Source organism: Rutilus rutilus (genome assembly GCF_951802725.1).
Source record: "Rutilus rutilus genome assembly, chromosome: 6".
NCBI lineage: Eukaryota > Metazoa > Chordata > Actinopteri > Cypriniformes > Leuciscidae > Rutilus > Rutilus rutilus.
Window position 1 is genome coordinate 14,851,455 of NC_140214.1, and position 144,179 is coordinate 14,995,633.

General features: G+C 36.4%; 7 protein-coding genes and 5 long non-coding RNA genes across 14 annotated transcripts in view; 5 read left to right on the plus strand and 7 right to left on the minus strand.

The window, feature by feature from the left end:
• pdcd10b (programmed cell death 10b) overlaps positions 1-2,848 on the minus strand; it is a 9,101-nt gene extending 6,253 nt beyond the window's left edge. The window contains exons 1-5 of the mRNA XM_084411523.1: positions 2,655-2,848; positions 1,521-1,684; positions 775-828; positions 450-567; positions 169-295 (exon numbers count right to left, since the gene is read on the minus strand). Of these exons, the coding sequence (XP_084267649.1) occupies positions 169-295; positions 450-567; positions 775-828; positions 1,521-1,610 (389 nt within the window). The 5' untranslated portion in view covers positions 1,611-1,684; positions 2,655-2,848. The remainder of the gene's footprint in view (positions 1-168; positions 296-449; positions 568-774; positions 829-1,520; positions 1,685-2,654) is intronic.
• Positions 2,849-4,533: 1,685 nt separating this feature from the next.
• golim4b (golgi integral membrane protein 4b) lies at positions 4,534-14,067 on the minus strand. Of its 2 annotated transcripts, XM_084412223.1 has the most exons (13): positions 13,561-14,067; positions 12,718-12,792; positions 12,489-12,538; positions 12,313-12,366; positions 12,045-12,195; positions 11,853-11,935; positions 10,591-10,674; positions 8,271-8,604; positions 7,053-7,132; positions 6,471-6,608; positions 5,610-5,678; positions 5,374-5,505; positions 4,534-5,231 (listed from the first exon to the last, which is right to left on the minus strand). In XM_084412223.1, the coding sequence occupies exons 1-13, from the start codon at positions 13,745-13,747 to the stop codon at positions 5,145-5,147; spliced, it is 1,524 nt and encodes a 507-aa protein (XP_084268349.1). In that variant the 5' UTR covers positions 13,748-14,067; the 3' UTR covers positions 4,534-5,144. The 2 variants fall into 2 exon arrangements, with proteins under 2 accessions (XP_084268349.1, XP_084268348.1); XM_084412222.1 differs by having other exon boundaries at positions 4,534-5,505.
• Positions 14,068-20,186: 6,119 nt separating this feature from the next.
• On the minus strand, positions 20,187-23,891 carry ptx3b (pentraxin 3, long b). The gene is made up of 3 exons (XM_084412458.1): positions 23,593-23,891; positions 22,054-22,611; positions 20,187-21,297 (listed from the first exon to the last, which is right to left on the minus strand). Exons 1-3 carry the CDS (start codon positions 23,759-23,761, stop codon positions 20,681-20,683), a joined length of 1,344 nt encoding a protein of 447 aa, XP_084268584.1. The 5' UTR covers positions 23,762-23,891; the 3' UTR covers positions 20,187-20,680.
• Positions 23,892-35,839: 11,948 nt separating this feature from the next.
• On the plus strand, positions 35,840-43,274 carry ccnl1b (cyclin L1b). The gene is made up of 11 exons (XM_084412466.1): positions 35,840-36,165; positions 36,477-36,551; positions 36,633-36,742; positions 37,135-37,252; positions 37,364-37,428; positions 38,468-38,567; positions 38,641-38,745; positions 38,863-39,004; positions 41,507-41,606; positions 42,287-42,382; positions 42,500-43,274. Exons 1-11 carry the CDS (start codon positions 35,926-35,928, stop codon positions 42,840-42,842), a joined length of 1,494 nt encoding a protein of 497 aa, XP_084268592.1. The 5' UTR covers positions 35,840-35,925; the 3' UTR covers positions 42,843-43,274.
• A 1,755-nt stretch (positions 43,275-45,029) lies between these two features.
• On the minus strand, positions 45,030-50,008 carry klhl6 (kelch-like family member 6). Its single transcript, XM_084411730.1, has 7 exons — positions 49,194-50,008; positions 48,860-49,025; positions 47,485-47,934; positions 46,830-47,067; positions 46,504-46,706; positions 45,715-45,928; positions 45,030-45,614 (listed from the first exon to the last, which is right to left on the minus strand). Exons 1-7 carry the CDS (start codon positions 49,463-49,465, stop codon positions 45,313-45,315), a joined length of 1,845 nt encoding a protein of 614 aa, XP_084267856.1. The 5' UTR covers positions 49,466-50,008; the 3' UTR covers positions 45,030-45,312.
• Positions 50,009-50,017: 9 nt separating this feature from the next.
• Positions 50,018-65,163, minus strand: pak2a (p21 protein (Cdc42/Rac)-activated kinase 2a). Of its 2 annotated transcripts, none has more exons than XM_084411731.1 (14): positions 64,760-65,163; positions 57,675-57,907; positions 55,965-56,068; positions 55,562-55,706; positions 55,360-55,481; positions 55,062-55,197; positions 54,896-54,959; positions 54,691-54,739; positions 53,793-53,905; positions 53,576-53,693; positions 53,390-53,489; positions 53,113-53,309; positions 52,831-52,968; positions 50,018-51,098 (listed from the first exon to the last, which is right to left on the minus strand). In XM_084411731.1, exons 2-14 carry the CDS (start codon positions 57,859-57,861, stop codon positions 51,012-51,014), a joined length of 1,560 nt encoding a protein of 519 aa, XP_084267857.1. In that variant the 5' UTR covers positions 57,862-57,907; positions 64,760-65,163; the 3' UTR covers positions 50,018-51,011. The 2 variants fall into 2 exon arrangements, with proteins under 2 accessions (XP_084267857.1, XP_084267858.1); XM_084411732.1 differs by lacking the exon at positions 64,760-65,163 and adding an exon at positions 58,928-59,380 and having other exon boundaries at positions 57,675-58,886.
• Positions 65,164-65,402: 239 nt separating this feature from the next.
• Positions 65,403-67,463, minus strand: ing5b (inhibitor of growth family, member 5b). The gene is made up of 8 exons (XM_084412484.1): positions 67,205-67,463; positions 66,923-66,994; positions 66,655-66,821; positions 66,459-66,570; positions 66,253-66,346; positions 66,015-66,150; positions 65,784-65,845; positions 65,403-65,669 (listed from the first exon to the last, which is right to left on the minus strand). Exons 1-8 carry the CDS (start codon positions 67,239-67,241, stop codon positions 65,630-65,632), a joined length of 720 nt encoding a protein of 239 aa, XP_084268610.1. The 5' UTR covers positions 67,242-67,463; the 3' UTR covers positions 65,403-65,629.
• Positions 67,464-68,332: 869 nt separating this feature from the next.
• LOC311292687 lies at positions 68,333-70,079 on the plus strand. The gene is made up of 3 exons (XR_014627778.1): positions 68,333-68,459; positions 68,544-69,681; positions 69,770-70,079. It is a non-coding gene; the product is annotated as an uncharacterized lncRNA (long non-coding RNA).
• Positions 70,080-85,561: 15,482 nt separating this feature from the next.
• On the plus strand, positions 85,562-87,431 carry LOC311291264. Its single transcript, XR_014627535.1, has 3 exons — positions 85,562-85,764; positions 85,892-86,965; positions 87,143-87,431. It is a non-coding gene; the product is annotated as an uncharacterized lncRNA (long non-coding RNA).
• A 3,298-nt stretch (positions 87,432-90,729) lies between these two features.
• On the plus strand, positions 90,730-94,602 carry LOC311292038. The gene is made up of 5 exons (XR_014627656.1): positions 90,730-91,090; positions 92,336-92,437; positions 93,142-93,260; positions 93,415-93,530; positions 94,186-94,602. It is a non-coding gene; the product is annotated as an uncharacterized lncRNA (long non-coding RNA).
• A 1,946-nt stretch (positions 94,603-96,548) lies between these two features.
• On the minus strand, positions 96,549-99,233 carry LOC311291238. The gene is made up of 3 exons (XR_014627527.1): positions 98,611-99,233; positions 97,634-97,735; positions 96,549-97,003 (listed from the first exon to the last, which is right to left on the minus strand). It is a non-coding gene; the product is annotated as an uncharacterized lncRNA (long non-coding RNA).
• A 44,925-nt stretch (positions 99,234-144,158) lies between these two features.
• The window catches only part of LOC311292069, a 2,395-nt gene continuing 2,374 nt past the window's right edge, over positions 144,159-144,179 (plus strand). The window contains exon 1 of the long non-coding RNA XR_014627662.1: positions 144,159-144,179. This exon is cut by the window's right edge and continues 172 nt beyond it. This is a non-coding gene — a long non-coding RNA (uncharacterized lncRNA).

Here is a 144,179-nt window from a genome sequence, read left to right on the forward strand (position 1 = left end):
TTTCTGAAGAGACTGGATCGCTTTATATGATCAACAGATTGAATTTAGGCTTTTATTAACATAAAAACAGTAAATAAGTAAATGATGAGTTTATTTATTGAGTAAATAATGACAGACTTTTCATTTTTGGGTGAACTAACCCTTTAAGACAAAGGACAGGATCCTCACTTTATGGTCTGTAGGAAGCGCACTCTGTCGTTGATCTCGTCTGGGATTTTACTCAGGATATGTTTGAGGGCTCGTGCTTTCTCGTTCAGGTCCTGGAATTCCTGCTCTGGTCTTTTAATCATATACTCTGTGAAATATGAGTCAGACACAAACCTCCTTAGGTTCAGATACTAAAACAGGTGCACTTTGATATTTACAGGAAGAGACTTTGATCATAACTAGTATTATTTTGAGTGTTACTGCAGGAAAGATCTAGATCTAGAGACAAATTACTTTCTTACCCTCCACATCATCTGCAGCCATGCGCAGTAGTGACTCTGTGAAGTTGATCTCCACGTTCTTCTTCTCCAGTATCTTCATAATGATATCCTGAGTGAGCCCTGGGTTCTCTTTCTCTGCCTTTAGAGGGTGGCATTGATTAAAGAGCATTAAACTCACATTAGTAAACCTCACATTATGTTAAGCATAAAATTAATCTTTTTTTAAAAAACAAACAAATACATCATCACAAGGCTCAGATGAAATAGATAACATGTCAGAAAAATAAATACTGTACTACTATCGGCATCTGCCAGCTGATAAATGGACACTTTCAAGAAGTCTTACTTTGATAAATGCTGCCCTCAATGTCTGTGCCGCTGACAGGTTTATCCTCTCCAACTGTCATAATATAAAAGTCAAAATCTGACCAGCATTTCATATTCACATACTTTATGATAATACATCAACTGCTGAAAGTTACACTACTGTCCGTAAGATTTTTCTAAAAGTAATTTATACTTTTATTCAGCAAGGACACATTCAATTGATCAAAAGTGACCGTAAAGACATGTATAAAGTTAATTCAATTTCAAATAAGTGCTGTTTTTTTTACATTCCTATTAATCAAATAACCATGAGGGGTGGGGGCCTGGGGTTATTTTTTAGATTATTACATAATTGATAATATAAAATGGTTTCTTGAGCACCAAATCAGCATATTAGAATGATTCCTGAAGGATCATGTGACACTGAAGTACTGATGCTGAAAATCCAGCTTTGCCACAACAGGAATAAATTACATTTAAAAAATAAATTAAAATAGAAAACTACAATAATATTTCACGATATGCTCTTTTCACTGTATTTTTTTAATCAAATAATTCCAGCCTTTCAAAAACAATCAATCTTACCGACCCAAAACATTAACCAAATTCATCACTGTGCAGTTAACAGCCTGTCAATTATTATTATTATTTTACAGTTAGATAAATTAAGTAAATCAATAAAATAAAAAAACATACACAATTTATTTATTTTTGTTGGCAAATAAACACTGCATATTGGCTTATACTGAAGTGTAAATAGCCTACCTCATTGAAGACTGGGTACATGACTGCATATAATGTCATAGAGACTATTGAATTTGTCTCAGCTTCATTCTTCATCTCTTCCATTGTCATCCTCAATGGAGGCCCACCACAGGTAAAAATGGGCAGTTGAGCCACACAACTCACTCACAGTTCTCTCAAGCGCACTACAACGTTTGGGAAGGAATATACCGGATTAATGGATATGTTCCAAGAATTATTCCCAAATAATAACAATCAATAGACTTTACATATAGCATAGTACATATAGCATGCCAGAACCATTTTTAATAACATTTTGATTTCAAGGAAAAGAGACCAGGGCAATTGTAACACCCCTAAACTGAAAAAATGAGAGTTATTGATTCACTTTGCAAGAAATGTTCTACAATTAAAGGAACATTATTTCATTAAAAATATTTTTTTATAGTCAAAGATTGTCCTTATACGCTGAACAATAAAAAACATTTTTTTTATTACACTACCACTTTGGACTTTTGCTTTAAACACATTATGTATGACAATTAAAAGAATTATATTGATATTTGGAGGTGTGCTCAAAAGATGCAATTAATATCACTCTGACTTAATGAAATCTCGTTGAAATCACTATTATAATGAAGTCATTCTCAATGTGAATATTTTAATGACATTAATAGTGCATTATGCTTTACACCAAACGATAGCAGTTAACGTTAGATAAATATAAAATATACTGCTATGTCTTCCTCGAATAATTAAACTTCACACGTGACAGCAGAGCCTCACCTAAAGCACATAATATCGACGTTATCTGACATATTCTAACGTTAGTCACCTTATTATTAAGTCAATAAAACAGCCTAGAAAGTCGATGCTAGTGAAACTGTGGTTGTAATGGACGGGTTAGCAGGTCATGTAGCAAATGTTTTCTAGGCTCTTTATTAATGAACTGTCCATTGGGTTCAAATCGATTCAGTTTGGTTGTTTTTAAACCGTCAAGCCAATTCTAACAGACCTCATTCTGGATTTTAGAATTAGCAGCCTAGCTTTCATAGCAAGAGAGTAGCCGGCTGGCTATCAAAGTTAGCAGACAGAGCTGCTCATCTCGACGTCTGTAGACTTATAATGCGATCACAACAGTGTCAACTGAAATACCTGCTCTCGTCTTCGCCAGCACGTCCCACAGCGGAGAGGTAAGTAACGTTACTAAAGAGTTCCAAGACGCTTAGCTAGAAAAATGTAGCTGTGTTTGTTTTCAGCTTCGGAAGTCGGAAGTTTTCTGCGTGAGCTGTGAGAAAGATGACGACTTCCGTCTCCTCCTGACCAACCAGACTGCACGATCTATGGGCGTTTAAGCTTTTCTCATAGTTTATTTTGAATGTAATGAAAAATATTGTTGAAAATAAACATACAGGAATATATAGATAAATACAAAATACAGATATATAATAATTATATGGCCAGAAGAGGAGTAAAAAAACCAAACAAAAAAAAACATTAAACGACCAAAAGAGCCACATTTATCATAATAAAATACTCACACAAACACACATACATTATATATATATATGGGTCAATGACGTGACGGGTAATTTTTTTGTCCAAAGGCCTTAATAATAATAAAAAAAAAATATATATATAACATCCAAAGTATGTAAGGTCGCACAACTTGATCTCTTTTACTGAATCCAAAAGGTTTTAATTATATTTTACTACATATAAAGGTATCTTAAAGATTTTGAAGTGTCAAAAGGTCATTCGGTAAAACCGATATAGTAAATATGGAATAATATTGTTTTTAATAACTAAAGGAACTACAATAATACAAATATAAAGCAGATAAGGCTCTTTTTTTACATTTCCCCTTTTCTCCTTTTCCTGTGCAGTGTTTTACTTGAATATGTTGGAGTGTTTAGAGTAGTCCAATAAATGATTACATTTATGAGATCAGTGATAATTTTATTTAATATTTCTTCTGTGGTACACACTATATACTATCTCAGCATCAATGTTAAATCAGTTTTTAACTTTCAAATCAGTGGTTAAACCGAATGACTTTTTTGGTGACAAATTTTTTCTATCTTGTAAAAAATGACAAAAAACAGTGTTAATTGATTGTACAAACCACAAAATCTTATTGTTAACACCTAGGTAAACTAAAAAATGGTTTCAAATATAGTTATATCTCCATTCTATTTTTTTACACTTTTAAAAACCTTATTCATCAATGACCCATATACAGTACTGTGCAAAAGTCTTAAGCATGTTAATACCCCCCCCCCCCCCCCCCCCCCCCCCCCTTAGTGAGTTAAAGTAACAGGAGTGAGTATAGTCCTCGGTTTTGTTGATTTTATCCTTTTTTGTCTTAACTTTCCTCTTTCTCTTTCCACCTCCTTCGCTGTGAAGTACTACTAGCACATAGTACATCACTTTAACACAGAAATCTCATACACACACATAGACACTCATTCCTGTTACCCAATGTTCATTCCTGTTACCAAGTGTTCATTCCTGTTACTTTTTTGTTTTTGTTTTCTAAAAAAAAAATTATGTTAAACCACTGTTTTATCAGTTTTGTTTGGTCCATCATTTATACAATTGTTTAATAAATTAACTTATAAAAACAATTATAAACTTTAGGCTTCGGTCTTCTTTAATTTTTTTTTATTTTTTTATTTTTTTATTAAAATGCATCTTGCCTTAATATATATATAGTGATTTTTTTTGTCACAAATATCAATTATTTGACCATATAACCAACAATTTCTTTAAAATAAACACTTTCTTGAGGAGAAAACAAAGGAATTAATTAACATGCTTTTAAAATGGCACATTCGCATTCGGTAACAGGACTGAGAAAACATGCGTCCATCTTTTGCTTAGAAACCTTGTAAAAAATCAAATAAAGTTGCCTGAGATTGACCGATACACATTTTGAATAGTTAAATATGTCTAATATTAGATTCAGCGTTGAAAAAAGATACAAAAAAAAAAAGTTTCATTTTGAAGAGTTACAACAAGCAAATGTCACCCATTCGGTGGAATGGCCCTTTAATATTTAATATTCTTATGCTTGACAGAGAAAGTCCAGATGTGTAAGATCTCAGATAAAAGTAATATGCGAGACAAAAAGTACAAATAGCAAAAAGAAACCTTTGAAAAGCATAAAAACATTTACAGTTTGTATCATCATTTTTTCCACTACTTCTTGATGTAACTTCTATCTCTTACTACATTACTACTAAGTAAAAGATAACTGAAGATTCATTTATATATATATATATATAAAAAAAAAATCTCAAGTACAGAACAGAGGGATTATTTAAAAATAAATAATAATTGCCTATAATAAATCATTGAAATATTCTCTGACATATGGAATGTTTACTTTAGTTTTCATTCACCAGGGTGCCAGTTCATATTGCCTTAGTAAGATCAAGAAGATACAATGCTTTGACTATTTATAAATGCTGAACAAATCCTTGTACTTGAAAGTACAAGGCACTTGCACAAGTAGTCACTTAAAAAAAAAAGTGATCACAGTTGTCGCACTTCAGTTTTCTGCCAGTGGAAAGAAATTCAGTAGACACTAGAAGCAGTCATGTTCACATCTCATGCTTTTGATTGCTTTCCTTAAGGTCTTATTCATTCTCTTTTTATCACTGTTTCTTGGAAGCCCTCCTGCTTGGCATCGGTTTCGGCTTCTGGGTTTTCGTTCAGTTTATTAAGGCCCTGAAACAATTCATTATTTTATGACATTTAAAATCTTCTGTTCTTGAAATGCACAATTTAGCCTGTCTAACATTATAGTGCATGTAAATTCTGAATACATTGCTATGCATTGCAAGTACAAAGTTAAAATTCTTTCACTCACTAATTGATTGATAGGAATAGACTTCTTAAGCATTTGGCTGACCCATGCTCCATTACGCTCACTGTAGGGATCTTCTTCTCTCTCTTCCTCCTCTGCTCTCTTCTGTCTGTCATGCACTGAGTCATCAAGAGTCTAATGGATGTTGCAGTGGGGATGATGGGAACAAGTAATTTTTCATGTACCATTTTGTATCAGTTCCTCAGCACACCAGTCCATCAATGCCTGTATTCCCTCACCTCATCCTCTACATCGTCCTCATATTGCTCATCCGGCTGGTCCTTTTGCGGCTCTGGATTGCCTGCCACCTATTGATATAGTGCATCAGTAATCTGCTTATCATTCCATACCAGTGGGTTTACTTATTCTGCTGGCAAGTGGCAACTACTAACAGCAACTTTGTCAACAGGTTTACAGTTTTTTTTAATAAAGCATTAAAACTAAAATCAACATGTACATACTGTAAAATGGAAATGGATGGTCATTTTAAGATTTGCTTAAAAGTTATTTATAAGTGTGTGTTAGATTACGGCAAAGTTAATCTTAATGTAAAAATATAAATGATACAAACTTCCATTCTAAAGTTTGGGGTCGGTAAGATTTTTTTAATGTTTTTGAAATAAGTCCCTCATGTTCACCAAGGCTGCCTTTAAAATACAGCTATAAAAACAGTAATACTGAAATATTATTACAATTTCAAATAACTCTTTTCTATTTTTATATATTTTTTATACGTAATATATTCCTGTGATGACAAAGCTGAATTTTCATCATCATTACTCCAGTCTTCAGTCACATCAGAAATCATGCAAAGCATTTCTTATTATTATCATCATCATCAATGTTGAAAACAGTTATGCTGTCTAATATTTTTTTGTGGAAAGCCTGATGGATTTTTTTCAGGATTCTTTGTTGAATAGAAAGTTCAAAATAACAAATATTTTTTTTGTAACAATGTAAAAGTCTTTACTGTCAATTTTGATCCTTGCTGAATACAAGTATTTCTTTAATTCCTTAAAAAAAAATCTTAAAGTCTCTAAAAGACTTTATTCCATGAATAACTGAAGATGAGCTTTTATATACCCTTCTTGTAAACTCACCACAAGCTGCTCATCCACTTCAGGCCTGATCTTGTTCGCATTGGTCTTGTACTCAGTTTCTTCATCTGCCTCTTCAAATTCATATTCGTTCTGGTCGTTGGCCTCATTCTCAATGTTCATGTTTTTTTCTCCTAGGTCCTGTTCAAAGGAGCCATTTTAAGAGAGAATGAGTCATTAATAGAAATCTTAAACTTCAAAGAAATTGTAATTTGCACTTCAATGTCAAATATTTGAGGTTTTTAAGAAATAATATAGAGAAAGTACAGCCATAGTTTCCACCACACTGCCTTGATGTTATTGAATAATTCATTTACGACTCAGCATGCAATTTGTCTACATTCATGCAGTGTGTAAGTGGTCCAAATCTGTTTTTTTCTTTCTGCATATGACACAGATCTAATTTCTGAACAGCATCAACACATTGATCTTTTTAAATCTGATTTGGGCCACTTTAATTTCCGATCATGCAATTCTTACAGCAAAGACACTCAGTGCAGAGGAAAATTTGCAAATGCAGATCCAAAAAAGACAGAGACATTACTGTATACATAACAACACACACATTTGCATTATCATACACACCTTGTTATGCTTTTGAGTGTCCTCTACATCTTTTGCATCTTCTCGTCCAGCCATAACATGATGTGATTGCACAGCATTTCCTGTATTTCAACAGAAATCAAAACTAGCAGCATACTGTGTATATACAGTACCAGTCAAAAGTTTGGAAACACTACTATTTTTAATGCTTTTGCAAGAAGTCTCTTATGCTCATCAAGCCTGCAGTAAAAAAAAAAAAAAAAACAGTAATATTATGAAATATTATTACATTTTAAAATAATGGTTCTCTTTTTTAATATACTTTAAAATGTAATTTATTTTTGTGATGCAAAGCTGAATTTTCATCAGCAAGTACTCCAGTCTTTGGTGTCTTATGATCCTTCAGAAATCATTCTAATATGATGATTTGATACTCAGTTGTGCTGTTTAATATATTTTTTTGGAATACTTTTTTCAGGATTCATTGATGAGTAAAACGTTAACAGCATTTATTCAAAATAAAAACAGCATTTATTCAAAATAAAAACATTTCTAACAATATAAATCGTTACCATCACCTTTTATCAATTTAACGCATCCTTGTTGAATTAAAGTACTAATTTCTTAAAAAAAAAAAGTTATTGTTCCCAAACTTTTGAACGGTAGTGTATATTGTTACAAAAGATTTCTATTCTAAATAAATACAGTTCTTTTTAACTTTTTATTCATCAAATAATCCTGAAAAAAATATCTCAGGTTATAAAAAAAATATTAAGCAGCACAACTGTCTCCAACATTGATCATAAATCAGCATATTAGAATGATTTCTGAAGGATCATAAGACACCAAAGACTGGAGTACTTGCTGATGAAAATTCAGCTTTGCATCACAAAAATAAATTACATTTTAAAGTATATTAAAAAAGAGAACCATTATTTTAAATTGTAATAATATTTCATAATATTACTGTTTTTTTTTTTACTGCAGGCTTGATGAGCATAAGAGACTTCTTTCAAAAGCATTAAAAATAGTAGTGTTTCCAAACTTTTGACTGGTACTGTATATATATATATATATATATATATAAAAACTGTATACTTTAATGGGTTATTAATTGTTGTTTTTGTTTTCCAATCTCAGCTATGCAACTGCAACTTGGTTGCACTTTAGATTTTTTTTTGTGCTTGAACCCATAGCTTCATAAAATACAGCAGTATCAGAAAAGGCCAATACCTGCCACAAAAAAATATCCTTCCTTACCAGCAATAACTGTATCCAAAGCCTCAAAGTGTACTTTGGTTCTGTGAAGTGGCTCTGTCTGTGTCTGTTTCTCTGGGCTTTGGCTTAGCGTGTTGCGAGGGTTAATGCCCAGCTCTTCTGGGTTTGATAAGGAATGTTCCAGCACTGCCTTTCCCCCGTTATCCTCTCCTCCTCTATCCTTTGATGTGCTTCTCTCCTCTTTCTTGCCATTTCCCTCAGCAAAAATATCAATTTTCCGAAGCTGCTTCATTGCCACTTTGGTCGCATTGTTATTTTCAATCTCCAACACACCTTGAGGGGATAACCCTTTTCCATTTTTCTCATATCCTTCCACCTGTAAAGGAGAAACATCCGTATGACCAAAGTGTGGTGTGGCCTGATGATAAGACACTTGCATTAGCCACAGTCACACATTTACATTATTAAGTTACATGAGTCATCTCATCCTGAAGTTGACAAACTAGCCCAAATGGCCTTTGAATATATACTTCAGCTGCAGTAGGAAGTGAGAATAATTTCAAAAAAGGATTAAGACTTAATCCATTTGTGACCTGAGAGTGTGAACAGCACACATTCATGTCAACAGTAGACTACTCCATAGCCTTTCTTAAAAATAAAAGGAAAGAAAAGCCAAATAATGAATGAGGGATTCTTTTAACGTTGTATGTTGCATTTCCATCTGTACCTGAATGGGCATATTTTCCAGCTCCTCATTTAGGCGTTCTACTGTCTCCTGTATATAGCTGTGGGTGCGTTCAGTAGCAAATTTATCAATTTTTGCTGCTTGGCCTGCACTGGAGGCTTTATTGAGATTCTCTTTTAATCGCGTCAGCTCTTCCACCTGAAGCTTCATTCAAATATTGAATTAGGATGGAATTAAACATTTCTGATTTGATACTTTCTGATGCATGGACTGGGTAATGAAAGTTAAATAGTATGAGACCTGACGCTATGAGAGAAAGATGCTAACTCAGCAGTACAGAGATAATTCAAAACGTAAATTAAATAAACTACCCAGGAGAAAATGTACTGAATTTATAATGCAAGATAACCGCATGTTATATATTCTAACCTTCATAAATATTTTTAATAAAAGATATTTCCCGGTTTCATTTGAGAATGAATTTTTTTTTTCTCTTTCATATTACATGATGCTACTGAAGAGGCAATACCAGCAATGTAAGGTGAGGATGAATAATTTAAGTAGTTTAAATGTTAGAATGTGGCACATTATATCCAGTCAGACATAATGACAGTATTAAAATGTTAATGGCATGCAAACATACATCACTCACACAGGGTCAACTGTCAGGGAGGAAACACAACTGTAGTATTTACAGCTTGAACCTGTGGCCTGAGGCATAGAAAAAAGATTAACCATAATATGAGACTTCAGACATGCACAAAGACATTGCTAGACAGGAGCTTCAAATCTGTATGCACATTTCATCCGCTGTCTTTGTAGGGTGAGATGGCATACAATTAGATGAGAACATTAGCAGGTTCAAAGGTTAGTAAATTAGTAGGTTTTATATATATTTACTTTTAATACAGCAAGGATGCATTACATTGATTAAAGTGACAATGAATACTTTTTCATTGTTACAAAAACGTCAAATAAATGCTGTTCTTTTGAACTTTCTATCCATCAATCAATCCTGAAAAGTAAAAAAATTCAAAATCTTACTGACCAAAAATCTTTATCAAACCGCATTTGAACAGCAGTGTATATTGTCTTAAGCAGTTAGTCTAGCTTGATAACAGTCAGCAAATACAAGTTCTGTCATGAAACTCTAGATGGCGCAGGCTGATATGTCCTTTACTATTACCTTAACCATTCTCTATATGGCACAGCTGATTGGTTCTTGCTGTATCAGTAGCCAATGAGCTTGCTGCTCAACCTTCAAATACTTGGTCAGCATTTGGTGTAGCAATTGCAATGCGCTTTCAAAAACCCTCCACCTTCCCCAGCTCCACCTGTATAGATCTGCTACGGGTAATGCATGTATGCTATATTGTACAGCAGCAGCATGTCTTACTCGCTCACAGCAGTGTGTAGTGTATGTATTGGCATCAGCAAGCCTCTTACTTAACCAGCAGCAGCGTAGCAGATCAAGACCAAACATATCAACATTGTCATATCCATTACCATGCCAAAGTTGTCATGACAGAACTTTTATTGCTTTCTTACATTAATAGCAATCAGTATACATTAAGTGTTAAGAATTAGTATAAGGAAAGCCATTATTTTGGAATGCAATTTCAAATATCTAGAATAGGTTCAGGCAAACTTATAGTAGTAGTCATGACTCTGTGTTACCTGAGCTGCAACAAGTACATTTTTATGGTCTTCTAATGTGAGTGTGAGATGATCTTTTGAAGCTTGCAGGTTCTTTTGCTGTTCCTGAAATGGTGAATGGTGTAATTTCAATATGTCCATCTTGAATATTAGGAGTAGTACACACAGAAATAGAGATGTTCGGTCTTGATGACAATTTGTAGGGCAACCCATGAGCTAATTTGCCATGGAATTAAAGGGGTCCTATTATGCCCTTTTACAAAGTCTTGATATTGTTTTTGAGGTGTACTAGAATATGTTTTCATGCTTGATTGTTCAAAAAACGCATCATTTTTAACATATTTTATGTGTATATGTTACAGCACCTCTCTCCCCAGTCTCCCCCTCCTTCCAAAATGCGAAATGTGCTGTGATTGGTTAGCTGGCCTAGTGTGTTGTGATTGGCCCCACTTAGCGTGTGTTCGGGAAATGTCCCACCCCTCCATAACTGTGAGTTCTTCTCTAGTGTAAATATGAATAAGGATAGCATAGAGTATAGAGAGGATAGAGTCCAATTCAGACCCTGACAATGTTATTGAACAAGAGGATTTCACAGGACGTTTCAGAGTGGTATGTTTTTTGTAATTTTCTTATACATTATAGATCCGTTGTTATCCACCATTTAATTGTGATATTTGTCGGGAAACTAAGGTAATACAAACATTAATCGATCACAAAACTATGGTTAATTTTCCTAAGGGGCGGTGAACCGTCTTACAAAAGCGAGAGCTTACAAAATCAACAGAAAACAAGCTGTTCTCTATAAAATGTGCAGCACACAGATAAACTTTGGGGTTATAATATTCAGGGACAGTGTTTAAAATAAATTAACCACAAGGTTTGTGAGCCTTACACTGTCTTCTCTAATGCAGCTCAACCAGGCCTCATCCCGTTTTTTGGCGTATTCCGTGGGCGCTGATTATTTAAATTAGTAACATCATGACTTCATCAGATCCGGAAAAAGCGTGTTGTAGTCCAAACAAGCCGATCGTTGTACTTCTTGAAAAGGGGATTCTGTTAAATAAAATATCTCCCTTTGGAGTGGACTTTGAGCTTTGTAACCTTTTTTATTCTCAAACAGCAACATTACACTCTAAATAAAGTTGAAAAAGTGGAATAGCATAATAGGACCCCTTTAAGGTTTAGAACTACAAACTGAATAGCAATATTATTTATGCAAATTTAAGCTCCCTTTAAACCATAATCACATAATGTATCCCAGAATCCTTTGTAGTTTCTCTGACCTGCACATCAAGTAACTGTGTGTAGATGTCCTGATGAGCTTTCCGCAGCTGTCTGTTCTCCTCTCGAAGGTTGTACACATTCTCTAAAAGTAGGAAAAAAGGTGATGAAAGACTCTGGATGGATTTGGTCTGAGCCTTAAATCTGATGACTCTGAATACATCTACATGAATAAGAGTAGCACTCTGGCTTACCTTTCAGTCTGGATATTTCAACCTCCTTCTCTCTCTGCAAGTTGTCTATTTCCAGCCTGTGCTCATCCAGCACACGTTCATGATCCTGCCCTTGATTCTGGTGCTTCTCTTGAAGTTCATAGTATTGCATCTTTAAGTCTTCATGCTGGGACTGATTAGTTGTACGCAAAAGAAGTCGATATCCAAAGAAGAATTATTCCGTTAATTATTCCATAACTGGAATTACAGAATTACTTTTTAAGAACTCCCATGATGAATGTCATCTCACCTTCAGTATTTGGTGCTCTGTCTGCAGAGCATTCAGTCGATAGGTTGAATCTTGCTGTTAGGTCGAACAAAACGGCAAGTTATTATGCATCCACGACAGCTGAAACGACTTTTTCAGCTCTATCATGTTTACACATCATTTAGCAAGCAATCAAAACACCATACGCTTTAAATTACCTTTTCTTTGTTGAGGGCCTTCTGTGATTCCCGCTTAAACACAAGGAAATCTATGATGTATTGACAATCAATAGAGGCTTTTTAAAACAAACATGAAGCACACTGCATTCATCACAACCTGGACTCATTATCATTCATTATCTATCATCATCATTATCAAATCGCATACAGATTAAGTGGCTTGTGTAAATCAGGAAATCAATTAGTGTGCAAATGAACAGGACATTACCCTCCTCAGCCTTCTTATGCTCAAATCTCTCTTTCTGGAGGGATTTCTCTAGTTTAGAATGATGCTCATATACCACTGAAAAGGGAGAGAAAAACATTTTTTATTAACATTACTGGCACATATATATATATTTTTTTGCATCGTGATATTATTAATCAAGTTATTTTCCTCTATAACCATCACTGTAATGCAAAAATCTCTTTCTCAATTGTGAAACATGAAAAATAAGGAATAATTCATGTATAAATGATTTGTTTACATCATACTAGCATTATTGTACTGCCTGAGTAAAACTGTATTTCTTACTGTAATAGATTCATACAAAATAATGAGAAAACTTTAGAGGGTTAAAGTGGCCTTAACTGTCCTGCAAATAATTGCCCAATGCACAATATATTTCCTTATTGTTTTGTTTTGGGCTGAAATGTGATCTGGACATTTCTTGACAGGTTTCATGACATTCACCAAATATATTATGAACACTGTAATCTGGCACAGAGAGTTGAAAATCCTCAGTGTAGTGTTATCCAATGTTTGTCAAAGGACTCCATTCAAAAGCTTAAGAGACAGAAAGCATTGCCATCAAATGAAAGCTAATAAGTAGGCTATACTCAAGGAATGTTGTTCACAAGAAAATCTTGATGCTGTTCTGATGCGTGCCATCTACTCCATTAGTATGTGCCAACTATTATGATTGGATGAGATAAATTAACAAACATGCCAAAACATTTTGAATAGAAATCTCCGGAGGCATGCAGCACATCTCAAAACGATCGTGTAAGCCCTAATCAAACATATAATACACAGTGCCTTGACTGTAGGATCTTTTCATTAATTTTCTACCTTGCAGCTGCGCAGAAAGTGACTCTTGATGCTGCTGGTACTTCAAAGCCGTCGCCTCAGTCTTTTTCAGCTCTTTATGCATCTCATATGAGACCATGAAGGCGCACAACGTCCCGCAAACGAAGATGAGAAGTAGGAAAGACTGAAATATTCTTCTCTGTCGTCTCGAACAAATCCCTTTCCCCATCTTTTCCTCCTCTTCTTGAGTAGACGGTAAAGACTATGTGCCATCCGATTCTTCAGTAACGTAAATGTTTAGGAGAGCCACAATGATCCGTCTGTTTATTTTTTTTTTTCCCCTTGCGATGCTGTGCCTTTAATGGACGGACGCACCAGTTAATTTCTCGTATACCCTACTTTTTAAGTTAGCTCTAATTATAGGCTACTTATCCCTTACGGAAAAAGTCCTACTAATGACTATGAATTGGCTTTTTCAAAACTTTCATACGTGTCATTCAGAAAGGACTGTCATTACTACAGTCAGTTTGTTCTCGTCAACTCCTCCCTTTTGAGTACAGTGCCACCCAGAGGCCAGTGCGCACACCTACAACATTTACACAGGTCCGAAGACTACTCTATATATATATATATATATATATATATATATATATATATATATATATATATATATATAGTAGTCATCGGACCTGTGTAAAATATATATATATATATATATATATACATATTTTTATTTGTTGATAAACAATCAAATAACAAATAAGGAAAAAAATGAACAATTACAACAATGAAATGACATTGGATGAAAAAAAAGGAGGAAGACAGTAAATACACTTTAAGTATTAAACAATGGAGAAAGAAAAAAAGAGGTATTAAATCAAATTATATTTCACTCAACAAAATATCATACAGTTTCAAAAGTTTGACACTTTTTTTGTTATTAATTCTTTTCCATGTCTTAATTAAGTAGTTGAAGTCACACAGAAAATTATTTAATTTGGGTACTTTTAGAGCAAATTTGCATTTATGAATAAAATATTTTGCCAATAAAATAAATATGTTTCCAATATATTCTATTCTATAATTACAATGAGAAAAATAACAAATTACATCTCCCAATACAAAATCAATATCTACTTTTAGTTTTGAAACCAGGAGTTTTGACAATTCCACCAAAATTCTTTAACAAGGGAGCAGTTGAAGAAAAGATGATCAATTGACTGTAATTTCAAAGTGTAGTTCCTTTACCTTGTTGGGGATACAAAATTTGTAAGGTAAGAGCCATGCTTTCTTCCAATTAATATTTTCTATTAATTTCTATTACCCTCGGGGTAATTCGTTTTCTTGACTGAAACACACTTCTTATAATTTTATTGTTACATTTTGGGTCGTAAATACTCTTGTCTTCAATCAGAAATTTCTGTTCACTCTTTACAATCTCTTCAAATGATAAATGACATTTCATTAGATGAACAATTCCATTTGGTATAGCTTTTACCATTGTAAGAAATTCCTTATGAATAACAGGGAAATTATATTTAGACATGAAATCATAATAAGAATAAACATTCCCTTGTGGATCTAACAAAGACTACAAAATATATAGATGAATGAAACCAAACAATGACGCAGTGATCTTATAAATGAGTGTTTTCTCACCTATTGGCGCAAATATTTGTGACCCTGGACCACAAAACCAGTCACATGGAGCAATATTATGAAATTGAGATTTATACATCACATGAAAGCTGAATAAATAAGCTTTTTTCAATTGATGTATATGGTTTGTTAGGATAGGACAATATTTGGCAGAGATACAACTATCTGAAAATCTGGAATCTGAGGGTGCAAAAAAATCGAAACATTGAGAAAATCGCCTTTAAAGTTGTCCATTTATGTTCGCAATTATGCTGCATTCACTCACAAAAATACATGTTTTATATATTTACAGTAGGAACTGTACAAAATATCTTTATGGAACATGATCTTTACTTAATAGCCTAATGATTTTTGGCATAAAAGAAAAATCGATAATTTTGACCCTTACAATGTATTGTTGGCTATTGCCACAAATATACCCGTGCGACTTGTGACTGGTTTTGTGATCCAGGGTCACATTTATTATTATGTTTTTCTGAAAGTCATTAGCCTATACCATCTGTACCACACTGTAATTTCCACCACACTTCAGATCGTGTTGTGTAATGTAATAGCGTTTTATGGAGATTAAATAAAATACAATTTTAAACATTGCTGGAATTAATGTAAATGTATAATGTATATAATACAACTACTCTTTTATTGCTATGGCTAATTCCTAGCGTTTTATGTCAAAACAATTATATTGGCCTAAAATTAGCCTACATATTTTTATTAATTACACACAATAAAGATTCTGTTATCGTCTTATAGACTAATTTTCTAATTTCTGCCTGCAACAAAATTGATTAAATTAAATTAAATGAGTACATGAAATTCAGACGAAAAGCTTCCATGGATGGTATACATAAACTGAAACAAGGGTATCTGCTGAGACCAGTTTTGTCATTTAACTTTTAACATGTTTGCAAATCAAACCAGATGTTTGTCACAGTGGCTTACATCAGTGTTACAACAGTGTTACATCATCCGCATTTCATTGATATATGTCTGAGTTGTGCAGCTGTGAAATTGATAATATAGCAATGGATAGTGCTTTGCAGTCCTTTGTCTCATGGGCTGATCACGACTATATTGAATGTTGTGGAACAAGTGGGACTGGGGTCAGGAGGAGAAGCCCACTCCACAGAGAAGAGTTCAGGAGCAGAGGAGCTTTTAAAAGGCTGATCCACCTTGTCTGTGAATAGACAAGAGTAATGGGTGCCATCTATTGCAAAAATAGTTGAGTCTTTTCTCTTTAGCAACAGTGATTCAGGTCTGATGCAACCTCTTTCCAGTTTCCTGCTGTTAAGGATCACGAGGATGTCGATTAGAGAGCCAGTCAGATGTGATGTTCCCACTGCGTAAGATCTACTTTTTACTCTTACCTGTGAAGTTCATGAGCTCAAAACCTCATACAGACACTACAACTTGACAGGTGTGTGAAAATAAAATATAGATATAAATTAAATCAGAATTACAACTCACTGTAACTAAAATCACCAGTAACAGCATCTCCTGCATGGAGAGATGAATGGCAGATCAGTATTTGATCACCAACTTATTATTGTCACACAGATCCTGAAAGCTTCCTGTCTGTGGGATGAATTTTATAATTCATAATGTTATCTTTTATTATTTCAGGTGTTTCAGAGTACATTATGCAGGTAAATTGTGAATGCAGTGAAAAACACGTCTTTCGTAAAAAATGATCTTGACTCATGGATTTGTCCTGTGCTTTGATAGACTCTCTCATGACCACCCAGTTCACACAGTGTTCACATATCTTTAAAGATTTTCAATATAATATAATAAAATATAGCTAATATTCAACTGTGAGTCAAGCCCTTGAGAAAAGATCTTTACCTCACCGCTTTATGGAGCTTTTTCACAAACTATGATGATGCTTTTCCACAGCAATTAACATTGGAATTATTTCAAAGTGTTTCATATTATATATATATATATATACACTCACTTAAAGGATTATTAGGAACACCTGTTCAATTTCTCATTAATGCAATTATCTAATCAACCAATCACATGGCAGTTGCTTCAATGCATTTAGGGGTGTGGTCCTGGTCAAGACAATCTCCTGAACTCCAAACTGAATGTCAGAATGGGAAAGAAAGGTGATTTAAGCAATTTTGAGCGTGGCATGGTTGTTGGTGCCAGACGGGCCGGTCTGAGTATTTCACAATCTGCTCAGTTACTGGGATTTTCACGCACAACCATTTCTAGGGTTTACAAAGAATGGTGTGAAAAGGGAAAAACATCCAGTATGCGGCAGTCCTGTGGGCGAAAATGCCTTGTTGATGCTAGAGGTCAGAGGAGAATGGGACGACTGATTCAAGCTGATAGAAGAACAACTTTGACTGAAATAACCACTCGTTACAACCGAGGTATGCAGCAAAGCATTTGTGAAGCCACAACACGCACAACCTTGAGGCGGATGGGCTACAACAGCAGAAGACCCCACCGGGTACCACTCATCTCCACTACAAATAGGAAAAAGAGGCTACAATTTGCACGAGCTCACCAAAATTGGACAGTTGAAGACTGGAAAAATGTTGCCTGGTCTGATGAGTCTCCATTTCCGTTGAGACATTCAGATGGTAGAGTCAGAATTTGGCGTAAACAGAATGAGAACATGGATCCATCATGCCTTGTTACCACTGTGCAGGCTGGTGGTGGTGGTGTAATGGTGTGGGGGATGTTTTCTTGGCACACTTTAGGCCCCTTAGTGCCAATTGGGCATCGTTTAAATGCCACGGCCTACCTGAGCATTGTTTCTGACCATGTCCATCCCTTTATGACCACCATGTACCCATCCTCTGATGGCTACTTCCAGCAGGATAATGCACCATGTCGAATCATTTCAAATTGGATTCTTGAACATGACAATGAGTTCACTGTACTAAAATGGCCCCCACAGTCACCAGATCTCAACCCAATAGAGCATCTTTGGGATGTGGTGGAACGGGAGCTTCGTGCCCTGGATGTGCATCCCACAAATCTCCATCAACTGCAAGATGCTATCCTATAATAATAATAATAATTCGTTACATTTATATAGTGCTTTTCTGGGTCCTCAAAGCGCTTCACATATGAAAGGGGGAATCTCCTCAACCACCACCAATGTGCAGCATCCACTTGGATGATGCGACGGCAGCCATATTGCGCCAGAACGCACACCACACACCAGCTTATCGGTGGAGAGGAGACAGTGATGAAGCCAATCAGTATATAGGGATGATTAGGAGGCCATGATGGACAGAGGCCAATGGGCAAATTTGGCCAGGATGCCGGGGTTACACCCCTACTCTTTTTCGAAGGACATCCTGGGATTTTTAATGACCACAGATAGTCAGGACCTCGGTTTAACGTCTCATCCGAAGGGCGGAAGTTGCCCTATCAATATGGGCCAACATTTCTAAAGAATGCTTTCAGCACCTTGTTGAATCAATGCCACGTAGAATTAAGGCAGTTCTGAAGGTGAAAGGGGGTCAAACACAGTATTAGTATGGTGTTCCTAATAATCCTTTAGGTGAGTGTATATATATATATATATATATATAAACATTAATGTACATTTATAAGACTACTCTGTATTCTTACTTAGGCATTAAATGACAGAAAACCAGTTAACACTGCTGTGAGGGTTTGTAAAACAGCTGAGGGAATGACATCTTTGACTTTTACATCTTTCTCTCCTCTGGCCAACGCAATCAATTTCGCCATATTTTTTCCCCTATTTTGGAAAGTTATAGAAACACTATGCATTTTTTCTTTTGCTATTGGAGCAAATGTGAATGCAAAAATTATGTTTGTTAGTTTCTACCCAACTATGACGAATTCTGCTTCTGAGAAGCCCGGAAATGTGAAATAGGTCTTTTCAGCTTTTTCCATTGATATCAAAATTGACATGAAAAAAGGCTCCTACAATTATTTTGGGACAATGATTAAACAATAAAGTTGACACATGTGGCATTTGAAAAAAACTTCTTCTTTTTTTTTTTGAGGAGTTGGTAAAGTTTCTAATGTGTCCTACAATTATTTTTTTTTTTTAAACTTAATTTTACTAAAAAATAAACTCCTGGGAAATAAAAGTGCCAGAAATAGAAAAGGTGCCCCAATGAAACATGAAAGATTCTTTTTAATAAGCACATCCATCCTAAATTGTTTTTTGCTGGGACTATTTGGGAATATAGGCCTATTTGTTGGGAATACTTTACATTTATAATATGTAAAGATACAACAGTTTTGCATTCATCTATCTTAACTGAAATTCATCATACTTTGAATTGTGAACTGTAAATCTGTAAGGATTGCCAAATAATTCTGAGCTCTATAAATGTACATCTTTTATGAACATTGTTTGAGATATGTTATACTCAAAAATTCTTTACTTTAAAACTTATTTTTTACTAGACCATTGTCTACAAAACTTTAGAATCAATAGCAATGTTTTTAAACATAATTATAATGCTGAAACAGCAAGTGAATACATTTGCATCAACTTTATATAAACAGTCATTTATATTGATGTGTTAGGCCTTCATACTGGTGAAACATTGCCATGTAGGTTGACAGGACAAAGTTAGGTCAGTCAACATAAAGGGCTCTGACCTTATACCTCTCTCACCACTGGAAAATACTGCTCATTGTAACAATCATTACACATACACATGTGGGTGTCATTTCAGAGTTACTGTCTCTGGTTTAAGCACACGCCTTGTTTGGGTTCATTTTATAGTATGTGTGGTCAGACTGGACCAACTTGCAATAGTCATATTGGAGCAACACCTATGCAGCAAACATTGTAAATTACTAAACTACAAGAGCAGGAAAATCTGTTTCGAATTATTGGTGTACAGTGTAAACAGTCATGTCCAGCATGCCATGGTGCTGTAAATAAATCCAGACTTGCCCCACCTTAAGTCATTAAAATGTAAATTTGGTACAACAGAGAAGCAGTTCTGCTATTTGTAATCCATTAAATTATGCTCACTGAGCCACACCGCTAGAAGTTATTAGCTTTTTACTCATTTAACTGATTTATTTACATGTTAATGCAATTTACTCTTTAATGTGCTACAATGAAATAAAATACTACACAATATTAAACTATTTTAATTGGCTTTGTGTACAGTGTTTTAAGGTCAAAAAGGATCCTCTCAAGAGTTCACCCAAAAAGGTTGTCCCAAACATGCTTGATTTTCTTTCTTCTGTGAAGCACAAAAGAAGACATTTTGACGAGTGTTTCAGCTGTTTTTGATATACCATTAAAATCTGTTGCTCCTCATTGATTTTCATTGGACAAAAACAATGAGAAATTGATCAAAATATCTTCTTTTGTGCTCTACAGAACAAAGAATGGCATGAGGGTGAGTAAAATACATTTTTGGGTAGATTATCCCTTTAAGCAGTGCTTTTTATTTGGAATGAAAAAGAAGATAATTATAAAATCATTGATGATATACAATATAATATACAACATATTGTGATGAATATTGGTGCAGTCTCAGTTGATATATTGAGCGCCACCATGTGGAATGATCTCTGAAACACCCCATCCAATCACATTCCCGCGGCCATCACAGGATCCGTCGTGATTGGCGTACTCTTTAATCCTCTCTGCTTCCAGCACATGGTCCCACATGTTAACCCCTGTCATTTTCCCAGTGAAGGCAACCGATGAGTCCAGATCTCTGTAGAAACCCGACCGGCTGCGCTCTTGCCCGAGCAGAAAGAACCCGTCACCGGACAATACGTCCCCCTCGGCTATTCCATGCTCTCTGGCAACGTTCTCTCCATTCACCCACAAAGTGGCCAGCCCCTGTTTCGAGCTCCAAGCTGCACAGAAGTGTCCCCACTGCCCATCTGTTACTACGCTGTGAGCTTCCACTAGATGGGTCTCACCGCCCACCGTGAGGAGCACCGAGCGCCTTGCCAAGAGAAGCTGGAGCTCTTGAGGTTTTTTCTTAGTTCCATAAGAGAAAATCACTGTTTTATTGAGAGACTGGGTCACTTTGGCCCACAGACAGATGGTGAATGATTGTAGGGACATGGACATGGAGGGTGTTACTTCTGCAAAGATGTGCTTGGAGCGCATTGGGAATAATAAAGCCATTTCACAGCCTTAAAAAAAGAGAATGAGAGTTAGCGTAAAATTCAAGATTAATTATTGCATTAAATCAGCATGAAAATACTGACCGGTATTTGCAAAGTATATATGTATTATTTTTCAGGGCCACAGAAATGATATATTACAAATTTGTTTGGAATCATTATGATTTTTTTGTGTGTTTTTGATGATAAATGAATAATTTCAGTTAATAATGTTTATATTTTTTATCAATGTTTACAATGTTTTTGCTGCTTATTATTTTTGTGTTTATTATTCATCAGGATTTCAGAAAGTTCAAAAGAACAGCATTTATTTGAAATGGAAATCTTTTGTAACATTATAAATGTCTTACTGTCACTTTTGAACATGCGCCCGTATAACATGTATAAGGGTTTCCACAAATATATCAAGCTGCAAAAGCTGTTTTCAACATTGATAATAATAAGAAATGTTACTTCAGCACCAAATCAGCATATTAGAATGATTTCTGAAGAATCTTGTGACACTGAAGACTAGAGTAATGGCTGCTGAAAATGTCTTCATCACAAATTTTTCATCACAATCAATTTTAAAAATAATATTAAATTAGAAAACAGTATAAATTGCAATAATATTTTACAATACTTTTACTGTATTTGTCTGTCTGTCCTGTCTGTTCCCTATGCCCTAAACCAAATTGCCCTTTGCGGATTAGCAAAGTGTATTAAATTAAAATAATAAACAGTGAAATCATCATTCATTTGTTTTCGTATAGTTGAAACATCTACCTGAGGGCAGATAGCGGTGTGCCGTTGATCTTTGGAAAAGGGCCAGCTGGGCATGTACCCTTTGGAGATCTACAGCGGTGGCCATTAGCGCTCTCTCCAGTTTCCCGCCATCCACACTGCTTGCTTCTTGTTCCTTTGGATAAACGGAGAATGACTTCATGGCCACTTGTCCCAGACCTGCTCCTAGCACTGAGCTGCTCTCCAGTTTGGTGAGACGGGAGGCCTGGTTCCTGCTGAACTGAATGAGCTGCTGTAACGTCTCATTGTTTTGGGCTTGATACATATCTGCAACCTTTCTGAGCTGCTCCATGGCTTGGTTCAGATTGCGGTTCATCTGTTCACTTATACATTTGCAGGTGTTTTCTGAAGCTTGGACGCACACTTTGTTGTTGTTAAGCTTATGGAGCTCCTTCCATATGGTGTCCATCTCTGCCTTAACCATGTCTTCAGTCTGCTGCATGAGCATGTCTTGCTTCATCTGAGAGTCCTCCAGCATGATGAAAAGTTTGTCCCAGCGTGAGAGGTCTTGAGGCGGACAGGGAATTTGTGTAGGTCCAGCTGTAAAAAAAAAAAGAGTACGATTTTTACTGCTCTGTGTTTGTGTATGTGACCGAAAAGGTACTAACATCATGTAATTCTAAACAAAATGTACTTTTATTTAAATAAATTTGTTGTCATGCTTTCTTCCTAGGGCCACAGATGAAGGTTGTGTAGCAGGCTCAAAAATTGCTAAATGCAGCTTTGCTTGTTCCTCAGCACCTAACTTAAATAACAGAGACAAGTTCTCTGAAAATGAATAACCTTATGCTCATAAGCATCCTCTGGTTAATAAGTTCAAGCTCCAGGCTTGGGTTTGCAGGAGAGAGCGTCAGTGGAAAGGTATGTAAATGTCAAATGTCATGAAACCTACCAACACTTTTGCTTTTTTAAAAGCTAGGGGTCATGACTCGTGACACATTATGCTTTCATATCACTGTGCATTAGTAATACAGATGAATTATTCAAATACATTTGGGTTGTTGACATAATGTTGCCATATCCTTTGGTGTGATATGGCACATCTAAAACTATTAACAACAGTATTTTGCTACATAATTTGATAGGTTATGGAATATTTGTGGTTTTAATTTTAAGTTGGAACTCTGTAAGATCATTAACTTGTGAAAAGCAAAACACTTTAAAATCTACTACATTAAATATTTGTACTTTTAATATTAAGTTGTCACAGTTCAAGACCATTTAAAATGGATGGGTGGAGGCAAAAATGTGAAAATTGTGAAAAGAAAATGAACAAGAAATGATGACTAGATATAGCACCAAATGTAGCCTTTATACATTATCAATATTAACTTGAATATATTTATGTTTGTTCACCTACCCATTTACTCAGTATTTTTAGTTTAGTTAGTTTAATTTTAAAGTAATTTGCCATGCTGTCAGTTATTTTAAGAAGTCAAATGAGAATCTAAATTTCAGTACAAAAAAAACATTCATAAATAAAAATGAAGAGACTTCTGGAATAAAAAAAAATAAACTTACTTTGCAGGCGGTCACCATTGGAGATTTCGTTATAGTAGGAATCAGAGTACTCCTCTCCATAATCAAACACATTCACACTCAAAAAGCAGGGCAGGCAGAGGGCCAACACGGCCCCGGGCGCATACATTCTGATGTTAATGCTGGTCTGTATGTTAGTCTGTCTCTGCATGTAATCAGATTATTTTGAAGTAAATCAGATGTTCCACAGCCACTAAGATCCCTTGTGGGTTTTTTTTCTTTCCTGTGTTGTAACTCAGCCACCGTGCCTCATGTGCCTAGAAGCCCACTGAGTGTGCATGAGTCTGAGCAAGCTCTTTTAAACAGCACTCAGAGCAGGGCTGTCACACTGTGAGTAATGCTTTGTTGGAGGTGGGCAGCATGATGTATTCAAATGTCACAGTCTCTACCGCTGTTTGGACAAGAAATTGTCATGGGGGTGTGGAAAGGAAAATAGGAAAGGGGTTGGGTCTCCCCAAATGAGAATTCTGCCTCAAGTCAAGGTAAAAGAATAGAGAGAGCTGGACAAAAAAGATGTTTGATGTTATGGGAGTAACTATAATAACTCCAGAGGGAGCTGTCATTGTCCATGACAGTGAAACCAGCAATAAGAAAGATATGAATCGAGAAGTTAACTTGTAGATAACATTACGAGTTAACTTCTCGATTCATATCTTTCTTATTGCTGTTCAACACATGAATGTGCCAGTTCCACTTTTGACTCTTAAAGGGAAAATACCCACAAATGAGAATTCTGTCAGAGTATTGCAACTCTCCATTCAGTGAAGATCAGTTGGGTCCAAAACAACAAACAACATGAGACATTTTTGTGTTGCACAGATGAAAGAAAGCCATACAGGTATGGAACAACTATAGAGGGTTGTAAATGATGAATAAATGACAGAATTTTCTGAGGTTTCAGCTCTGAATATTAACAGGTTGTGTAAATATTAACTGTGGGTGCATTAGAGTATCAACTCTTTGCTGATTGAAGTTTAACTAATTTTGTCAGATTGAAGAGGACTTGGGAAATAAATTACGCAACACAATATTGAATTAATTGTGTCAAGACCTATATTCATAAATTACCAGCAGATCTTCAGGGAGGCGCAGGACAAACAAAGAATGATTGTGTAATATGTACTGCTTGAAGACGTGACTAGGAGATCCAAATGCAAGCTTTATCGAGTGCAATCCATAATCATAATCCATTTAACATGCATAAGGTCAAAACCACCAGGTAAACAATCTAGATACAGACAAAGGTCCAAGGCACAGGCAAACAGGGCAATCCAGGGATACAGGCAGAAGAACAAGACCATGACAATGTAAGCAGAAGTAGCATTCTGAAATGCAGTGTAACACAAATATGCAGCAAGATTTCACAAAGAATGACTGAACACACAGAACAAGATAATAATACACAGGTGACAGGAATCAGAACATAATGAGCCCAGGCAATGAATCATGGCAAATGCAGTTCATGATACAATCAAGGAGAAAGGACAAGTGCCCTCTGGTGGCTATCATCTGCACTCCAGCTGACAGGCGTGACATAGCCCCCCCTTAAGGGGTGGCTTTCACAAAAATCCAGGAGAGAGGTGGTTCGGAGGTGGAACCGGGGGAGGGACAGAGGGCCAGATCCATGTGCAGGAAACAAGACTTGGAACTTAAACGGATCGTGGAACCAGTACTGCAGGTGACCAGGGCAAATCAGGCAAAGCAGGTGGCCAGGTCGGAGCCGGCAGGACCATATCACAGCGACCATGATGGCTGGAGACTCTGGCGTGGCGGCCATGACGGCTGAAGACTCTGGCGTCCATGACGGCTGAAGACTCTGGCGTGACAACCATGACAGCTGAAGGCTCTGGTGTGATGGCTGAAGACTCTGGCATGACTGCCATGACGGCCATGACGGCTGAAGACTCTGGCATGACGGCCATGATGGCTGAAGGCTCTGGTGTGATGGCTGAAGACTCTGGCATGACTGCCATGACGGCCATGACGGCTGAAGACTCTGGCATGACGGCCATGATGGCTGAAGGCTCTGGTGTGATGGCTGAAGACTCTGGCATGACTGCCATGACGGCTGAAGGCTCTGGTGTAACGGCCATGATGGCTGAAGACTCTGGCATGACAGCCAAGACGGCTGAAGGCTCTGGTGTGACGGCCATGACGGCTGAAGACTCTGGCATGACTGCCATGACGGCTGAAGGCTCTGGTGTGACGGCCATGACGGCTGAAGACTCTGGCATGACGGCCATGATGGCTGAAGGCTCTGGTGTGATGGCTGAAGACTCTGGCATGACTGCCATGACGGCTGAAGGCTCTGGTGTGACGGCCATGATGGCTAAAGGCTCTGGTGTGACGGCCATGACGGCTGAAGACTCTGGCATGATGGCTGATGGCTCTGGTGTGACAGCCATGACAGCTGAAGACTCTGGCATGACGGCCATTACAGCTGAAGGCTCTGGTGTGACGGCTGAAGACTCTGGCATGACTGCCATGACGGCTGAAGACTCTGGTGTGACGGCCATGACGGCTGAAGGCTCTGGTGTGACGGCCATGACGGCTGAAGACTCTAGCATGACGGCTGAAGACTCTGGCATGACGGCCATGACGGCTGAAGGCTCTGGTGTGATGACCATGACGGCTGAAGACTCTGGCATGACGGCCATGATGGCAGAAGGCTCTGGTGTGATGGCTGAAGACTCTGGCATGACTGAAGACTCTGAAGACTCTGGTGTGACGGCCATGGCGGCTGAAGGCTCTTATGTGACGGCCATGACGGCTGACGACTCTAGCATGATGGCTGATGGCTCTGGCATAATGGCCACGACGGCTGAAGACTCTGGCGTGACGGCCATGATGGCTGAAGGCTCTGGTGTGACGACCGTGACGGCTGAAGACTCTGGCGTGACGGCCATGACGGCTGAAGGCTCTGGTGTGATGAACATGATGGCTGAAGGCTCTGGTGTGACGACCATGACGGCTGAAGACTCTGGCATGACGGCCATGATGGCTGAAGACTCTGGTATGACGGCCATGACGGCTGAAGGCTCTGGTGTGACGGCCATGATGGCTGAAGACTCTAGCATGATGGCTGATGGCTCTGGCATGATGGCCATGACGGCTGAAGACTCTAGCATGATGGCTGATGGCTCTGGCATAATGGCCACGACGGCTGAAGACTCTGGCGTGACGGCCATGACGGCTGAAGGCTCTGGTGTGATGACCGTGACGGCTGAAGACTCAGGCGTGACGGCCACGATGGCTGAAGACTCTGGCATGATGGCCATGACGGCTGAAGACTCTGGCGTGACGGCCATGACGGCTGAAGGCTCTGGTGTGATGAACATGATGGCTGAAGGCTCTGGTGTGACGACCATGACGGCTGAAGACTCTGGCATGACGGCCATGATGGCTGAAGACTCTGGTATGACGGCCATGATGGCTGAAGACTCTAGCATGACGGCTGATGGCTCTGGCATGATGGCCATGACGGCTGAAGACTCTGGCATGACGGCTGAAGGCTCTGGTGTGATGACCATGACGGCTGAAGACTCAGGCGTGACGGCCATGATGGCTGAAGACTCTGGCATGACGGCCATGATGGCTGGAGGCTCTGCGTGACAGCCATGACGGCTGAAAGCTCTGATGTAGCGCCCATTTTGTGATGAGGCTCGGGTGCGACATGATGACTGAGGATTCTAAACTCAGAAGTGTTGTGAGCATTGGACTTAGGATCATCAGCCTAGGAATTGCTGAACACCGTGTTGGGCAAAGCTCTATGGCCAAAAAAAAAGTGTTTAGAGGAAGGGTCCTCCTCTGCTTCATCCACCATGAAAGAGGAACCATGTGAATGTGTAACCTCAATACATTATGAAGGAACAGACTGAACATTTGAAGTCGAAGGATTGTGGCTTGAACACTTGAAGTTGATTCTTTTTTCAGCATTTTTTTTTTTTTTTTTTTTTTTTTGATCAATCAAACCAGAGCAGTTTTAAACGAGTGCTCCACCCACTGCTTATGAGCAGAGATTTTTTGTTTGTTTTAGAAACACAGCCAAATAATTTACTGACAACGTCTGTTAAATACTCCTTGTCTTGGGCGTGTCTATAGTTTCCAATAGGCTTTTATAAAAGTGACAGAAATAGCATTGTTTAATTGTAGATTTAGTGTTTGTCGGCTCTTGTGCTGTGCACATGCGTTAATCATTATCACGTTCTTAGAGATTTTCTCCAAAAGTGCAACTTATTCTTGTTTATTACTATGTTAAAAAAACTGAACACAATACTTTAGCACATTGAAAAGAATTTCTTTGGCACCCAAATTGAATAATATGCTTTTATACATTTTACAATCCTGATGGTAATCATTTCTACAGTTCTGTCAGGACCACTACCGTCAAATATGATTGACAATTAGCCTACAGTTTGGATTGGCGGTATGGTTCCGTTCTGGGCGAGAACTCCCTGCGCATCCATGCAGCCTAGCATGGATAAGAGCAGGGAGAGCAGCAATAACCCCCCTAGGGGGAAACAGAACAGAACCAACATGAAAATTTGCAAATATATTTAATTCAAGATTTTAAGTACAGCATTATTCGATAATTATTCTGATTCAAGGGGAATCAGAATGTCAAATCCTGACTGGGCGAGAGGAGGAGCTGGGGATGGAGGAGGGTAATTAGCTCCTGAGAAACGCGATAGCTGCTGATAATACTGAAGCTTATATATGTATACGGTGATAGGTGTCGTATTCCTATAGGTAGATGTGGATCAGCTGAGGGCCAGCTGATGCGAGCTTGACTAACGTGACCTGCCAGAACTAACGCTACGCTTGATTTTTATTATGGTGACTTTAAACATTTCCTATATATTTTAGTTTAATGGTTTAAAGGGTGATTTCACCCAAAAATGAAAATTCTGTCATTAATTACTCACCTTCATGTCGTTCCAAACCTGTAAGACTTTCATTCACCTCCGGAACAGAGAAGGAGACCTTTTTAATTAAATCTGAGAGATTTCCTCCATTGGCAGATACGCAACTACCACTTTTGATGCTTCAAGAAGTTCATAAAGAGATCATAAAATTAGTCCATATGAATCGAGCAGATTATGATCCAAATTTTCTGAAGAGACATGCTTTATATGATGAACAGATTGAATTTAGGCTTTTAGTAAACAGAGAACAAAGCTCTGTAAATGTGCTGCGTAACACGAGAATGAACCTCATTGGTTCTTGCACGTAAAGAGAACATGCTTGAGCTTCCATTTACCACAACTGATGTGTGAGTTGATGAATTCAATCTAAGCCTAAATTCAATCTGTTCATCATATGAAGCAATCGTATATCTTAAGAAAACTAAACCGCTCAATCCATATGGATTAGTTTTAGGATTGAAGGGGGTGGATTGGAATTCACTGCTGCTTAATGTATATGTTATGACTGAGTGATTATAATCAAGGCATTAATCTATATTTTTCCTTCTAAATATCAAATGAGTTGAATGACTTCTCTGGAGATTTTACTTTGTTATAGAAGTTATCAGTGTGATCACTGAAATGTTCTTTTCATGTATTCTTTAATGTCTGTATTTGATATCTGAATGCAGTAACAGTGCTTGCTTATTTAGCCCGGCTTCCAGAAATGAAATGGGGACTTGTTTTGTGTTTGAGAAAGGTCTTCAACGTTAAAACATATAGGGGTCATTGAAGCCAATAGTTTAAGGGACCATTTCTTTGTTAAAGCCTTACTTTCCAGTTAGACTAAAGTGTAGTTCTCCTTGAGAGAAAGAACGTATTATCTTGATGTTTTATCTATTATCTTGAGAGTGAATACTCTCCTGTTTATAGTTAGAGCCTAGCCAAATCCAACCTTGGAAAAGCTGTGTGTCGGTGTGTGTGTTAGTCTTCTTGGTTACAGGTTAAGGAACCACTGGCATTATTGGAGATTGACTGAGTTGTTGTTCTGGACATGTTGGCGCCCAGAAACCCAAATCTGCTACCTGGAAAGTCACGACGTGCCTAACTTCAGGGTCCGAGTGTCAGCTGCATACTCGATGGAGATATACTTCAATCTATCTATATGTGTGGAAAATTACTATGTTTATCTATTTTTTAGCCAATGACGTAGCTTAGACCTTGGTGTAGGGTATAACTGCTGTGATCTTTGTAACTGTAAATGGGGCGCCCTACGAACTCCCGTGTGAGTCTTGAAGCTGACTTCTGCTGATAAAACTGCAAACTATCTTCAGTAAAACTTTTCTTCAATTTCTTATAATTCTGACTCCGGGTCTTCTTTCAAACATCTGGTCCTTGGGTCCTAAACTGTTACCCCCTAACAGGACCTCTTTATGAACTTTTTGAAGCATCAAATAGGTAGTTGTGTAGTTGCCAATGGAGGGACAGAAATCTCTCAGATTTCATTAAAAATCTTCATTTGTGTTCCGAGGATGGATGAAGTCTGACAGGTTTGGAACGGCATGAGGGTGAGTATTTAATGACAGAATTTACATGTCTGGGTGAACTATCCCTTTAAGACTGACTCTTTAGCATTTATCTAATTAAAATGATATTATAATTATTTAACAGTTCTTTATTTATTTATTTTGACTGATAGAATAGCAATAAATTATTTTGGCATTATTAATATTTTTCTTTGAATATTCAAATATTCTTTATTATATACTGACTGTCATGTGTTTTCCTTTCACACCTAATGATTAACACACCCAGTTGTTGACACCATAAGCAGAACATCTTGTCATTTTACCATGTTGTAATTAATTGTCTACAATAATCTTGGAATGTTAGACAAAAAAAAAGAGGATTAATTTCCTAAATGTATAGATTGATGTCCTAATTGTTTTTCAATACAATTTGCAGAACAGGTTTCACTGTTGTTAAACTTGCAGTCAAAATTCAGAGAAGGCTTTACAATTATGACAGCTGTATTTGGTTCCCATTTTAAAATGATATTCTGTTAGAACATTGTCTAATTGTACAATTTTAAATCATTTTAGCTCTGTTGAGATCGAAGAAACCAATAAAACCATTAGAAAGCACTTGCTTTTCCTTATATACACAATGTCCTGAGTTGTTGTCCTTGGCCCACAATTGTAATTCCCCAACCTCAAGTAAATAAAAGTGTAAAACAGAACTAAAATGGGCGTCTCTATCTTTGCAGCTTTTTAATCTCAGACAACAGCATAAAAAATTCCAAAAGACAGAAATTCTGAGAAGCAGTCATTAACTGAACATTTATGAAATCTCTCCCCCAGTGATTTATCATCTGCTACAGAGCAGTAGTGGAGTTTCATTCCATTCTGTTTGTTTGTGTGGGTTTTACAGACACACCATGCTATATTGTGTTACATAGGAACAGAAATCAGTGATCACGTGTGATTTTGTTCTATAGTTAAGCAATCAGTTCACAAAACAGAGGAGCCTCCGTCAGAACAAAATTGAGAACATGTGGAAAATTAGGCCCAGCATTTCTATAAATGGGCTGTTTCTATAAATGGGTTTTAGATTATGAGGTATATGAACTGAACTTTCTTCAGGTGTCCTATGACACCTAGTCTCAATAAAGCAATGCAGCTGGTGCAGACTAGGTCAATGGCTGTACAACAAGGCACCTGTAGTGTATACCATATACCAGAGGGGATATAATATATTTACACTTGAATAAAACCCACCTTTGCTTCCCTCCACTTACACACATTAGAGAATGGAAAATGACCTCAGGCCTAGCACAGTCTGAACAGCGTTGGAGAGAGGTGAGAGGTTGAGAATGTTTCAAACAACAGCAGTTTGTATGTTTGCCATCAGCTGCCAGGTCTCTTTGGCCCTGCTGTATGTCACAGCCACATGCTTTGGCAAATCATTAGCATGTTAAGAAAATATAGCTGGCTTTGATTTCTAAAAGGAACAAAGTTGGTTCTCACTGGCGTACAAGCAGCCAATCAAATCTGCGTGAGGTAAAGCTGGGCGGAGACTTCAGAGAACAAAAACATTCATGAGCCTTCCTCAGGTAATGAACATGTTCACCATGAAGTCGGACACAGAAACATGCTGATTTATGTCACCTGGTTGTCCATGCCAAACTCGCTACGGGCAACAACTTTTTCTCCTATCTCGGGGGGCTACTTCAAAACTGACTCATACAGCGGGGTATTGTTCAGTTTTAACTGTGCAGTGCTGCTGATGACATTTCCTTCCTGTGGACTAGGGTTTTAGATATTTGACTCAAGAATGTCTTGTTCATAATGCTGGCTCCTGGGTCAATGAAGCTCCTGCACTGTGAAATGAAGGACTCATAAAGAATTCAGCATGTAGGCAGATATAATTTTTGGTTTCAAACATCAATTTTAATTTCATTATTTATGTTAGATATAGAAGTATTAAATTGCCAATACACCCTATAGCAATATTTGCCCCTCTGAACCTGTGAGGTGAAACATTTCAGCTCTCTAACCAGATCCCAATAGTGCCATTCAAGCCAGCAGATCTGGAATACATTATGAATCCCCCCAGTCACTGACAGAAAGGATGAATAATTACCTGATTAAAATGTCTCAGTGACTGATTTATGCAAAAAGAAGCTGCAAGATGTTCCTCCCCTGGGACATTCGGTTTATTCAGTGCTATCAGCTGCCAGTAATACATTGTATGTATGAGAGAATATGACACTTTGCACTTGCAAGGCTGACACGCAAGGTAATTTAAATGGCTGTCCAACTGAGCTAATTTTCTGTATTTTAAAGTGACAGCCGTAACATAATATAGTCACAAACATGTATCAAACTGCATTTATAAGCAATGGGGATGGAGCTTAAATTAAATAATTTCTCTCTTTTGAGCATATGGTGTAACCTTTTATAAAACAGAAATGTATTTACATGTCTTATTGACATGCTATCATGCACAGAAACTTCACGTTGCATTTGCAAACCTCATGAGATGTAAGTCAAACAGTGAAACGTTTCAAAATGATGCATAACTTGTAATGTGGCACCTTTATTTTTCCTTCTATATTTGCAATGTCAGAATTGTCCATAGGCATTTAAAGGGATACTCCACTTTTTTCGGAAATAAGCTCATTTTACATCTCCCCCAGAGTTAAACAGATGAGTTTTACCGTTTTAGAATCCATTCAGCCGAACTCCGGGTCTGACGGTACCACTTTTAGCATAGCTTAGCACAGATCATTGATTCTGATGAGTCCAGTAGCATTTCTTTCAAAATGACCAAAGAGTTTCAATATTTTTCCTATTTAAAACTTGACTCTTCTGTAGTTAAACCGTGTACTAAGATCGACGGAAAATGAAAAGTTGCGATTTTCTAAGCCTATATGGCTAGGAACTACTCTCATTCCAGCGTAATAATCAAGGAACTGTGTGGCTGTACCATGGGTGCAGCAGGCGTAATGATATGACGCAGCGCCTGAAAATAGTCCCCAGCTCGGTAACTTCTTCCAACGTGACCGGGACTAAGTTTGTCTAACCTATTAGACCTATTTTCAGGCGCTGCCTGAAGAGTCAAGTTTTAAATAGGAAAAATATTGAAACTCTTTGGTCATTTTGAAAGAAATGCTACTGGACTCATCAGAATCAATGATCTGTGCTAAGCTATGCTAAAAGTGGTACCGTCAGACCCGGAGTTCGGCTGAATGGATTCTAAAACGGTAAAACTCAACTGTTTAACTCTGGGGGAGATGTAAAATGAGCATATTTCCGAAAAAAGTGGAGTATCCCTTTAATGACATTTTAATTCATAAAAGAAGAAGAAACAGGCTTTTTAAAGGAGCCGTATGTACGATTGTGGCCAAAACTGCTGAGCTGGCAACCCGGATGCCGAAACACTACTGACTTCGTGATTGGTAGATAGGTGGAGGGTGGCGCTTCAGGCCAAAACACAACATGAAAACATCAACATCAGTTGAGGGCTGCAACTTCACTTTTTAAATGACAATATCCTGGCCGGACTACTGTTATCAGTGATATAAGTATTTGAAATGAACATGATTTCTTAATGTCTAGTGACATATCAGGGGCATTTTATGATTAATTGAAATACATTTCTTACATACAGCTCCTTTAAAGTATGTTTCACAGAGTATACTAGAACTGCTACTGCAGCGGCAGGATATTTTGTCTACAGTAGGTCTTGTTTACTGTTGCTATCAGTAACTTGGGACATGCATTTCGCAAAAACAACCACAAGAAAAACCTGTGAAAACACATTGATTAAAAAAAATTTTGATTTACTGTTTGCTGGCAGTGACATCAAAATGTTATTTTCACTTGGACTGAGAAAATAGCGTTTTGCACAACTTCTCTATAAAAAAATATGACTAGCTCTAAACTATTTAGTAGATTTATGAGTGCTGTAATAAGTCCAAGAGATCAAACTGAATTGAATCCATCTTTTAAATAAATATTTGTTCATCAAAATAGTGGCACAACTTAATGTCTTGTATACTTCATTTTTTAGACACATAAGGGTTTTAGTTGGGAGAGGAGAGGGGCATGCAAGCAAATGCAATGAGGTCAAAATGAGTATCAGTGACAGCTGGCATCTCTCCTACTTCCTGCCTGATGCACAGTAAAGACCAAGACCAAGACCCTTTACCCTTTTAGCAAATCTATCCAAATAACCAGAACATTGCTAATGAAGACATTAAAGTGCAACAAAAGGTAACCACAGATTTCTGTTAACATATACCAAACCAGCACCAAATCAAATAGAAAAAACAACAACAACAACAACAAAAAAAAAAATTAATATGTGCAATGCAAATGTAAAGAGGACTATTATACTTTATTGCACTGTTGAAGAAAATAGGCATTAAAGACCCACCAGAGGTCAGATTTTCTTTATCCTGGGTTCCTTTAAAACTAATTCCACCAATTGATATGAAGAGGGGAGCACAAGATTTCCTGAAGTCAACAACCATCTTTTTATGTCTTGTTGACCAGGTGTCAAACATATCACATCCCCTCTGTGAGCTGTCTCATCATTTTCTGCAATGAACCCCCTCACTGTGGTGGACTGTAGGTCTCAAATATGATGATATGATTACTTTGGCACTTGGCAACAGTCTTGGATTATAGCACATCCCTGTGGGAACCTGGTGCACAGAGTGCCAGAAATACAGTCATGCACTTTGTGTTCTATCTATCTATCTATCTATCTATCTATCTATCTATCTATCTATCTATCTATCTATCTATCTATCTATCTATCTATCTATCTATCTATCTATCTATCTATCTTTCAGCCTCGGCTCGTCTGTATGGGCAGGTGGGCCAGAGCCCCACCAAAATATTCATACATACATAGACCTCTACACTGAGTAAATTACAAATGTATTCAGCATTCTGTAACAAATATTTTTCAGATTTTTAGACTGTTTTAAGTGTAAAGTGAGCAGGATGTATTCAAATGTGCGCATGGATTCAGTAGGCATGTATTTATGATACTAAGTGGGGGCATCCTGTCTCGGAGTCCTCCATAGCTCTACAGCACCCTACAGAAAAATGGAATTGCAGCGCGCTCTCACAGAGAGGCATTGGGGGCCGATTTCAGGATGCCCCGCTTATTTTCACTTGACATTACCTCGCTCCAGAACAAGACTATCATCAGTCCGCTTTAGCAATGTGTCTGTATCAGGTCAACAGTGGCATGTCTGTCCTACAGTCTATGGTTCTTCCTATGTGGAGTAGCGTATCAAATTAATTTAAGTATAAACCCTTTAGTTTAAATGTGCTCATGTGAATAACCTTTATATACAGTTGTTAGGTTGTGTTTGTTTTATTTTTCTTGGTCTGAGAATAGACATGACTGCACCATCCTGAAAAAAAAAAAAAAAAAACCTTTGGATGCAATAAATATATTAACTAAAGGCAATTCTAAGATGGCATTCTATGCGTTTGTCGTGTGTACAAAAGTATGTCAATCATCATTAGAGCGGCGGAATAACGCAAGGACATTGGAATTCTGCCAAAAGTGTGCCTGTTTATCATAAATCTATCACGAGGACAAATTATAGACTTAAAATTAAAATATTTTCATTATAATCATATAATTTGCTATCACTGTGAGAACGTTTAGTGCATTTGGAGGAACATCTCACCCACGTCTCTGATCTCACACCCACACAGCGAACCAATACGATATCGCGGTATTCTACGGGATTTTACAATTCCAACGGAACCATCGAACCATTGACGTCACTTCCGTTGTCGAATTGCGTCAGTTACGAAACGTTGCCATTTCCGCCTGGCAGACGAAAGGTCTACGTTTTACCATACCGATTTACTCCATCAAAATGTCTCTGGACGTGTCATCTCCTCACTTGAACACTCCACCAAATAACCAAGGCATACTTATCGGCGATAAAGTGTATTCGGAGGTGTTTCTGGCCATCGATAGCTCGATAATACCCGATGAAAGATTCTCTGCGACTCCGTCCATGCTCGATGGCCTCGACCATGAGACTGAAACAGATCTGCGGATTCTGGGCTGCGAACTCATCCAGTCTGCCGGGATTCTTCTTCGTCTGCCACAGGTTACTGTCTAACTATGTTTATGTATATGAATTCATTTCTTTAGTTCGAATTCTAATTACCCAAATGTGTAAAACGATGCGCTTAGCACAGCTAGCAGTAGCTAACTTAGCCGTAACCGGCACATTGAACCCGGCGGCCTTTTGTCTGGCAGCGAGATGATTTAGATAATGCCAGCCTGAGCCGTGCAATGTATTTAGGGTTGTAGTTTAAAACAGATTATTTGTTGTTATACAACAAGTGTTGCTTTACTGTAAGTAAAGTGGATTGAACGTCTTTTTAATGTATTATTTGTTTTTTTGATTAACGTTAGGTGGCGATGGCGACAGGACAAGTCCTTTTTCAACGATTCTTTTACTCGAAGTCCTACATCAAACACAGCTTTGAGGTAAGTCAGAAACACAAAAAATGTGTAAGCTGACTCGACGCAAGTCATGAAAATAATTTGTGTGGTTTCACTTTAAAACAGATTGTTGCCATGGCCTGTGTGAACTTGGCGTCAAAGATTGAGGAATCGCCGAGACGAGTGAGGGATGTGATCAATGTTTTCCATCACTTGAAACAAGGAAAGGGCAAAAAGTAAGTCGATCCTGTGTTTGTATCATTAGTCAAGCTAAGTATTTAGAGAATTGTTTTTGATAGTGTTTTTTTTTAGATGTGTAACTGTTTTGTTTACCATTAAATTCCAAAAGGTTTATTAGATAAAAGCTGTAATTTCATATCCCTCAAATACTTGTGTTGTATTAATAATTGGATTGGACATTAAATACGGTCTGTTTGTTTGAAACCATTTTGAAGATATTTATTTTTTGCTGCTTGAAATGGAGAGAAATTTTGTGTCATAAGCATCTTCAAAGAGAGTACGAAATAAAGCAGAGAATGTGGATGCCATAGAAATGTTTTTTTTTTTTTTTATAACATATGTCCAACATTAATCTACATGAGCCCATTTACTTTTTGTGTTCTACCAGAAGCAGCCCTCTTGTCCTCGATCAAAATTACATTAACACCAAGAACCAAGTGATCAAAGCAGAGCGCCGTATCCTTAAAGAGTTGGGTTTCTGTGTTCATGTCAAACATCCACACAAGGTGAGTTTTGTTTTCTAAAATTCCGGTTTTGTTGCTATCAACTCTCTTATACAAAAATCCTGATAGTGTCCATAATTTGAATAATTAATTTCACATTTTCAACTATTGCAGATCATTGTCATGTACCTACAAGTGCTTGAATGTGAGAAGAATCAGATGCTGGTTCAAACAGCATGGTAAGTGTGCTTTTGTCCTTGAAGCTCATGAAAATGCACTTCAAATTATGACTTGAAAATTTTTCCCCTTATAGAGGAGACATTGGATCAGGTTTATGGTTGGACTCGTGCTGTGTTTCCACTAGTAGCTGTCATTATTTGCTGTTAAGAGCTTGAACTTGTGAAAGAGTTTGCTACTTAAGCATCAACAGGACTTAGTGGAAACACTGCATTATAAAGTATGAATTGCATTGTAGCTTGGTATACCTAAAGGTAAGATAGGCTCACATTATTCTGGCATCCCCCCCCCTTTGTTTTTGTAATAAAAATGCAGGATTAATCTGTAGGTCATGCATTATTGACTTGTTGCACATCATTGAGGTTCTGGCTTATGGAGAGCTCTGTTTAACTTTGTCCTTTCTCTACTCTTTGATTAAAGGGTAGCCCATGGTGGTAAGTGTCACAGAAAACACCCGAACTCCTCAGGCACAAGACCCAGGAACCCCTCCCACCTTATTGGCTGGCCTTTTCGAGGCTGCCAGCCAATCCAGTGAGAGCTCTCAGCGGAGGTTGGCTTTGCTGGGGGGTCCAGGATTTGCTTTTTTCTTTTTCTAAAAAGTGCTAGTAGTTAGTTGTGCACTTTTTGATCTATAAATACAAATGATTTTTTTAGCAGTGAAAACAGTGTTACTTTTTTTTTTTTTTTTCTCAAATGAATCATGTTCATGTGAATTTTATCACTCCTCATGTGAATTTTATAACTGATATCCTCCGTGAAGTGATCCTTGCCTCTCCTCACACCTTTTTTGATATGGGGTTTGAAAAGTTTCGATTTCGCCAAACATCATGCACGTTTGTTTCAGCATGTTGCTTTAGTTTTGTGGTTTGAGATGTTTTATTGCTCAAATTTAAGATTACACTATTGCCTCCATCATGGCTACATTTTAAAAAAGTGAGGGAAAGGACATAAAGTTAAAGAGTCTCCAGAAAAAGCCATATATGAGAGAGAGAGAGAGAGAGCATGGCAGGTCTTGCATAGGTGTTTCTTCATGTTTTGCAGGAACTATATGAATGATGCCCTCCGAACCAATGCGTTTGTGCGGTTTGAACCTGAGACCATTGCGTGTGCCTGTATTTACCTCGCTGCTCGAGTGTTACAGGTATGTCCTTGACTTTATTTATCTTCATTGTTTCAATTTCTTTATTTCATTAAATGTTTTTGTATTTCCGCAGATTCCCCTTCCTTCCAAACCACACTGGTATCTTCTTTTCGGTGCTACTAAGGAGAACATCAAAGAAATATGTATTAGCACGATGAAGCTTTATTCTAGGGAAAAGGTAACTTAAGTTGAATAAACTTACAGATTTGTATTATATTGACTTTCTTTATTTGTACTTAATAAACTACTTGGATTTTTCTTAGATGCTGTTGTTAATACTCTATCCATCTTTCAGCCCATCAGTGAACAGCTTGAAAAACAGGTGGAAAAGAGAAAGGTGGCCCTGGAGGAGGCAAGACTAAAAGCCAAAGGACAGAATCCCAGTCTCACACCAGCTCTCGCTGCCATTGGTGGATTTTCCCCAGCATCAAAACCCTGTAAGTTTGTGTTTCTGTTTGCATTTTCTTATGCCGGGTACAAGCTGCACAATTTTCAAAGTCGTCGGATCGCTGTTCTTCTCACACTATACAACTGTCTGCGGTACCATTTAGTTGCTGTTGTGTGCACATTACACAACAGGATAGGCGACAGGGGGTCATACATTACACATCATTTCAATTGGAAAAATCGCTGACAACTCTGTCTGGTCTACAAAATGCATTTCACAACCAAACGTGCAAGAAGTGATACAGGAAATAACGTAAGATCATGCGTGAGGCTTGATTTCTTGTTAAAATTATGCACGCAAGAAGCTTGTGATTCATGTTGTCTGCATTGATTCAATGATCGGTAAGTGTTAAGTACTTCAGTATCACAGAAAAAAATCTGTCTTTTAATAATTAAACATTATTAAAGACAAGTGAACAGTCAGTAATAAAATTAGAACAAATAAACAAATTACAAGCTTAGATGAATACAATATAACAAAGTTACAAATAGGTCTAACAGTAGTACTCAGGTCCAGAAATGTAATCACTAAATGTAAAATAACACTATCGTGTTCTCTGTATAAATTAAATATAGATTAATCTTTGTTAAAGTTGTGTTTTGTTGTTTGGTTAACATTAATGACTAGGGCTGTGCGATTAATCGATTTCGATTTTAATTTTTGGCTTCCAACGATTATGAAAACGAGATATTCAAGGTATTGCCTAAATGTCAGAATTAGTACAATAATTGCATCATGAAAAATCCTAATACTGAACATGTTATTGCATTATCATGAGTCATGTTTTTCCCTTACGGATATTAAAAGTATAGTGACCATGTTTTAGGCGTTGGTTAGATTACCATTTGTATAACCAGAATTTTACTACAAATTCCATGGTTAAACTATGGTTAGTATAGCAAAACCGTGGTTACCATGGTTTAACTATATTAACCATGGTTTTTGATTTATTTGTAGAAAATTAAAACCATGGTTCATTTTCATAAGGGTTGTTATTGCCTGCCCTAGCCCTCTTTAAACCTTTAATAAAATGTGTATATTTTCTGCTAAATTACTACTGTAACTTTACAAGTCAAGTCATCTTCATTTATATAGCGCTTTTAACAATGTAGATTGTTCCAAAGTGGCTTTACAGTGATAATAGGAAATTAAAGTAACAAAGATAGGTTTGGCTTTATAGCAGCTCTAGATTAGAATAAAGTTATTGTCCAGCTAAAGTTAGTTTTGACTCACTTCCGTCGCAACGATCATTAGTTATGAACTTACACGACACCGTTTTAACAGAAAACTCAAGTTCTCTCTGCACAAACTTTAAAAATGCGAACCTGTGAGAACGCTGATGGTTCAGTCTATAGGTATGCGTGTTTGAATATATGCGCGTAGTCCTTCCCTACAAGCCAACCCTCAACAAACTACTTGTCTGGCCTTAAAATGGGGAGGGATGAGGGGAGGGATGTCTTCACAGGGGAGAGACTAGTTGACACTTCAGGACTGCATAGATGATGTCCTTTTATACAATAAGATGATGATAATGGGGTGCTGCTGCTAACAGTTGCTAACAGTTTAATGCTTAACCAAGTAAGCAAAGACAAAACTAGCCTATTTTACAATTACAGATGAAACTGACCTGCACTTGAAGTCCTGAACAGGTCAGTAGTTTTGCCTGTCTGCTCCACCCAGGCGCTTACATTCCTTTCTCAAGTCTCTCGCATTGATTACTCTGATCGAAACCGTTTGGCGGAGGCGAATCGCATTGCCAGTCAAGACTAACCGATTCATGATTTATTATTGAATGACGAATTCGGAAATAATCACATTAGTACATTCGGCAGGCAATAATAATAATAAATCTAGGGCAGCGGGCTAAATCGGCTGCCAGGTCAACAGGAATTCTCCTGGTTCTCCCGATGGCCAGTCCGCTCCTGTGAGTAGGTACCACATTAGAATTCGAACTTACTTTATGATGGTTTAAAAGTACATTCTATATAGCATTAATGTGTGTTGTATGGATGTAATCTAAATCCGGACATACTACTTCTGCCATGTTGTCATTATCATGGGACCTACCAGCATCAGTTGCATCGCTTCACTGCCATCCTGTCCCGTGGCCTCATGGGAAAGCAAAGCGTCTCATCGAGGGATGGAATTTGTCTCAAGCAGGTCATCCGGGGACTTTTCGCCTGCTGTTTTCGAAAACTATGAATCTGGACATACTCTGTTGGCATACTGGTTTTCGCATGCTATATAGTATGGTAATATTCGATTTTGGATGCAGGGATGGGCATCTGTGCTTCTCACTGATCACATATTTGATAATACACAATACGCGATCGTCACTCGCGTGAACAACACCAATTTGCCTCTGATTTTTACAAAACTGTCAGTGAGTAAAAATCAGGACTTAAATCGTGCAGTGCACCCAGCATTACTGATTAAGCTTTCTGCAAGTACTTGTCAATTCACAGGCATCTAAAAGTGTTTTCTTTTCCAGCTTCTCCAAGAGAAGTGAAGATGGAAGAAAAATCGCCAAACTCTAAACTAGTACAGGGGTCTGAGAATAGACAATTGTTTGCCAAAAGCCCATTGAATGGGTAAGTATTTTAATATACACCACCTATATCAAGTACAGCTTAAATTATGTTTTAATTATTTTTAACTCTGCACTATATATTTGGCCTGGGTGATGTGTCTGTACGAATTATACTAGCATATCTGTGACAGTTAAAAAAAAAAATCATTAAGTATTCCTGTTCTTTAACTGAAGTGTTAAGTAATTTCATGTGAAGCTGTTTTTATACTGATGCCAAATTTAATCTTTAATGAATAATTTTACCTTCTGGAAGTCAATCTCAAAAAAAAATTTAATAAATTGAGGTCCCTTTTTTGGTTGTTTATTGCTGTGATTTTGTGGCTGTCTTTTCAACAAAAGCAAATATTTTGAATTTTTTTTTTAAGCAAAAAAGTTTTTATTTGATCTTTTTTAAAGTATGTGCTTTGTCAAAAAAAATTTATATTTGTTTTTAAATATTTTTATTTAGCGTTCTATTTGAGTTTGTCATTTTTGTTTTTAAACTTATTTTACTTCAGATAGTTGCCCTGTCAACATTTCTAATTTTCATTTAAGTTTGTTTTTCATCTATTTTACTTAATCCTATTTAACAAACAATTTCTAATAGTTTTAGGTAGCAAAAACAACACTGCATTCTGCCCCTGTTTAGCTGTACTATACTATATTGTTTACCATTTTGTTTTGTTTTATTTCTTTATATAGCAGCATGAAAAAGGAGAGAAAAGTGTTTCAGAATGGCAAGAACCATAGCCGGTCTCGCTCAAGATCACGCTCTCAGTCTCGTTCTCCACACCGACAGTAAGTGACAACATGCAGTTTCACTTCACGAAGTGATATTTTACACCTGTACACCAGGATGAATTTTTTTAAATCCGACTTTCATTTTCTCTTGCTGACATGTTTTCTTATCCTTAGTCGGAGGAGCCACTCAGGAACGTACAGCTCTCACAGCAGCCACAGCCCATCTCCACGGCAACACAAAGGTCGCAGAGTTTCGCCAGTTACGCAACTCAAGACGGAGCGAGACAGAAAGAGCGAGTCTAGTCGGCGTGGCAACAAAAGGAGGAGATCACGGAGCAGAACTCGCAGCACTTCTCGCGAAAGAGGCCGTGACCGCGACTACGTGAAACACAAGCACGATCGCGCCACCAGTCACCACTGGGACCATCGCGAACGTGAGCGCGACCGCTCGCGTGATCACGGAAGAAGCAAACACCAGAGCAGGTCACATTCTGGACACAGCAGACACAGTAAATGAGACACCCGGCACTGCTGAATGAAACTGAATGGAACTGTGATGGCACTGGACAACAGGACTAAACATTAGATTGGAAAAATGCTTGCTTCAACACAGTTTTCCAAGAGTTAACCTTAAGAAGTGGATGTTTTCTCGATGTTATTGTTCTTGCATCTCTGACTGACTCGTAGAGTTGATTTAAGCAAGGTAGTGGTGCCTTTTTATGTATTGTGTTTTACCGTAAACTTGAAAGTGAACAACAGACTGCTAAATATCTGCCTAAATCAGGGATCACATTTGCACAGGAAGGAGCAGTCCTGAGTCCTGTGTATGTTAAATATTTTTCAAATGCACAACTGTGTTTGTGCACTGTACATATAAAGCTTATTTTTATGATGTCATGAAGACTTTGTATTCATCTCTTCACAAAATAAAAATGTTATAAAAAATGTTTTACTTTGTTGTTTGTATTGAATTGCTTTTAAATAATTAAATGGAATGCATCTAACACTTATTGGATATTTTTACAAAAGTATTGGTAAAACAAAACCTGTTAACCAGTCTAACATCTCTTGTCTAGAGTCTCTAGAGACCATGTAGCAGAATCAATGGTAACTACATTAAAGTTCAAATCATTAATCCATATTATCCCATAGTTCAAATCATTAATCCACATTAATCATCTAGAATTTACAGCTAGATATGTACTGAATATAATAATATACAGATGGCTATTACTATAAACAGAATGTTTACAGATAGATATGTACTGAATATAATATACAGATGGCTGTTACTATAAACATAATTTTACAGATAGATATGTACTATGAATATATATACAGATGGCTGTTACTGTTTATAGTAACAGCCATCTGTATATATATTCATAGTACATATCTATCTGTAAAATTATGTTTATAGTAACAGCCATCTGTATATTATATTCAGTACATATCTATCTGTAAACATTCTGTTTATAGTAATAGCCATCTGTATATTATTATATTCAGTACATATCTAGCTGTAAATTCTGTTCACAGTAAGAGTTATCTGTATATTATATTCATAGGACAATCTATCTGTAAATTGTTTATAATAGTATTCAACTCTATATTTATTCAGTACATATCCATGTTCTGCACTTATGAACCACTGTATATCCTGCACTTGCTGCTATTGCACTTCTGGTTAGACCTAAACTGCATTTCGTTGCCTTGTACCTGTACTTGTGTAATGACAATAAAGTTGAATCTAATCTAATCTAATCTAATCATATTAGGTATGATAATGTGAACTGTGAGCCATTTATAACTTTATAAGTGAGACGTTTTATTATTTAGGTTAATTTATTAATACACTGTTGTTAAATTTTATTAATTTGTAATAGCATTAATTCTCATCAAAGTCGTGATGTAACACAAGTAGCCAGATTCATTCTTCCATATTGTGTTGTTCATCTGAGTGAAATGGATTATCATAAAAAGAAAAAATGTTGCGTGGACACTTGGTTCTGTCAATCGGTTGGTAATTGAATGGAGGTAGATCTGAATGTGAGCTTGCAGTCGATTGTAAGGGGCAAGGTTTAAGCAGACTAAAGAAGAAACTAAGAGGAAATCTGTCGTTTTACCAGAAGACTTGTATTTTATTAAAAAAATGTAGGTCAATAATTAAAAAACAGAATGCACACATGTATCGTTAACAAGATCAATAAAATATATTTAGAAATGTACATATTTTCATTGTTTAAAAATGTTAGTTTGTTGAAATTAACATTACCCTAGATTAGTAAACTGCATATGTGACCCTGGACCACAAACCCAGTCACACGGGTATATTTGTGGCAATAGCCAACAATATATTGTATGGGTCAAAATTATCGATTTTTCTTTTATTCCAAAAATCATTAGGATATTAAGTAAAGATCATGTTCCATTAAGATATTTTGTAAATTTCCAACCGTAAATATATAAACATTTATTTTTGTGAGTGAATGCAGCAAAAGTGCAAAAATAAATGGACACATTTAAAGGCGATTTTCTCAGATTCCAATATTTTCTCAAATATTGTCCTATCCTAACAAACCATATATAAATGGAAAGCAATGTTGTTAATTCAGCTTTCAGATGATGTTTAAATCTCAATTTCAAAAAATTTACCCATGTGACTGTTTTTGTGGTCCAGGGTCACATATTGTGTTCATTATACCTAATGGGACAATGTTCATGAATAGAATGTTATTAACTGCAACCGAATAAATATCTATGTATAAAATGTCTATGTATAAAATCTGTACTGTAAATCTCTAACTTTTAAAAGTGCAAGTGTTTCTTTGCATTGACAAAATGTGTAAAAACTGCTGTCAAATGTCAAAAGAGGACACTTTCAGTATCAATGTAGAGGCCACCGAGTTACATGGTTCCTGAAAATGTTTGTTGATATGAAAGTTAATCATCTAGTTTGATTGTAGTCTCTGAAGCGGTTGCGTCTGTCATCCGGTGGCCGTTCCAGGCGTTATCCTGCGTATATGTGTGTAGGACTTCCTGAGAGTCACACTACCATGGTGAGATACTCCACGTGGAAGCACGCACTCCTCAGTCAACTTGTTTGCCTCCGGGTTCCAGCAAAGAACGGTAGCAATCACTTCATTCTTGTCGTCTCGGCCACCAGTGATGAAGAGCTTGTTATTGCAGGCGGCAATGCCACAGCTGGCCCTCTCACAGCCCAGCTGGATTATCAGCGTCCAGGAGTCTTCAAGAGGACTGTAGGAGTACAAGGCCTTCATCGCTCCACCTTTATTTTAGAGCAAGTTCATTCATCAGAGCATTGCAGTAATCTCAGCTGAGTTATTTTTCAAGCAACATCAAGACCAAAAAATGTAAAAGGTACAAACCAACAACAAATATGGCGTCCTTAAAGGTAACTGCATTTGTGCATTTGGCCTCAGTTGGCATTGGGCATTTTAAGCTCCATTTATTTGATAGGGAATCAAAGCTTTGCATGTTGTTTGTGGCTAGTTTGCCATTGGGGCCTCCGCCTATCACAAAGATGCATTTGTCATAGCTGGCAGCAGAGAAGGAGCTTACACTCAGCATGAGAGGCGCTGCCTGGAAAGAGAATTAAAAACTCATAAATAAAAACTCAACTGATGTGATTTGTAATGAAAATGTCTGTATATATATCGAATAACCATCATAAATCCACTGAAAAGTTATGATTCAGACAACGATTCAATATTGAATGGCTAAGACTTTTAAATGGACTTTTATTGTTTACATGACCTGTCCTGAGATAAATATTATTAATGCATATACACTGCCCCAAACTTTTGAATGTTAGTGCATCCCAGTTTCCACAAAAATATTAAGCAGCAAAAACTGTTTTCAACATTGATACAAATAAGAAATGTTTCTCGAGCACCAACTCATATTAGAATGATTTCTGATAGATCATGTAACACTAAAGACTGATTAATAGTCATCAATTTAATGCATCCTTGCTTTAAAAATTTTAAATGATCATTCCACACTATATGATCATATATCATATTTATATATTGTGGTAAATTAAAAATGAAAAGCTATGTTTTTTCTCATGTTTTTACTACTGGGACTGCAAAAGGCCTGTAGTTAAAGAATTGCCCATACCAAATATTTACCGAATATTTGTCTTCAGAACTCACCTCTGTCCAGCAGTTATGAAATGGATCATAAGCTTCAACACTGTTCAATCTCTGAGTTCCATCAAAGCCACCCAAAACATACACCTTTCCTCCAACAACAGCCATTTTGTGTCTCCAGCGTCCTGTGCTGAGGTACTCTATCTGGATCCATTTGTTTAGTGATGCATTATACTTCCACACATCATGCAATGTTTCCTTGCCACCTGTTTTGTTTAAAATAATTCATGTGTTTTTACAAATTTCTTGCGCATCAGCGTCCATGCAAATAAGAAAACTACATCACACACATACTAAACTTTATCACCTTCTCATGTGCCGATTCTCACCTGATATGTAGACTTCGTTTCTGAAAGTGACACACGCAAACTCCACCCACTTCTTATTTTCATTCTCAGATTCCATCTCCGTGTTTGGAAGTTTTGCGACCTCTAAGCGGCTCCTGCGTAGTGGGTCAAGACAGGTCACTTCAGATACAAACTTCTCTTCCTTTGTGCATCCTCCAATGATCATAAACACCTCCGACTGGAACTCCCGCACTCTTGGTTTGGTGCGCTCCGAGATCACCTATAAACCAAGAGGATTTAACACAGTCTCAGTTGATGCAAAAAATTAGAGGGTGTGAAATGTTTTATTTTGGTGACTGATAGGCCTGAAATGTAGGTTTTCATGTCTTGGGAAGAAAAAAAATCTTTCCTACGTAAGCAAAGTGGACATTATGACGTAAATATGCCCAAATTGATTGAAGTCAGAAACGAATCGAGAACTTGGGAATCAAATCAAATTGGGACATTTTTAGCGATACCCTGCCGTCATAGTCTAAGGACGAAAACCACTTCCTCCAAAAAAGCCTTGCCACGTCTTTATGATGCACTGTTACAATTCCTAAGCTTGTATTTCACTTCCTATTTTAATGAACTGTCTTGTGATCACTTCAGCATGACAATAATCATTGAGAAGAAAGGTCACCTTGGTCAAACTAACCTCTTTCCCTGAGAGGTGATAAACCCGGGCCTCCTGCAGCAGTGGGAACACCTCGGCACACTGGCGGATCAGCGGGTCTCCTTCCACCTTTTCTACAAAGTACCACGGGTCCAACAATGGCAGTCGCACATGTGTGAGGACACGGGGCAGCAGAGCCCGCCTTTCCTCCTCACAGGCCCTGACCCAACGTATAACCACGTCAAACACCTGCTCCTCCTCTGTTACCCCCAGGTCATCATGCTGAAGCAGACTGACCAACACATCTGCAGGAAGCTCCAGGATCTCATCATGCTCCACTACTTGAGAGAAGTTTTGGATAATGTAGGCATGGACTTGGGCTTTCAAAGACTCCAGCGAGTGGACGTCAGCTAGATGCAGGATGCCCACACAGTTTTCCGGGTATAGGGCCTCTGCTAAGTAACTGGCACAGGCGTCCACTATACGTGGAAACTGCAAGCATAGATACAATTTTAGGTCACTATAGAGCATAACATATTTTTTTTATGAATTTATACATTTATGGACATTACCATTACAGAAGTTTGGGGTCAGTACAATTTTTCTTTAAAGAAAATAATATTTTTATTCAGCATGGATGCATTAAATTGATAAAAAGCGACAGTAAATACAATTCAGCTAAGAATCCTGGAAAAGAAAAAAACAAAAACATTTTTACAACATTGATAATAAGAAATATTTCTTGAACACCAAATCAACATTTCTGAAGGATGAGACACTAAAGACTGGAGTTTTGCAGTATTACTGTTTTTACTGTATTTTGATCAAGTAAATAAGCTTTATGCTAAATAAGAGACTTTGTTGACCAACTTGCAGACCTCAAACTTTTGAAAGTATAGTGAACACTATCATCTTCTGTAAAGCACTTTGTAAACATTGTTTTAAAAGGTGTTATATAAATAAAACTTAACCTTTTACATTAAATTTATGCTTAATTGTTTTAGTAATCTAAAATAGCCTGATAACAAATTTGGACTTTGCAACAATTTCATTATACATATAGGTTTGTGCAAATAGTTTATAATATAAAAGCTACGTCAGTTATATTTAGCAAACATATGACTCCACCCAGCTACCTCTTGATGTGTTATGGAAAAAATATCCCCTCTGTAAACAATGTTCATTTGCACTTTTTCAGTTCCCTGTTACGCTTGGTACATTTGAGGTGGTTTTCTCCAAAAAAAACAAAACAAAAACCTTACAAAATACCACAAATGTTGCACTGGGGAAGGAAAAAAGGTGATTGAATGTTATGTGTACCCAGCACAAACTTTACAGAAACAGTGTTACAGATAGGTTATTACACTATACTAGAAGTCCTGTTAGCGTTCATATGGGAAAATATGTTAGTACAAACCTGAAAAAGGCTGGCTGCCTCAAGCATTTTCTGAACATTGTCCTTGGTAATGGTGACTTTGCTGGTGTAAGTGTATTCTAACAGGATACTCATGGTGTCAGCATCAAGGCCTTTAAGATTTACATTTTCTTCATGTTTTTCTCTCAAGTCATTACAAAACATTGCTCTGTAAAATATAAAAACAAATAGCATAAAAATTAAACTTACTGAGACTAGTGTATCTGCACTAGAAACACAATTCTCTTATTTCTTTCTTTCTTTCATTTAAAAAAAAACAAGCAAACTCATTTCTCTGCACATCACATCAAATGACCTAAACGTGCTACTGGCTGACCTGAAATAATGACTGGCTGCAGCAAGGACCACGCGATGGCACTGGAAGCTCTGGCCCTGTACGTGGAGACTGACGTCTGTTAAACTGTCCTCCAGCCGAAGACTGTGCAGTCCATCCTGCAGATGTCCAGCAAACACAGAGTCTTCAAACGTAACATGATCGTCCTCCTTGTTCTCTTGCATCAAGCTCTCCAGCATGCTCAGACCCCCTGCCGAAGCTTCTTTCTTGGCAGATGAAGGGCATTCGGAGTTATTCTCTAAAGTGTCAGCCATGATCTGGAGTCCCAGAGGCAAACGTTACAGATTTCACCTCAAAATAAAGTTGAACGACATGTGATTACAAGACATCGGCGAACAACTACAGCCGAAAGCTGAATTGTTCTTTCCTGATAAGCAAGCTTCCTGTTTTTATAACGGCCTACAAAGAGGAAGTGCTGAAACCTCTCAAATTCAGCTCTGCAACTACACAAGTTACTTGGATTATGGCTGGGATTCTGTTGTCTAAAAGTTCTACATTTTAAGGGGAAACAGGAGATTAAGGGTAAATATATAGTTTTAACATGCTTAGGCTATAAAACAGATCTCACTGCTTCATTAAAAGCAAGGAAACAAATCTCCAAATTATACCTTCTTTAAATAAAAAAAGCTCACAAAAGATGATTAAACACTACAGTCAGAACGAACAGGACTCATGGTAATACTAACATGAATTTCATTTAGATTTCATCAATAAGTGTATCAGTACCACAACTATCTCCTTTAAGAGTCATAACAGAATGATGCAAGTTCTAGAAATTTACCAGTCAGTGTTAAGAGGTTCAACCATTTTTGCTCCAGGTCTATTTTAATAATAATTTACAAAGGATGTTTTAAGATGGTTTCATCATCAACAAAAACATTGCATCTAATAGGAAACAAGCAGAAAACAGACAGAGAGTGTATTTACTCAATTGGAATGTCTGAAAGTGTATCTCATCAAAATGTTATGTTAAAAAACAAGTTAAGATTTAACATGCAAAGAATATAGCAAATTCTAAGACAACTGAAGACGCATTAAATTCTGGTATTCTGTCAGATTGTTAGTTAAAATGTAAAATACTGTTTACATACACATAAATATAAAACAGCTAGTCAAAAATGTCCTGATTCTTGTTCTCCCCCCCCACCCCCCCACCCCCCCACCCCCCACCCCCCACCCCCATTTCTGTATGCTAACCAAAATACATAATATACAAAACGCTTTAATAAACTTTAGGTTTTGCAATAAAAATTTAAAAACAGAAATGGTTCATTTAATTTCACATAGCAAAATTGTTCTATTTTGTTGAGACAAGTGAAGGCAAATAGGTAGTAGGCACAAGGGACAGGTCAATATGAGAGGATGGGATAAATTCAAGTATTACACTCTGGAAGATAAAAAAGTACTTTGTTAGGCCAGAGCTCAACAATACTTATAACTAGTCAAATACAAGAAAATTCTGACAGAAATACATTAAAATGTTCAGGTACACACTGACCGATGCAATGGTGTCAAACCGTTTACATAAAACACATGAAATGACAGACATCGGTAGAAAACACAGTCAGTGGCTCCTCCGGTTTTGTAGCCCCTTCAGGCACATTAAAGGAGAGTTTGGTGTGAGGAGGCAAGACATGGTGATTGTGCAAGTTAGTCGCCCAGGTGGAGATGACTGAGGTCTTCAGGGCTGAATAGCAAAGGTCCTTCACGAGACTAGAAGGGGACTCTGCCGGAGTGATAGAGGTTCTCACAGGAACTGGTCGTGAGAAGGAATCTGGGCATTGGCGCAGTGACAAAGGGCTAGCGGTTACTCTTCATTGCCTCCTTGGAAGCAAGTATAAGGGGAGTGAGGCTGGAAAGAGGCTTCGCCAGCTTGAGGAACGGATGCTGCATGAGACAAATTAAGGACATTAGTACATTTTCCAGAAGATTACATAGTCTTCAACATCCTCACTTCTCTAAAACCTCCATAGTCTATTCCAGGTGTTTCCAAACTTGTCAGCCGAACCTCTTAGATGTAAAATATTCACAAGATGTTCCCCTTGATAATTTAATATTTCAATAATTTAATAACAAATTTGCATATTCACAGTTCTTTGACGACTGTTAATGGTCACATGTTTTTAAATGATTATTAATATTACATTTTGTGGCGAGCAGGACGAGGCCAAGGGCCGTGGGAGAACGGCGCGAGGCCGGTGGCGTGATTGCTGATGAGCGACACCTGCGCAACGCACCGGTCTCGTATTTCTCACGGAGGAGCGGAAGCATAAAAGGAGGAGCGACGATCGTGAAGATCGAGAGAGGCCAGGCCTGGCTTTTATTTGATGTTTTATTTGATGTGACAGCAGTCGTCTGTGAGGGGCTGCTGTCTTTTACTTTTATTTTGTATTGATATAAAAGTTTCTTTGAATGTTCGCCGGTTCCCGCCTCCTTCTTCCCATAACATTTAACCTCGATAAACTGGTGCCGAAACCCGGGAAGAAGGAGGAATGCGCTGTCAAAGAGCCCTCGCCGATGTGGGGAATCCACGGTGCCATCGAGTATGGCTGAGCAGAGTCCGTCGCCATGGACGCTCGAGGCGGTGCGCTGGAGTGAGTTGCCGGAGGGACAGATGAGCTCGCTGCCGGCCGCCTGGGTGCTGGAGGGGCGGCTGCCGTCCGTGAGGGAGCGGAGTCGTCGTTGGGTGTACCCCCTGGCACGCGAGGGGCGATGGCGGTATGTGGCGAGCAGGACGAGGCTAAGGGCCGTGGGAGAACGGCGCGAGGCCAGTGGCATGAATGATAATGAGCGACACCTGTGAGACACACCGGTCTCGCATCTCTCACGGAGGAGCGAAAGCATAAAAGGAGGAGCGATGACAGTGGAGATTGAGAGAGGCCAGGCCTGGATTTTATTTGTGTTTTGTTATATGTGACAGCAGTCGTCCGCGAGGGGCTGCTGTCTGTGCTTTCATTTTGTATTTGTTTATTTATTTTGGTATTAAAATCTGTTCTCCTTCTTCCCATACCATATAACCTTGTTACAACTTTATAAAAAACAAAGTTGTAAATTACAATTGTATTGCAAAGTAAAAAAAATTATATTTGATCATTATACAAATAATTTGATTTTACACTACAAGTTACGATACTACTGTTTAATTCTTCACTTTCAAACGTTCAAACCCTCGAGCTTAAAACATGTCAAATCCTGAGCTTTTATTTTGGTTGAATACAGGCGAAATGCTATAAACTTCAGTATACAAAAATCGTGGAAATTTTGCAAATTAGTATAAAGAGAAGCTAGCGCACATCGCAGTCCTAAATGCACGTTAAACTCGAGGCACATGCATTTTGTGAGAAGCGGCATTTACTTTGAACCAAGCTGCTGTATGCGTGTTAATTGAACAGTGCCACACTTCACTCTGAAACACGCAGCGCAACAGATTAAATACTTATTTAAACTGCCGTTTTATTTCAATAAATTGTGCAGCCCTGCTTATCCATTTATTCATTAAATTCAATTTGATTCATTAGTAGGTTTATATCAACTCACAAACCCTGAACCCTCAATTTGGGAAACCCTGGTCTGTTCAAACAGAGTTGTAAACAAACAAATCTTCAGTTTTGCTCCTTACTTGCAAGAGTTCTTTTCCTCCACCTCTCTTCTCCACATCCATCTCGAGGCAGCGGTTTAGGAAGTCTCTAAAAATGGGTGACAGCTTCTCTGGGTTCTGGAGTTCTGGGGTGCCATTAGTAGCGATGAGGTACAGCGCCTGGAGACGAACATTATCCATTAATGCAATTAATCTTTTCTTTAAAGTTAAACAGTTCACTTGAGCCATCATCATTAACTACAAAAAGACTTTACAAATGAATTGGTGATGGAGTAATAAAAGTACAGGACAAGATTGGCTCACCCTCAGAGGATTCTCATTGAGATAAGGAGGTTCACCCTCTACCATCTCGATGGCCATGATACCCAGAGACCATATGTCCACTTTGGGACCGTAGGCTTTACGTGTGACCACCTCAGGGGCCATCCAGTAGGGAGTTCCTACCATGGTGCTCCTCTTACTTTGCTCAGGGGTGATTTGAGCACAGAACCCAAAATCGGCTGAAAAAAAGAGGAAACAATTTATACAAAATGTGCTGAGACGATGAAGCCAGGACTTGACAGTGGGATCATGGACTCACTTAGCTTGACAGATCCATCCATTCCTAATAGAACATTGTCACTTTTGATGTCTCGATGGATGACCTGGTTCAAATGAAGGAACTCTAGAGCTTGCAAACACTGTGAAGGAGTCAGACCACAATGTTTAGGCAGTGATGGGGAAAACAAACACTTCAGATCTCACAACTATGCCAGAAATACTGTACCTCTCTGCAGACAGCAGCAATTTGTGCCTCATCCATGCAGGTTTCTGTGACCACATCGGTCAGAGAGCCTCCAGCAAGGTACTCCATCACCACAAAAAGCTCATCTCCAACCAAGAAGCTACACACATACGCAAGAAAACAGAAAGCAGATGCTACAATAGATGGCTGGATTGGAAACATATGCACAAAATAACATGTCTTTAAAGGCTGTAACTACCTGTCTACGAAGTTGACAATGTTGGGGTTCTTCATCTCCTTCATCACCAGGATCTCATTGATGATCAGCTCCTTCTTGGGCTGCTTCTGTAGGTTAATCTGCTTAATGGCCACCTATGAAAACACATCACTGTCAGTTCACTTGGCCTATTTCAACTAACTGAGGAAGGCAACATTTTTATTCAAACAGTTCATAATTTTTTTTTACAGTGGTCCATTTACTGGTAATTCAGTGTGATTAATTATAATTAATAAACTACTATCAAAAGTTTGTGGTCATTAAGATTTTTTTAAATGTTTTTGAAAAAAGTATTTTATGTTCACCAAGGCTGCATTTATTTGATCAAAACTATAGTAAAAACAGTAATATTGTGAATTATTATTACAATTTAAAATAACTGGAATTCATTCCTGGTATTGAATTTTCAGCACCATTACTCCAGTCTTTAGTCACATGATCTTTCGGAAATCATTCTAATATGCTGATTTGCTGCTCAAGGAACATTTCTTAGCATGATCAATGTTGAAAACTGTTAATTTTTTGTGGAAACTTTGATGCTCATTTCCAGAACTCTTTGATGAATAGAACAAAAAGCATTTATTTGAAATATAAATCTTTTACAACATTATACATGTCTTTACTGTTACTTTTGATGGGTTTAATGCATCCTTACTGAATAAAATAATAAACATCTTTTAAAAAGTAAATTGTACTGATCCCACACTTTTGTAGTAGTGTAAATTAACTGCCCCAACCTGTATCTATATTCCATTATGAGGATTTGTTCAAGGGCTTTTCTCAGCAAATACCGATATAAGCAAATAATTGGATTGATTATACAACATATCATGTAATTTGTTGGATGTAAATTTTTTCTAAATTGAAGAGCACAAAATACCTCTTGGCCAGTAGCAACGTCAATGGCTGTGAACACCGTACCAGACGCACTGTAAAGAGACAACATTCAACTGAAGCAATCTTAGATTCTAGCAAATAAAAATAATCAACTATAAAATATAGAATAATCAACTGTTTTTGTGATACAGACTGACAGATAGAAAGTAAAACTTCCAAAATGACAATAAAGCATTAAATATATTTACCCTTGACCAATTTTTTCATATCTTGTGTATTTTTTCTTGGGGTCTCCAATACTGACAATGGTCCCTAAAATCAATCACAAGACAGTTAGCATTCTGCTACAGTGCATATAAGAATAGTAATGTTGTGTTGAGAATCTGCAATGATTAGTAACCATCAAAAACATACTAAGTTTCTCCATAATCTCCTCATCGGTCATCTTGCCCTTGTTGCCCTTCTTCTGTTTGTCAGCAGCTTTGGATCCATCTGTCTCCATAGCGGCAGCAGGTGCAGGAATGGGATCGATGACCGAACGAGTGTATACCTATCCAGACAACAAAGACATCAACAATATAGCGATCACTCAAAAACCATGAAGTACAAACTGAAAAAATAACGAATACTGCCTAAATCAAATTTATGACTCTATATAAACATAATATGACAGAAACTGTGTGATGAGACTGCAAAGTTTCTGTTCACTCACAGATATGGTATGATTTGGACGTGGTGCTACAACTGGGGGCGGGGCTTCATCATCGTCATCATCATCAGGGTCCTTGACTGGTGATTGCTCTGAGCCTTTTTTTGCTGGTGGTCCATCTTTATCTGAAATCAAGGGGAACAAATTCAGTAGAGCATAAACTTGAATACAGTTGGAGTGGGCGTGTGTTCATGCACTCATATACCTGTAAAACTGAGATATTTCTGCCTGCTGTTGCCTGTGGAGTCGTAGAATTTGAGCACATCCAGCACAGCCTGAGGGTTTTTCTTCTGCTCAGATTTCGTGATGTTGGAGGTCTGCAGCAGCCGAGCCCACTGCTCTGGCATGCCCTGAGACAGAGAAAGGAGAAAGATAAAGACAATGGAACGCAAAAAGAAAGTGAGTAAGGGCCCATCTAATAATTTGATTAATTAAAACTCAGGAGGCAAATCAAATCAGTGGACTATGACAGCCAGGAGACAAATGGTCACACAATTCAATCTAGGCAATTGAATTGGAAATTCCTTCCAGCATTTGATGGATTAAGACAGGTCAGGGGAAGCTTGGGTAAATTGCACCAGAGGAATATTTGAGTATGTCTCACTCACGGTAAACTCCCCCGTGACTGAATCGAAGCCCACATGTATGGTGTGCTCAAAGTCTGAAGGGTTAGAAATCTCTGGACGCTCCTTATCCTTGTCTTTTTTCCGTCCTTCAACAGAAAAGATGGTTGTGGTTAGATGATTCTGGTCACTGGCAAAATGACAGATTCCAGTGGACAATTTTACAATAAATGAACCTAAGTCCAGGATGAGCCACTGTGTACAAAAATGTGATGAATTACAACATACAAAAGAAAAGACAATTAAAGGAATGTGCCGAGTTCAATACAAGTTGAACTCTATTGTCACCATTTGTGCAAACAATTTGTGCTGCTGACCACATAAAATACTTGCAAGTCAGTTTTTTCCTTAAAAAAAGAAGCAAAAAATTGGGTCATAGTATGGCATTGACAATGAAAGTAAACAGTCTTCCAGTAAGTGCCGGTGGTTACAAAAGCCCCTGTGTATAGACAAGTGTTACAGTAAACAACACTAAGAACAACATTCTCGTCTGTGTGTGGTTTGTGATAAGGCATAAAGGCAATATAATAACACACCCTGACTCAACAAACCGATCTGTGGAACTGAGCCAGACAGGGTCATAAAATGTGTATGGAAATGTCAGTTCAGTCCAGATGCAAGTTAACTTGCTAAATTTGGATATTATATGCATATGATAGTAAATTCTTGTGAAAAAAAGAACATGGAAAACTGTACTTCTAGAAAATGAACAGAAAGCAAGCCTCTTGACAGCTGTGGAACACCACAGCTTCCCTTTGGATTAATTGTTTGCTTTTCAAATTAAATGACAATAATTATCACAAGGTAAGACTTGATATTTTCAATGTTTGTTGTTCATTATATAACAGCACTTTTCCAATGGGTGACGAATACGTGTGCATTTAGATGCTTCACACGCAAATATAATAACGCTGGCTTGGTGTGGTTATTTTATAGGCCTATATTTGCTGCTGCAGCACATACTGATAGTGAATGAATGAATGAATGAGGAATGAATAGTAAAATGTGGTGTTACATACTGTCCTGTGGGGTAGTAAAGAAAGAAAAAATTGGGAATGCCTATCAAAATGACTTGAAGTCTCTGTCTTCAAGTCCAAGTAAAGTCTCAAGTCAGTTGTTCACGAGTCCAAGTCAAGTACATTTTTTGCGACTTAAAGGCACAAAATATACGATTTTTGGATTAAAATATCCAAAAAAACACTTAACCCACAAATTTTATTCGTTATTTAATCGGTGTAAGTAATTCAGCATTTGTGGCTGTTTCATTAGAATGCTAAAAAAATTATGTGAATTTAAGTGATCAAACACAACTGCTACAAAGTTCAAGTTCAGAAAATTAAATAAAATTCCAATATTTCATCAAAATAATCACAAAAATAATAATTTGCTTAGAAAAGCCCACAATAAATCTTTAAAATTGGAAATTTGTGTACAGGTTGGGACAATGCATATAAAAAAAAATTAATTGAAACCTCATGACATGCTTAAGGATACATTTTTCCACAGATAAAAATGAATTACAAGTTCATCTGCTTATAACCACAATTCCACTGCAAAAATGACAACTTTGAATAACAATAAATAACAATATAATAAAAGAAGAAATAATCGAAGTGCTTTATTAAGTAATTTTTTTGAGTCGCGAGTATTTTCTGTGGTATTCAACACAAATGCTGTTTTGTATTGACCCCGTACCTTTCTCTGCTGAGAATATGGAAATGATCTTGTTGCGGGGCTTGTCCCTCTTCTCCTCAGGGACGGAGGGCAGGGGTTTAGAGCTGGGGTTTGTTGACATACTGTCCTTGATGCTGGTGCTAAATGTGCTGCTCAATCTGACTGGGGGGGCAGGGGGTTTGTCCTCCAGCTCTCCGTTGTCAGACATGACAGGGAAACACACTCAGAGGGGTTGTTGGGTTTCAGAGGTCAACCTGCAGAGGGCGGCAGAGAAACAAACATCTTAGCTGATAAATGAATTGTTCCAAATGGAGAGAATGACAGATAACGGGACATTTGTATGGCTATTTTTGCAAGAGATTGTATCAGTGCACATCAGTTTCATCTGTGACTCTCACTAGAAGAATACAAGCAAAATAAGCAAACCGGCTAAGGCTGGTCGTCCAATAACGTGCTGCTCAAAATGGACATAAAAACAATGTAACTATTTCAGTAAAATCTCAGAGGAACAATTTCTGAATTTTATTGTACAGACCTTTTATAAAAGCTTTGCTACCACCACAATGGCCACACCAAGAGTCTGCGAAAATAGTGCTGCTAAAGCATAACACTGCTACTGTGCTACAAAAACAGACAGTCAACAAGTTAGCATGGACACATTGGACAGAGAGAGACTGTGTCTCAAGTTCTGCTAGCTGACTGTTTTTTGAGAAGTGCAAACAATGTCCACCCCTGTGTGAAAGTCACTGATACTTTTTGGAGACTTCACTGTCTAGCAGCTGTGAGCTAGCTTAGCATCGCTATCCTAGAGAGTTCTAGCAAGTCATGAGTTCAAATGAAAGTGCTGAGGTTTTCAATTCAAAGAGCAAGTCTGCACAACAGGATGTCTTGCTAAGGATGGCTGTCTGACATAAGCTCAATTCAAAAATATAGTGAGCTTTGCTACCTTGCTGTGAACTGTCTCTGATAGAATCTTAACCAAAATGGAACCTAATAATAGCTGATTTGCTGTCCTCTACATAGGCAGCAAACACACAAATAGTGCTCCTCATGTGAAGTATACGAGAACCACTCCTCGATACATGGACAAAATAAATACTTTCAGTACTGAATTAAATATATTGTCCAAACATTTTTCTTGCCTCAGTCTGCCAGTATTTTCACTGAGGTAGTCACAATGGATTACGAGTTTGCCTTCTCTGTGAAGGATATGACACAATGCTGATTAGATTTCTGGGGATCTCCAGGTGGGGTCACAAAAAGGTTCTAAGGACAATTTGAGAGTATTTTTATGTTATGTATTTTAAAGGAATAGTTCACTTTAAAATTAAAATTACCCCATGATTTAGGCTACTCACCCTCAAGCCATCCTAATGTATATGACTTTCTTCTTTCAGATGAATACAATCAGAGCTAGAATTTTACTTTGTGTTAAATATGACTATTTTTCTTACACAAACTCATCACTTTGCTTCAGAAGGCCTTTATTAACCCCCCGGAGCCGTGTGGAGTTCTTTTATGATGGATGGACGCACTTTTTTGAGTTTCAAACTGATGGTTGCAATACTCTGCTATTATCAAGCTCGGAAGTGTCAGGGTGTTTATTAATTTAACTCCGATCGAGTTAGCCTGAAAGAAGAAAGTCATATTCACCTAGGATAGCTTGAGGGTGAGTAAATCATGGGGTAATTTTCATTTTAAAGTGAACTACTCCTTTAAGGTCTGTCAAAGTTAACTGTAAAACTGCCTCTGAACAATATTTATTGCGAAAAGTGCTCTACAAAGAAAGTACATTTGAATGGAATTGAATTCTCTTAGTGACACCCTGAAATTTGGCCAACCAGAAATATTTAGTTAAAATGTTCAGCAATTTTGTTTTCAGTCTAAATTGTTTTGGAGGGCCGAAATCATTGACTGAAACTGATGATATATTTCGAATGTTATATGTAGCAATATGTTTATTAGCAATATGTAAAATTTGTTCAGCTGAAATATCAAGAGGTGACTTTACAACAACTTATCTTTGAACATGAGGCCCTGTACAGCACAGAGAGTTTGATATCCCAAGTTTATTTACAGAGACTTTATGTTTCAAAATTTGACTGTTGGAAGTTGGAAGTTTCCGTTTAAATCACAACATTTTGAAAAAGAGGTGAATATAACAGTGTATTTATTTCTCCCGGCCTGAATCATTAGGCCTATCTATAAACACTTTAAATTTCTTCTAGTAAGGAAGGTAATTTTGTTCGATAGCTTAATAGAAAACCTCATCAGGTGAGTGTGGCCTCAAATGGTACAAAGATGTTTTCATCACCAGTCAAGTCTGGTTAGAAATCAGTGCCATCATGCGGCTGTCTGCATCCCCTGTCATCAACATGTCCATATAAGGTAAAATCCTGTCTCACCTAAGTGAGGTCAATACAGCAAATCATGCGCAACTCAACCTCAACGTAACCACAATGTCTTCCTGTTTGACAGCACAGTTTGACTGTGCATTGTTTTAACACAACAAAGGACTTATACCTGACTGATAAAAACTGCAGAAAGACAAAAGAGAATGAGTTTTTGGGTTTAATGAATCTGAGAATGACTCATTTTTATGTTCTAATGAGCGATTGCTCCACGCAGCCATGGATTACACGCTTTAGAGTTTGTTCTGAAACAATTTTACCTGAACTATAACAAAGAGATTTCTGAAGAGTTGAGAAATGAGAAACAAAGAGTTGAGAACTATTACACAAGTATTGCATGATCTTAGAGTAACACTTGTGAGCCAGTTCCTGATTCCCTAGAAAAAAAAACATGGGCAGAATAAAGATCAGAGCAGGCAGTGTGAGAAAATTCTCAAAAACTGTATACATAACATGCATTGTGACACCAATCTAATAAAATTTATGCAAAACAAAAACCATGAGCTTGAGACAGAAATCCCTGATTCAATCTGAATGCAGAACGACACCATAAATACATCAAGTCAAACAGCAAAAGTCTTAATTAATTCAATTCATTGCTTTTGGAGCACGATCAGTTTAAAGAGTTTTTTTTTTCAAGCCACCACCATAAATTTCAGCTTGTAAGAAGGGGGCATAATCAACACTAAAACTCAAACAGATCAAGGAAAAAGGATGCAATTAGATTCCAGTGCCATCACTATAACACCATCTCACCCTGAAGAACCCCGATGGAAAGATCCAGCTGATGTCCCTGGCTCTGGTGTCCACAGGTCTCTTTTCTCCCTGTGTTTCCACTAAAGTGAGCCGAGAGAGAGGCGTGTTGATGCAGGCATGCTTCATTCCACAGCAGGATGAAACGCTGCGAGTGCAGTCATGCCTTTGTGCTGCACATTACTATAGTAATGTTCCACCCTTCAGGCTTGATGTAAGGCCCTACAGCAGAGATATTTGACCGGACATACCTTTACACACCACTGACTCTCGCTCCGAGGAACCACCGCCGTTACACAACAATCACAAATGAATCAGGATTATGGGAGGCGTTTTAGGAGCGTGAATAGAGAGCACTTTCACCCCTACATACCTATGGAAGAGGATCTGAAAAGAAAGGTCTAATTTAAAGCATTCAATATTGAGCAATGCTACACAGACTCTTGCAGATTTCAGTAATACATTTTCCATTTTTCCTCAAGGAATTTTATCTGGGATCAAGTCTTAACTTGCCTTTCAGTAATGATGACAGTGATTTGGAGATGGGTGTGACTCTCTCCAGTGTTTTATAGGCTCAAACGCACTTCTGCACGGTTCATTTCATGAGGTATTTTTCCCCCAACTTGGAGCCAGTGTTTTATGTTTCTGCATCAAAAATGGTTAGTCTAGCGCTTGTGAATCTTACAGCCTTGAGATACTGATTCCATAACCATTTCTGCAAAGCCATACAATCTCAGGGCTCCATTAAAACAAACTACTTTTTTCATAAATTACAAAATCATTTGATAAAGAAAAGTGATTGAGAAGAGTTCAAGAATGTTTCGTGAATCTTCTTAAAGGGGTCATATAATGGTACATGCACTTTTACAAGTTGGTTGTACTGAAATGTGTGTTGGCAGTGCCTGTACACAACCATCATAAAATGATCAAAATCCATCCAGTGTTTTTTTTTTTTAATCTCCTTATATGTTTTCCCCCCTTCTCAAATCAAGCCGTTCGACCTAGTGACGTCACACGGTCGGACGCCCCTCCCACGATTGTTGATTGACAGCAGCGTTTCAACACAGACCCGCCCCCGCTCGTGAGCGAGCTGTCATCATCATAGTCCGCCGTTGTTGATACGCTGGAGCACTGTCTATGAGCAGAATGGTGTCTAAGCGATTGTGGTGTTCTGTTCTTGGGTGTAATAAGGAACACAGCATCATTTTGATGTTCCTAAATCCGAACCGCTGAAGATGCAGTGGCTGAGTTTTGTTTTCGAAGGGAATATTCCCCACGATCAACGTCAATGCTTTCATGTTTGGCGAATCATTTCACACACCAGACTGCTTTACAAACGAGGGTCAGCATAAAGCTGGTTTTGCTAAGAAGCTGCTCCTGAAAAAAGGATCGGTACCAACAATTCGTGTTCCTGCTGCACCTCCAGAAGAAGAAGTGAGTGTAACGTTTTATTAACCTTTATATTAATATTTATATTAATCATTGCAAATCGCTAGCACGCTTCACGATGAATGTGGCTATTTTTACACTCAGGGTACATTACGGCATGTTTTCTATGTACCATGTTCTCGATAATTCATAATCCCACGTTTATAATGAACAACACGTTATGGTTATTGTGTTATTATTTCAAACGGTGTACGCACAGAACAGAGGGGCGGGGTGAGCAAAGCTCATTATCATTTAAAGACACATGCACTTAAACGGCGTGCTGAAAACAGAGTTGTTTTTGACCAGGTAAAATGAGTGTTTTCTTATAATACTAATGAGAATTTTTAATTAAAGTATATTACAAACTTTTAATTTAGACCCTAAAGAATCATATTAGCTTGTACAAAAATGGCATTATATGACCCCTTTAAGACCGATTGGTCAGTAAATCGGACCTCAAGGCTTGCACTGGGTTCGTTGTTGCATGCAGGAAAAACTGGCATGCAGTGTAAAGATGTAGACAAACTGGATGTCCAGTGAACTGGATTATTATTTTTTTTTTTTGGTATTTATGACATAGGTGCATTCACGTCATGTCGGAATTTCAGTAATTATGAAATTCCAACTTGTAAACCTATTTTCTAAATTTTCTTAGAGTTCCGACATGTACCAACTGATTGCTGCAACGTCATGCAGAACACTCAAAATAGCAGCGGCTTCAGCAGTAAAATGTAGTTAAGCAGTTATTACACACTATTTCTGTTTAATAGATCCTATAATTGACTATTGTATTGTTAATGTCTTAATAATGCAGGAGTACTCTGAAAATAAATGAAAGACACACAATACAGTTTAAAAAGTAGCAAGCACATCGTTGAATTATATAATGTCCTGTTAAATAAACTAGCCTATAGCCTACATTTATAAATAAGAAATTTGCATTACAAATGTTAGCCTACTTCTTGTATTGTATTAAAGTATTTTAAGTCATTTCTGTCTTTAAAAAAAAATATTACCAACCCCCAAATTTTGAACTAGTGTATTTCTATATATATTCAGCCAAAGGCTGCAAGCTGTCCTCTCAAGTTTGTGTGACGAAAAGGGGAAGTGAGAGGAAAATGCCAGAGAAAGCTCATGGGAAGCGGGACTGTGGACATTCCCGTCTGCTCCCCTGAGCCTCTTTGATTTGAGCCGTGCCAGGCCTAAACTAACGAGCATATTTCTTTTTCACAGTTGCAGGCTCGCTGGCCAAAAGTAAACATAAGGTGCCAGTGACTATGCATGCAATGTGGGTCAGACTCGTACTCCTCCATATAAATGCAAGAACATCCCTATTCACTAATCATCGATAAACCAACAGACATGATGCACTGATACAAGTTCAGTAACTTGACTCTATCACATATCATTTCTGATGCATTTTTTCCAATTCGGAAAATTCTAGCTATGTAACCTCTGATAGTGCTGATTACAATCTTCATGCACTAGAGACGCTGAAGACAAAAAACCAACAGTACAGTGCCTCCACTTCCTATTACTCACATCCCTTCAGTTTCTGATTGGTGGATGGATAACAAGCATTTCCTGATCTTACTAGCTCCGACCACTATGGGATACACACTTCCACTTCATCTGACCAACTGGACCAAAACAAAGATATGAGAGCACGCCTCTCTTTTACAGATGTGTGGTTGTGTAGAGGAACTGTTTACAGGAAGACAGAGCAAGGGCCTTTTGTATTTGCAGCTTCTATAAAAGGAAATACTGAGCAAGACTTCCTGAAACAAGCCTAGCTGCCATCCTCCTTCCAGGCTATTGGAGAATGAAGGCATGAATTGGTCCAGAGAGAAGAAACAAGCTTTCTAACCACCAAATTATTGCTTGTCATCAATTAAATTAAAATTACGTCATAATTTGAACTTTATTTCTTCTGTGGAACATGAAAATAAATGTTAGGCCGGATTCTCTAAGGGAACTATCAGCATCAGCCACCTTTTTTGCCTCTTTTCCCATTCAACGAAGGTGCATGGTGACTTACATGGTGCTATTTTGCCCAAACATCTACTTAATGTCCCGTGAAGACAATATAATCATCGCATGACAATCATGCTAAAATATATAGAAATGATAGAAATGCCCCCCAAAAGATGAGACTTAAGTGTCACACATGCACATTTCAACAAACACTAATAAAACTACAACTAATGTGTAAATAAAAACCATTTCTGAACTTTCTGGAAAAAGGCTTGTTTCGCTTTGGTTCTGTTGACTACCGCTATTATCCACTTGATTTAATTCATATTTCTTGGTGGGGGGAAACAAGCCAGAATACATCTAATCGGAGAAGCAAACAGCCCTGCATTATCAAAAACAAGACTGTCAGTGAGTTATAAAAACAAAGGCGCAATGACAAACCATCAATAAATATCATACTTTTTAAATCTCAAGTGATCTGCGTACTGCTGGCAGAGCAAATATCAGGATTAGACTAGTTTAGCATTTTCAACTCACCAGAACTCCCGCAAACCTCTTCAAAGTTTTAGCTCCGCCTTTTCACGTTCATAAATTTATTTCGCTGCAAGTATAATGAGAATATCTCCCCAGAGATTATGATTTTGGACGCCTTGTCGACGTGCTTCTACGTTTTTTTTTTAGTTAACTACTTCTCTTGGACCCGGGATCTGTCTGCTATGGCGGAGGGGAAGCGGAACTGTCGACCCAGCCCAATGTTTGTACTTCACTAAACGTAGCTTTTTAGTTTGGAGAGTTTTTAAACGAATCTATTATTCATAAAAATCGAAATAAAAATCATTAAATTGCGCGAAATGTTGATTGTAATAAGAAGTTTTCTGCAACCTCAAAACTACTACTGTTTGCAAATGGGTTCCGTCCATGAGTTCCGACAGCTATTGCATGACGGGAAATGTAGTTTAGATCTTATTGCACTGCGCTAAGGTGGCGTACTCGAAAACTACATTTCCCTGCACTGATCGGATTCTGCCACATTATTTTATTCTACGATTCACCGGTATGCCAACGTAAGCGTTTCAGTTAAATCCTACGAGAGTCATGCATTATTTAGTGCTTTAACTTTTTTATAGATAGTACGATACAAGATTAAATGGCTTAGACAAGACATAAAAAGCAACAATGGTGAGCGTCATCATAAATAAACTTTATTTTTAAAGCTATGAAAAAGAGATCCAAACCCTCTGCTGGCAGCAACTGGAAAATACATTTTATTCTTCCCTGTTGTAACATTCATGGTCATCTACATAGCAAAGAAAGGCACTGATACAAAAAAAGTCAATTGATTTCCACTGATTAGGATTTTAACCAAGAAAGGGACTGGATATTTGATCCAGGATACACTGTAATATGCTATTTTTTTCTCATATCTTGGGTACATCTGGGACAGTACCTGTAATTGGAAAACAAAATATTTGAAAACTGCAATATTAACTACAAAGAGATGTCACTCAGTATGTGTGAGTACGCAAATAAAAGTAGTACAAAGTAAGGGGAATCAGCTCACCATTTTCCCTTTGGTTTGGTTGTTAGGCCGACACAGGCAAAGTGAAACCATTCTATTGGACACTGTTAAAAGAGAAGAAACCCTTTTGAAAAGTCTTTTACGTTATCAACAATAATAAGATGACTTCTGTTATTTACAACAATGTCTATCCATTATTCCCACTGGATATTATGATGCATATTTAAGACCATTCATTCATGCATATTTATATATAAACACATTATTACTCACATCAGAATTGTCACATCCAATCATTTCTCCATATGATACTTGACTACACAAACAATATGTGGGTTCATTAGGGTCTACTGGCATATCGAGGACATCTGATGGATGCATGGCGAGCAGAGATTCACTTACGTTGGAGCTAATGAGAGAAAAGACACACACAAAAAAAGAGTTTCATACAAATCATTATAAAAATATTTTTTTTCACCAGTACAATGCATCCATATAAAAACACTGTTACCCAGTTTTCAGTTTTTTCTGCTTGGGTGAGTCTTGATCTGATCCTTTCTTGTCTCTTCCATTAGATCCCTTCTTGTCTTTTATATTCTTATCCTCTGAAACAACAAATTAGTCAGTTTAGTCTTACCCTAAATTACAGCAAAATGGGCATTAATTGTATCTATACATGTACATAAACATATATATATTCTGAACAATAAGACTTACTTCGAGATTGCTTTTCATCAGAGCTATCCGGGCTACCCGAATCCAGTTTTTCCTGCAGATCATTCTCAAAGCGTGCTAGATCAGCATCCAACCGCCGAATGTGTTTATCCACCTGGTGGAAATACAAGCAGACCTGTTTTTGCTTGATGCATGAAGTAGGACAAGCAAATATAAAACGGAGGACTCTGCATCTCACCATTTCATATATCTGCATTGCAAGCTGAACTTTGTCATCGCTGTACTCTTTGCATTTGCTGTAGGCACTTTCAATCTTCTTTAAATGCTGGACACGCTCCTCTGATGGCATATTTCTAACATTTCCAATATACTCAGAAGCTAGTTCACTTATCTCTGCTTTTTTCTCTGTGAAAAACAGTAAGAATGTAATTGATTAGAGAACATTAAAAAGTGATTTCACTGTAATGACCTGTAATGAGTATTTGTGATACTGATCCAAGCATTACCTTCAGTTCTATTATCCAAATCCCCCATTAATGAAAAGTTTCTCTGCAACTCGCAGGGAAGTCCCTCGATACCTGGAATGAATGATTATATAAAATTATTAGATGCACAACACTATGCAGTCACAGTCAAGTATACTTCAGCAGTTTATCACATAAGACTGATACATATGTTATGTAGAAACTCAGAAGCTGCAAGAGTTTGAGTTGATTACAATGACAGATTACTTGACAGTAATTAAAATGTGGCAACAAGTTTAGAAGATTATCATTTAAGAAACTTACTGTCTAAATAGTGTTCTAAGTACATTCCTTTCGCCATTTTTGTTGGTATGGGCTTTGTACTGAAGGCGTGTACGATGGTTTATTTAGCGCGCGCTGATTTCCTTTCCTGGAGTCACTGTGCAGACTATTAGATTCTTATACGAAATTGATCAACTATACTGCTATTACGTAAACAGATAAGACTTGTCCATGTGGTTTGTAGCTCATATATTGTAGCGTAACATCTTCCTCTGTACTACATCAAGTAACAACTTGCTCTAGATCGCCCTCTACTGCAGTGGAGTTTTGTTTTGGTTTGGTCCCTGCTTCTCTCTCTGTGAAGAAATAAATTAAATAGCCTAGTGGATTTTGGTGGTGGGTATTATACAATTTTAAGTGTATATTGTATACTATATCGTTGGTTTCTTAATATTAACTGCAACCTTATGTATTTTCTATCATTCTTAAAAAGTGAGGGACAAGACAACGTGATGATACTAGTTAGTATGTTCATAACTCCCCACAAGGTGGCAGTGTCGTCTTAGGAATCAAGTGAAGTGACAAGGTTGCGCCTCATATTAAAAAAGGCCTACAGAATAGCCTCATATAGCTAAATAGCTTACAGCAGATGGTTTAACTACTGAATTTGTTCTGTATTTTCTCTGTATTCAGCACATGGACATTGGACATGGTGGAACGGCTGGGCTGTCTAATGGAGTTAAGTGATATAACAGAGGCCTGAAGACTGAAGTCATCCTCAGCATTGTTGCTCAGAGACACACTGTGACCAAATCACATTCAACCCTCATGCAAAAACACTACAGATGTTGGGCTGCAACACCATAGACATATATTTTAAATAGAGTAAGATTTTGGCCTAAAAGAAAAAAAGAAAAGAAAAAATATTTAGCCTATTGGACCCGACATTCTCCACCATTATTAATGGAATGCAATGGGATTCAATTAAGCCTAACTTTAAATCAAAGACTGTGCTTCAAAATGTGTATTTGAAGCAAGCCCAAATGGTAATTTTGTTATTGGTAAAAAATAATATGAGAATAATGTTACAAGAAACTACTGTGAGGCAATAAGGCAAGTCTACATGTTAATGACTCCTCCCAGGTTTTTCTATAGCATTTCTAAGTGATGGGAGCAGTAACAAGACCTATAAGTGTTTAAGGTCTAGTGAATATCTCTATTATTTTGCATATATTTAACACTGCTATTATGGCACTGTGCTACAGTAATATACTTTTTGTGACAGCATTTATCCTAGGTATGCATTTGGACTTTCTTGATTTTTTTTTAATCATACAGTTAATATGTTTTTGTGAACAATGATTTATGTTTAATTGTACAGGATGCACAGGACAGGACAATGTAATACAGTCCAAGCAAGTTATGACAGCTTTTGAAGATGGAACAGCCACTCTCGACTGCACTTACAAAGCAACCAGCACTCAGTATCCAAGTCTCTTCTGGTACCAACAGAAGACAAATGGATCCCCAAAATACATGCTGATGAGACTTTCTGGATCGAGCGACAATGATGAAGAGTTCAAGCGGAGATTTAATGCAGATCTCAACACATCCGTGTTAACAGTTCCTCTGACAATCAAGGATGTGCGTTTGTCTGACTCTGCTGTGTATTACTGCGCTCTGAAGCCCACTGTGAGAAAACTGAAGTCAAACCACATACAAAAACACAAGAGCAGAAACATGTTCACGGATGGTTTAGTCTGTGCTTCTCAGATTTAGTAAAGTTATCTAAAACAGTCAAATAAAGTCTATGCTGATGATATTCTTCTAGTTATATTATCACCATCAATACATTTATTGATAAGCAATGATACATTGTTAAAGACTGTTGAGCAAAACTGTTTTCTTTTTACATTTTTACTTTCAGCAAAGATGCATTAAAATAAATTGATGCATTAAAGTGTGTAACATTTACATTGGTACAAAAAATCGATTTGAAATAAATGCCGTTCTTTTGAATTTTCTATTCATCAAAGTATTCTTAAAATAAAATGCATCACAGTTTCAGAAATATTACAGCACAACTGTTTCAACATTGATAATAATAATAATAATGCTTCTTGAGCAGCAAAGCAGAATATTAGAATAATTTCTGAAGGTTCATGTGAAACTGAAGACTGGAGTAATGGCTGAGCATAAGAGGCTTCTTTCAAAAACATTTAAAAATCTTACTGACCTCAAACTTTTGAACAGTATGTATATTATGGAATCATAGTAGATGCATTTATAGCACACAGAAAACATACAAATGAGTGTGATGTGTCTCTTTCTTCTGTTCCCCATGTGTGAAATATAGACATGATGTTGCTCAGAGAGGAGGGACTCAGAGTTCACAGATCTGACATGATCTCATCGTGTCTGAAAGAGACTGAGGACGAAACGATTCAGTCTGACTCTTCTCACAGTGAACACTTGAACAATGGATCTTCTTTCAGTTATTCTGTTCTGTGCCTCAGTTGGTGTGTGTTTGATTGATTGATTGATTGATTGATTGATTGATTACAAAGAAATATTTCCATTAAGCAACCCATTCCTCTTCTGTTTCAGCTGCTGTCTTTGGAAATACCATCACACCAGACAAAACAGATGTTGGTGCTCATGAGGGAGAAACTGTGAAGTTGTCCTGTAGTTATTCCTCCACTGGGAGAACAGAGTATCTCTTCTGGTATCGTCAGAATGGAAGATCAAAGCCTAAATTTCTTGTATTCACCCACAGTGCTGCAAAAGAGCCTGAGGTGTCTGGTGTAGATTCAAGACTCTCTGTTAATATACTAAAAAAGGATCAAATCCATGTGGATCTGGAGATCTCCTCTGCTACAGTATCAGACTCTGCTGTGTATTACTGTGCTCTGCAGCCCACAGTCACAGGAAACACAAGAACACTGTACAAAAACCTTTCCTTATTTAATCCACTGAGAACAAGCAATAGACACAGAGACAAAGACTTATCAATATGACATTAAAAAGTGAATGAAGCATCCTAAACATTGTTACATTATTACATTAAATCCATACACAAGTAGAATAATAGTTTCAATTCATTATCACATCCAACAGATTGTGCAAGCAACAAAGTGTCAGTGTTCTCAGACATTCACAAAGTGCAACAATGAACAACAGAATTAATAATATTTCAACAACATTTTAATGGAAAAAGAAAACAGACTCAAAAGCAGAAAGTTTTTTTTTTTTTTTTTTTTCTTCATAAATAATACTACTAAACATACTATTAATGAAGGTTCAAAGCTTTGGTTTTACCATCAGAGATCAGGAAGTGTCTGAATGTCTTGATAAGTGAACAGCAGAAAGCATCAGTAACACACAGTAAGAGCACAGAGCACTGAGAGCTTTAACACACAACTGATCTGATCATATTCACCATGAACAAATACATGCTGCTGGTTTTCATTATGGCGTCAGGTGTGTCATTTATGTTTACTTCAGATCATTTAGCAACAGCTTAAAAACACTTTTAAAACACTGTCTGTTATTTTATTGATTTCCTTTCAAAACAACTGTACACTTTACTGATATACAATGTTTAACTTAAGACAAAAAGAGTTAATATTGTGCTTAATGTTTCCAGATGTGACGGCTGTGGATAAAATTGAGCCAAACCGAGGGACCGATATCATCAAAACAGAAGGAGAGTCTGTAACGCTGAGCTGCTCGTATGATTCAGACAGTGAATATGTACGTCTGTATTGGTACAAACAGTATCCCAATGAAGAACCTCAATATTTATTACGTGAAGGAGCTCGATCAAGCATTACAAGGCACAGCTCTGATCCTCGATTTAAGTCAAGTACTTCTCGCATATTCACTGAACTCATTATTAGTAGTGTGTCTGTGTCAGATTCAGCTCTTTATTACTGTGCTCTAAGAGTTGAGGCCCAGTGATACAAAACATTAAACTAGTCGTACAAAAACGTACAGCTTTTTTCACTTTGATGCTCTTATGAAAACCAAATCAAAACCTCAATGTGAGATAATAACTGCAAACACCTGTGTGAGGTGAATAGGATTTTATAAAAAGAATAAAAGGTTTTAGGGTTGCAACTGTGTGTTAAAAAGGCATTTTTAGTGTGTTTCCAAGTATTACACAAAGAAATAGTTCAGCCAAAAATGAAAATTCGGTCATCATTTACTCACCCTCAAGTTGTTCCAAACCCATACGACTTTTGTTCATCTTGGGAACACAAATGAAGATATTTGTATTGAAATCTGAGAGATTTCTGTCCCTCCATTGGCAGCTACGCATACCACTTTGATGCTTCAAAGACATCGTACAATTAATCCATGTGAATTGAGCGGTTTAGTCCAGATCTTCTGAAGAAACTTGATCACTTTAGATGATGAACAGACTGAATTTAGGCTTTTATTCACATATAAACATTGATCAGCGAACATAAACAGAAGCTCAACAACAACCTCATCAAGAACAAACCTCATTGGTTCTTGCGGAATCTCAAATGTGCTGCGTAACACGAGAATGAATCTCATTGGTTCTTGAGGAATCTCAAACGTGCTGCGTAACACGAGAATGAATCTCATTGGTCCTTGAGGAAACTCAAACTTGCTGCGTAACACGAGAATGAATCTCATTGGTTCTTGCGGAATCTCAAATGTGCTGTAACACGAGAAGGAACCTCATTGGTCCTTGAGGAAACTCAAACGTGCTGCATAACACACGAGAATGAATCTCATTGGTTCTTGCAGAATCTCAAATGTGCTGTAACACGAGAAGGAACCTCATTCTCACACATCAAGCGAACATGCTTAAGCTTCCGTTTACCATAATTGATGTGTGTGTTGATGAATGTTTATATGTGAATAAAAGCCTAAATTAAATCTGTTCAGTGTATAAAGCGATAATGTGATTTGAACTTTATGAACATACAAACTTGCAATCAATACATTTTGATCACAAGATAAATCATATTGCTACAACAAACAATGAATAGCACAAAAGATTGTGATGCATCATTTTGTTTTTAAAGCTTATACTGAGACAAACTGTCTGACACCAAATTATGACTAAAGTTCATTTTAACTAATTATTAAAAAATCCACTATGTACCCAATAATTATTTATTACCACTTAGAATTTACCTATCTCATCGACAGATAATTTTGTTTCACATAATAGTAGCAGTAATGATCCAGGCCCCCCAAAAACACTTATTTCAAAATAAAGCTTTGCTTCTGTCTTGAAGTATAGAGGAGGGACTCCAGATTGTCACGGGGCGAGTGAGCGAGAGACGAGGATTCAAGTGCAGAGGAGATTTAATTAACAAACACAGACAAAAAATACAGAAAACTCAGAACTCAGATAATCAACAGACAGGAACATCAAAGACAGGTAACTCGGACAACGAACCAGCACAAGACTACAAACACAAGGAGGCTAAATAGGGGAACAACAAAGGAGGGTAACGAGACAGACAGGTGGGACAAATTAACCAATAATCAGATAACAAGATGGGAGGGGCTAGACAATAGACAGGAGAGCACATGGCACAAAACAACAAACACCCATGTGCAGCACAAGACAGAACAGACACGTGACACAGATATGACATGATAATCATGACTGAAAGAGACTGTGGATGAAACGATTCAGTCTGACTCTTGTACTATGGATCTTCATTCAGTTATTCTGTTCAGTTATTCTTTGTCTCTGGAATGTATACTTATTTGGTTGATTATTTTTAGTTTTTTTAAGAAAATATATAAAATTAAATTAAAAGCACCATAAAGCTAACATACCTCTTCTTTTCAGCTACTTGGAAATGTCATTAAACCAGACGAAACAAATGTAGTTGCTGAGAAGGATTCAAGCATTGATTGTCATGTACAAAATAATCATTTTGAAGAATCTTTAAAAATGGTGGGGAAAAGAATTATCAAACACAATTAAATTATATACAATGTACAATACAGCATATGGATGAAAGTGAACAGCAGCAGGAAGTTCAGTGGAGGAAGTTCCTGTGTGTGTTTCTGTGTGATCTTCAGTGACTTACAGCTCAGAGAACTGAGAGCCTCAACAGAGAACTGAGCTGATCTGATTCAACATGGACAGATGCCTCATACTTATTCTCATTGTGGGAACAGTACATTATTTACTGAGTAACTGATGAAACGTTGTGCATAAATAATTACAGTTTGTTTTACAACCTTTTTTTGTGTGTGTGTGTGTGTGTAAAAAGTGCTGTAAAATATGTTTGTAATAGTATTTGTCAACATTGCTTTAACAAATCCAAAATTTATGTGCTTATTGCTGACAGGTTTGGTAACTGGAGACAACATTGAGCCAGATAAAGGGACAGAAAAAAACTCTAAAGAAACAGAAACTGTCAAGCTGAGCTACTCATATAATACAAGTAGTGATTATGTTTATCTTTACTGGTACAGACAGTATCCAAACAAAGAACTGCAATATTTATTATACAAAAATGCACGGTTGGGGAATGGTGAACACACCTCTGATGATCGGTTTCAGTCGACTACATCACAAACATCCACTGAACTCACTATTACTGATGTACGTCTGTCAGATTCAGCTCTCTATTATTGTGCTCTGATAGTTGCAGCCCAGTGATACAAAACATGAACGTACAAAAAACTGACGCTATATTTTCACTTTGATATTATCTAGTAAAAACCACAATCACAACCACAATATTCAGCTTGAAAGTACACAACATGTAATAAAAAAAGGATAACAACTGTTTTGAGGGCTATAAACATCAGAGAAACACTAACAATAAGTTCAGACATCATTTTGTAGTTCCTTTAATGCACAGTCCCAAAGCACCTTAATTAATTATAACATTTTAATTATCATTAATTCATTATTAATAATTAGTCTTTTTCCATTAAATTATTATTATTTTAATGTGGAAAATGTTAAAAATGCAGGCAGAAAATGAATATTAATTTCATGAGCAGAAAAGTATTTCTTTGTCCACCACAAGAAAGGAAGAAATAAACTATGAGCCAAATGAGAGGGAGGAGTCAAATAAAGCTCCTCAAGCAGACACTAGTGTAGATCAAGTGCTCTTGCTCATTAGCCTACAGTATTTACAGTCATTGTATCACATAGATCGGGGGTGAGAATAAGATCTAGATTTAGATGAGACTTAATTAAAATCAGACCAGAAAGATGACACACTGGATTCAAAAAATGATCATTGTTTTCATATATGTCTGGGGTAAGTGTTTTGTGATTAATTATTTTTAATTCTCTTTCAAGTTATTCTGAATGTTAATTATATATCTTTCCTGATGTTGTTCATGATTTGGTTTTACAGGAATAGAATCGCAGGACAATGTTGAGCAGAATATAAGAGTTCAAACTGCTTATGAAAGTGGAGCTGTAATAATCAACTGTACATATCAATCCCAGTTCTCGCCGACACTCTTTTGGTACCAGCAAAAAGCAAACGGAGTTCCTAAATATATGCTGAACAGAGCTGGTAAAACTGGAGATGAAGACAAAGAGTTCAAAGACAGATTTAATGCACACATCGACACATCTTCAAAATCATTTCCTTTGATGATCCAGGATGTGAGTGTGTCTGACTCTGCTGTGTATTACTGTGCTCTGAGGCCCACTGTGACTGAAACACACTCAATGCTCATACAAAAACCTTATGGTAAATATTTTGTCATCATGCAGTAGCTACAGCTAGCCAGTAGAGGGAGATCAGTATCATTTGCTGATATGTGGGCGCTGAGATCTCACACTCTTTGTCAGGAACTTATTATAAAAACCACACACTGAATGCAACCAAACTTCTCCTGTCTCATTAAGAAGAAAACGGTATAAATAAATTCATGTGTCCCACTTGAAGATTTTTTTAGTTATTCATCAGAATCTGGAAACAACATTCACGAGTTCACTTCTGACGCCCGAAATAAAGGTAAACAGCTGGACGGCTGGTGTGATGATTGACAGGACAGAATGATCAGGCTCCCCCAAACTTACATTTAGACCCTCATTATACACACGTGGTTCAGTCTAACAGCTTTATCTCTACCTTTCTTTCCATGTGCTCTTCAAAAATTGTTAAAATGTCACATGCTTATGCAACAAAACAAGAAGCTGTGTTGTTCTCAGGCAAACACAGGTGTTCAACTGTTTTCTTAATGTCTTAAACATGAATAGATTTCATGTTTAAGAGATGTAGAGAAACTTGGAAAATTAACATTTTCATTTAATACAACAAACATTTTCAGAATAAATGTTGTCTTTTTGTAAATCTCAAATGTATATTCTGATTCATTAAATGGAATGGAAACTGAGAGAAACTGGGACTGATCAAACTGCAGGAGAAATTCTTTTGCAGGATTTACAAGGTTTATTACATACGCCTATAGACTAAATTGCAGTACAACATAAAACACGAACATGAGCGTAATTGGATTCTGTTTTTGTTACTCAGTGTGAATGACGGCTCAAAAGGAGGGAATTCACAGATCTGACACGATGTAATTATGTCTGACAGAGACAGTCAGACTAACTCACAATAATCTACTGTGTATACTTTTTATTTTTCAGATGCTGTCTTTGGAAATATCATCGATCAGGGAATGCAGAAATTTTTGAGAAGGAGGGTTAGGCTTTTATATTGTCCTGCATTTATTCCTCTTCAACTTCAGATTATCTCCACTGGTACCGTATGGAAGATCAGAACCATGAATTTCTTGTACTCAACTACAGTAATGCAAAAGAAGCTCAGGTGTCTGATGAAGATCCAAGGTCAGAGATGAAGAAAAACAGATCCAAACGCAACGACGACAGACAACTGAACAAGACAAAACACAGGGCTTAAATAGACAGAGAAGTGATCAAAGAAACGAGACACAGCGACATGACTAACGGGATAATGATGAAGCGGTGACAGGAATACAGACACACAGGGAAACATGAACTGAACACAGAGAAAACTAATCTAGAAACAGACATGAACAGAACTGATCAAAAACAAACTCTAAACATGAACAAACAAACACAAAACATGACAACAGGATGGCAGATACACATACATTCACATAGAGAAACATATAGTATACATTTATAGTGTAATAATAATAGAATTGCAGTTATATAATAGAAAAATAACTATAGAAATTAAAATGTATTAAATTTTTTCAATCTCAGCCAAGACTGTTTAAAATGAGCTGCTCTTCAGATTGTCCAATATTGCATGTATATAATCATTTTAGAAACAAAATTCTATAATAGTGCAATTATTAAAAAATACAAACAAATATTATACAGAATACAGAATACAACATATGGATGAAAGTGAGCAGCAGCAGGAAGTTCAGTGAGGAGGAAGTTCCTGTGTGTGTTTCTGTGTGATCTTCAGTGACTTACAGCTCAGAGAACTGAGAGCCTCAACAGAGAACTGAGCTGATCTGATTCAACATGGACAGATGCCTCATACTTATTCTCATTGTGGGAACAGGTACATTAATTATTAAATAATTAATGAAATTCTGTACATAAATATTTTAATTCTCAAACCCTAAAGGCAAAATTTATTTTACTTTAGTAATTTGTATTCCTGTAAAACATAATCTGAAATGTGTTTGCAAAAGTATTTTGTCAAGTTTACTTTCACAAATCAAAAATATTGTTTTTAATTGTTGACAGGTTTGGTGACTGGAGACAACATTGAGCCAGATAAAGGGACAGAAAAAAACTCTAAAGAAACAGAAACTGTCGAGCTGAGCTGCTCATATAGTGCAAGTAGTGAATATGTTCTGCTTTACTGGTACAGACAGTATCCAAACAAAGAACCGCAGTATTTATTACGCAAAGGTGCACGATCCTGGAGTGATGCACACACCTCTGATGATCGGTTTCAGTCGACTACATCACGAACATCCACTGAACTCACTATTACTGCTGTACGTCTGTCAGATTCAGCTCTCTATTATTGTGCTCTGAGAGTTGGAGCCCAGTGATACAAAACATGAAACACGTCGTACAAAAACCTGAAGCTCTTTTCACTTTGAACGAATCTAGTGAAAACCACAATCAAAACCCCAATCTAATGTAATAAAATATGTGGTAACACCTGTGTGAGGTTGAATTAGGCCTGTTATAAAACGTCAAAGAAACAACTAAATGTTCAGGATATCACGTTTCATGAGGTTCCTTTCAGTGCACATCTTAATTTCTACTTCTTTAATTACTACTACATTTCAATCATTATGACTAAGGAGATTACTTTGACAAAACATTTAGTTAACATTTGGTTTACATAAACAATACTATTATTGGTTATTCTTGACCATTAAATGTCTCACACTGAAAACTAACAGAACATTGTCTTGCTCGAATATAATTCAAACTTCTCCGCAAAACCACGTGTTTTCTACATTCATGTGACCATATAAAAAAAATAAAAAAAAATAAAAAAAATGAATATATACATATTTTAGTACGGTTCAAAAGTTAAAAAAGGGAAACACTTTAAAAGTCAAACAGGAGCTGCCATCACTGTTTTTTAAATCTACAAAAACAATGTAATTTCAGAAGTTGGCCACAGTGTGGAATAATCTGAGATGTTGGTGGGAAATATTAATTTAAGATCCCACTGTATGTGTGTAACGTCTGCAAACATTTGTGCACTGGAATATTTATTAGACTGTTATAATCTATGATAATCTGGATGAGGAATTTGCTTTTAATGCTTTTAATTTGCTTTACATTTCTCGGCATGTAACAACTGTTAAATGAATTTGAACTTATTAAGCGCCGGTTTCAGTTACTCAGATAAGCGGACTGATATACAGTGTTGCTGGATGATAGTACATATAAGAAAATATTAGACTGATGATGAATGCCACGACTAACAGTGTTGTATAAAGTACTAGAAAGCAATACTTGAGTAAAAGTACAAGTATCGTACTAGAAAAAGACTTTGGTAGAAGTGAAAGTTACCTTTTAGAATATTACTTAAGTAAAAGTCTTAAAGTATCTGATATATACTGTACTTAAGTATCAAAAGTAATTTTCTGATATTTAATGTACTTAAGTAATTGAAGTAAAAGTAAAAAATTTTTTTTTTTTTTGGTTATGCGTTGAATTCAGCGATCACGGAAATGCGAAAAACTGGAGGGACTGTGTAGCCTGTACTGTAGGACATTTGTTTTATCGTTTATTTCCCACTGCATGTACCTTTAGCTGTAAAAAAAAATTGCATCACAATATTAGTGTATTGTGATTGTCACTATAACATTTTTGTAATTAAACTGAATTTTATTAGGTTTAGTGACATGTTACAATGTTTAGATGGTACAATTTCTGGTAAGCTACGCTTTTTTATTATTTCAATTCAATTGTGATTTGATTTAATATTGACTCATTTGTATAAATATTAGGTAGGCTACACAAGATAGGCGTTAATTTTTCTCAAAAAAAAACCAAACAATAAAAACAACTCACCTAATGCTGTAAACATACAGAGAGCCCTATCAGCTGGTAGTAGGCTATTATTTAAGGTTAAAAATAATTAAATATAATGCGTTTTTTATTATTATAATAAAACCTTTAATGATATAAGTAAAAATATAATAAATATATAACATAGAACACATATTTTGCAAAATACTCTCTATAGCTTTTTTTTTTCTTGCCAACTGTGCTATAGGCTAGCCTATGTTTATTAAATGGCTTTCCTGAGGTAAATGTGACATAATTGTCCTTCAGCTATGTTATTGACCTCTTCACGCTGATGAAAAACACTTATTGATCGATATTATGTATGAGGAATATACATTTCGGTAAGTTGTCATAAAGTAACTTGCTTTTATCTAGTCTGTCGGTCTCCGTGTCCTCTTTGCTTCGCGATTTTTCTGTGCGTGAGAAAATGCATGTGTGGCATGATGAGAGCGTGTGAAAAATGTCAATTGCGTGTGTCTCACGGAGAATGCGTGAGAGTTGGCAGCTCTGGTTAAACGTGCTCCAGGTGCTCGTGCTTCCATGGCGGTTTCAGTTGTGCCTCCTCCTCCTTTGGCATGGCAACAAACAAGCATTACGCTGAAATAGAGCGCGCGCCGTGCGGAGCGTGCATACTGCAATCTAGGAGCAGTGATTCGCCAAACCTCCCTTATTGTAGTTGCACACATTTCTTCCGATTTTATTTTGTAGTAACGAGTAACGAAGATGCTTAGTGGAAATATAGCGGAGTAAAAGTATACATTTTATCTAGGAAATGTAGTGGAGTAAAAGTGAAAGTTGACATAAATTTAAATAACGAAGTAAAGTACAGATACGTGAAATTTCTACTTAAGTACAGTAACGAAGTATTTGTACTCCGTTACATTACAACACTGACGACTAACCAATCAGAATCAAGCGTTCTGAAGCGCAGTGTAATAAGATACTGTACTGTCATTTTCAGTGAATAAAAAGTGATATAAGATAATCAAATACATTGATTCATTACTATACATAACCTATACAAAAATGAAGTGATAGTACTACATATTACATAATCTACAGTCGTCATTGGCTAATACTGTAGCACAGGCTCCTCCTGCAGTCAGATCAAATGACTTGAATGTATTGCTGCTTTAACAGATGCAGAAAGAGGAAGAGGATCACAACATCTTTGCTTTTAGGCTATAGTTGGTCATTTCAATTGTGTATGATGGCACTCTGGAGAAGTGCCATTGTGATCATATTTTTATATATCTGGGGTGAGTAGCACTATCAAACAATGATTCTTTTATACATTTAAAATGAAATTTCCTTTTGTGTCTTTGTGCACATTCCTTGCAGCCAATGGGCGAAAATTTTATTCATATTGTTTCAATTCTATTTCAGGATGTAATTCTCAAGACAAAGTTGATCAGCATACACAGATTCAATATGCTGTTGAAGGTGATGATGTAACAATCAACTGTACATATCAGACTGCTTACACAAACCCGACTCTCTTCTGGTACCAGCAGAAAGTAAATGAAATCCCCAAGTTCATGCTAAATAAATTCTCTATAACCGGACAAAATGAGGATGAATTCAAGGAGAGATTTCAAGCAAATCTCAGCAAAACTTCAGTTCCTCTGACAATCCAGGATGTGTGTGTGTCTGACTCTGCTGTGTATTACTGTGCTCTGAGGCCCACTGTGAGTCAAACACACTCAACACTCATGCAAAAACCCTCACAGTGCAACGGCACAGCATAGCTAGCGAAAGCGGTCATATAGGGATTGTCAAAGTTTTTTTTTTTTTTTTTTTTTTTGTCATCTACTGAATTTTTCGTCAACGATACCAGGGACACCGAAACACCGGGGAACATGAAATTTGGTGGGCATGTAGCCCCACTAGACTTTTACGGAAAAATTTCGTTTGGTCCCCGGGGGCCACTCCCCCTCCGCGCTGGGCCCCCCCAAACCCAAAAAATGCAGTTTTTCCTAAATAACTACCTGAACCGTGGCACCGAGGATGAAGAAATTTTTATGGTATGTTGGTCTTAAGGGCCCACATCAACCTAGCCCATAGTCACTCATTAGTGATTTGCGCCCCTTCCCATAAAAAATGAAAATGCAATATTATTCTGCTTTAATCGCCCCTATCTTCAGTTGAGATGTTCAGAACTGCACCATATTTCATGTGTATGATTAACTTGACATCCTCTGGGGGTATGCTAAGTTTCGTAGAATTTCATCCATGGGGGGGTATAAAATAAATTCATTTATGTGCACATTTAGTGACTGTACACTCATCGGCCTGTAGATGGTGCTGTTGAGCGAAGGGTTGCTGGTTTAGGATGATACTGTCACACACACACATGCAGGAATACAAACAAACGCAAGCATGCACACACACTGACATCCACACGCACAGACACACACACACAAACACACACGCGCACACACATGTACGCATACATACACGCACACACACACACACACACACACACACACACACACACACACACACACACACACACACACACACACAGACACACACATACACAAACACACACACACATACACACACACACAGACAGACATGCACATACTACTACTTTTTTTAGGTATCAGCCATATACCCGATTTACCAATACCCAATGTGTTATGCTTGGGCAGTATACTAATGAGGTGGGTGGGACATGTTTCATGCCATGTTAGATCACATCCTGAGAGTCTACGCTTTCAGAAAATATATAGTTTATATAGTTGAATCAGTTTTCTCTTCATGGTACAGACCAAAATGTATTAGGTGTACACTTTCTTCACCTAAATCCATAAAATCCCATTAATTTCAATGGGACATTTACTTAAGTGTTCTACTACAGTGGGAATGAGTTTAATTTTGTTTTGTTTTTGTTTAAAAAGCTGTTTGTAGTTACCAATGTGCATGAAAAAGACTTGCTTGAACACAATAAGTGTGTTTTTTAAACTCATTTTTATAATACATTATGTAGGGAAAACCACTGTTATGAATGTGACATTTTCACATTACGGATGTTAAGTGTCTAAACTAATGACTTTTGATATAAAACTTAATAGTAATAGCAAATAATTACAAAACTCTAAATAATCCATGATCCACAGGAATACTCCAGACAGTCTTTTAAAATATACAACTTATATACATAAACACGCAATACAGCCAAATTGCTCCACATCATTTATTTTTGTGGAAAGCCAGTGCAGGCCTGAGCGGCGGTCATATTTTGTACCGCCATGCGGTACATCTAGTTTAATAGAAAATAAGCACTATATACCTAATATGTTGGGGTTGGAAAATTACATACCCAGAGTGAAAATGTATATATTTTTTAACTTTTCAAATGTTGCATTCTTTGTAAATTCAGTGGAAACTGAAAGGAAATTTCAAAGAATTTTAATTTGCAGGACATAAACATATTTGCTATAAAACATATTTTCAAAATCACACGTAAAATACATTAATAGCACAGAGAGAACAAGAGAAAACACTGATGAGTGTGATTGGCTCTTTCTTCTGTTCCCCATGTGTGAAATATAGACATGATGTTGCTCAGAGAGGAGGGACTCAGAGTTCACAGATCTGACATGATCTCATCGTGTCTGAAAGAGACTGAGGACGAAACGATTCAGTCTGACTCTTCTCACAGTGAACACTTGAACAATGGATCCTCATTCAGTTATTCTGTTCTGTGCTTCAGTTGGTAGGTGCTATTTATATAGATAGATAGATAGATAGATAGATAGATAGATAGATAGATAGATAGATAGATAGATAGATAGATAGATAGATAGATAGATAGATTTTGTTTGTGAAACATAAATTTTCTTAAAAAAACATCTCACTAAAACCGTACAAATGTATCTTTTCTGTTTCAGCTGCTGTATTTGGAAATGTCATCAAACCAAACAAAACTGATGTTTTTGCTGAGGAGAGTTCAAGTGTTACATTATCCTGTAGTTTTTCTGCCTCTGGAGCTCAAGATGATTATCTCCACTGGTATCGTCAGTATGGAAGATCAAAACCTGAATTTCTTGAACTCATCTACAGTGGTGCAAAAGAAGCTCAGGTGTCTAAAGTAGATCCAAGATTCTCTGTTAAAGTCGAAAAAAGGGAACAAAACCATGTGTATCTGGAGATCTCCTCTGCTACAGTATCTGACTCTGCTGTGTATTACTGTGCTCTGAGGCCCACAGTCACAGGAAACACAAGAACACTGTACAAAAACCTGTTACAATGAGAGACAAGAGGAGAAACACAGAGACAGAGATGAAGATAGATAGAAAGAAACTGTAACTGACAATTACAGTATGATGTCATAAAAGTAATAGAAACAATTAATAAATCACAGGTACCAAAACAAAAGGTAGACACAGATTTCTTTTCTTTTGTTTTAATTGTAAGATGTAAATTTGTGTGGCAATGTGAAAGATTTACATTACATTCAGTTAGAGATACATTAAATCGCTATTTACTTGCCCTTTATGTAATTCAGAAAAACTGTCAAACAAACAATAAAACATCTCATGAGTCTCATTGTGCAATATATAGTGCAGGTACAGTACATGTCTGCCACAGGATGGCAGTGTTCACACATTCAGAGATACAGTCATTCATAGTATTATTTTATACATTTATATTGTACAAATTATATTGAACTGATTCTTAGCTATAAAAGAAAACATAACCCTATAAAAATGACAAATTCTTCATATTTTCATTAGTTAATATATTCATGTTTATGATATGAGAAAATCAGACAGTAAAAAACAGCCATTAAATATTTAAGCCATGTTGCCTTAATAAATTAAGAACTTTGGTATAAAGGTCAGTGTACAGAATACAGTGTATTTCACTGGCCAATAGATGGACTTTATTGTGGCACTTATTGAGGAGATCCTTTGAATACTTTTTGTAGAAATTCAAATACACTCTGCATCATCATCACCACTTTCATGTTACACACACACACTGAGAGAGCTGAACTCCATCAAGACAGATTAAATAACTTGCTTCTCATGTTACATGTGTTGTAAATCTTCAAACATCTTTCTATACAAAAAATTGTCTAATAAATAAAATACAAATTGTGTAGTTATAGTTAAATGACAATCATAAACAGCAGCAGGAAGTTCAGTGAGGAGGAAGATCCTGTGTGTGTTTCTGTGTGATCTTCAGTGACTTACAGCTCAGAGAACTGAGAGCCTCAACAGAGAACTGAGCTGATCTGATTCAACATGGACAGATGCCTCATACTTATTCTCATTGTGGGAACAGGTACATTAATTATTAAATAATTAATGAAATTCTGTACATAAATATTTTAATTCTCAAACCCTAAAGGCAAAATTTATTTTACTTTAGTAATTTGTATTCCTGTAAAACATGATTTGAAATGTGTTTGCAAAAGTATTTTGTCAAGTTTGCTTTCACAAATCAAAAATATTGTTTTTAATTGTTGACAGGTTTGGTGACTGGAGACAACATTGAGCCAGATAAAGGGACAGAAAAAAACTCTAAAGAAACAGAAACTGTCAAGCTGAGCTGCTCATATAGTTCCAGTAGTGAATATGTTTGGCTTTACTGGTACAGACAGTATCCAAACAAAGAACCGCAGTATTTATTATACAAAGGTGCACGATCCTATAGTGCTAATGTTTATGAAGACACCTCTGATGATCGGTTTCAGTCGACTACATCACGAACATCCACTGAACTCACTATTACTGCTGTACGTCTGTCAGATTCAGCTCTCTATTATTGTGCTCTGAGAGTTGTAGCCCAGTGATACAAAACATGAAACACGTCGTACAAAAACCTGAAGCTCTTTTCACTTTGAACGAATCTAGTGAAAACCACAATCACAACCCCAATCTAATATAATAAAATATGTGGTAACACCTGTGTGAGGCTGAATTAGGCCTGTTATAAAACTTCAAAGAAACAACAAAATGTTCAGGATATCACGTTTCATGAGGTTCCTTTCAGTGCACATCTTAATTTCTACTTCTTTAATTACTACTACATTTCAATCATTATGACTAAGGAGATTACTTTGACAAAACATTTAGTTAACATTTGGTTTACATAAACAATACTATTATTGGTTATTCTTGACCATTAAATGTCTCACACTGAAAAACTAACAGAAAATAGTCTTGCTTGGTAGAATATAATCAAACTTCTACGCAGCAAAACCACATGTGTTTTCTACATTTATATGTGACCATTTAAAAAAAATTAAAAATACAAATTAAATTAATATATACATATTTTTTACTACAGTTCAAAAATTAAAAAAGGATAAAACTTTACAAGTCAAACAGGAGCTGCCATCACTTTTTTTTTTTTTTTTTAATCTATAAAAACAATGTAATTTCAGAAGTTGGCCACAGTGTGGCATAATCTGTGATGTTGGTGGGAAATATTAATTTAAGATCCCACTGTATGTGTGTAACGTCTGCAAACATTTGTGCACTGGAATATTTATTAGACTGTTATAATCTATGATAATCTGGATGAGGAATTTGCTTTTAATGCTTTTAATTTGCTTTACATTTCTCGGCATGCAACAACTGTTAAATGAATTTGAACTTATGAAGCGCCGGTTTCAGTTACTCAGATAAGCGGACTGATATACAGTGTTGCTGGATGATAGTACATATAAGAAAATATTAGACTGATGATGAATGCCACGACTAACCAATCAGAATCAAGCGTTCTGAAGTGCAGTGTAATAAGATACTGTACTGTCATTTTCAGTGAATAAAAAGTGATATAAGATAATCAAATACATTGATTCATTACTATACATAACCTATACAAAAATGAAGTGATAGTACTACATATTACATAATCTACAGTCGTCATTGGCTAATACTGTAGCACAGGCTCCTCCTGCAGTCAGATCAAATGACTTGAATGTATTGCTGCTTTAACAGATGCAGAAAGAGGAAGAGGATCACAACATCTTTGCTTTTAGGCAATAGTTGGTCATTTCAATTGTGTATGATGGCACTCTGGAGAAGTGCCATTGTGATCATATTTTTATATATCTGGGGTGAGTAGCACTATCAAACAATGATTGTTTTATACATTTAAAATGAATTTTCCTTTTGTGTCTTTGTGCACATTCCTTGCAGCCAATGGGCGAAAATTTTATTCATATTGTTTCAATTCTATTTCAGGATGTAATTCTCAAGACAAAGTTGATCAGCATACACAGATTCAATATGTTGTTGAAGGTGATGATGTAACAATCAACTGTACATATCAGACTGCTAACACAAACCCGACTCTCTTCTGGTACCAGCAGAAAGTAAATGAAATCCCCAAGGACAAAATGAGGATGAATTCAAGGAGAGATTTCAAGCAAATCTCAGCAAAACTTCAGTTCCTCTGACAATCCAGGATGTGTGTGTGTCTGACTCTGCTGTGTATTACTGTGCTCTTCAGCCCACTGTGACTCAAACACACTCAACACACATACAAAAACCCTCACAGTGTAACGGCATAAATTACATCATTATGCAATTTCAATTTATATTAGAATAAATCGCCTAGCCTAAGATTTCATGTTTAGAAACCTTTTTATCCATAAATGTATTCTTTTTTATTTAAAAGTTTACATTCAGTTTATTGTCTAATTTTACATTTAGTTAATTTACATTTGCATTAGTCTTCCCTTACTGTTGTTTTCAATTGATTTCATAATGCTCCTACCATTAAAACAATATGAAACACCATGAATCTGGTTATTGTTCAAATCTATTTTGTGAAGATGTGCATGTGTGGAAAGTTATGACAGACCAGAAGAGGGCGATATACACTTAACATTGTCTTCTTTAAAGAGTTAAATTATGTGTTAGGTTAAATGTTTTATAATTTCATCAAATTAATCTAATTTGCAACTGTAATGAATGAGGACTATAATGTATAGGTGAAACCCATAGGTCTTTATTACAATAACCAGCAGTAGGCTATGCATAAAAATCCACCATATTGAAGAAGAGAATCTTTATGATTAGATGAGCTTTGATTTTTTTTTTTTTATGTCTTCTACAGCACAGCATTATAGTATGGTTGTGGTATATTATGGATTCATATGTATATACTTCAGTGTTCATTAACTAATGTTCTCATCCTCTCACACTGACAGAGGTGGAGCCTGTGAGATCTGATACAGAGCAAAGCAAACTAAACTCTTTTCCTCTCAAACATGACGATCCTTTGTGTTCTGCTTCTGCTAATGTTGATAAAAAGTAAGAGAAAATTTACTGATTCTAGACCTGACCTTTAATCACATGCTCTCTTTTTTTTTTTTTTACAATGTTTGGAGTTTTAATATTGTTTGAAACTTTTTCAACTGACTTATACATCAGCATGATTCTTTCTATGGGTAAGTTTGATTAAAAAAAAGTTTAATGATTGTCTTGCAGGAGAGACGTTTGCACAGTCAATAACGCCGCTGGAAAACAAGGTGCTTAAATCTGAAGGAGAAAAAGTCACTCTGTCCTGTAAATATGATGGAGCTGTAACTAACCTGCACTGGTATCGTCAGTATCTGGGATCCAAACCAGAGTTCCTTGCATACATTTATCCACATGGAACCACAAGTGACCATGTTCCTCCTCGTCTTGAACCTAAAGTTGATCAAAACAACAATAATGTGAGCCTGGAGATCCTTAATGCTGAAGTATCAGACTCTGCGCTGTACTACTGCGCACTGACGCCCACAGTGACAGGAAACACATCATCACTGTACAAAAACCCTCTCAACAATAAAACTCTATCCTCAAAGTTTCAGAAAAGGGCCAGTGCATCACAAAACACTTAAAATATCATACAGCAGTTCAGACAGTGGTGGTGTATGTAGAAAGAAAAGTAGCAGACAGAAATGCATCTAAACATCTAATGCAAAAAAGAAGTAATAAAGAAATTCATCTATAAATACGTGAACTGATAAACAGATATGAGAAAGCACCAGCCAGTGAAAGTGATGTTACAGTAATAATACAAATAAACTAAGCTAATTTGGTAACAGACTTTAACAGACCTCACAGACAGTTACATGTTGATATGCAATAATCCAATCATTTTTTACTAACGCCATTTCTTTTGATATATTCCCTCCAGATCCAAAACCATAAACCAGTGATGATGCAGATGTTAATGTGGAATTGAAATCCATGTGCAACCTGCTTTAAAGAAGTAAAAATAAACTAAAAAATAAAGAAACCACAAAGACAAAAGGGAAGAGCAATTCTTTTTAAATACTTAAAAAATGTATATGGTTACAGCAGACAGATGTAAATCATACTAGTCTTTACTAATTATAAATCTGATGATGCTGATGATCTAACAGAAGCTCCTCCTAGAAAGTTTTTAGGTCGACTACATCCCAGAGATGGCAAAACAAGAAGAGGCTCAGAACTCCTCAGTATTTTGTTTATGACTTTGGAGATTGGAAAGCATAACAGACATAATGACACACTGGCAAAGGGTGGTTATCTTTCTATTCACATATTTGTGGGGTAAGTTGCATCATGAAATATGTGTGGTTTTAGATTCGTTTTTTATATTCACTGTGTGTGTGAATGTGTGTGAGATTTTTACATTTCTTTAAAACATATTTTTTTTTTATATTCTATTTTAGGCTGTGATTCTCTGGATAGTGTTGAACAGAAAACAAGAGTTCAAATCGCTTTTGAAGGGGAATCTGTAACAATCAACTGTACATATTCAACCACTGATTCATTTCCATATCTCTTCTGGTACCAGCAAGAAATAAATGGATTCCCTAAATATATGCTAAAGAAATTTCCCGGATCTGGTGAGACTGATGAACAGTTTAAAGAGAGATTTGATGCCAATCTCAACATCTCTACAACTTCAGTTCCTCTGACAATCCAGGATGTGTGTGTGTCTGACTCTGCTGTGTATTACTGTGCTCTGAAGCCCACTGTGACTCAAACACACTCAACACTCATACAAAAACCCAGCAAATACATAAGCCCTATTAAATATTCTTGATTCGTCTTTGGACTAAGTCTATAATTTCAAACTATTCTACGTCATATCATAAATCGATTTACCCATTTTTTACTTTTTACATTAACTTTATCCTATTATAAATTATATTTAGACAGGCATTTAATGTCAAAACAATCCACAGTGATCAATATGCTGTTAAAATACATACACTGAATGTATTTGGTCATTACTATAAATCTATTATGATGAGTAGGATTAAAACTCACATTTCAGTGCACATTTCTGTCAAATAATGCACATAATGACTAATTGGGCACCAGAAGAGGGTGATATACACTCATCATTCAGCTCTTCAAAGCAGGGTTATTATTATATCTTAAACTAAAACTAAAACAATAAAACACATTTTCGTTACTTGCTTTTTTATTTCAGGTAGTTACCAAAGTAACATTTACCATTTTTAATCATTTTAACTTGATGTAGTAAAATAATTAAAACTGAAACTGAAATAAAAACGAATAAAAACTATATATATTCTATTGGGGTGCTTCTGTCACTGACCACACTTCATCTACTGTATGTAATACAGTAGGCCAGCACTGTTTTATTTGTTTTCAAAGACAGTCATGTGCATACAAACAACATGTCTGATTCAACAACAACAACAACACTGAAATGTATTTAAAAAAATAAAAAAATAATTATAGGTCATAAAAATGGTTGATCTAATAACAACATTTTATGTATTTTGGTAAAATACATCCTATACTCAACTGAACTAATTATTATAGATGATGTCACTCTCACATCCAGCACTTTACTATTGTGCTATATATGTTCAAATAATCAGTTAATGATGGGACAATACATTACACCCATTAATTGTAATGAAAAACAGACAAAAACATTAGAGATTGTAACTGGATCGTTGTTCTGTCCTCAGGTGCGAAATGTAAAACTTATGAAGTGTCTCAGAGAGGAGGGACACAGATCTGACACAATCTGATCACTTCAGACTCTATAGAAACAATTCAGTCTGAATCATCTTAAAGTGAACACACAATGGATATTTATTCAGTTATTCTCATATACAGTCTGGATGTATGTAAACTTAAATGTTATTTGTATTATCTATTGTTAATGATGAGTTTAATTAAAACAAAACTAATTCAAATGTACCTTTTCCGTATTCTTTTTCAGCTGCAGTGTCTGGAAACATCACACCGAAGAAAACAGAGCTTTTTGCTGAGGAGGGATCAGATGTTACATTATCCTGTAGTTTTTCCTCTGCAGATTATCTAACTTATACTGGTACCGTCAGTACCCCAGATCAGCTCCTGAATTTCTTGTGCTCATCTATGATGGTGCAACAAACGCCAAAAAGTCTGATGTAGATCCAAGACTGTCTGGTAAACTCACTACAAGTGAACAAACCCATGTGGATCTGGAGATCTCCTCTGCTGAAGTGTCAGACTCTGCTCTGTATTACTGTGCTCTGAGGCCCACAGTCACAGGAAACACATCAGCTGTATCACATGAAATACGTACGTTCTGAGGAAACTATTTTGCAAATCGCAATTACGTTACATGCCAACATATAAGCAGTGCTATTACGTTGGTCCTTAACCTAATATAGCCAATCTATTGCAGTGCTATTACGTTTGTCCTGAACATAATACATCCAAAGCAGGTTTCTTTTCACACGTAGCAGCTCATTTTGTTTTAATTATTTACTCCCTTTTTTCTCATTGGGCTACAAAATATTATCTATGCCAGGGCGAGTCAAATGGCGGCACCCAGATAATTTTTATCTGGCCCTCCAACTGGTTTTTGATGTTTAAAACCCCTCGCAATCTGATATCAAAGTCCCCGCAAAGGTTTAGAGCGTTCAGCGGTGAGTTTAACAACGCACGTGATCATTCAGCGGTGAGTTTAACAACGCACGTGATCATTCAGCGGTGAGTTTAACAACGCACGTGATCATTCAGCGGTGAGTTTAACAACGCATGGCAGTTCGTGATATGGCCACGTAATTTAATCTATTGATTCGTGCCACGGACACGTTTATTTCGTTATTTTCGTAATACCAGCACGTTTTTTAAACTATTGTATTTTCAATGGGAAGCGTCTTTCGTGATAACAGCACGATTCTTTCTGCCTGTCGGCTGCAGCAGAGAAGCTGTTTAATCAACATTTTTTTCACGAGATCTTATGTATTTTTATGTATTTTTTTTTAATGTTATTATTTCGGTCTTATTGCCAGGGAAGCTGGATTGCTTTGCTGTTTATTGATATTTTTTAAATTATATTTTATCAGTAGGAAATCGCGCTGAAGAAGTCTCGTTCCGAACACATCGCGATATTTGACATCAGTTCACGTGTGTCAGATGTTGGTAAGTAAATACCTAAATACGCTGTCCTAATAATGTGTGATATCATGTCTTTTCTGTTTGTCGATATTAATCTGCCATTATATCTGCCATCTCCACGGAGACTTTGCGTTTCATTGCTTTCTAATTCAAAACAGGGTGATTAACACTGCCTGTCACGTGACGTGCTATAGGCTTAGACATTCATATCAGATTAAAAATAGTACAATTAGTTCCAAAGTTGTATTTGTAGTAGAAGCACAGTAAAAACAACACTTACCATGCTTTTACCACAGTAACATTAGTTTTACTGTGATAAGTGTAGTAAAAAGACAGTAATCACAAAACTTACCATGCTTTTACCACACTATTTGTAGTTTTAATGTGGTACTTATTGTAAATGCACAGTAACCACAACACTTACCATGCTTTTACCACAGTAACCATAGTTTTACTGTGATAGGTGTGGTAAAAGGACAGTAATCACAAAACTTACCATGCTTTTACCACACTATTTGTAGTTTTAATGTGGTACTTATTGTAAATGCACAGTAACCACAACACTTACCATGCTTTTACCACAGTAACCATAGTTTTACTGTGATAGGTGTGGTAAAAGGACAGTAACCACAAAACTTACCATGCTTTAAACCTCAGTAACCTTAGTTTTACTGTGATTGGTTTAGTAAGGACAGTAATCACAAAACTTACCATGCTTTTACCTCAGTATTGATAGTTTTAAAGTGATATTTGTTGTAAATGCATATTAACCACAACACTTGCCCTGCTTGTAAGGCTTTATAATGTAACATCCAATATTTGTAAGGTAAATCAGTACTTTTCCCTTTAAAGTCCAACTGAAATCAAAATGGACCCTATTTACTTTGTTAGCGCATATTACTAGTCTTGTGGTGAACAATTAATCCGTGCAAGTTAAAACACGGAAAAAAATGTTTTGGCTTCGTAATCTTTAATCAAAATCTGAAAATGCCCCTCCTCTCTGCATTGGAGGACCTTCCCTGATGCCGTATGCTTGACGGCTTGGGTTGAGAAACGCTTAACCACTCCCCTCAAATCGTTAGTCTGTAATGAGCGAGAGATGGAGAGGAGGAGCACTAGAGTAAAACCCTGCCCTCTGTTCAATATTCCTTTTCACTGGGAAATACGTCACAGCACTGGAGAAAAGTCGTTTGCAACTTCCGGTTCACGCGGACTTTAAATAATCCTATATATTATACATAATGATATTTTCTTTTTCTCTTTTTTCAGCTGAAAAGACCAAAAGGGCCTTTCGGACTCAGTCGTTCCATTATTGTTGGAGGAGAAGTAAACGGAGGAGACGGACAGCTGCAAAGGCAAATATTCACAATGGTATGTGTTGGTTTTAACCCTAAATCAAACATTTTATCAAGCATTTGTTGTTTCTTAAAACTTTTCTCACAAAACCCATAGCCCAATCAGTACAAACATAGTCTGAAAGTCTTAATAATTCACAAGATTTAACAAGTTGTCAAATTCGTACGATACTCGTACATATTTGTATACTCGTACACAATCCTGCAGCTTTTACTCCTGGTGCTGTCATTGGCTACTGCCTCAATTCCTGTACATATTTATCGCGATATTTGTAAATCAGTTGCGCCACTTCTTGGAAAGTTGTCGGATGTCACACACACTGTCAGAAAGTTTATATTAATTGCAAATTGGACCCTGTCTGTTTATGTTCCAGTAATACATGATGTCTCTCCACACCTCATAACCTACCTCTGTTTGCAAGAGTGGAAAAGCTTATCTGACTTGTCACATGACATCAGATACTCGATTATTTTGTCATAATCAGAGCAGTTACACTGCTGATAACTGTCCCGTTTGCATGTAAATCTTTTTCATGATTATTGCTTGCTATTAAAGACATACTTTTATTCATAGAAATGCCCACATATCAGTGAACTTATTACATAAAAATGCTTTTAACAATTAATTATGCAACACTCTTTACAGAAAACATATCCTACAGTTATAAACTGACTATTTGCAAGTAATGTATTAAAATTACCTTCCTTTCTGTTTTGCAGGATTACTTAGTCCTTTTTTTAAAGCTCTACCAATATCAAACTCAACAGCTCTTTTAAGAGCCAACCATTACAAGAGCTACTAGTGAGTCGCAGCGAATCTTGCCGTGATCAGCCCTTCAGTGAAGTTTCTAGAATATTGCAATCAGTTTTTACTCATCAAATGTTCTCTCCTGAATCATATGGTAAATTAACTTATTTATAACTGTCTTAATTTGTGTTTCAAGAACAATAGTAATTGCACATAGAGTAAGTCGAGACTATCTTGTTTTACAGCAGAGAAGGAAGACCAGTCCTTATATCAACGCAAGCTAATCGAATAAGTCCTTTGTTTCGGGTGAGGAAGGAACATCTGATGCCCAAAGAAGACAGAAAAGTGCGCGAGTCCATTGGTATGTCTTGTATTGAAACAATGCTGTAATATGTAATACATAATTTGATGTTGACAATTTTACATTGTACAGGTTATCACTTGGTTTTTGACCAAGTGAAGCTCTTGAAACAATTGACAGAAGAGTATGTTGTCTGGAAAGAAATCAAGCATCACTGGCAAAGGCTCAAAAGAGACCATGCATTTCTTAAAAATCTTTTAAAATATGTTGCTGTTGATATGGGTAAAACTGTTTTTGTTCAGTACTTAGCTTATTTTGTGCTGCAATATTTTTTATATATATATATATATATATATATATATATATATATATATAATACTTCAATGTGTGTATATTATATAACGTACTGACTGCTGCTTTGTAAATTTATGTAAGGAACAGGCAACTCTGGCCCTTTGCATTCTACTTTTTGAGGTTAGTTAAGAGTTAACCTCCAACCTTAATCGAGCACATCTGAAAATTTTAACCAAAGTCTTCAGGTTTACTTCTAGACAATAGGCAGGAGGGTTTGAGGTCGGAGCTAAATGTGCAGGACAGTGGACGCTGAGGGCCAGAGTAAACCATCACTGCTTTAAATAACGCAGAACATAAGCTGACCCGACTGTCCATTAAACAACTTCATTTGAATGTTTTCTGTTTTCTGTTTTACTTTCAGACCAGGACTGGAGAACGCCTGACAATGGGATGTTGAGACTTCTTCCTCTGGTTGAGAAAAAGCTACTCCACATCAGTGATCACATCTTCTGTTCTTCTGTTCTTCAACTGAACAAACTGTTTAGACGAGGAAGAAGAACACTAACACGATCGAGACGTACAGGGAAGAGCAAGAAACCAGTTTAGCTGTGATAATGAATCATTATTTTCCAACACAATATCAAATCTGTTTTCTGTATCATATGTGACTGAATATGATTATCTGGCACTCGTTTTGTGGCTTCAGCAGCTGTGAATGGATTCATATGATGTTAACGTGTTTTTGAAGACACATTTTTATTTATCTTGAATCTCATTTGTCTTTATGCTACTTTATCAACTTTATGCTTTGTTCTCCAATAAAGTGTTGTTTAATAAAGTATGGTGACTATTGTGTATTGAAAGTGGTGTTTGGTACAGTAAATAGAAATTTTCTTTTGAGAAATTTTAATTTCTTGTTTCTTTAAAAATAACTACATATAATTAATAACTTATAAATAACTAAATATAATTAATTACCATGATTCTTTTACTTGGGACATAAAAATTTAGATCTGGTTAATGATATTTGGGACAACAATGCAACAAAAGTTGCACATACTTGCATGTATGCCAGTTTCCAGTGAAATAAAAGGAAGCTATGTGAATAGCAAGAGGCTGCAGTGGGCTATCTTGCTATAAATACTTAAAGCTTAATTGAAGATGATCCATGTTGATCATTCTAGTATACTCTATATAGTATACTCTATATATCACTGATGTCAGGAATATAAGCAGCAATCAGAGGGGGTGAAAAGGAAATGTTGGCACTGTTTTTTTGTTGTTTTACTGAATGGTGCATTATCCTTGTGTAATAGTAATAGTATGTGTAGATCTGTGTAGATTATACTGTCCTTCCACCCCCAGGGCCCAGCAATGGCCCCCAGAAGAGCAAACAAATGCACATTTCAAATGGCTGTAACTCGAAGTCCGGTTAGTGTATCAAAGAGAAAATCGGCAGGACGACTGCTTATACTATGTTTAATAAATAATGTTGGCCACAGTTTTCAGACATATATGGAAAGCTGGCATAGAGGTTATTTTTAAAGTGCTCACAGTAAAATATCAAATTTCAGCCTGTCCCTCATATATGTCATAAAGGTTTGCACAATGAACAAATTTAGATATCCAGTTGTCCATTAAATATATTATTTATTTAACATTTATTGTTTTATTACTAAACGTTTTAAACTACATTACCCACATATCTCTGTCATTCTATCAGTGGAGCAGGAAGCATTGTGCTGTAGTTCATTGAAATGTTCAGACATGCTTAGGGTTAGGGTTAGGATCTCGGTAAAGGAGTAATTTCTCACAACATAGAGACACTTTATAGTTAGCTTAATGTATAACTAACGTAATAATAACACCAAAACATACTTTGTAACATGAAGCGCCGTTTTATATGGGTTAAACGATTGTCCAATCACAGCGAGTTCTGCGATAAAGTCACAGCCAATAACAACCCAGCTGAACAGATGCGTCACACTTACATGCCCATTTATGGTAAACGATGACAGATCTCTTCTGGTTCTGGCTGCGGGGATAGATACCTTAAATATTTTATATTTAGGCTGTTAAACAGGCATTCCTTCTAATTAAATTATAAAAGTCATATTTAAAAACAAAAGACTCCTTTGTGTGGTTACCATCCAAAAACGAGGTCACATGATCAATGACACAAATTTGCTTATTTGATTAGACTGATGCATAAATACATTTGAAAGAGAAACTTTTTTCTAAGCAATGGCCTACAGCAGGGGTAGGTTTGCAGTATTTTAATTAAAGATAATTACATGTACTAAAGTGCTTCTAACATTTACAGTGTATGTATAGTATATTAAAGGTATATCAATAATATTCAAATAAATGTAACAAAAGCACAATGAATGGACACCATTTTGAAAGCTTATTCCAATATTTAATGTCAAACTGTTTAAAGACAAATGTACTGCCAAAACTACTGCACAACAGTATAAAAATCAGTTTATTAAAAATATCCAGATACAGGAGCAATCTATTATAGTGACACATACATTAACGTAAAAAAAATTGCTATGATGAAGTTGAATATATTTACAAAACAAGAGATGAGATTCAAGTTTGTTATGTGAACATACATTTGTTTCTTCGCTTTAAAGAACAAATAGGCAAAAACATAAGCACAACATTTTACATTCTCAACTTTCATTCTATATCCTTGTGATTATTGGTCACTTTTATTGTAACTATGCAATGAATATGTCCTTTAGCAAAACACCTGATGAACACTGACAGTTTTTTGATAAAGGCATTAGGCAGAAATCAAGTACAGTTTATGAAGCTGAAAAGAGAAAACAAAATGCTTTAACAATATGGAAAAAGATAAATCACTATTTTCAATATTGGTTCTGCATATATCAAAGAGATCCTGAGGAGGAATGGGACTTCACATGAAGACTTTCAGAAACTGTGACAGAGCAAAGGGTGCACCTCGCTGGACACATCCTACGCATGCCCAAACAACAACACCCAAACACAGTGATGAAGTGGACACCACCAGGAGGATGCAGGAGACAGGGAAGACCAAGGAAGACATGGAGACAGATGTTTCACGAAGACCTGAAGAATGTCAGTGTCCTATGGGAAGATGTGAAGAACCTGGCCACGGATCGAATACGTTGGAGGACAGTTGTTGCCCAATGTGCCCAGCACAGGACTTGATGATGACGTTGTGAGTTTATAACTGTAGGATATGTTTTCTGTAAAGAGTGTTGCATAATTAAATGTTAAAAGCATTTTTATGTAATAAGTTCACTGATATGTGGGCATTTCTATGAATAAAAGTATGTCTTTAATAGCAAGCAATAATCATGAAAAAGATTTACATGCAAACGGGACAGTTATCAGCAGTGTAACTGCTCTGATTATGACAAAATAATCGAGTATCTGATGTCATGTGACAAGTCAGATAAGCTTTTCCACTCTTGCAAACAGAGGTAGGTTATGAGGTGTGGAGAGACATCATGTATTACTGGAACATAAACAGACAGGGTCCAATTTGCAATTAATATAAACTTTCTGACAGTGTGTGTGACATCCGACAACTTTCCAAGAAGTGGCGCAACTGATTTACAAATATCGCGATAAATATGTACAGGAATTGAGGCAGTAGCCAATGACAGCACTAGGAGTAAAAGCGACAGTATTGTGTACGAGTATACAAATATGTACGAGTATCGTACGAATTTGACAACTTGTTAAATCTTGTGAATTATTAAGACTTTCAGACTATGTTTGTACTGATTGGGCTATGGGTTTTGTGAGAAAAGTTTTAAGAAACAACAAATGCTTGATAAAATGTTTGATTTAGGGTTAAAACCAACACATACCATTGTGAATATTTGCCTTTGCAGCTGTCCGTCTCCTCCGTTTACTTCTCCTCCAACAATAATGGAATGACTGAGTCCGAAAGGCCCTTTTGGTCTTTTCAGCTGAAAAAAGAGAAAAGAAAATATCATTATGTATAATATATAGGATTATTTAAAGGGAAAAGTACTGATTTACCTTACAAATTTTGGATGTTACATTATAAAGCGTTAAAAGCATGGCAAGTGTTGTGGTTAATATGCATTTACATCAAATATCACTTTAAAACTATCAATACTGAGGTAAAAGCATGGTAAGTTTTGTGATTACTGTCCTTACTAAACCAATCACAGTAAAACTAAGGTTACTGAGGTTTAAAGCATGGTAAGTTTTGTGGTTACTGTCCTTTTACCACACCTATCACAGTAAAACTATGGTTACTGTGGTAAAAGCATGGTAAGTGTTGTGGTTACTGTGCATTTACAATAAGTACCACATTAAAACTACAAATAGTGTGGTAAAAGCATGGTAAGTTTTGTGATTACTGTCCTTTTACCACACCTATCACAGTAAAACTATGGTTACTGTGGTAAAAGCATGGTAAGTGTTGTGGTTACTGTGCATTTACAATAAGTACCACATTAAAACTACAAATAGTGTGGTAAAAGCATGGCAAGTTTTGTGATTACTGTCTTTTTACTACACTTATCACAGTAAAACTAATGTTACTGTGGTAAAAGCATGGTAAGTGTTGTTTTTACTGTGCTTCTACTACAAATACAACTTTGGAACTAATTGTACTATTTTTAATCTGATATGAATGTCTAAGCCTATAGCACGTCACGTGACAGGCAGTGTTAATCACCCTGTTTTGAATTAGAAAGCAATGAAACGCAAAGTCTCCGTGGAGATGGCAGATATAATGGCAGATTAATATCGACAAACAGAAAAGACATGATATCACACATTATTAGGACAGCGTATTTAGGTATTTACTTACCAACATCTGACACACGTGAACTGATGTCAAATATCGCGATGTGTTCGGAACGAGACTTCTTCAGCGCGATTTCCTACTGTTAAAATATAATTTTAAAAATATCAATAAACAGCAAAGCAATCCAGCTTCCCTGGCAATAAGACCGAAATAATAACATTAAAAAAATACATAAAAATACATAAGATCTCGTGGAAAAAAATGTTGATTAAACAGCTTCTCTGCTGCAGCCGACAGGCAGAAAGAATCGTGCTGTTATCACGAAAGACGCTTCCCATTGAAAATACAATAGTTTAAAAAACGTGCTGGTATTACGAAAATAACGAAATAAACGTGTCCGTGGCACGAATCAATAGATTAAATTACGTGACCATATCACGAACTGCCGTGCGTTGTTAAACTCACCGAAGAATGATCACGTGCGTTGTTAAACTCACCGCTGAACGCGCTAAACCTTTGCGGGGACTTTGATATCAGATTGCGAGGGGTTTTAAACATCAAAAACCAGTTGGAGGGCCAGATAAAAATTATCTGGGTGCCGCCATTTGACTCGCCCTGGCATAGATAATATTTTGTAGCCCAATGAGAAAAAAGGGAGTAAATAATTAAAACAAAATGAGCTATTACGTGTGAAAAGAAACCTGCTTTGGATGTATTATGTTCAGGACAAACGTAATAGCACTGCAATAGATTGGCTATATTAGGTTAAGGACCAACGTAATAGCACTGCTTAAGGACCAATGTAATAGCACTGCTTATATTAGGTTAAGGACCAACGTAATAGCACTGCTTATATGTTGGCATGTAACGTAATTGCGATTTGCAAAATAGTTTCCTCAGAACGTATTTCATGTGATACAGGGTTGACAAAAACACTTTATCCAGTGAGAGAGAGCAAGAATATCACTGATACAGCGAGTCAAACAGCCTTAAATTGACAATATTACATCCATACAACATACAGTACTGTCCTTTACTTTTCATGCACCGTACTTTTTCCAAGGGATTTAATAGATTCTGACACACAAATTAGACAGACAGACAGACAGACAGACAGAGAGCGTGTGCCAGTGAGCAGGAAGTTCATGGGTGTCTTTACGTCCTTCAGTGTCTCATAAGCAGTGCAGCAGAACATCGAAAGGCTCAACAAAGAACAGCTGATCTTATTCAACATGGACAGGTGTTTTCTGCTCATAGTAATTATGGGAACAGGTACATTAATTATTTAGCAAATGATGATGAAACAGTGGAGGTTTGAAAAATCTAACAAATGCAAATGTTCCAACAAACTTCTTTTAGTCATTTTATTTTTTGCATAGTGTCTTGTGTTTGCAATGTTTTTGGTCAGCCTTGCTATAACCTTCTTTCCATTCTGCTTATTGTTCACAGGTTTGGTGTCTGGGGACAATATTGAGCCAGATAAAGAGGAAAATGTTATCTCAAAAGAAAGGGAAACTGTCAAGCTGAGCTGCTCATATAGTACAACCAGCGATAATGTTCAGCTTTACTGGTACAGACAGTATCCACATGCAGAACCTTTGTTTTTATCGTATAGAGGTGCTCGATCCCTGAGTGCTGCACGCACCTCTGATGATCGGTTTCAGTCGACTACACAAACATCCACTGAACTCACTATTACTGCTGTACGTCTGTCAGATTCAGCTCTCTATTATTGTGCTCTGAGAGTTGGAGCCCAGTGATACAAAACATGAAACATGTCGTACAAAAACCTGACGCTATTTTAACTTTGAACTGCTCTAGTGAAAACCACAATCACAACCCCAATCTATCCAGCCCCAAATATAATCAAATATGTGGTGCAGATCTCACCAAATCCTCAAGCTCAGTTTCTCTGACAGTCCAGGATGTGTGTGTGTGTGTGTGTGTGTGTGTGTGTGACTCTGCTGTGTACTGCTCTGAAGCCCACAGTGACTGAAACACATAAACTGCATGAATCAGAGCTCTTAGTTCTTGTCAGGATGTTTTTAACATGATGTTTCCCTCAATATGCATATTCCAGCTATGTGGATTTTCTTTACATAAAAAAAACAAACAAATAATTAACAAAAACTCTTCTTTGAATGCATCAATGTGACATCAGTAAATATATTCACAATTACATACCACTTTATATGGCTATACAGTGCTGCTCATAATGCAAAAATGTACAATGAATATTTTTGTTATAATGAACTATGAATTTTTGTTATAACATTCATAGGTCATATTTCCCTTTTCCACAAAGATGTCTTGCTCAGTTATAAAACACTCCAGCAGTGGGTGGAGCTGATTCACTGATGTTGACAGTGTGAATTACTATTTTGGCATCATTGATAATCTCTCTGAGGACAACATGTTTCATTTTACTTGGATAATAATCCAACTTTGCATTGGTAAGAAATCCTTTCAGCATTATGTCAGTCAAAATAAAAACAAAAAAACATTTCTATGAATGTATGAATTCTGAAAGTTTAATGATTGTATTGCTTAATTAATTGACACCCTTTTTTTTCCACAGAAACTTCTTTGGCTGATACAATACAACCATTTACTTTAGAAAAACATGTTGTTGAGGGAAGAAATGTGACTCTCTCCTGTAACTACAGTACCACTGGTGTCACTGTTAACTCTCTCCAGTGGTATCGCCAGAATCTCAGAACAAAACCAGAGATTTTACTTCTTGTCACTGAATATTCAAGCAAATCTGAGCCTGATCTTCGTCTGTATTCAAAAGCTACAAAAGAGATCAAACGTGTGGATCTGGAGATCTCCTCTGCTGAAGTGTCAGACTCTGCTGTGTATTACTGTGCTCTGGAGCCCACAGTCACAGGAAACACTACAACACTGTACAAAAACCTGATACATAGTATTGCATCTACAGTACATTACACATCCGGATCCCTGGATTTTCACTCAAAGATAAATTTAGCTGAAAAAGTAAATGCAAATCTTGTGTTTAAGTCTTGACCTTTATTATAATTGATTTTTATTAAAGTGATGACATGAAACATGCTATTCTGTCTTTGTGACATTATATGAAGAGCAGGAAGTTCAGTGAGGAGGAAGTTCCTGTGTGTGTTTCTGTGTGATCTTCAGTGACTTACAGCTCAGAGAACTGAGAGCCTCAACAGAGAACTGAGCTGATCTGATTCAACATGGACAGATGCCTCATACTTATTCTCATTGTGGGAACAGGTACATTATTTATTAAATAATTAATGAAATTCTGTACTTTGTTTTTAATTCTCAAACCCTAAAGGCAAAATTTATTTTACTTCAGTAATTTGTATTCCTGTAAAACATGATTTGAAATGTGTTTGCAAAAGTATTTGGTCAATTTCTTTTTATTTCTTTTTTTATTGTTGACAGGTTTGGTGACTGGAGACAACATTGAGCCAGATAAAGGGACAGAAAAAAACTCTAAAGAAACAGAAACTGTCGAGCTGAGCTGCTCATATAGTGCAAGTAGTGAATATGTTCTGCTTTACTGGTACAGACAGTATCCAAACAAAGAACCGCAGTATTTATTACGCAAAGGTGCACGATCCTTGAGTGCTAATGCTTATGCACACACCTCTGACCGTCGGTTTCAGTCGACTACATCACAAACATCCACTGAACTCACTATTACTGATGTACGTCTGTCAGATTCAGCTCTCTATTATTGTGCTCTGAGAGTTGGAGCCCAGTGATACAAAACATGAAACCTGTCGTACAAAAACCTGAAGCTCTTTTCACTTTGAACGAATCTAGTGAAAACCACAATCAAAACCCCAATCTAATGTAATAAAATATGTGGTAACACCTGTGTGAGGCTGAATTAGGCCTGTTATAAAACTTCAAAGAAACAACTAAATGTTCATGATATCACGTTTCATGAGGTTCCTTTCAGTGCACATCTTAATTTCTACTTCTTTAATTACTACTACATTTCAATCATTATGACTAAGGAGATTACTTTGACAAAACTTTTAGTTAACATTTGGTTTACATAAACAATACTATTATTGGTTATTCTTGACCATTAGATGTCTCACACTGAAAAACTAACAGAACATTGTCTTGCTTGAATATAATTCAAACTTCTCCGCAGCAAAACCACATGTGTTTTCTACATTCATATGTGACCATATTTAAAAAATTCAAAATTCAAATTAAATTAATATATACATATTTTTACTACAGTTCAAAAGTTAAAAAAGGTAAAAACTTTACAAGTCAAACAGGAGCTGCCATCACTTCTACAAAAACAATGTAATTTCAGAAGTTGGCCACAGTGTGGAATAATCTGTGATGTTGGTGGGAAATATTAATTTAAGATCCCACTGTATGTGTGTAACGTCTGCAAACATTTGTGCACTGGAATATTTATTAGACTTATAATCTATGTTAATCTGGATGAGGAATTATTTTTTAATGGTTGCAGTTCTCGGCATGTAACAACTGTTAAATGAATTTGAACTTATGAAGCGCTGGTTTCAGTTATTCAGATAAGCGGACTGATATACAGTGTTGCTGGATGATAATACATATAATGAAATATTAGACTGATGCTGAATGCCACGACTAACTAATCAGAATCAAGCGTTCTGAAGCGCAGTGTAATAAGATACTGTACTGTATTTTCAGTGAATGAAAGATGATATAAGCTAATCAAATACATGGATACATACATACATCCTGAGATTCATTACTATACATAACCTATACAAAAATGAAGTGATAGTACTACATATTACATAATCTACAGTCGTCATTGGCTAATACTGTAGCACAGGCTCCTCCTAGCAGTCAGATCAAATGACTTGAATGTATTGCTGCTTTAACAGATGCAGAAAGAGGAAGAGGATCACAACATCTTTGCTTTTAGGCTATAGTTGGTCATTTCAATTGTGTATGATGGCACTCTGGAGAAGTGCCATTGTGATCATATTTTTATATATCTGGGGTGAGTAGCACTATCAAACAATGATTCTTTTCTAGCTGACATTTAAAATGAATTTTCCTTTTGTGTCTATGTGCACATTCCTTGCAGCCAATGGGCGAACATTTTATTCATATTGTTTCAATTCTATTTCAGGATGTAATTCTCAAGACAAAGTTGATCAGCATAAACAGATTGAATATGCTGTTGAAGGTGATGATGTAACAATCAACTGTACATATCAGACTGCTAACACAAACCCGACTCTCTTCTGGTACCAGCAGAAAGTAAATGAAATCCCCAAGTTCATGCTAAATAAATTCTCTAAAACCGGACAAAATGAGGATGAATTCAAGGAGAGATTTCAAGCAAATCTCAGCAAAACTTCAGTTCCTCTGACAATCCAGGATGTGTGTGTGTCTGACTCTGCTGTGTATTACTGTGCTCTGAGGCCCACTGTGACTCAAACACACTCAACACTCATACAAAAACCCTCACAGTGTAACAGCATAAATGACATCATTATGCAATTTCAATTTATATTAGAATAAACCACCTAGCCTATACGATTTCATGTTTAGAAACCTTTTTATCCATAAATATATTATTTTTTATTTAAAAGTTTACATTCAGTTTATTATCTAATTTTACATTAGTTATATTTACATTTGCATTAGTCTTCCATTACTGTTGGTTTCAGTTGATTTCATATTGCTCCTACCATTAAAACAATATGAAACACCATGAATCTGGTTATTGTTAAAATCTATTTTGTGAAGATGTGCATGTGTGGAAAGTTATGACAGACCAGAAGAGGGCGATATACACTTAACATTGTCTTCTTTGAAGAGTTAAATTTGTTACATTTTTTATAATTTCATCAAATGAATCTAATTTGCAACTGTAATGAATGAGGACTATAATGTAGGTGAAACTCATAGGGCTTTATTACAATAACCAGCAGATATAGGCCTACATAAAAATCCACCTTATTGAAGAAGAGAATCTTTATGATTAGATGAGCTTTGCTTTTTTTTTATGTCTTCTACAGCACAGTAGTATGGTTGTGGTATATTATGGATTCATATGTATATACTTCAGTGTTCATAATGTTCATTAACTAGTTCAAACTAAACTCTACAGAAGACAGAAAAAAACTCTAAAGAAACAGAAACTGTCAAGCTGAGCTGCTCATATAATACAAGTAGTGATTATGTTTATCTTTACTGGTACAGACAGTATCCAAACAAAGAACTGCAATATTTATTATACAAAAATGCACGGTTGGAGAATGGTGAACACACCTCTGACTCTCGGTTTCAGTCGACTACATCACAAACATCCACTGAACTCACTATTACTGATGTACGTCTGTCAGATTCAGCTCTCTATTATTGTGCTCTGAGAGTTGGAGCCCAGTGATACAAAACATGAAACATGTCGTATAAAAACCTGACACTATTTTCACTTTGAACGAATCTAGTGAAAACCACAATCACAACCACAATATTCAGCATTAATGTACACAACATGCAATAAAAACATGGTAAAACCTGTGTTGAGGGCTGTTATAAAACATCAGAGAAACACTAACAATAAGTTCAGACATCATTTTGTAGTTCCTTTAATGCACAGTCTCAAAGCACCTTAATTAACTTTAGAATTTTAATTATCAATTAATAATTAATGATTAATAATTAGTCTTTTCCATTAAATTATTATTATTTTAATGTGGAAAATGTTAAAAATGCAGGCAGAAAATGAATTTTGATTTCATGAGCAGAAAAGTATTTCTTTGTCCACCACAAGAAAGGAAGAAATAAACTATGAGCCAAATGAGAGGGAGGAGTCAAATAAAGCTCCTCAAGCAGACACTAGTGTAGATCAAGTGCTCTTGCTCATTACAGTATTTACAGTCATTGTATCACATAGATCGGGGGTGAGAATAAGATCTAGATTTAGATGAGACTTAATTAAAATCAGACCAGAAAGATGACACACTGGATTCAAAAAATTATCATTGTTTTCATATATGTCTGGGGTAAGTGTTTTGTGATTAATTATTTTTAATTCTCTTTCAAGTTATTCTGAATGTTAATTATATATCTTTCCTGATGTTGTTCATGATTTGGTTTTACAGGAATAGAATCGCAGGACAATGTTGAGCAGAATATAAGAGTTCAAACTGCTTATGAAAGTGGAGCTGTAATAATCAACTGTACATATCAAACCCAGATCTCGCCGACACTCTTTTGGTACCAGCAAAAAGCAAACGGAGTTCCTAAATATATGCTGAACAGAGCTGGTAAAACTGGAGATGAAGACAAAGAGTTCAAAGACAGATTTAATGCACACATCGACACATCTTCAAAATCATTTCCTTTGATGATCCAGGATGTGAGTGTGTCTGACTCTGCTGTGTATTACTGTGCTCTGAGGCCCACTGTGACTGAAACACACTCAATGCTCATACAAAAATATGGTAAATATTTTGTCATCATGCAGTAGCTACAGCTAGCCAGTAGAGGGAGATCAGTATCATTTGCTGATATGTGGGCGCTGAGATCTCACACTCTTTGTCAGGAACTTATTATAAAAACCACACACTGAATGCAACCAAACTTCTCCTGTCTCATTAAGAAGAAAACGGTATAAATAAATTCATGTGTCCCACTTGAAGATTTTTTTAGTTATTCATCAGAATCTGGAAACAACATTCACGAGTTCACTTCTGACGCCCGAAATAAAGGTAAACAGCTGGACGGCTGGTGTGATGATTGACAGGACAGAATGATCAGGCTCCCCCAAAACTTACATTTAGACCCTCATTATACACACGTGGTTCAGTCTAACAGCTTTATCTCTACCTTTCTTTCCATGTGCTCTTCAAAATTTGTTAAAATGCCACATGCTTATGCAACAAAACAAGAAGCTGTGTGTTCTCAGGCAAACACAGGTGTTCAACTCTTTTCTTAATGTCTTAAACATGAATAGATTTCATGTTTGAGAGATGTAGAGAAATTTGGAAAATTAACATTTTCATTTAATACAACAAACATTTTCAGAATAAATGTTGTCTTTTTTAAAATCTCAAATGTATATTCTGATTCATCAAATGCAGTGGAAACTCAGAGAAACTGGGACTGATCAAACTGCAGGAGAAATTATTTTGCAGGACTTACAAGGTTTATTACATACGCCTATAGACTAAATTGCAGTATAACATAAAACACGAACATGAGCGTAATTGGATTCTGTTTTTGTTACTCAGTGTGAATGACGGCTCAAAAGGAGTGAATTCACAGATCTGACACGATGTAATTATGTCTGACAGAGACAGTCAGACTAACTCACAATAATCTACTGTGTATACTTTTTATTTTTCAGATGCTGTCTTTGGAAATATCATCGATCAGGGAATGCAGAAATTTTTGAGAAGGAGGGTTAGGCTTTTATATTGTCCTGCATTTATTCCTCTTCAACTTCAGATTATCTCCACTGGTACTGTATGGAAGATCAGAACCATGAATTTCTTGTACTCAACTACAGTAATGCAAATTAAGCTCAGGTGTCTGATGTAGATCCAAGGTCAGAGATGAAGAAAAATAGATCCAAACGCAACGACGACAGACAACTGAACAAGACAAAACACGGGGCTTAAATAGACAGAGAAGTGATCAAAGAAACGAGACACAGCGACATGACTAACGAGATAATGATGAAGCGGTGACAGGAATACAGACACACAGGGAAACATGAACTGAACACAGAGAAAACTAATCTAGAAACAGACATGAACAGAACTGATCAAAAACAAACTCTAAACATGAACAAACAAACACAAAACATGACAACAGGATGGCAGAGTACACATAAATTCATATAGAGAAACATATAGTATACATTTATAGTGTAATAATAATAGAATTGTAGTTATATAATAGAAAAATAACTATAGAAATTAAAATGTATTACATTTTTTAAATCTCAGCCAAGATGTTTAAAATGAGCTGCTCTTCAGATTGTCCAATATTGCATGTGTATAATCATTTTAGACACAAAATTCTACAATAGTGCAATTATTAAAAAATACCAACAAATATAATATACAGAATACAGAATACAACATATGGATGAAATTAAACCGCAGCAGGAAGTTCAGTGAGGAGGAAGTTCCTGTGTGTGTTTCTGTGTGATCTTCAGTGACTTACAGCTCAGAGAACTGAGAGCCTCAACAGAGAACTGAGCTGATCTGATTCAACATGGACAGATGCCTCATACTTATTCTCATTGTGGGAACAGGTACATTAATTATTAAATAATTAATGAAATTCTGTACATAAATATTTAATTTGTTTTTAATTCTCAAACCCATAAAGGCAAAATTTATTTTACTTTAGTAATTTGTATTCCTGTAAAACATCATTTGAAATGTGTTTGCAAAAGTGTTTTGTCAATTTTGCTTTCACAAATCAAAAATATTGTTTTTAATTGTTGACAGGTTTGGTGACTGGAGACAACATTGAGCCAGATAAAGGGACAGAAAAAAACTCTAAAGAAACAGAAACTGTCAAGCTGAGCTGCTCATATAGTGCAAGTAGTGAATATGTTCGGCTTTACTGGTACAGACAGTATCCAAACAAAGAACCGCAGTATTTATTACGCAAAGGTGCTCGATCCTATAGTGCTAATGCTTATGCACACACCTCTGACCGTCGGTTTCAGTCGACTGCATCACGAACATCCACTGAACTCACTATTACTGCTGTACGTCTGTCAGATTCAGCTCTCTATTATTGTGCTCTGAGAGTTGGAGCCCAGTGATACAAAACATGAAACCTGTCGTACAAAAACCTGAAGCTCTTTTCACTTTGAACGAATCTAGTGAAAACCACAATCAAAACCCCAATCTAATATAATAAAATATGTGGTAACACCTGTGTGAGGCTGAATTAGGCCTGTTATAAAACTTCAAAGAAACAACAAAATGTTCAGGATATCACGTTTCATGAGTTTCCTTTCAGTGCACATCTTAATTTCTACTTCTTTAATTACTACTACATTTCAATCATTATGACTAAGGAGATTACTTTGACAAAACATTTAGTTAACATTTGGTTTACATAAACAATACTATTATTGGTTATTCTTGACCATTAGATGTCTCACACTGAAAACTAACAGAACATTGTCTTGCTCGAATATAATTCAAACTTCTCCGCAAAACCACGTGTTTTCTACATTCATATGTGACCATATATAAAAAAAAAAAAAAAAAAAAAAAAAATGAATATATACATATTTTAGTACGGTTCAAAAGTTAAAAAAGGGAAACACTTTAAAAGTCAAACAGGAGCTGCCATCACTGTTTTTTAAATCTACAAAAACAATGTAATTTCAGAAGTTGGCCACAGTGTGGCATAATCTGAGATGTTGGTGGGAAATATTAATTTAAGATCCCACTGTATGTGTGTAACGTCTGCAAACATTTGTGCACTGGAATATTTATTAGACTGTTATAATCTATGATAATCTGGATGAGGAATTTGCTTTTAATGCTTTTAATTTGCTTTACATTTCTCGGCATGTAACAACTGTTAAATGAATTTGAACTTATTAAGCGCCGGTTTCAGTTACTCAGATAAGCGGACTGATATACAGTGTTGCTGGATGATATTACATATTAGAAAATATTAGACTGATGCTGAATGCCACGACTAACCAATCAGAATCAAGCGTTCTGAAGTGCAGTGTAATAAGATACATACTGTCATTTTCAGTGAATAAAAAGTGATATAAGCTAATCAAATACATGGATACATACATACATCCTGAGATTCATTACTATACATAACCTATACAAAAATGAAGTGATAGTACTACATATTACATAATCTACAGTCGTCATTGGCTAATACTGTAGCACAGGCTCCTCCTAGCAGTCAGATCAAATGACTTGAATGTATTGCTGCTTTAACAGATGCAGAAAGAGGAAGAGGATCACAACATCTTTGCTTTTAGGCAATAGTTGGTCATTTCAATTGTGTATGATGGCACTCTGGAGAAGTGCCATTGTGATCATATTTTTATATATCTGGGGTGAGTAGCACTATCAAACAATGATTCTTTTCTAGCTTACATTTAAAATGAATTTTCCTTTTGTGTCTTTGTGCACATTCCTTGCAGCCAATGGGCGAAATTTTTATTCATATTGTTTCAATTCTATTTCAGGATGTAATTCTCAAGACAAAGTTGATCAGCATACACAGATTCAATATGCTGTTGAAGGTGATGATGTAACAATCAACTGTACATATCAGACTGCTAACACAAACCCGACTCTCTTCTGGTACCAGCAGAAAGTAAATGAAATCCCCAAGTTCATGCTAAATAAATTCTCTATAACCGGACAAAATGAGGATGAATTCAAGGAGAGATTTCAAGCAAATCTCAGCAAAACTTCAGTTCCTCTGACAATCCAGGATGTGTGTGTGTCTGACTCTGCTGTGTATTACTGTGCTCTGAGGCCCACTGTGAGTCAAACACACTCAACACTCATGCAAAAACCCTCACAGTGCAACGGCACAGCATAGCTAGCGAAAGCGGTCATATAGGGATTGTCAAAGTTTTTTTTTTTTTTTTTTTTTGTCATCTACTGAATTTTTCGTCAACGATACCAGGGACACCGAAACACCGGGGAACATGAAATTTGGTGGGCATGTAGCCCCACTAGACTTTTACGGAAAAATTTCGTTTGGTCCCCAGGGGCCACTCCCCCCCCGCGCTGGGCCCCCCCAAACCCAAAAAATGCAGTTTTTCCTAAATAACTACCTGAACCGTGGCACCGAGGATGAAGAAATTTTTATGGTATATTGCTCTTAAGGGCCCACATCAACCTAGCCCATAATCACTCATTAGTGATTTGCGCCCCTTCCCATAAAAAATGAAAATGCAATATTATTCTGCTTTAATCGCCCCTATCTTCAGTTGAGATGTTCAGAACTGCACCATATTTCATGTGTATGATTAACTTGACATCCTCTGGGGGTATGCTAAGTTTCGTAGAATTTCATCCATGGGGGGGTATAAAATAAATTCATTTATGTGCACATTTAGTGACTGTACACTCATCGGCCTGTAGATGGTGCTGTTGAGCGAAGGGTTGCTGGTTTAGGATGATACTGTCACACACAGACATGCAGGAATACAAACAAACGCAAGCATGCACACACGCTGACATCCACACGCACAGACACACACGCGCACACACATGTACGCACGCATACATACACGCACAGACACACACACACACACACACACACACACACACACACACACACACACACACATACACAAACACAAACACACACACATACAGACATGCACATACTACTACTTTTTTTAGGTATCAGCCATATACCCGATTTACCAATACCCAATGTGTTATGCTTGGGCAGTATACTAATGAGGTGGGTGGGACATGTTTCATGCCATGTTAGATCACATCCTGAGAGTCTACGCTTTCAGAAAATATATAGTTTATATAGTTGAATCAGTTTTCTCTTCATGGTACAGACCAAAATGTATTAGGTGTACACTTTCTTCACCTAAATCCATAAAATCCCATTAATTTCAATGGGACATTTACTTAAGTGTTCTACTACAGTGGGAATGAGTTTAATTTTGTTTTGTTTTTGTTTAAAAAGCTGTTTGTAGTTACCAATGTGCATGAAAAAGACTTGCTTGAACACAATAAGTGTGTTTTTTAAACTCATTTTTATAATACATTATGTAGGGAAAACCACTGTTATGAATGTGACATTTTCACATTACGGATGTTAAGTGTCTAAACTAATGACTTTTGATATAAAACTTAATAGTAATAGCAAATAATTACAAAACTCTAAATAATCCATGATCCACAGGAATACTCCAGACAGTCTTTTAAAATATACAACTTATATACATAAACACGCAATACAGCCAAATTGCTCCACATCATTTATTTTTGTGGAAAGCCAGTGCAGGCCTGAGCGGCGGTCATATTTTGTACCGCCATGCGGTACATCTAGTTTAATAGAAAATAAGCACTATATACCTAATATGTTGGGGTTGGAAAATTACATACCCAGAGTGAAAATGTATATATTTTTTTAACCTTTCAAATGTTGCATTCTTTGTAAATTCAGTGGAAACTGAAAGGAAATTTCAAAGAATTTTAATTTGCAGGACATAAACATATTTGCTATAAAACATATTTTCAAAATCACACGTAAAATACATTAATAGCACAGAGAAAACAAGAGAAAACACTGATGAGTGTGTTCCCCATGTGTGAAATATAGACATGATGTTGCTCAGAGAGGAGGGACTCAGAGTTCAGAGATCTGACATGATCTCATCGTGTCTGAAAGAGACTGAGGACGAAACTATTCAGTCTGACTCTTCTCACAGTGAACACTTGAACAATGGATCTTCATTCAGTTATTCTGTTCTGTGCTTCAGTTGGTAGGTGCTATTTATATAGATAGATAGATAGATAGATAGATAGATAGATAGATAGATAGATAGATAGATAGATAGATTTTGTTTGTGAAACATAAATTTTCTTAAAAAAACATCTCACTAAAACCGTACAAATGTATCTTTTCTGTTTCAGCTGCTGTATTTGGAAATGTCATCAAACCAAACAAAACTGATGTTTTTGCTGAGGAGAGTTCAAGTGTTACATTATCCTGTAGTTTTTCTGCCTCTGGAGCTGAAGATTATCTCCACTGGTATCGTCAGTATGGAAGATCAAAACCTGAATTTCTTGAACTCATCTACAGTGGGGCAAAAGTAGCTAAGGTGTCTAAAGTAGATCCAAGATTCTCTGTTAAAGTCGAAAAAAGGGAACAAAACCATGTGGATCTGGAGATCTCCTCTGCTACAGTATCAGACTCTGCTGTGTATTACTGTGCTCTGAGGCCCACAGTCACAGGAAACACAAGAGCACTGTACAAAAACCTGTTACAATGAGAGACAAGAGAAAAAACACAGAGACAGAGATGAAGATAGATAGAAAGAAACTGTAACTGACAATTACAGTATGATGTCATAAAAGTAATAGAAACAATTAATAAATCACAGGTACCAAAACAAAAGGTAGACACAGATTTCTTTTCTTTTGTTTTAATTGTAAGATGTAAATTTGTGTGGCGATGTGAAAGATTTACATTACATTCAGTTAGAGATACATTAAATCGCTATTTACTTGCCCTTTATGTAATTCAGAAAAACTGTCAAACAAACAATAAAACATCTCATGAGTCTCATTGTGCAATATATAGTGCAGGTACAGTACATGTCTGCCACAGGATGGCAGTGTTCACACATTCAGAGATACAGTCATTCATAGTATTATTTTATACATTTATATTGTACAAATTATATTGAACTGATTCTTAGCTATAAAAGAAAACATAACCCTATAAAAATGACAAATTCTTCATATTTTCATTAGTTAATATATTCATGTTTATGATATGAGAAAATTAGACAGTAAAAAACAGCCATTAAATATTTAAGCCATGTTGCCTTAATAAATTAAGAACTTTGGTATAAAGGTCAGTGTACAGAATACAGTGTATTTCACTGGCCAATAGATGGACTTTATTGTGGCACTTATTGAGGAGATCCTTTGAATACTTTTTGTAGAAATTCAAATACACTCTGCATCATCATCACCACTTTCATGTTACACACACACTGAGAGAGCTGAACTCCATCAAGACAGATTAAATAACTTGCTTCTCATGTTACATGTGTTGTAAATCTTCAAACATCTTTCTATACAAAAAAATGTCTAATAAATAAAATACAAATTGTATAGTTATAGTTAAATGACAATCATAAACAGCAGCAGGAAGTTCAGTGAGGAGGAAGTTCCTGTGTGTGTTTCTGTGTGATCTTCAGTGACTTACAGCTCAGAGAACTGAGAGCCTCAACAGAGAACTGAGCTGATCTGATTCAACATGGACAGATGCCTCATACTTATTCTCATTGTGGGAACAGGTACATTAATTATTAAATAATTAATGAAATTCTGTACATAAATATTTTAATTCTCAAACCCTAAAGGCAAAATTTATTTTACTTTAGTAATTTGTATTCCTGTAAAACATAATCTGAAATGTGTTTGCAAAAGTATTTTGTCAAGTTTACTTTCACAAATCAAAAATATTGTTTTTAATTGTTGACAGGTTTGGTGACTGGAGACAACATTGAGCCAGATAAAGGGACAGAAAAAAACTCTAAAGAAACAGAAACTGTCAAGCTGAGCTGCTCATATAGTGCAAGTAGTGAATATGTTCTGCTTTACTGGTACAGACAGTATCCAAACAAAGAACCGCAGTATTTATTACTCAAAGGTGCACGATCCCGGAGTGATGATAAACACACCTCTGATGATCGGTTTCAGTCGACTACATCACGAACATCCACTGAACTCACTATTACTGCTGTACGTCTGTCAGATTCAGCTCTCTATTATTGTGCTCTGAGAGTTGGAGCCCAGTGATACAAAACATGAAACCTGTCGTACAAAAACCTGAAGCTCTTTTCACTTTGAACGAATCTAGTGAAAACCACAATCAAAACCCCAATCTAATAAAATATGTGGTAACACCTGTGTGAGGCTGAATTAGACCTGTTATAAAACTTCATAGAAACAACAAAATGTTCAGGATATCACGTTTCATGAGTTTCCTTTCAGTGCACATCTTAATTTCTACTTCTTTAATTACTACTACATTTCAATCATTATGACTAAGGAGATTACTTTGACAAAACTTTTAGTTATCATTTGGTTTGCATAAACAATATGCAACAAATTGGTTATTCTTGACCATTAAATGTCTCACACTGAAAAACTAACAGAAAATAGTCTTGCTTGCTAGAATATAATTCAAACTTCTATGCAGCAAAACCACATGTGTTTTCTACATTTATATGTGACCATTTAAAAAACAAAAAAAAAAACAAATTAAATTAATATATACATATTTTTTACTACAGTTAAAAAAAGTCAAACAGGAGCTGCCATCACTGTTTTTTAAATCTACAAAAACAATGTAATTTCAGAAGTTGGCCACAGTGTGGCATAATCTGAGGTGTTGGTGGGAAATATTCATTTAAGATCCCACTGTATGTGTGCAACGTCTGCAAACATTTGTGCACTGGAATATTAGACTGTTATAATCTATGTTAATCTGGATGAGGAATTTATTTTTAATGGCTGCATTTCTCGGCATGTAACAACTGTTAAATTAATTTGAACTTATGAAGCGCCGGTTTCAGTGACTCAGATAAGCGGACTGATATACAGTGTTGCTGGATGATAGTACATATAAGGAAATATTAGACTGATGCTGAATGCCACAACTAACCAATCAGAATCAAGCGTTCTGAAGCGCAGTGTAATAAGACACTGTACTGTCATTTTCAGTGAATAAAAAGTGATATAAGCTAATCAAATACATGGATACATACATCCTGACATTCATTACTATACATAACCTATAAAAAAATGAATTGATAGTACTACATATTACATAATCTACAGTCGTTATTGGCTAATACTGTAGCACAGGCTCCTCCTATCAGTCAGATCAAATGACTTGAATGTATTGCTGCTTTAACAGATGCAGAAAGAGGAAGAGGATCACAACATCTTTGCTTTTAGGCAATAGTTGGTCATTTCAATTGTGTATGATGGCACTCTGGAGAAGTGCCATTGTGATCATATTTTTATATATCTGGGGTGAGTAGCACTATCAAACAATGATTGTTTTCTTGCTTACATTTAAAATGAATTTTCCTTATGCGTCTATGTGCACATTCCTTGCAGCCAATGGGTGAAATTTTTATTCATATTGTTTCAATTCTATTTCAGGATGTAATTCTCAAGACAAAGTTGATCAGCATAAACAGATTGAATATGCTGTTGAAGGTGATGATGTAACAATCAACTGTACATATCAGACTGCTAACACAAACCCGACTCTCTTCTGGTACCAGCAGAAAGTAAATGAAATCCCCAAGTTCATGCTAAATAAATTCTCTAAAAGCGGACAAAATGAGGATGAATTCAAGGAGAGATTTCAAGCAAATCTCAGCAAAACTTCAGTTCCTCTGACAATCCAGGATGTGTGTGTGTCTGACTCTGCTGTGTATTACTGTGCTCTGAGGCCCACTGTGACTCAAACACACTCAACACTCATACAAAAACCCTCACAGTGTAACGGCATAAATTACATCATTATGCAATTTATATTTATATTAGAATAAATCGCCTAGCCTACGACTTCATGTTTAGAAACCTTTTTATCCATAAATGTATTCTTTTTTATTTAAAAGTTTACATTCAGTTTATTATCTAATTTTATATTATAGTTACATTTGCATTAGTCTTCCCTTACTGTTGTTTTCAATTGATTTCATAATGCTCCTACCATTAAAACAATATGAAACACCAATCTGGTTATTGTTCAAATCTATTTTGTGAAGATGTGCATGTGTGGAAAGTTATGACAGACCAGAAGAGGGCGATATACACTTAACATTGTCTTCTTTAAAGAGTTAAATTTGTTAAATTTTTTATAATTTCATCAAATGAATCTAATTTGCAACTGTAATGAATGAGGACTATAATGTAGGTGAAACTCATAGGGCTTTATTACAATAACCAGCAGATATAGGCCTACATAAAAATCCACCATATTGAAGAAGAGAATCTTTATGATTAGATGAGCTTTGATTTTTTTTTTTTTTATGTCTTCTACAGCACAGTAGTATGGTTGTGTGGTCTATTACGGATTCATATGTATATACTTCAGTGTTCATTAACTAATGTTCTCATCCTCTTACACTGACAGAGGTGGAGCCTGTGAGATCTGATATAGAGTGTTGTGGCAAAAATATTCATTAAACAATCAATCACTGCGTAAGAGACACTCTGAAATTCAAATGATCATTAAAAAGTAGTTTATTCTTGCAAGAAGGCCCAGTTGCCACACAGAAGTCAAAAGTACAGTCTGTGAAACAAGTGCGACGAGGAAGGGAGGGCAGAGGAGTCTTTATACTGCTTTCAAGGTCTTCTGCTTACAGGCCCTTATCTAAACAAGGGAAGGTTTCTCTGCTAGTGATCTAATCCTGCTGAGTTTATTCTTACAAACTCACAAGTTCTAAATTGGACGGCCTCTGACCCTAGGGGACATAGGCACCTTTTCAATCTGCCTCCTCCTGACGTCTCACCCGTTTCCCAGTGTTTAAACGAAAAAACACACACACACATTAGTCATATGTTGGCAGACCATGTACAGTCCAACAAAGAGTCATTTCAATGTCTTACTGAAAGTAAATGAAAATCAATACTGTAAATCAATGAAAACTTAAAAATTGCCATAACATTTCCCCCTTTTTATCATTTATTGATAACTGATCAATCAATAATAAAAATAATAATACTAATACTGCAACTCTCTGATTTTCATATGACTGATCACTCTTCTTTAAACTTGTAGGAAAAGAAAGGATTAAAAATGAAATAAGCTTAGGCTGTTCTGTAAGGATAGGCCCTTAATTTTATAGCAAGCAAGTAAAGGTTTATATAAAGCCGGGCTAGGTGGATAAGCACTGTTATCGCACCCCCAACACAAGGTCGGACCCTCAGTCACCTCAATATAAACAAGAAATAGTATAGATTATATTTAGAAAGAAAAACATCATTAGGAAAAGATAAAAGTAAAATAAAAGTCCCTCATTTCAAACTCTGTCCTTGTACGCCACCTCGTGACACGGATGGCTACTGTTTTTAACCCTCTTTACACATTATCATCGTCCTTAGAAAGAAAGAATTTAGAAAGTCAGAAAATAAGAAATTGAAAAACACCCCCCAATTTACCACATGTTACTGTAGCTTCTGTTACTTGTATCATCTGCCTAATTTTTGTTCATCCTTTGGATAGGCTGTCATTTTCGCCAATTGAACAGACTCATATTCACCCATGAATAACAAAATTATCAGAATAACACATACAATCATTAGATTTATCTCAATACTAAGCCCTAGTTTGATTCAACCAAATAAAATCATCAACAACCGTCACAAAACAAATTATTCTGCTAAACCTAAACCATTAGTTGATCCACATCCTCCTCCAGGTGTGTTGACCATCTCGTTGCCCCATGGACGTTCCGTCTTCACAAGATCTTTCCTTAGATCCCGACCACACCTCCACTGGAATGAACCATTTCCTGCCCGCTGTCACCTGTGAATGCAGACCCTAGCTATTTTGTTATTGACCGCTTGTCTAGCCGGTCGTCCCTTTTGGTGTGACCTGTGGAATCAACTTTGCTCATGTCAACAAAACAAAACAAATTATTTATACATTTGGAACAGAATCAGTTCTGTTCGACACAATCCATCCTGACATTCTGCAAAGGGAAAATTTTAAGTTATGTGCTGCACAAGGTGTGGCACTGTTACTTTCTGCCACACTAATAACCCAGGCCAGAATAGTTAGCCAAATTCATCCATAGCCATTATGGGCACATTCTGCCCTGTATCAAAAGTCTGCATGCTCTGTAAAGAAAAACAAATGTCGAGGTTATTGTCAGATAGTAAAGTACGTAGTTTCTTTTGTCTGCTGTGCTGCCGCGGCCTTCGCTGCCGCATCTGCCCTGGCGTTCCCTGTTGAAACGGTCCTTGTTTTTAGCACACTTACAGACAGCAATTTTGTTAGGGAGAAGAACGACTTCTTGCAGGGCTTTTACCCAGTTAAACCCTGTGTCCTCCCAGCATTTATCGTCCCACCTGTGCGATTGCATTCATCAAATTTGAACCCCTTGGTATGGCAATTGTTACCATCCCCCTTTTGATGCATGATGCACAACAGTGTTTGGGTAAACAAAGTTTTCAACTAACCCAAATGTTGTCCTTCAGCCAAATTTCCCCCCAGACATCTTTCTCTGCCTCTGAAACAAAACATTACGTAAGCCACAATCAGTTCTTCTTATCTAATTATTTGAAGGGCACTGGCCCTGAGTCTCACTGCTTTTCAGGCCTGTTTTTTGGTCTCTTAAGTCAGTCATCAACAAACATTTTCCAATGTCAAAGTCATCAATTGTTTGTATCAGGTCAGGTCGTGGTGTACAGACTTGGTCAGTATCAGTCAAACAACATTCTCCTCCTTTGTTCACAATAATCATAAATGTTAGGAGCTATCTGGAAAATTTGATATTGACTTAGCCAATGTGTCACTTTGTTGTTGCCATCAAATCTATAACATTTTCGTTTATATCAACCCACGATGGACGACGATCTACAACGATTCCAATTTACATAAATACTTAAACTGATCCAGAAAGTAATTCAAATCAACACCACAAATGACAAAATTAATTACTGCCAGACAGAGCTTGATGGCTAATCAACTTAAAACTTGCCCCGTGTTCTGTATTATCTTTTCATCAGATTTTCTTTAAATTTTGTAATTTGCCTTAACCCATCTGTAATGATAGAACACTCATTCCAGAGGTTAATGACACCATATACACACTATTCAGATGGAATAGCTGCTCTAAACTAACACATACCAAACATCAATTAACTCTCACAAAACATACAATGCTGTCACCATCAAACACACACATACCTGTACATGCATACCTGACTATGAACCGCTCATATTCTCATATTCATATATTTGGTGTTTTCTCTAAACATATTTAAATTTTAAGTAAGATTTTAAACTTCTCATTTTCCTGTAGCTTTTATCTAATTTTACATGGTCTCTTTACAGTTTCAAAGCACGTTTGTTCATTATTCATTTTCTCTTAGAAAAGTCAGCTGGGTTGTTTTGGTTCATTATCATTATTTTGCTTCAGCTTGCTTTAGCAGGCCGATAACAGAAAGACAGACAGAGTACCCTTCCTCCACGTTCAGTCTCTCTCACTATTCACAAATAATCTTTTCAACAGCCTCCTAAGACTGTAATTTAGACAAAACATAATAATAAATTCATTACAATAACCTTTGACCATTAACTTTTATCCAGACTTTTCCTTGAATCTACAAAAGCTGTCTTCATCTTTAACCACCAACATGTCTAATGACCTTCAGGAGTTAAAACCATCTTACAGGCATATTATTTCAATATCAACACTTCTATAATTTTCCCTTGCCCATAAGGCAACCAGCATCATGTTCCTGACATAAATTAAGTTTTGTTACTGTCTCCACAACAAATAATGACAATCACCTCATGGTCTCAGCTGGCTCTTGAAAGCCCATTCCCGTTAGCTCTTTATCTTTAATCTCCATCAGGGTGTGTCCCCTGGCATCGTTGCAGTGATGGAAACGCGGTTTTCTGGTGAGTGGTATAGAGGAACTCACACTTTTTACGGGTCAGACTGCCATGACTCGTCGGCACAACATCTCCCCTCTCAGTGACCTGCTGATGCTGGTGGCTAGTGCAGTCTTTCAGCGTTCAACTCTCATACCTTTCTCACATATAAAACACCTGCCTTCTCTATTTGGCAAAGCGCCCAGCAGCGATGCAATCCTGCTTTGGGCGCCCATCCTTTTAAAGCCTTTGGAGAATCTTACCCGTCATCGGATATACACCTCATGCATACTGGTCATCGCGGTTATTTTCATTTTCTTTTTTTCATCATCACGCAATCAGTTTTCTTCAACAGAACTCAGCTGTTTCTGGAGCTCAGGAAAGTCACATTCAAGAGTCACCAGAGCCCTCTGGACTGCCTAATAGTGTTAACACAGGGAGACAGGTTAATAACAGCAGTATTTAATCACTTAAATCTGTTAAACACCTTAAAATCAGCAACCTAGCACTGCTGAGATTATAGTCGGTGAATTTAGATCAACCGTCCATTTAGTGTACATCTACATCTGTAGCCGGATCCATCGGCCCTGTATCATGGTGGAAGCTAAGATCAGACAAAGAAGTTACTGGGCCTAAAATAAACTAGTCAAAACGTAACCTTCTATCATTTAAGGTCATTATTATTTTTAAAAACTTCTTTAAAGTCATTCAGTTTTCTCAACTGAAACACTGTGCTTTACTATAAATAGCTTATTATCACTTATGACACAGGCTCAGATAACAGCCTTTAGCTGACTTTGAATGAGAGAGACTCTGAGGCATTCAGGACTGGTACAGTGCACTCTCATAAACTTCTAAAATCAAACTTTATCTACCATCTTTTAACTCTATCCCAGCGTAAGGCATCTTTGCCAGAATTTACATGCGTTTTCAAATAAACATAATTTTTATATTTGTCTTTTGCCCACATCATGGAATTTAGACATTACAAATTTCCACTCAGATCGTGTCTCTGTCGCACTGGCCGTCTCAGCCACAGCACACACCAGATTCCGATAAGCAAGCTGTTTCAGCCAATCACAAGCTTATCTTTTGAAAGCAAACCATCAGCTCTTAGTTCTTTCATGGTCAACTATTCCTCCACGTTCAAAACATTAACAAATTGTTTGTTTAATCAGATGCCTTTCTACACATTTCACATTTAGCAACTATTAATCCAGTAATACTGCTTCTACTTATTTGATCACATTTCATCTCAATTTTAGTTGTCAAGTTCTCAATTACCTTAATTTAATACCTGACTTCAGTGTTTTCTCTTGGAGTTTATCAATCTTCTTTTAGGATTCACACTAACTTTTGAGGCTGCCCTCTCTGCTTGTGATACATTTTACAAGTTGTCATTTTTAAATCATCCGTGAGATTAGTCCCTCTATATCATCTAAAACCTTATCAAAGCGTTTCATTCACTATCATCCTTTTAGTTACCGGTACTTTTAAAATATTTTGCAACTCATTTGTTGGAGTCATCTGTAATTTTACATCAACCTGTATTCATCAATTCACTAGCTCTTTCCTTCAAAAGGATTCCCTTAAGACTTAAATCTTTCAACCTTCTTTTAACCTTCTTTACTTGCACATTCTTTTCACTTACTTTAGCACTGCGTTCACATTCTTAGTTCTTTCTCAGACGAAAACTTTAATATCATCATTTAAATACTGTTCTACTTTCAAACCACATTAATACCAGAAATTTCACGTTATCACTTTCTTTTCTGAGTGTCCATTTACAATTACGGGCTAAATGGCCCTGCTGACCATAATTAAAACACTCTCTTTGCCTATAGTTTGATCATTGAGCTTTCAAACAGCTCCAACTTACTGCACACCCTTGAAGCAGTGTGTCCCAATCAGGAATGTAAACAGAGCCTCTGATAAGCAGTTCTCTGTATTCTTTTACAGTCCACCAGTGGCGGATTCAATCACAATAGCCAAATCATAATCTTCATCATTATTATTGGCAGCACATTAATTTCCATAAGTTGCACAGAAAATCACTCAACATAAGGGTTTTCAATAAACATTTTTTTTTTTTTTTTTTTTTTTTTTACTTCACATTTCTTTGAAGTCAAAGCTTCAGAGCACAGCTGCTTACAGCGTTTGCTCTCTTCTGTTTCACTGTTTGTTTCAGGACTCCTCATAAAGTATAAAATTTGTACTAAATGCCATCAATTTCATTAGCACTGGTTGGAAACAGTATTCCACTATCAAATGGTTCAACTTAATGTTATCATTATTTTCTCAGTCCCACTTATCTCTGCTGTTTCACAAAAAACAAAATATCATTACTTATATCTCAATTTCTAAATCGCACAGACAGCCATTATAGCTGCTTGCTCCTTCAACTCTTGTTATGAAAATTCTCTAGACATCACTATTTTACCAGTAAAATATAATTGTTCCCCATTCTGCTTAATAAAAACTTCATTCCTTATTTTACATCACTTAATTTGACTTAACAGGCGTTCATAAATAGTTCCATAAATTCTATCAGAAATTTTATTTTATACCATACATTTTGCATACATTTCTTCTCAACTTTCCCTACATGCCAGTTCCTTCTGCATCATTTTCCCTTCTTTTCGCTCTACCTCATCTAACCAGTACACGATTGTTTGCTTACAATCCACACACGTCTCTCACACAACAACCTTTTGTTTTTTCACTTCCCTCTTCCATCGAGTCTCTCACCGCTGTCAGCCTAGTGACACTTAACATTCCCTCCCTGGGAAAATCATGGTACTTAATCAACTTTCGCATAATTTTTCTTCATTTGACTGTAAACCGGTGTACAAAACCGGTCGCATTTACTGTTAGATGACCCCATTTTTGGCTGAATTTCCCTTCTGGATTTTACTCTTTCGACACGTGTCTTAGTATCTGTCAAACGTCTTCAACAGACCCGATTTTATCTCACCCAAAACCGGTCGGGTTTCGGCAAATATGCCGTGCTTTTGTAATTATGTTTTACTCAAAATCTTCTATTCACCTAATTAATCTGGCGTGGCTCTTCTGTCCACCTTTGCAAGATTTCTTTGGGTTACAGAGACTTTGAGCAAAACTAATTAACCAGCACCTGTGATTCTCCTGAATCTGTGATTCCCCTGTATCACCTGTGGCCCTTCCGTCCACCAACGAGCTAAGTGAGGTAGAAACTGATCCGAATTCCTCAGCCCTTACCCCAAAAAAATTGTGATTCCCCTGAATCACCTCTCGCTCGTACCCAAAGCAAATTCAGCCAGACATGGTTCACGTTCACTCATCATTTTTGAACCCCCAAAAAGAAAATAATTTAGCTGTCTCTTACCAGAGATGTTTTGTTGCCACGGTTCGTTTTCTTAATTCCAGTGGTTGCTTCCTCCGGACCCCGGCGGAACGGCCCCTCATCCCTCAAAACTGTTCGGGGTAGGGCTGTGACTCTGAGTCCAGGAGGCCAATTCACCGTCCGCTCTCGGGTCCGAAGGGCACATCCAAGGAATCCCACTGTTCTGACACCAATTGTTGTGGCAAAAATATTCATTAAACAATCAATCACTGCGTAAGAGACACTCTGAAATTCAAATGATCATTAAAAAGTAGTTTATTCTTGCAAGAAGGCCCAGTTGCCACACAGAAGTCAAAAGTACAGTCTGTGAAACAAGTGCGACGAGGAAGGGAGGGCAGAGGAGTCTTTATACTGCTTTCAAGGTCTTCTGCTTACAGGCCCTTATCTAAACAAGGGAAGGTTTCTCTGCTAGTGATCTAATCCTGCTGAGTTTATTCTTACAAACTCACAAGTTCTAAATTGGACGGCCTCTGACCCTAGGGGACATAGGCACCTTTTCAATCTGCCCCCTCCTGACGTCTCACCCGTTTCCCAGTGTTTAAACGAAAAAACACACACACACATTAGTCATATGTTGGCAGACCATGTACAGTCCAACAAAGAGTCATTTCAATGTCTTACTGAAAGTAAATGAAAATCAATACTGCAAATCAATGAAAACTTAAAAATTGCCATAACACTATTATTGGTTATTCTTGACCATTAAATGTCTCACACTGAAAAACTAACAGAAAATAGTCTTGCTAGAATATAATTCAAACTTCTCAGCAGCAAAACCACACGTGTTTTCTACATTCATATGTGACCATATTTAAAATTTTTTAAATTAAAATAAAATTAATATATACATATTTTTACTACAGTTCAAAAGTTAAAAAAGGATAAAACTTTACAAGTCAAACAGGAGCTGCCATCACTTTTTATTTTTATTTTATTATCTACAAAAACAATGTAATTTCAGAAGTTGGCCACAGTGTGGCATAATCTGAGGTGTTGGTGGGAAATATTAATTTAAGATCCCACTGTATGTGTGTAACGTCTGCAAACATTTGTGCACTGGAATATTTATTAGACTGTTATAATCTGTTAATCTGGATGAGGAATTTATTTTTAATCGCTGCAGTTCTCGGCATGTAACAACTGTTAAATGAATTTGAACTTATTAAGCGCCGGTTTCAGTTACTCAGATAAGCGGACTGATATACAGTGTTGCTGGATGATAGTACATAAGAAAATATTAGACTGATGATGAATGCCACGACTAACCAATCAGAATCAAGCGTTCTGAAGCGCAGTGTAATAAGATACTGTACTGTATTTTCAGTGAATAAAAAGTGATATAAGCTAATCAAATACATGGATACATACATACATCCTGAGATTCATTACTATACATAACCTATAAAAAAATGAAGTGATAGTACTACATATTACATAATCTACAGTCGTCATTGGCTAATACTGTAGCACAGGCTCCTCCTGCAGTCAGATCAAATGACTTGAATGTATTGCTGCTTTAACAGATGCAGAAAGAGGAAGAGGATCACAACATCTTTGCTTTTAGGCTATAGTTGGTCATTTCAATTGTGTATGATGGCACTCTGGAGAAGTGCCATTGTGATCATATTTTTATATATCTGGGGTGAGTAGGACTATCAAACAATGATTGTTTTATACATTTAAAATGAATTTTCCTTTTGTGTCTTTGTGCACATTCCTTGCAGCCAATGGGCAATTTTATTCATATTGTTTCAATTCTATTTCAGGATGTAATTCTCAAGACAAAGTTGATCAGCATAAACAGATTCAATATGCTGTTGAAGGTGATGATGTAACAATCAACTGTACATATCAGACTGCTAACACAAACCCGACTCTCTTCTGGTACCAGCAGAAAGTAAATGGAAACCCCAAGTACATGCTAAATAAATTCTCTAAAACCGGACAAAATGAGGATGAATTCAAGGAGAGATTTCAAGCAAATCTCAGCAAAACTTCAGTTCCTCTGACAATCCAGGATGTGTGTGTGTCTGACTCTGCTGTGTATTACTGTGCTCTTCAGCCCACTGTGACTCAAACACACTCAACACTCATACAAAAACCCTCACAGTGCAACAGCATAAATTACATCATTATGCAATTTCAATTTATATTAGAATAAATCGACCTAGCCATGTTTAGAAACCTTTTTATCCATAAATATATTCTTTTTTATTTAAAAGTTTACATTCAGTTTATTATCTAATTTTATATTATAGTTACATTTGCATTAGTCTTCCCTTACTGTTGGGTTCAATTGATTTCATATTGCTCCATTAAAACAATATGAAACACCAATCTGGTTATTGTTCAAATCTATTTTGTGAAGATGTGCATTTGTGGAAAGTTATGACAGACCAGAAGAGGGCGATATACAGTTAACATTGTCATTTACAGTAATATTGAGTGTCAGGTGAGGTTGGCCACAGACAGAAACGCAACACATAGGATGAACACACAGATCCATGAACCGAGACATAATCTGCACTCTCTTGCAGAAACATACATTTGTTACAACGCGTTCTCTATTTCTTAGACATTAATGCAGTTTTTAAAATGTATTAAAGGTAATATATTAACTTTGATAACACTTTATTTGACAGAGTTCTTGTTACATATGTTACTAGTAATAACTATAATTTAGGAATAATTACAACTAACAAAACCTAATCCTAACTCTATAGTAAGTACATTTAGTTAATCAATATTACTCTTTCTACTTAAATGTATAATTTCCACAAGGACACCTTTAAATAAAGAGTAACCTTAACTTTAATTGTACTTCCTGATATTCTAATTCAAATTCCAATTCAGCTTCTCTTCCAGTGGAGTGTGACCAATTCAATTCAAATTCATGAAAGGGAGTTTTTTTTTAATTGTGAAATTTGCCTAATGCTGATATTAATTTAATAGAAAATATGCACTATATACCTAATATGTTGGGGTTGGAAAATTACATACCCAGAGTGAAAATTTATATATTTTTTTTAACTTTTCAAACGTTGCATTCTTTGTAAATTCAGTGGAAACTGAAAGGAAATTTCAAAGAATTTTAATTTGCAGGACATAAACATATTTGCTATAAAACATATTTTCAAAATCACACGTAAAATACATTAATAGCACAGAGAGAACAAGAGAAAACACTGATGAGTGTGATTGGCTCTTTCTTCTGTTCCCCATGTGTGAAATATAGACATGATGTTGCTCAGAGAGGAGGGACTCAGAGTTCACAGATCTGACATGATCTCATCGTGTCTGAAAGAGACTGAGGACGAAACGATTCAGTCTGACTCTTCTCACAGTGAACACTTGAACAATGGATCTTCATTCAGTTATTCTGTTCTGTGCTTCAGTTGGTAGGTGCTATTTATATAGATAGATAGATAGATAGATAGATAGATAGATAGATAGATAGATAGATAGATAGATAGATAGATAGATAGATAGATTTTGTTTGTGTAACATACATTTTCTTAAAAAAACATCTCACTAAAACCGTACAAATGTATCTTTTCTGTTTCAGCTGCTGTATTTGGAAATGTCATCAAACCAAACAAAACTGATGTTTTTGCTGAGGAGAGTTCAAGTGTTACATTATCCTGTAGTTTTTCTGCCTCTGGAGGTTCAGATTATCTCCACTGGTATCGTCAGTATGGAAGATCAAAACCTGAATTTCTTGAACTCATCTACAGTGGTGCAAAAGAAGCTAAGGTGTCTAAAGTAGATCCAAGATTCTCTGTTAAATTCGAAAAAAGGGAACAAAACCATGTGTATCTGGAGATCTCCTCTGCTACAGTATCTGACTCTGCTGTGTATTACTGTGCTCTGAAGCCCACAGTGACAGGAAACACAAGAACACTGTACAAAAACCTGTTACAATGAGAGACAAGAGGAAAAACACAGAGACAGAGATGAAGATAGATAGAAAGAAACTGTAACTGACAATTACAGTATGATGTCATAAAAGTAATAGAAACAATTAATAAATCACAGGTACCAAAACAAAAGGTAGACACAGATTTCTTTTCTTTTGTTTTAATTGTAAGATGTAAATTTGTGTGGCGATGTGAAAGATTTACATTACATTCAGTTAGAGATACATTAAATCGCTATTTACTTGCCCTTCATGTAATTCAGAAAAACTGTCAAACAAACAATAAAACATCTCATGAGTCTCATTGTGCAATATATAGTGCAGGTACAGTACATGTCTGCCACAGGATGGCATTCTTCACACATTCAGAGATACAGTCATTCATACTACAATATTATTTTATATTGTACAAATTATATTGAACTGATACTTAGCTATAAAAGAAAACATAACCCTATAAAAATGACAAATTCTTCATATTTTCATTAGTTAATATATTCATGCTTATGATTAATCTAAAATAAAATTAGACAGTAAAAAACAGCCATTAAATATTTAAGCCATGTTGCCTTAATAAATGAAGAACTTTGGTATAAAGGTCAGTGTACAGAATACAGTGTATTTCACTGGCCAATAGATGGACTTTATTGTGGCACTTATTGAGGAGATCCTTTGAATACTTTTTGTAGAAATTCAAATACACTCTGCATCATCATCACCACTTTCATGTTACACACACACACTGAGAGAGCTGAACTCCATCAAGACAGATTAAATAACTTGCTTCTCATGTTACATGTGTTGTAAATCTTCAAACATCTTTCTATACAAAAAATTGTCTAATAAATAAAATACAAATTGTGTAGTTATAGTTAAATGACAATCATAATAGCAGGAAGTTCAGGGGAGGAAGTTCCTGTGTGTGTTTCTGTGTGATCTTCAGTGACTTACAGCTCAGAGAACTGAGAGCCTCAACAGAGAACTGAGCTGATCTGATTCAACATGGACAGATGCCTCATACTTATTCTCATTGTGGGAACAGGTACATTATTTATCAAATAATTAATTAAATTCTGTACTTTGTTTTTAATTCTCAAACCCTACAGGCAAAATTTATTTTACTTTAGTAATTTGTATTCCTGTAAAACATGATTTGAAATGTGTTTGCAAAAGTATTTGGTCCATTTTTATTTTTATTTTATTTTTTTATTGTTGACAGGTTTGGTGACTGGAGACAACATTGAGCCAGATAAAGGGACAGAAAAAAACTCTAAAGAAACAAAAACTGTCAAGCTGAGCTGCTCATATAGTACAAGCAGTGATAATGTTCGGCTTTACTGGTACAGACAGTATCCAAACAAAGAACCGCAATATTTATTACGCAAAGGTGCTCGATCCTTGAGTGATAACGCTTATGCACACACCTCTGACCGTCGATTTCAGTCGACTGCATCACAAACATCCACTGAACTCACTATTACTGATGTACGTCTGTCAGATTCAGCTCTCTATTATTGTGCTCTGAGAGTTGCAGCCCAGTGATACAAAACATGAAACATGTCGTACAAAAACCTGAAGCTCTTTTCACTTTGATCTTATCTAGTAAAAACCACAATCACAACCACAATATTCAGCATTAATGTACACAACATGTAATAAAAACATGGTAACACCTGTGTTGAGGGCTGTTATAAAACGTCAGAGAAACACTAACAATAACCCAGCTAACAGGGAACGTTCCCACAACTTTCACTAACGTTCTTTAAAAGTTGTGTAAATGTTAGCACAAAACGTTAGTAAAATAATGTTTTCGGAACGTTCATACAACGTTATTAACGTTCTTGTAACGTTGAGTAAAAAACGTTCTTAGAACAACGTTCTTGGAACGTCTTTATGACGTTATTTGTGATTGATGAACGTTCTCATAACGTTGATAGAAAACGTTCTTAGAACAAGGTTCTTGGAACGTCTTTATGACGTTATTTGTGATTGATGAACGTTCTCATAACGTTGATAGAAAACGTTCTTAGAACAAGGTTTTTGGAACGTCTTTTTGACGTTATTTTTGACTTGATTAACGTTCTCATAATGTTGATAGAAAATGTTCTTAGAACAAGGTTCTTGGAACGTCTTTGTGACGTTATGTTGTGATGGATGAACGTTCTCATAATGTTGATAGAAAACGTTCTTAGAACAAGGTTCTTGGAACGTCTTTATGACGTTATTTATGATTGATGAAAGTTCTCATAACGTTGATAGAAAACGTTCTTAGAACAAGGTTCTTGGAATGTCTTTTTGACGTTATTTGTGATTGATGAACGTTCTCATAATGTTGATAGAAAACGTTCTTAGAACAAGGTTCTTGGAATGTCTTTTTGACGTTATTTGTGATTGATGAACGTTCTCATAACGTTGATAGAAAACGTTCTTAGAACAAGGTTCTTGGAACGTCTTTATGACGTTATTTGTGATTGATGAACGTTCTCATAACGTTGATAGAAAACGTTCTTAGAACAAGGTTCTTGGAACGTCTTTTTGATGTTATTTTTGATTTGATTAACGTTCTCATAACGTTGATAGAAAACGTTCTTAGAACAAGGTTCTTGGAACGTCTTTTTGACGTTATTTGTGATTGATGAACGTTCTCATAATGTTGATAGAAAACGTTCTTAGAACAAGGTTCTTGGAACGTCTTTATGACGTTATTTATGATTGATGAAAGTTCTCATAACGTTGATAGAAAACGTTCTTAGAACAAGGTTCTTGGAATGTCTTTTTGACGTTATTTGTGATTGATGAACGTTCTCATAACGTTGATAGAAAACGTATGAACGTTCTCATAACGTTGATAGAAAACGTTCTTAGAACAAGGTTCTTGGAACGTCTTTATGACGTTATTTGTGATTGATGAAAGTTCTCATAACGTTGATAGAAAACGTTCTTAGAACAAGGTTCTTGGAACGTCTTTTTGATGTTATTTTTGATTTGATTAACGTTCTCATAACGTTGATAGAAAACGTTCTTAGAACAAGGTTCTTGGAACGTCTTTTTGATGTTATTTTTGATTTGATGAACGTTCTCATAATGTTGATAGAAAATGTTCTTAGAACAAGGTTCTTGGAACGTCTTTATGACGTTATGTTGTGATGGATGAACGTTCTCATAATGTTGATAGAAAACGTTCTTAGAACAAGGTTCTTGGAACGTCTTTATGACGTTATTTATGATTGATGAAAGTTCTCATAACGTTGATAGAAAACGTTCTTAGAACAAGGTTCTTGGAACGTCTTTATGACGTTATTTATGATTGATGAAAGTTCTCATAACGTTGATAGAAAACGTTCTTAGAACAAGGTTCTTGGAATGTCTTTTTGACGTTATTTGTGATTGATGAACGTTCTCATAACATTGATAGAAAACGTTCTTAGAACAAGGTTCTTGGAACGTTTTTATGACGTTATTTGTGATTGATGAAAGTTCTCATAACGTTGATAGAAAACGTTCTTAGAACAAGGTTCTTGGAACGTCTTTTTGATGTTATTTTTGATTTGATTAACGTTCTCATAACGTTGATAGAAAACGTTCTTAGAACAAGGTTCTTGGAACGTCTTTTTGACGTTATTTGTGATTGATGAACGGTCTCATAATGTTGATAGAAAATGTTCTTAGAACAAGGTTCTTGGAACGTCTTTATGACGTTATGTTGTGATGGATGAACGTTCTCATAATGTTGATAGAAAACGTTCTTAGAACAAGGTTCTTGGAACGTCTTTTTGACGTTATTTGTGATTGATGAACGTTCTCATAACGTTGATAGAAAACGTTCTTAGAACAAGGTTCTTGGAACGTCTTTATGACGTTATTTATGATTGATGAAAGTTCTCATAACGTTGATAGAAAACGTTCTTAGAACAAGGTTCTTGGAACATCTTTATGACATTATGTTGTGATGGATGAACGTTCTCATAACGTTGATAGAAAACATTCTTAGAACAAGGTTCTTGGAACGTCTTTATGACGTTATTTATGATTGATGAAAGTTCTCATAATGTTGATAGAAAACGTTCTTAGAACAAGGTTTTTGGAACGTCTTTATGACATTATGTTGTGATGGATGAACGTTCTCATAACGTTGATAGAAAACGTTCTTAGAACAAGGTTCTTGGAACGTCTTTAAGACGTTATGTTGTGATGGATGAACATTATCATAATGTTGATATAAAACATTCTTAGAACAAGGTTCTTGGAACGTCTTTATGACATTATGTTGTGATGGATGAACGTTCTCATAACGTTGATAGAAAACGTTCTTAGAACAAGGTTCTTGGAATGTCTTTTTGACGTTATTTGTGATTGATGAAAGTTCTCATAATGTTGATAGAAAACGTTCTTAGAACAAGGTTCTTGGAATGTCTTTTTGACGTTATTTGTGATTGATGAACGTTCTCATAACGTTGATAGAAAACGTTCTTAGAACAAGGTTCTTGGAACGTCTTTTTGACGTTATTTGTGATTGATGAAAGTTCTCATAAAGTTGATAGAAAACGTTCTTAGAACAAGGTTCTTGGAACGTCTTTATGACGTTATGTTGTGATTGATGAACGTTCTCATAACGTTGATAGAAAACGTTCTTAGAACAAGGTTCTTGGAATGTCTTTTTGACGTTATTTGTGATTGATGAACGTTCTCATAACGTTGATAGAAAACGTTCTTAGAACAAGGTTCTTGGAACGTCTTTTTGACGTTATTTGTGATTGATGAAAGTTCTCATAAAGTTGATAGAAAACGTTCTTAGAACAAGGTTCTTGGAACGTCTTTATGACGTTATGTTGTGATTGATGAACGTTCTCATAATGTTGATAGAAAACGTTCTTAGAACAAGGTTCTTGGAACGTCTTTTTGACATTATTTGTGATTGATGAAAGTTCTCATAATGTTGATAGAAAACGTTCTTAGAACAAGGTTCTTGGAACGTCTTTTTGACGTTATTTGTGATTGATGAAAGTTCTCATAATGTTGATAGGAAACGTTCTTAGAACAAGGTTCTTGGAACGTCTTTATGACGTTATGTTGTGATGGATGAAAGTTCTCATAATGTTGATAGAAAACGTTCTTAGAACAAGGTTCTTGGAACATCTTTTTGACGTTATTTGTGATTGATGAAAGTTCTCATAATGTTGATAGAAAACGTTCTTAGAACAAGGTTCTTGGAACGTCTTTTTGACGTTATTTGTGATTGATGAAAGTTCTCATAATGTTGATAGAAAACATTCTTAGAACAAGGTTCTTGGAACGTCTTTTTGACGTTATTTGTGATTGATGAAAGTTCTCATAATGTTGATAGGAAACGTTCTTAGAACAAGGTTCTTGGAACGTCTTTATGACGTTATGTTGTGATGGATGAAAGTTCTCATAATGTTGATAGAAAACGTTCTTAGAACAAGGTTCTTGGAACGTCTTTTTGACGTTATTTGTGATTGATGAACGTTCTCATAACGTTGTTAGAAAACATTCTTAGAACAAGGTTCTTGGAACGTCTTTTTGACGTTATGTTGTGATGGATGAACGTTCTCATAATGTTGATAGAAAACGTTCTTAGAACAAGGTTCTTGGAACGTTTTTTTGACATTATTTGTGATTGATGAAAGTTCTCATAACGTTGATAGAAAACGTTCTTAGAACAAGGTTCTTGGAACGTCTTTTTGACGTTATATTGTGATGGATGAACATTCTCATAATGTTGATAGAAAACGTTCTTAGAACAAGGTTCTTGGAACGTCTTTTTGACATTATTTGTGATTGATGAAAGTTCTCATAACGTTGATAGAAAACGCTCTTAGAACAAGGTTCTTGGAACGTCTTTATGACGTTATTTGTGATGGATGAACATTCTCATAATGTTGATAGAAAACGTTCTTAGAACAAAGTTCTTGGAACATCTTTTTGACATTATTTGTGATTGATGAAAGTTCTCATAACGTTGATAGAAAACGTTCTTAGAACAAGGTTCTTGGAACGTCTTTATGACGTTATTTGTGATTGATGAAAGTTCTCATAACGTTGATAGAAAACGTTCTTAGAACAACATTCTCAGAACGTCCTTATAATGTTATTAGTATTTTCTGAATGTTATATTTAGGCTATCATAGGCTATCATAGGCTATCATATTTTGAGTGTTTTTAGTAATTGTTGTTTTGGTGTGTTTGAGTGCTCATTGATGTTACAATTACACAGCAAAAGTTCAGTGACATTTTTATTTGTGAATGGTAGAAAGCAAGTACTGATCCTGAAATAATGACATAAATAAAGGTAAAAAATTGAACTACATGATGCAGGGAGCAGACTACACAGTGAACTCAGAGAAAACGCTACGCTTGAGTAAAAACAGTTTGTGAATAGGCTACTACAAATGATGCCCATGAAAGAGATTGTGAATGCATTGAATAGGATATGTTTTGTTGGTTAATAGCATAAGCTACTATTACATAGTAGTGATAACGTTAAGCACACCAGAATGAAATAAAATATTCAGAAGTTAACAGCATAGCTGACTTACAGATTCAGTTAACATCCACTAATGAGTAAGCGTGATGATTCAGGGAGCTGGCTACACAGTGAACTCAGAGGAAACGCTACCCTTGAGCAAACAGTGTGTGAATAGCTACTACAAATGATGGGAAAGTGCCCGTGCAAAATCAGTTTTTTTGTGTGTTTTTAATAATTGTTGTTTTGGTGTGTTTGAGTGCTCATTGTTACAATTACACAGCAAAAGTTCAGTGACATTTTTATTTATGCATGGAAGAAAGCACCAAGTAAAATTTGACTATATACGATTCAGGGAGCAGGCTACAGTGAACTCTGAGAAAAGCTGTGAATAAAATACAATATTCAGAAGTAAACAGTGTAGCTGACAGAGTGTTTATGCCAGAATGTTAATTTTTAGACAATTACCTTCTTTTACCGATATATTTAACAATATCTTTTGCATTTCTAATCCAAACAACGTCAAACTTTACACTGACTGCACTTACTTGTGCCCGTAGCAAAAAACCTGTCAAGTTTGAAAATGTTGTTAACAGACAGACAGACAGACCTTCCTATAATTTGGATAGATGTACAGATAGATAGATATGCTATTCAAATATGTGAAGCACTGTTAAATATATTGAAATACATTTTGAAAATATATTATTTCAAAAATACATTGAACATAAACCTTTTAAATTGTTCCTCATGTTACATCTTTAAATATGTGTACATATTGTGTATATTTCACAAAATATATTCATGCCTTTTATCATGTTTAGTTTTTAATAAATGTTTTTGCAATTTTATTTCTACACCACGTTAACCATTTATAAAGCTATATAATATATTACATTATATTATAATATATAACTATATATAGCCTATTAACCTATTATATAAATGATTTTGTAAACATGGTTTTACACTCATACTTCATATACTCATTCCGTTTACAGTTTGGTGATGGCCACTAGCCATACACTTAATAATGTTAACCTCACATTTCAGGATATTTTATATGATTATCAAATAATTCCCTCCATCAATTCTTCTTTTATATTAAATGCTGCGTGAGCGTGACTTCTACGTCTTTTAATTAGCGCGCGCACTCGAGTTGGATTTGAACCAGATTTGAACTGGAGTTACCATGGAAACGGGCGGGGAGCTCAACTGACGACCACACCACAGTCTATGCTGACGACAAGCAGCAACTCCGTCTCTCACTGTTGTCTCTTCGCTAATTTCAGGTAAGTTTAGTCACCAAAATTAAACAAATTGTACATAAAAATGTTTCTGACACATTCTTTCATGTAAATGATACGCTTCCGTTGAATATTTACTTTATAGAAATGGTTTTAGTGTCTTCGGGAAAAGTCCGTTAGCATCTCAACTTTTAGGCTAACGTCAAGGTAAGGTTAGGTTGATTAGACTTTAGCTGCTAAGTTTAGGCTTTAGGCTTTTAATCAGAGGTTTTGTAAAGGTTTTGCTGGCATTTTTTCAATGTGAATGGAAGTAAACTAAATTATCTTAAAAGTAATTAACTTAAAAGTATTCACTGGACCGTTAATTCATAGTTTTCACGTGACGGAATGCCCACCTGGAGGGCAAATTGGGGTTTTATAATGCCATTTATCCCTAGTATTAACATGCAACCGTTTCAAGTCAAGTTTCAAGTCAGTTGAATCACCGTTTTATATTATTAATGTGCTCTTTTAATTTAAGCATACAGCCGCACACACACACATACGTTACACACAGATTAATAACCTTACTTAAAAAAAAAAGATATATTCCTGGACAAGCTACTTTTTTTTTTTTACAAGTGAATGAACGATTTATTTGTCCAAAGGACAAGTAACTTACAAGACCAGGGTTAATGCCAAGCCCTGTGGCCAGTTGCATAAACTGTTAAGACTAGTCTTACAAGTTAGTCATCCAATTTTATTCTTTAAAACTGTTAATAACTTTTTAAAGTCAGTAACATAATAGATTGGTCTAATTTGACACCGAACAGTAAGACTGATTATTACCCCTAATTAACTTCTAGTTGATCATACTAGTTCTTAAGACACAGTCTTAACATAGTGGTTATGTTTATGCAACTGACCCCTGGTTTATACATTTTTATAATTTTATTATAATAACGTTAGCTTCAGAAGACCTTTCTCAATGCTGCTATTGTCATACAATGAAAGTATTATATTCCTACTTCCATATAGTATGGCAAATTAGTACAAATTAGAAAAGTTTAGCAGGTACAGAATTTTGATGCACGTTATCTTATTTTCCCCTCAATGATAGTTTTCATTTTCAGGTGTAGCTAATCCTTTACAATGTGTTATTGAACCTTTCCATTGTATAACATTTGTAAGCTACATTTTAATCTTGTGTGGTTTAATATTTATAGGACTCAAAGCACAGCCTAAATAACTTAAGGGTTAACATTTATTGAGTAGTCACAATGTTATTATTAAATGTTTATGAAACAATAAATCACCATTAGTAACATCAGTCAATCTGTTCACTTTATAGACGGGGCATGAAGAGACTGGACCACAGCATGAAGAGACTGGACCACAGTGCTAGTTTGGCACCCCCACACTACTTATATTTAAGGGTTAGTTCACCCAAAAATGTATATTCTGTCAGTAATTATACACCCTCATGTTGTTCCAACCCCTTAAAGGATTAGTTCACCCCTAAATGAAAATTTCCTAATAATTTACTCACCCCAATGCCTTCCAAGATATCTATGTCTTTCTATCCTCAGTGGGAGAGAAATTATGTATTTCGAGGAAAACATTTCTGGATTTTTCTTCTAACAACAGACTTCATTGGTTACCATCGTTTTTAAGTCCAAATCAATGCAGTTTCAAAAGTCTTTTAAGTGTTTAAACGGGCTGTACGCGATCACAGCTGAAGAAGAGGTTGTTATCTAGCGAAACGATAGGGCGTTTTCAATTTTTTTTTATAATTTATAGACTTTTTACCTTCAATAGTTCGGATTGAGATGATCAACAAACGGACAGGGAACTACGTCATCACGTTGAAAGGTCACGCCGGCAATACTATTTGAACTACTTTTCATATTCAGCAGAATGTTATTCATATACTATTCATATTCAGTGAATACTATTACTATATATAATTGCAAACAATACTATTTGAACTATCCTCCTACGTACGGTCGCATTGTAAACAGTGGGGCGATACTTCTGCCGGTGCCGGCGTGACCTTTCAACGTGATGACGTAGTTCCCTGTCCGTTTGTTGATCAGCTCAATCCGAACTATTGAAGGTAAAAAGTCTATAAATTATAAAAAAAAATTGAAAACGCCCTATCGTTTCGCTAGATAACAACCTCTTCTTCAGCTGTGATCGCGTACAGCCCGTTTAAACACTTCAAAGACTTTTGAAACTGCATTGATTTGGACTTAAAAACGATGGTCACCAATGAAGTCTGTTGTTAGAAGAAAAATCCAGAAATGTTTTCCTCGAAAAACATAATTTCTCTCCCACTGAGGATAGAAAGACATAGATATCTTGGAAGGCATTGGGGTGAGTAAATTATTGGGAAATTTTCATTTAGGGGTGAACTAATCCTTTTAAAGGATAATTCCGGTATTTAGCACTTTTGAGTCTCTTTTCTGGTTTGTTTTGGATGAACTAGAGTGGTGGACACAGAAATGTTGACGATGGGTCCTGTCTCGACTTTTTGACTCGTTTAGAATCGCCTTTGTCCGCTTCAGAGTGGCTGGCTACGGGCATGCACGAACATGTCCTTAAAACAACCTTTAACGTTAGTTTTCAAAACTGTGCAACTCACAGAGTGGTGTTCGTTGATGATTAAAAACAAATATATCGGCACAATGTATGATTTCAATCCGTGTTATTTGCTATAGTGGAACTATTTATTCAGATAACTCACAACTGCGTATAAACTTCCGCTCGATATTTGAGTCTGAAGCACAGTAATATCAACGAGCAATGAGTCCTCCAACAGAAATCAATGGGATTTTACAAAATGTCAAATAAAACACGACAGAAACTGTATTTCGCTACGCTACTTGTTTTGGAACATCAACGAACACCATAGCCACTCGGTGAGTTGCACAGTTTTGGAAATGAGCGTTGAGGGTTGTTTTAAGGACATGTTCGTGCATGCCGGTAGCCAGCGACTCTGAAGCTGTCAAAGGCGATTTGTCCACCACTCTAGTTCATCCAAAACGAACCAGAAAAGAGACTCAAAGTGCTAAATACTGGAATTATCCCTTAAAGGGATAGCTCACTTTGAAACTAAATTTTGGTATGTTTTAGCTTACCTCAAGGCCATCCAAGATGTAGGTGTCTTTTTTTCCGCAGTAGTTTGAATTTTTATATTTTTAGGTCAAACCGTTCTTGTCTGATAGTCCTATGAATGCAGGTCTGTGGTCACTGTCTCAAAGAGCATGCACAGAGTCCAAATTAAACAATTTCCCATCGTCCAAATTAAACAATTTCCCATCGTTCAAATTAAACAATTCCCCATCGTCCAAATGAAACAATTCCCCATTGTAAGTACACATTGATGGCCTAAGACACGAAACGAGCGGTTTGTGTGAGAAAACGACCAGTATTTCTATCGTTTTTAACTCTTGTACACAGCCACGTCCAAGTGATCTGAGGGCATAGATGTATATATACTAGAATAGATGTCGCCTTGCCTACGGCATTCGTTCCAATGAACTGCCGTAGCCAAGGCGACATCTAGTGTATATATCTATGCACCAGTCTGCGCACACGTCACACACCAGGATGCGCTCCTGCCCTCAGATCACTTGGACGTGGCTGTGTATAAGAGGTAAAAAACGATATAAATACTGTTCGTTTTCTCACACAAACCGCTCGTTTCGTGTCTTAGGCCATCAATGTGTACTTACGATGGGGAATTGTTTAATTTGGACGATGTTTTAATTTGGACTCTGTGCATGCTCTTTGAGACAGTAACCATAGACCTGCATGATATGACTGACAGACAAGAACGGTTTGACCTAAAAATATCAAAATTGAAACTACTGCGGAAACAAAGACACCTACATCTTGGATGCCCTTGAGGTAAGCTAAAACATACCAAAATTGAATCTTAGTCAAGACATTGTTAAAATAGTCCAAGTGACTGGCTCAACCTTAAATTCATCAAGCGACAACAATCAATTTTGTGTGCAAAAATAACAACTTTATTCAACTATTAATTTTTTTATTTGTGGGCCTCTGAGTGAGTTCACAAAAGTGCCGCACTACATCCGAGACCCATCTGCGTCATCTTCTCAGTTCTCGCTGCTCTTGTGAACTCTAGGGCTGGGACGATACAACTATCTCCCGATTCGATACTATCACGATAGGGATCTTCGCCGTGACGTCACGACGCGGTTACATGCGCTCTGGTTGGCAGAAGAAAAGTAATAGCCGCTTGCTGCGCAGCGCAAACACAGAACAAAAATGGTTGTATCGTGCTGTGTGATCAGCAAGATTGGTTACTGTACTGTGTGTATCATCTGTGTACATATCCTTATAAATTAAGGGCAAATTATTGTATTTTCATACATTTTTACGTATGTTAACCAATGTTATATACAGGGCCTGAAGTTAACTTTTTTGACTTTTTACCAGACAGGTTTTTTTTTTTTTTTGGCCTCATAAAAGGTGAAAAAAAGGAATTGCACAAACATTTGTTCTTTAACTTGTAAGAATACACATTTAAGTGCTGTCAAGTTATTAACGAGATCCATAAGTAATAATAACTCTTAGAATACAGATATAGACCTAGTGCAGCTCGTATGTAAACAAATTACACGTGGCTGTGTTGATGGCTGGGCAGCTGTTAGTTACAGCGTTCAGGAACCGTTAAGCAGAACTAAATTAATATTGTTATTACTGGTGAAGTTACCGGGTAGGCTACCGGACATTTTCTCACCGGTTCCCAACTCCCAACATCTGTGCAACTGTCATTGTACTGTCAGCATTGCATGATCTCATCTCATCTCATCTCACCAACGTAGTCAGAGAAGGGCCTCATCTTTCTCTCCGATCACATACACGTTCCGAAACACTCGAACTGCACTGCTTTCACAGATGCTTTTTTTACTCCAGTAATGTGCCGCCAGATTTTTTAGCTGTAAATCCAACGAAATTGCTGACTTCGTTTAAATGTCAAAGAACAACAAAAAATTCTCACTCAGGTGATAGGCATGAACCCTGGTTATATAAAAGCTTAATTATATCTCTTTTTAGCTTCTTCGGACAAATAATTAACATATGCTGACAAAACACAGGTAGACTGCTGCGACATGTTTTGGTTCTTTCTGCCAACCAGTTCGCGCCCACGCCCATATCGTGACGTCACATTTGACTCCGGCGAACATCCCTATAGGTGCTGATACTGCTGGTATTATGATTTTGTCTTTTCGTAACGATTTTTTACTGCACGAATCGTAACTACCACAATGTTAACAGAAAATAAACAAAGTTAATAAAAGGCTGATTTGACGTTTACTTGTCTGACAGGACAGCGGTTTCTGTGTTTGCCTAGCAACAAAAAACGCAGTTCACTGCTCGTTCTGTGTGATTGGGGCAGTGCTGTGCGCCTCGCGTTTTCGAACCGGAAAAACGCGTTAGGTGTGATTGGGGCTTTACTCTATTTTGATCGCTATCATAAACATCAGTGTTTATATTTGAAATTTTAACTTTTATCCTAGTACTTCTATGATAATTTTAACTATTGTATCACAGAAATAATGATACTATGAGGTTGAAAAGACTGTTTGTGAAGCTGTTTCATGACGACTCTGAGTCAGCACAGCTTTAAATGTTGCGATGTGATTTTGTCAAAGGTTTAATAGACAGACAAAATGGAAGCAGATTGCGTGGGTGTTTGAATCGAGATCACATTTTTTTAAAGATGAATCGTGCAGCTCTATTGTCTTATCTCTCTCCCAGTATATGAGTAGCGCGAGGGCTTTTCAATGCATTCAATCTCACGTCGCTTTTACGCATCCACTTGAAAGGGATATTACGTTACTCGACACTCAAAATTTAACAACACATTTCATTAGAGATGCACCGATTGATCGGCTGGTGACCGGAATTGGCCGATTTTCACGTGATCGGCCATGACCAGCGACCGGCCGGTCAGTCTGAAATATGCCGATTTTATGCCGGTCAAATGCACTTGCACTCGGGCGCCGCATGATTAACCTTTTGAGCGGTACGGTCTCATATATGGGATTTTATTTCTGTGCCCCGAGAGTACGGTGCTACATTTAGAATGATCAGTGACGTCGCATAACTGCCAGATTCAAACTGTGCTTTCGCGCGTTGGCTGGCGCTGGGCCAGAGTCGGACGCGTTCAGCGCTGTCATATATCACAACTACAGTTAAGCAGTGTTTTCAACCTCATAATGTTTATTTTAAGTTTCAGATATTTAAATACACATAAGCACGAGTAAAACAATACATTTGGAGTTTGTAAAATACACACTGATGTCTGTGGAAGCAGCAATAACAATCTATTCAAATATAATTAGCCGACATGTGTTATTCATATCAGACAAACATAGTGGAAGTAACTATAAAGTTTACTCTATTCTTCTCAGTTCACCGGCCACTTTCTTGCATTTATTTCGGGAGAAACTGATGAATTCACGTGCTGTAAATCCGACTGACAGGACAACATTGCGGCGCCCATCTCATGTTATAGATCAAGATTATTTATAAAGGTTTTTTAAACGACCAAACACACTCACTTAACGTTACACATATTTGAGAATCGGAATATCAGATAGGCTAGTTGATGACATGGTAAGCAAGTTTGTGAATATTTTGAATAAAAAAGGAAAAGCGAAATAAAAGCGACAGATGTGTCTGTCATACAGTATTATTGTGGCTGCGGTGTATCGCGTGACGCGTCGCCATGGAAACATTAAAGGGAACGTTCGCCTTGAAAAAAACTCACTCTGGGGGTGGGGGTGTCAGTTAGAATATTTTAAACTTACGTGTGAAAGGGTTAAAGAAAAGATCGAAAAAGAATATTTGTGTGTGCTGTAAAGTGGTTAGAAAAAAATAAAATCGGAATCGGCTAAAATCGGTATCGGCAGGTCAAACTCAATGAAAAATCGGAAATCGGAATCGGCCTAGAAAATTGTAATCGGTGCATCTCTACATTTCATCCTTTGTTGGAACGAAAGTGACTTACTTCGGTCAACCTCATCTATAAGCAAGGACAAAAATAAAGCAATTTAATTTGAATTAATATCGATTCTGTAATAAAAAAATTTTTTTAAGATCGTTTAAAAAAAAAAAAAACGCGATACCTAGGTGAATCGATTTTTTTCTCCCAGCACTAGTGAAGTCACTCAGAGGCCCATACGGAAGAAAATTAATAGTTGAATAAAGTCTTTATTTTTTTATTTTTTTTGTGTGTACAAAAATTGTTGTCGTCGCTTGATAAACTCGCCAGAATAAAATTGCCTAGAAGCCTATGGAGGAGTGAGCCAGCTCTCATATTTCATCAAAAATATCTTAATTTGTGTTCTGAAGATGAACGGGAGTCTTACGTGGTTGGAATAACATGAGGGTGAGTAATTACAGACAGATTTTTTTGGTGAACTAACCCTTAAACACCGTTTTCATTTCATTTAAATGTTTATATGAAAATATTTGTTGTTGTTTTTTTAAGCTATAATGTAGCGTTTAAAATGTATGATAATCATATGAAATTTTCTGCTTTTTGATGTGCTGTAAAAGTGTGCACTTATAATTCACATGGTTGTGTTAATAAAAAAATAAAGTTGGACGAATAGTGCAGAATTTTTTTTCTAACCTTAAAATAACATTTTAACTTGAAAGAAAGTGGACATTTTATCGTTCTTTGAATGTTGTATTGATAATAACATTTTGGGGGAAAGAACGTTGCAGGAACGTTATGCTTACCTTAAGATGATGTTCCAGCAACGTTATGCCAATGTTCCAGCAATGTTATGCTAACCTTAAGATAACGTTGCATGAACGTAATGCTAACCTTAAGATGATGTTCCAGCAACGTTATGCCAATGTTCCAGCAATGTTATGCTAACCTTAAGATAACGTTGCATGAACGTAATGCTAACCTTAAGATAATGTTCCATGAACGTTATGCTAACCTTAAGAATGTTCCAGCAATGTTGTGATAACGTTCCGGCAACGTTATGCTAACCTTAAGATAACGTTCCAGCAACATTATGCAAACATTAAGATAACGTTCCAGCAACGTTATGCAAACCTTAAGATAATGTTCCAGCAATGTTGTGCTAACGTTCCAGCAATGTTATGCTAACCTTAAGATAACGTTCCAACAACGTTATGCAAACCTTAAGATAATGTTCCAGCAATGTTGTGCTAACATTCCAGCAACGTTATGCTAACCTTAAGATAACATTCCAGCAACGTTATGCAAACCTTAAGATAACGTTCCAGCAACGTTATGCAAACCTTAAGATAATGTTCCAGCAACATTATGCTAACCTTAAGATAACGTTCCAGCAACGTTATGCAAACCTTAAGATAATGTTCCAGCAATGTTGTGCTAACATTCCAGCAACGTTATGCTAACCTTGAGATAACATTCCAGCAACGTTATGCAAACCTTAAGATAACGTTCCAGCAACGTTAAGCAAACCTTAAGATAACGTTCCAGCAACGTTATGCTAACCTTAAGATAAAGTTCCAGCAACGTTGTGCTAACGTTCCAGCAACGTTATGCTAACCTTAAGATAATGTTCCAGAAACATTTTGCAAACCTTAAGACAATGTTCCAGCAACGTTATGCTAACGTTCCGGCAACGTTATGCTAACCTTAAGATAACGTTCCAGCAACATTATGCTAACGTTCCAGCAATGTTTTTTCTAACATTAAGATACCATTCCAGCAACGTTTCGCAAACTGGACATTTCAACATTTTTAGAACGTTTCAAGTCAACGTTCCCACAACGTTCTTAGCAAACCTTAAGACAATGTTCCAGCAACGTTATGCTAACGTTCTGGCAACGTTATGCTAACCTTAAGATAACGTTCCAGCAACATTATGCTAACGTTCCGGCAATGTTTTTTCTAACATTAAGATACCATTCCAGCAACGTTTCGCAAACTGGACATTTCAACATTTTTAGAACGTTTCAAGTCAACGTTCCCACAACGTTCTTAGGACATATTTTTGTTAGCTGGGAAGTTCAGACATCATTTTGTAGTTTTGTTGTTATTACTACCTTTAATGCACATATTTGAATGTGGAAAATGTTAAAAATGCAGGCAGAAAATGAATTTTGATTTCATGAGCAGAAAAGTATTTCTTTGTCCACCACAAGAAAGGAAGAAATAAACTATGAGCCAAATGAGAGGGAGGAGTCAAATAAAGCTCCTCAAGC

Bases quoted from the DNA above. Each gene is read 5' to 3' on its own strand.
- ing5b (XM_084412484.1), bottom strand. From the start codon at position 67,241: ATGGCGAAAGGAATGTACTTAGAACACTATTTAGACA. The intron at 66,995-67,204 runs GTAAGTTTCTTA...CATTCATTCCAG, and splicing joins CTTAGAACACTATTTAGACA to GTATCGAGGGACTTCCCTGC. The intron at 65,846-66,014 runs GTGAGTAATAAT...CTCTTTTAACAG, and splicing joins TTGGATGTGACAATTCTGAT to TGTCCAATAGAATGGTTTCA.
- klhl6 (XM_084411730.1), bottom strand. From the start codon at position 49,465: ATGGCTGACACTTTAGAGAATAACTCCGAATGCCCTTCATCTGCCAAG. The intron at 47,935-48,859 runs GTTTGTACTAAC...CTATGCTTGCAG, and splicing joins AGGCAGCCAGCCTTTTTCAG to TTTCCACGTATAGTGGACGC. The intron at 45,929-46,503 runs GTGAGTTCTGAA...TTCTCTTTCCAG, and splicing joins TTCATAACTGCTGGACAGAG to GCAGCGCCTCTCATGCTGAG.
- pak2a (XM_084411731.1), bottom strand. From the start codon at position 57,861: ATGTCTGACAACGGAGAGCTGGAGGACAAACCCCCTGCCCCCCCAGTC. The intron at 55,707-55,964 runs GTGAGTGAGACA...TCTCTGTCTCAG, and splicing joins CAGTCACGGGGGAGTTTACC to GGCATGCCAGAGCAGTGGGC. The intron at 53,310-53,389 runs GTGAGTCCATGA...TCTTTTTTTCAG, and splicing joins GGATGGATCTGTCAAGCTAA to CCGATTTTGGGTTCTGTGCT.
- ccnl1b (XM_084412466.1), top strand. From the start codon at position 35,926: ATGTCTCTGGACGTGTCATCTCCTCACTTGAACACTCCACCAAATAAC. The intron at 36,552-36,632 runs GTAAGTCAGAAA...ACTTTAAAACAG, and splicing joins ACATCAAACACAGCTTTGAG to ATTGTTGCCATGGCCTGTGT. The intron at 38,746-38,862 runs GTAACTTAAGTT...TCCATCTTTCAG, and splicing joins AGCTTTATTCTAGGGAAAAG to CCCATCAGTGAACAGCTTGA.
- ptx3b (XM_084412458.1), bottom strand. From the start codon at position 23,761: ATGCAGAGACAGACTAACATACAGACCAGCATTAACATCAGAATGTAT. The intron at 22,612-23,592 runs GTAAGTTTATTT...TTTTTTTTACAG, and splicing joins CAATGGTGACCGCCTGCAAA to CTGGACCTACACAAATTCCC. The intron at 21,298-22,053 runs GTAGATGTTTCA...TCTTTTTTTAAG, and splicing joins ACACCGCTATCTGCCCTCAG to GCTGTGAAATGGCTTTATTA.
- golim4b (XM_084412222.1), bottom strand. From the start codon at position 13,747: ATGGGGAAAGGGATTTGTTCGAGACGACAGAGAAGAATATTTCAGTCT. The intron at 12,793-13,560 runs GTAGAAAATTAA...CTCCCTTTTCAG, and splicing joins ACTTTCTGCGCAGCTGCAAG to TGGTATATGAGCATCATTCT. The intron at 5,506-5,609 runs GTGAGGGAATAC...AACATCCATTAG, and splicing joins AGGACGATGTAGAGGATGAG to ACTCTTGATGACTCAGTGCA.